The 144,179-nt window shown below is 41.9% G+C and overlaps 2 long non-coding RNA genes across 24 annotated transcripts; one reads left to right on the top strand and one right to left on the bottom strand.

Moving 5' to 3' along the window:
- Nucleotides 1-36,905: 36,905 nt before the first annotated feature.
- Nucleotides 36,906-45,564, top strand: LOC148686281 (uncharacterized). Its single transcript, XR_015949021.1, has 2 exons — nucleotides 36,906-36,990; nucleotides 45,300-45,564. It is a non-coding gene; the product is annotated as an uncharacterized LOC148686281 (long non-coding RNA).
- A 116-nt stretch (nucleotides 45,565-45,680) lies between these two features.
- On the bottom strand, nucleotides 45,681-127,209 carry LOC148686280 (uncharacterized). Of its 23 annotated transcripts, none has more exons than XR_015949008.1 (5): nucleotides 126,849-127,202; nucleotides 123,172-123,337; nucleotides 122,783-122,850; nucleotides 76,251-76,331; nucleotides 45,681-50,496 (listed from the first exon to the last, which is right to left on the bottom strand). It is a non-coding gene; the product is annotated as an uncharacterized LOC148686280 (long non-coding RNA). The 23 variants fall into 23 exon arrangements; XR_015949007.1 differs by lacking the exons at nucleotides 45,681-50,496; nucleotides 76,251-76,331 and adding exons at nucleotides 93,181-93,434; nucleotides 94,350-94,573 and having other exon boundaries at nucleotides 126,849-127,207; XR_015949004.1 differs by lacking the exons at nucleotides 45,681-50,496; nucleotides 76,251-76,331 and adding exons at nucleotides 102,530-102,702; nucleotides 106,316-106,407 and having other exon boundaries at nucleotides 122,771-122,850; nucleotides 126,849-127,203.
- Between the last annotated feature and the right edge of the window lie 16,970 nt (nucleotides 127,210-144,179).

Here is a 144,179-nt window from a genome sequence, read left to right as displayed (position 1 = left end):
AGCGGATATGTTGTTTTTAAATATGTGGATGGATTCTCCAGTGATGGAGAATGCTTGGACAACTTTCTTGCCTGGAAGGCTGAAGTCTGCTGACTTGAAGATTCTCCTAAACTATTTTATTCAATTGCATAAACATGAGTCCTCATACAAACAAGCCTGAAATACTGTGTATTCTGGGCTCAGTATTTGCCACTGAAGAATACCATGTGGTCAAAACACATTTGGCAACTTAAAATGTTTCTTATCTATATCAGGTTATTGAGTTATATTCTCTTCTGCCTTGGAATTTTGTGTGTGCTTTAAAAACCTTTATAATGTCCTGGAACATATCAACACTGTGGTGTTATGGGGGAAATGGTGGCTGCAAGGAGCCACCACTGAACTCAACACTTGCCTCTGCCTCTTCCCCTGATAGTACATTTGAGTAATGAATAGGCATGGATGTGAATTCTGAATGGGTGGTTCATTTGTACCCATTTGTTACTCTCTGTATTCATTGTGGAATGAATGAAAATAAAACAAATGGGTTCAATCTGGTTTATTCCCCCCCTCTACACCTTTCCATAATGAATACACACCCTGCAAGCATGATGACTTCTACCTCTCTTGGTCTTTCCCAGGGTTACAAGAAGGGCATAAATTAATATGGAGCCTACTCCTTGTTTGATGAAGTCATCATCTGCAATCTAGCAACAAACAATGCTAAATGAAACTTCACTCTCTCCAAGCACAAAAGTTGGTACTGTACACATCTACCATTACTTGAGGCTAGTTTCACTGCTAGCCATTTTCCTGCCTCCAGTTTTCTCTGTATGTCATTAAAAATAAGTTGTGGTCCAAAGGAGGAATGATTGTTGTGGTGTTTGCCCATTCTTTTGGAAATGTCTGTAGAGGGGAAAAGAAAGGGTTAATAGATAGACCAATAGAAAAGCCCAGAGGAAGAGCCTACCTACTTTTAAAAGGCTTAGCCAGAGGTTTAGACAGTTGGGAAGACAGTTGGAAACAGTTAGTTCAGTTGGTTTTCTTGTGGGTGGGAGGCATAGGAGTCAGAGTGAGTTAGAGACAGAGGGGAGCACAGAGAGAGTGAATCGGATTACAATGTTTCAAAGTATTAAAACTTGTTTGCATTCACAATAAACTGGAATCTTTGTTAATACGTTACAACCTGACTGAGTCTGAATATATTACTGGGGAAACCTGGTTGGTGGCAGTGGAAGAGAATGGATGGGTGGCATAGGGTCAATAGTCCGTGGAACGACCGGGGGCTCTGTGTGAATGCCACAGTTGTCATTTTCATTTTAGCTGCAAAAAATGGCTTTACATGAACCCCTGGTTTGCAAACACACCAGATAAAAGCAGCTTAGAAACACATGCACAATGTCAAGACAGAGCTGACCCGTTTACTCCTATGCAACTCAGCTCGTTTCAGATTCATGTTCATGTTGAAAAGTAAATTCTGAAGGATGTTTCTTCTTTCAGACTGGTCATCCCATTAAAAAGACTAAGCCAACATGGTTTGAAGGTACAGAATCTCATAGCTGTGATAATAGTTCTCTATTAGAAGGTGGTAGAATGGACTGTGCCACTTTGGATTGCATATGTGTATGCTGTTGTTGTTGTTGTTTAGTCGTTTAGTCGTGTCCGACTCTTCGTGACCCCATGGACCAGAGCACGCCAGGCACTCCTGTCTTGCACTGCCTCCCGCAGTTTGGTCAAACTCATGTTCGTAGCTTCGAGAACACTGTCCAACCATCTTGTCCTCTGTCGTCCCCTTCTCCTAGTGCCCTCAATCTTTCCCAACATCAGGGTCTTTTCCAAGGATTCTTCTCTTCTCATGAGGTGGCCAAAGTATTGGAGCCTCAGCTTCACGATCTGTCCTTCCAGGGAGCACTCAGGGCTGATTTCCTTAAGAATGGATAGGTTTGATCTTCTTGCAGTCCATGGGACTCTCAAGAGTCTCCTCCAGCACCATAATTCAAAAGCATCAATTCTTCGGCGATCAGCCTTCTTTATGGTCCAACTCTCACTTCCATACATCACTACTGGGAAAACCATAGCTTTAACTATACGGACCTTTGTCGGCAAGGTGATGTCTCTGCTTTTTAAGATGCTGTCTAGGTTTGTCATTGCTTTTCTCCCAAGAAGCAGGCGTCTTTTAATTTCGTGACTGCTGTCACCATCTGCAGTGATCAAGGAGCCCAAGAAAGTAAAATCTCTCACTGCCTCCATTTCTTCCCCTTCTATTTGCCAGGAGGTGATGGGACCAGTGGCCATGATCTTGGTTTTTTTGATGTTGAGCTTCAGACCATATTTTGCGCTCTCCTCTTTCACCCTCATTAAAAGGTTCTTTAATTCCTCCTCGCTTTCTGCCATCAAGGTTGTGTCATCTGCATATCTGAGGTTGTTGATATTTCTTCCGGCAATCTTAATTCCGGCTTGGGATTCATCTAGTGCAGCCTTTCGCATGATGAATTCTGCATATAAGTTAAATAAGCAGGGAGACAATATACAACCTTGTCGTACTCCTTTCCCAATTTTGAACCAATCAGTTGTTCCATATCCAGTTCTAACTGTAGCTTCTTGTCCCACATAGAGATTTCTCAGGAGACAGATGAGGTGATCAGGCACTCCCATTTCTTTAAGAACTTGCCATAGTTTGCTGTGGTCGACACAGTCAAAGGCTTTTGCATAGTCAATGAAGCAGAAGTAGACGTTTTTCTGGAACTCTCTAGCTTTCTCCATAATCCAGCGCATGTTTGCTATTTGGTCTCTGGTTCCTCTGCCCTTTCGAAATCCAGCTTGCACTTCTGGGAGTTCTCGGTCCACATACTGCCTAAGCCTGCCTTGTAGAATTTTAAGCATAACCTTGCTAGCGTGTGAAATGAGCGCAATTGTGCGGTAGTTGCAGCATTCTTTGGCACTGCCCTTCTTTGGAATTGGGATGTAGACTGATCTTCTCCAATCCTCTGGCCATTGCTGAGTTTTCCAAACTTGCTGGCATATTGGGTGTAGCACCTTAACAGCATCATCTTTTAAAATTTTAAACAGTTCAGCTGGAATATCATCACTTCCACTGGCCTTGTTATTAGCAATGCTTTCTAAGGCCCATTTGACTTCACTCTCCAAGATGTCTGGCTCAAGGTCAGCAACCACACTACCTGAGGTGTACGAGACCTCCATATCTTTCTGGTATAATTCCTCTGTGTATTCTTGCCACCTCTTCTTGATGTCTTCTGCTTCTGTTAGGTCCTTACCATTTTTGTCCTTGATTATGGTAATCTTTGTACGAAATGTTCCTTTCATATCTCCAATTTTCTTGAACAGATCTCTGGTTTTCCCCATTCTATTGTTTTCCTCTATTTCTTTGCATTGCTCATTTAAGAAGACCCTCTTGTCTCTCCTTGCTGCTTTTTGGAAATCTGCATTCAGTTTCCTGTATCTTTCCCTATCTCCCTTGCATTTTGCTTGCCTCCTCTCCTCCGCTATTTGTAAGGCCTCGTTGGACAGCCATTTTGCTTTCTTGCATTTCCTTTTCCTTGGGATGGTTTTCATTGCTGCCTCCTGTATAATGTTACGAGCCTCCATCCATAGTTCTTCAGGCACTCTGTCCACCAAATCTAAATCCTTAAACCTGTTCCTCACTTCCACTGTGTATTCATAAGGGATTTGATTCAGATTGTATCTTACTGGCCCAGTGGTTTTTCCTACTTTCTTCAGTTTAAGCTGGAATTTTGCTATAAGAAGCTGATGATCTGAGTTACAGTCAGCTCCAGGTCTTGTTTTTGCTGACTGTATAGAGCTTCTCCATCTTTGGCTGCAGAGAATATAATCAATCTGATTTCGATGCTGCCCATTTGGTGATATCCATGTGTAGAGTCGTCTCTTGTGTTGTTGGAAGAGAGTGTTTGTGATGACCAGCTTGTTCTCTTGACAGAACTCTATTAGCCTTTGCCCTGCTTCATTTTGAACTCCAAGGCCAAACTTGCCAGTTGTTCCTTTTATCTCTTGATTCCCTACTTTAGCATTCCAGTCCCCTGTAATGAGAAGAACATCCTTCTTTGGTGTCATTTCTAGAAGGTGTTGTAGGTCTTCATAGAATTGGTCAATTTCACTTTCTTCAGCACCGGTAGTTGGTGCATAAACTTGGATTACTGTGATGTTAAAAGGTCTGCCTTGGATTCGTATCGAGATCATTCTGTCATTTTTGAGATTGCATCCCATTACAGCTTTTGCCACTCTTTTGTTGACTATGAGGGCCACTCCATTTCTGCTACAGGATTCTTGCCCACAGTAGTAGATATGATAGTCATCCGAACTGAATTCGCCCATTCCCTTCCATTTTAGTTCGCTGATGCCCAGGATGTCGATATTTATTCTTGTCATCTCATTTTTGACCACATCCAGCTTACCTCCACTCATGGTTCTTACATTCCAGGTTCCTATGCAATATTTTTCTTTACAGCATCGGACTTTCCTTTCGCTTCCAGGCATATCCGCAACTGAGCGTCCTTTCGGCTTTGGCCCAGCCGCTTCATCAGCTCTGAATCTACTTGTACTTGTCCTCCGCTCTTCCTCAGTAGCATGTTGGACGCCTTCCGACCTGAGGGGCTCATCTTCCAGCGTCATAACTTTTATATGCCTGTTGTCTTTGTCCATGGAGTTTTCTTGGCAGGGATACTGGAGTGGCTTGCCAGTTCCTTCTCCAGGTGGATCACGTTTAGTCAAAACTCTCCACTATGACCTGTCCATCTTGGGTGGCCCTGCATGGCATAGCTCATAGCTTCTCTGAGTTATTCAAGCCCCTTCGCCACGACAAGGCATTGATCCATGAAGGGGATGTGTATGCTAGTTTAAAACTATTCCCTTATACTTATCCATCCAAACCTGCCATCCAAAGTGCTACAGACTGTTTTTCTACTTCATTCTGCTGCGTGTGTTGACCTTACTTCAAAACACAAATGGAATCAACGAAAGAGCAATCTTGACTGTAACTTCATTAAAACAAGCACAACAACAAACAATTCACTGAGGTAGAAAACAGAGAATATGGGATCTGGGATACTGAAATTGAGTCCTTATAGGAGCCTTTCATGTAGAAAATTCATATTTAAAAATCATTTGTCATCATTTATTAGCCTGAAATTTGATTACTATCTCATAGCACTTTATAAAACATTTTTTACTAGAGTGACTACATAGGGTAGATTAAAAAAACAAAAACAAATCAGGGGAATTTAAAAATATGCAACACGATGATCTGCACAACCTGTTTAGCTAAATGACAGTTTTAAGGATTCCACATATGCCAAAATATAATTGATATCTGTCAAGTATTTAATGAGGCTTAGAGAAAAAAAATGTTTATAATTTCAGAGAAATATGCAATTAGATGTTCACATCACTAAGAATACAATCTACTGATGCTTACATTTATCTTTTTTGTTACAGAGCTCATTTCTCCGCTTTTGGACAAGAGAAAGGGAATGGTTAGAAATTGCTACAAGGGTTAAAGGGGTTACATGGGAAATGCTATGTATATCAAATATGGCATGAGCAAGAGGACATTTTCTATGCTGTGTATTCTTAAACTTTTTTTGGCTGACACAATTAAGGCTTTCCAGATAAGCTAGTAAAACCACACAGGAGCACCAGTATATGCTTGAGCTGCACCGAATTCTTCTGTTTGATTGTACAAAGCATGCCATCAGCATGATTGAAAATAATTTATTTTCTTTGTGCACCCAATTTTGAGCATCATTACTTCAAATTTTTCACTTAAAATGAAGTCTTTGAAAATCAAGCCCATTTAACTTAAATGCTTTAAACATAAATCAATGGACCTATGAAATAGTTTTGCCCCGTCTCTCATCAATAGCTCCCTCAATACGGTCTGGCTTGATCCTTCTACTTCCCAGCAGGATTTATTTGTAGAAAATAAAGAGAAAGCACGCTGGCTCAGCCTATTTGCTGATCAGTTTGAGATGTCTGGGCTTCCATGTCATGTGACATATCAGTTATGTTTCCCAGAAGCTAATTTGGAATTGAGTCCTAAAACTCCTATTTAGACAAAAACTAAAGTTGTACAGAAATCACTGCTTAAGGCTATGATGCTACTTACAGCCAGTGGAAACTACTTCACACAAACTGTGATCAAACTTGAGACGGATTGTTTATTTATCATGTACTGAACTCAATTTTTGTGTGTAAGCTGGTTTTGAGAATACTTCGGCAGGTATCAAGGTCATAATAAATATTTGAAACTGGGGACCCCACAGTTTGGGTCACCTTGAAACATACATAATATGGGTTCAACTAAAGATGTGGGAGGAAGTCGATTCAGTACATATTTAAAGGTGACTGTACCTAATTCACACTTTCTGGGACTGTGGGAGGAATTCAGTGTGGCATTATTGAAATCGTTTCCTCAGTGCAAGTATTTCAGCTTGCCAGATGGAGCGATCCAGTCTCCACCTCCCCTGCTGTTCTGGAAGTTCTCCTGACCTCCCCGGAGCTAATAGGAGAGGTACAAGAGATGCACAGGGAGAGGAGAAGGAGGAAAGTCCCATTGTGTTAGTGGGGGTCCTTCCATGGGCTTCCACTAGTGGGACTCATTAGTTGAATCTGGCCCATTATGCCCAAACAAAAAACACAGCCATCCTTTGAAATTCACACTTCTCTGAATTTTGCAGCACAGTCCTCCAACCAAGTTACAAAAATGCAAATATGTGTGAAAATATAATACACAACAGGATTATATTAGGGAAAATACAATTATCAGGGAAACAGTGCTTTGCAAAAATGTGCATATTAGGCAAAATTGCATGCAAAAATGTGTATATTTGAAGAAATTCAAACTAAGATGCTGATGAATCGAATTTTTAATTCCCTACCTCAAACTGATGTAAAAATGTGGAGAAATGAATTTAAGATTAGAAAAATAAGAAGTTGACAGAAACTGAAATGGACACGATTGCCTAACTCTAGATTTAACACCCACACACCCACCCTAATTAAATTTTAAACACACAAAATATGTGTTAATTAACACTCTGCATTGCTTTATACACACATGGAAAGGCAAAAAATGTGTATGATCAGTGCTTTTTTCTGGGGGTACTCAAGGATCCGTAGTACTGGCATGTCTTTTTAAGAAGAAAAGCACTGTGTGTGATCTTTACAAAATGTGTAATATATAATATACATGGTCACAACCAAGGGTGCCAATATTTTTATCTCTTGTTTCTGTAAATAAAATGTCAGGTGTGAAGGGGTTTTGACTTCACGATTAAACTGGAACCTGAATCTCAGTCTTTTAGTATTATCTATTGTTTTGTCCTTGTGTCTCATGTGTGTAGCATTTGGAGAGGAATTTGCGGCCATTTCCTTCCCATTATGTGTTTATTGTTCCCTGTTATTTTTTTTGCAGCGCACATGCATTGATTTACAACAATTGATTTATGGCTTGGCTAACTTGTCAGGAGGAGCAGGTAATGTACAGTACATTCTGCTGAGCAATGTTTTGAAGTCTCTTTTGGTCTACATATGATTACCTACTTTCTTCAAGGCATTACAAACAGCACTTGCTAAACAAAGAAGGCAGTAGTCTACTGGAACTTCCATTTTGAGGAAGTGTAAGCCCCATAATATGAGAAAATGACAACACCAGAAAAGCTGATAAAGAAAACTGTAGCGGAAAATGAAACTCGGTATAAATTTCTTTATATCATGTTGGCCTTTCCTTAATTCTTCCAAGCTTTAATTTTGTTTTAACAAAACACACACAGATGCCTAGAGGTTTTCATATCAATGTTCATATTCTGCTGTCTTTTCTGACTAGTATGTGAATATTCTAAATGAATCTCAAATGCCAATTGTCTGACAACTTTCTGTAGCCCAGTTCTGAGTTGTTGGCTATAGTGACTATGAAATTTTGGTGATGTTCTTTGTTTCCCCCCAAATACCAAAATGTGTTTAGAAACACAGAATGTACCCCCTTCACCCACAAAGTAACATTATACATGTGCTTATCTCCAGTACATTCCATATGGCATCTTCTGTCACATTGGGGTCCACTCCATGTACCTCCATGTGCATAGTGCATAGCGATCTTTAGCTTGAGTGCAGACTTGATCCTCCCAACTTCAGCCTTGATATACATACCAACAGTCAGTAGTACCATTTATTCTGCTGGCACAGATCCGTGTACAGTTTGTAGGAAGATATTTCATGCCTTTTTTTATACCGGTCTGTAGGGCTTGGGGGTTCATGGGGTTGCAAAGGTTAGCACAGCAAAAGCTATAATGCTGTAGCACAAATTCTGCCTGTGTGGTCACAGTTGCCACAATTGTAGAAACGAGAGAACAACCATGCTTTACCAATTACATGAAGCAGGCGTATAATTTGTAGCCTTTCGCTACTTGTATGTTATTAGATGAATTATATTTGGGTGGTTTATAATGAAACATGCTTGTATTTGAAAGGCATTCTTTATTTGTTGGTAGTGTGGTATTTAAATGTAAATAGGAAAATAAGTCAGCATTTTAAATTATAGTAGTAATAGTAATAATAGATGATAATAATACAAGAACTGGGTAGTGTGCACATTTCATACTTCCCTGTTTACGTTTCTGTACTCATGCATTTTTCTTTAAAACGTATTCTGTTTAACAATCTTCTTGGGGAAAGAACTTTTTTTATTTTTAAAAAAGCATCTGATCTTCTAGGGTTGGGGTCATTTCTTTGTTTCAATCAATAAATTAACTTTAATTTCCTGAGCAATTTCTTGAGCATTAAAGACAAAAGTCATCATTAGAGAGGGTTAGGAAGAAGAAGAAGAAGGATTTGGATAATCAACCACCCCTGGACACCGGCTACTGAGTCTTTAATATCAGGAGAAAATGGTACTTTTGCACATTACAAGAAAAAGTAAATAGGGATGAAAGGGAAATAAAAGGACACCTAATTAGCTTTGTTCATTTCTAGTGATTGCATGAAGCAAAAGAAGGCATGAGTCGAAACTCTGCGAATTACTCAAATGTGAGCGAAGAGCTCTGATAAAACCCAACTTTGTGGTAAGCATTTTAATGGACCTTTAATTAGCTTTTCTGGAAAGCTTACTGATGATATGCTGGAATAATGATCCCATATGCTTGAAAACGTCTAGTCATTAGCCAGCATGGTGGCTGAACATACTACTGCATTTGCCTTTTAGACATTTCAGGAACAGCTTCTGCTGCTTCTGCTAGTGAGGTCAGTTTTTGTGTCATTAAATCACAAGCAGTGGTCTTTGGTCTGACTCATTTTCTTAGTCAAGATGCAAATGCCAATTCCTGGCTGAGAAAGAGACTCAGAATGGGTTGGCCAAAGTCCACATGGGCACAGGGCAAGAGCGAAAGGTCACTTCCTCCACTGAGGTTGGACTTTACAGAAACACAAGAAGTGAGACCGTAGTGACCGATTGCCATCTCTCAAGAAAAAGATTGAGATTATGAACACACCTTGATGGCTCTGTTTTCTAATTTTTTTCAAAGAGCTCTTTTCAAAACATTAGATGGGAAGAAATGTCTTCAACAACATTAAGTGTGTTGCTGAGAACACCGTTTAAAAGAGGGAAAGAGTAGAAATGCTTGAGGAATTTGATCTTTGCAAATCCTGGAATAAATTGGCCTACCTCTCCTCCTGATCTGTGAAGATTGCAAATTCATTGTCAACAGGCTTTCACACTTTTTGAATGTTCTGACACCGTCCATAGCTCAAAAAAATTAATCAAGGTATGTTTTTAAACACAGTTTTTAATGTACCTTGTTACCCTTCAGATGTATATTTTAAGGAACCACCCTATTCTTTGTTTTTAACTGCTTTTAATGCTGTGTTTTAAAATGTCGTGATCCTCCTAGGGACCTTTGGGTGAAGGGTGGATTAAAAACAATAACAACAATTCTTATTTTGCGGGGAAATACATGCATATTTTGAGGGGAAATGGGTTTAAAATAGTGTTTAAATAGCATTTAGATATGAATTTTAATGTAGTTTTTTTAAAAAAATGTAGATTAAGATGGATACAGGACAGGACAGATTGCTGAGTACATGTGAAAGCAACACAGACCAAGAATGAATTAAACCCCCCCCCCCCAGCTTGAGACATTTTGCTGCTTGAGGTGAAAAATAAGGAAGCCACTTTTTTGCCACTTTGCCTGGCACCTGCTCATTCAAACATCATTGCAATGCAGTCGTGGCAATGTGGGAATTCGCTTGGGTTTGGAAGCTACAGCTGGTGCAGAATGCAGCAGATAGTTTGTTGTGGACTGGAATACCCCCTCAACTTAGTAAAACAGCTCTGCTGAGGGAACTGTACTGGCTGCCAATATGCAACTGGGGAATCTGCATAACGGTGACTGTACACAGGGGTCAGGGGGCTATACCATTTGCAAAGTACCAACTGGTTGGTCCATCTTTGTAGAGACTTGGTAGATGAATCCTATACCTGTCAGCCGACAAGTAAGCCCCGCTGAGTTCAGTAAGTGTGCATAGGATGATAGCTAGGAAGCCACACATGGTAGCTTCCTGCACAGCCAGGCCAATTCATGTGGGAAGCAGCTTAGAAACATTACAGATCCCCCACTACTCTGTTGTTACCATGCTGAAATATCTTCCTTTCTTTTTTTTAAGTGAAAGGATATCATTTAGGGAGAGAGGAAGGGCCTTTTTGTGTACTGTATATTGTCCCCCAACCCGGTCCAGGTCACATGTGATTGCTGTTTGGAAGCACCAAATATCTTGATAACTTTGATTCTAATGTAAGAAATAATGTTATAGTTGATATCAGAAATATTTAAATGGGATTATATACTAGGCATTTGCCTATTTATTTATAGTAGATGAAATACTTTGGCAGAACAGCTTATAAAAATAGGCATGCAAGTGACATCTTAATTTTGCTTAGAAAAATAAGATATGTTGTTAAAATGGCTATAGCTGTTGTTGGGCTTATATATTAACCCCAACAAATCCCCTTAAAATGCACTATTCTTTTGCAATATAATATTGAAGTATCCCCTAGGGAATCTCTTTGCCTCCCGGCTAAAATGTGAAGATGCGCCCTTGTTCAGCAGTCTCTGTGCAGACAATAACGTTTGAATTGGCCTTCGGAAATAGGCCAAGGCAGTCCACTTCACAGCATTTAAATGGGTTTTCAATCCATTCTGTATGCTGTTTTTATTAAGAAACATCAGGGAAATGTTCAGTAGCATCTAGACATGAGTGTGCCAGAACTTGTGACTATAGAGAAATCCCATAACGTTATACACATCCTGCTTTTGTGTTCCTTGTACAGCCAGAACACCCATTGATTATATATGTCTTATCCAATATTCCACTACATATACCTCATCCAAGTTTTTTTCATTCTTAATGTATTTCTTCTCTTTGCCGTGACTTTTTCTTTATTTCTTACTTCCTCATTACCCAACCTAATTTTTACTTTAAAAAAATTCCACTGTGCTTTTCAGTTCTAAGCAATTCTCTTCCTTTCCAGAGACCTTGATTTAGCTTCCTGCCCTTCTTTCTATCTTCATCTCCATTAATTTCCCATTCTTTCCATTCCTATCCTGCTATGCACCTTCTGCTATTTCTACTTCTATTATCTAATCTGCAGTCGGAGATATTAGTAATGGCAGAGACAAATTAGGATGCGCTAATGAGGAAGAGAAGCCATTTTTAGCTACATTCTTAAAAGCAAGGATCTAAATGAAAAGCAGGAAATTTATGTCTTCACAACCAAAGAGTGGATGGAGAAACATCCTTTCTCACAAGAGCCACTAAACCAGCCTTCTCCAATCTGGTGCCCTCCACGTGATTTGGACTACAATTCCCACCTGTCCCGGCCAGTGACTGGACCGGGTTGAAGGATGATGGAAGGGAGTTGCAGTCCAGTAGCACCTGGAGGGCCCCTAACAATGGGATGCTCTGCTCTGTTTTACAGCCCCACCAACCCCTCTGTCCACCAAGAGCAACATCACAGGCCAAGAACAGAAGCAGCAAGAGCAGGGGGATCCAAGTCCCCTGCCTTAGGAAACAAATGAAAAATGAAAAAAAAAATCACCAACCTTCTGGGTGCCACCTACTTTTGTCACTCACCTGGAAAAGTGAGACACCTCTTCCCTCCCCCATCTCTGCCTCTCTTTGCTGCTCTACACAGTGGCAGCTTCTCAATCATAGTCATGTGTGGGGAGATGGGATTTTACCCTTTGCCCCCAGTGTAGTTCTGGTTGAAATTGAGCCTCTCTGTGTCTGCTATTTGCAATGGGAGAAAACCTTCTGTCATTGGTGCTGGAGGAAGTTGTCCTACCATTGCAAATAGCTGTTACAAACATAGCTGTCAAGTCCCATTTTTCGTGGGAAACCCCCATATTTAAATCCATTTCCCGCTAGTATCCTGAATGGCAAAATATGCCGTAAATCCCCCAGATTTATAAGAAAGCAGCTCCTGCCAGCCAGGGAGGCTCCTCAGCTGCGTAAATGTCCCGGCTCCCGGCTGGCTGCTCGCTCACTTGGCTTGCCAAGTGCTGCCAGAAGTCGCCTCTGTACATGCCCGGGCATGCGCAGAAGCGATTTCTGGTGCCCAGACATGCGGGCACGGGCAGCCCGGCACCGGAATTCACTTCTGCGCATGACATGAGCAGAAGCGACTTTCGGTGCCACGCCACTGCTTATCCCTTATTTTCCAATCCAGAAGTTGACAGCTATGGTTACAAAGAGGCCTGGTTCCAAATGGAACCATGCCATGGTCAAAGGATTAAAAACAGACACACACTCTCCAAGTCATTGTCTTGATCTGGCTCTCTCTAGACCAGATATATGTTAAATGACAACAGCAACCACACAAGGCGAATAACTTTGCTTGCCCCCGAGTGTGTATGTTCCTTTCCTTGAAACTAAGACCCATTAAATTCAATGAAGCATGCTTCTAAGTAAACATATTGAGGACTCATTACTCTTCTAAGTACACAAACTGAAACACTTGGCCAAAGGTTGGTATTACTCAGGACTTTTTGTCTGCCAAAACTCACCAGAACTCAGTTCCGGCACCTCTCAGGTGGGTGCCATTGCCATTATAAGAGAACAAGGGAGGCATTCATGGTGAGTTCTAGCACCTCTTTTTCTAGGAAAAAATAGCACTGATACTATGCTTCAGCTTATAAAGAGAGACGGAGATTGAATTTATCTTGCCTGAATTATTGCCAAAATTAGAAGAATACTCTTAGATATGTAGCCTAAGATATGTAGCTAATACGGAACAAAATGGCTATATCCATTTTCCCCATCCTTTTCAGATACATCAATTGCAACAGCCAGCAGTGAGGGATACCATGCTATTTTGTGATGTTCCCTAGAGGATGCCTGAGTCCATAAACCAATTAATGGATTACAGGCATCATGACTATTCATACATGTAATTTTTTCATCTGTGACAGATGCAATATTGATCATATTCTTCATTGTAATGTTTAATGACTATCTTCATTGAATAATTAATTGCAGTAAAATTTAATATCCATACTCTCGAGGTTGAGAAATATTCTTTATTTCACTTAACCATTTCAGGACATGGGCTCTGACCCTGTGTGCAGAATTCCATACGGAAACACCATGCCTGGGTTTAGGGTGTTGGTAGCTATCAGGAGTAGTAGAAAAAATGCTGGATTTGTCAGGCGGGGGGGGCGGGGGGCGGAGTAGAGTGGAGCTAAAGAGACAGAAGCAGAGACCTGAGAGACTAGATAGAAAAGCAGGTTGCAGAATTGGAACTGGTTTTAGCAAATAACTTGTCTGATGTTGCTTGTGCATAGAACAGGGGTGCATAAGTGGCAATACACCATCAGACAGTGATGGGACAAGTAAAGTGGACTATTGTCTGAACCAGCCCCTTGACCAGCAGTAAGACTAGAAGGTTTGTAAAGCCATAACTGGTGAGCTGTATTTGGTTTGGCTTCATGCAAATCAGGCAGGCCTGTCATAAAGCTTGAGGTATGGGTATCCCCCCAACCTACTCCGCCTCACATTTCTTCATTAGAAAGTGTCCTGCTCGGAATATTCAAATGGATTATATAATTTATCTAAAGCCACACTCACACCATGCATTAAAGTGGTATGATATCCCTTTAAACAGTCATGGCTCCTCCAATGAATTCTGGGAAGCAGTTGTTTCTTAAAGATTCTGAGAGTTGTTAAAGGTAAAGGTAAAGGACCCCTGACTGTTAAGTCCAGTCGCAAAAGACTCTGGGGTTGCGGTGCTCATCTCACTTTACTAGCTGAGGGAGCCGACGTTTGTCCGCAGACAGTTTTTCAGGGTCATGTGATCAGCATGACTAAGCCGCTTCTGGCAAAACCAGAACAGCGCACGGAAATGCCATTTATCTTCCCGCCGGAGCAGTACCTATTTATCTACTTGCACTTTGAGGTGCTTTCGAACGGCTAGGTTGGCAGGAGCACGGACCGAGCAATGGGAGCTCACCCCGTCGTGGGGATTCGAACCACCGATCTTCCGATTGACAAGCCCTAGGCTCAGTGGTTTAGACCACAGCACCACCTGCACTGTTGTTAGGAGGTTCCTATTCCTTTCTCAGAGCTCTATGATAAGTAGAGTTCTTTGTGAACAGGGATTAATTGTGAAACCACTCCAGAAATTGTAGCTCTGTAATGTGAATAAGGGTTTTCGAATAACTCTCAGAACCTTTAACAAACTACAGCTCTCAGAATTCTTTGCCATGACAATTTAAAGGTACACTAGTGCTTTCAATGTATGGGGTGAATGTGACTCGAATTTAAATAAAAGTAGTTTGGGCATTAGGTGTGAAATCTGCTCAAAGGGGAAATGCTCTGTGACAATTTTGCTCTGTTCAGAGGACAAATCTAAGCCTGATTTCTACGTAGCAGAAACTGACTCAGACAGTTTAGTTCCCTCTAACAACAGACACATTAAGAAGGGGAGTTAGTTCCCCTTTGCAACAGCGCACAGAAAAGAAATTGTGTTCAAGGATGAGTCTTCAAGCAAATACATATCCTTTACTTAATAAAACTAAATCAGATGTTACAGAAAAGACAATAAATTAGGTTAATAGAATAAAAACCTTATAAACTACTAGCATTACAAAGCTACAATATTGATTATTGATGCAGACCTGAGAAACTCTAATTAAATCATAATTACCTGGATCAGTATAGTTAAAGCTATGGTTTTTCCAGTAGTGATGTATGGAAGTGAGAGCTGGACCATAAAGAAGGCTGATCGTCGAAGAATTGATGCTTTTGAATTATGGTGCTGGAGGAGACTCTTGAGAGTCCCATGGACTGCTAGAAGATCAAACCTATCCATTCTTAAGGAAATCAGCCCTGAGTGCTCCCTGGAAGGACAGATCGTGAAGCTGAGGCTCCAATACTTTGGCCACCTCATGAGAAGAGAAGAATCCTTGGAAAAGACCCTGATGTTGGGAAAGATTGAGGGCACTAGGAGAAGGGGACGACAGAGGACAAGATGGTTGGACAGTGTTCTCGAAGCTACGAACATGAGTTTGACCAAACTGCGGGAGGCAGTGCAAGACAGGAGTGCCTGGCGTGCTATGGTCCATGGGGTCACGAAGAGTCGGACACGACTAAACGACTAAACAACAACATACCTGGATCAGCAAGGCTAAAATGGGACAGCAACCAAAAGGTTATATGCATTTCCCCAATGAAAGACAGAGAGACGCTCAAAGGAAGGGATATTTATACCATTTCCCCTTCTTTGAATGAGACAATTTTTTCTAACCTTTTTCAATCATCAAAGAAAAACAATACTACATTCCACAAAATTTTCAACTTCATGAAAAGATTTGATAAATTGCATGCCCCAAATACACATATGGCAACTTCTGCCATAATTTTGATTAATCCTAGTTTACTATCATCAAAGCAAAATAATGTTAGCAACATCTAACAGAACTACATCAAAGACAAATGATTATTTTTAAAAAGTATATCTGGTTAGTCATATTGTGAAAACCCAAATTATAAAAGCATACTAAATGTATCAATGTTAAAAATTGCATTTGCTGTGAACACGACCTGTTTAACTAATCTATAAATGCAGATTAATTAAGTCAAGCCAATTCAATGTTTTCTTTTTATAACAGGAGACATAACCATATTGGTTCAAGATAGGGAATGGGAAGTAGAGATGTACCAGTCTGGTATGCAAGCCTGGCCTGTATCCAAGAGATGTTCTAAAAATATAAAGATGTGTTTTATTCCCACTTTAATACGTTTAACTGCATTGCACTGGGATAAGGAAAATCAGCTACAGGGCTTGTTCCAGTGTCTCTGGAACCAGCCAAAGTGGGAATATTTGCCATAGTTCCCAATGTGTGACCACTATGTCCCTCCCAGTTTCCCCTTTGGACACTGCATGGCAGAATTAGGAAAACGGCTTTTTTGTCTTTCGGGACTAAGCTAGTAAAGGAATGTTGCATGAGAACAAGATGCTTCAAATGATTTATTATGTTCCTGTGTCTAATGTAGATTTGGCACTTAAGCTTCTGAAACTACGACGACACTGTTCTGGTGAGTGAAAGTGTAGATATGGACTAGATGTGGGTAAGAGAGACCTTCAAATCCCAGCCTCAGCCATGAAGCTCATTTGGGTGTCTTTAGATCAATCAATAGCTTGCAGCCTATGTTCATTACAGGTTCTTGTCTGTGTGGATAAAATGGTACAATCCCATTATGCCACTCTCAGGATGGCAATAAATGTTATACATAAATACATAAAAGGTGTATCTGAAGAAGTGCGCATGCACACGAAAGCTCATACCAAAATATAAACTTAGTTGGTCTTTAAGGTGCTACTGAAGGAATTTTTTTATTATACATAAATATGTGAGAGAGAAAAATGTAGGTTCCGAAATACTATTTAATTTCCAATTTCTTTCTGCAAAGAATACTTTCAGGCAGAGACAGCACAGTCTGCATTTTGCTCATCTGTGGATTTGTCACACAAGCTTGCAATCTGGCATTTGGTTAAATTTGGCATCCCGAGAATATCAGCTTTCATACTGATAAAAACAAGTTTCTACTCTTTTGTGGGGAAAAGATGAAGCTTTGAATTGTGGCAAGCCCATTCCTTGCTAAATAAGGCAGAATGTTTGAAAGCCAAAATATTTCAAGGAGCGTTAATGCAAATAAACAACATGTATGCAATTTCATTTCATTTCCACAGTTCAATGTTTATTGTCAAACTTAGATGTCCTGGTTGCAGAATTTGGAATTATTTTGGCACAGAACTCATCCATCCTCCAGGGTAGATTGCAGCTATAATAATAAAGGACAAAAGTGGTAAGGACCTAAGAGAAGCAGAAGACATCAAGAAGAGGTGGCAAGAATACACAGAGGAATTATACCAGAAATATATGAAGCTGAATTTCGAAGGGGCAGAGGTACTAGAGAACAAATTGCAAACATGTGCTGGATTATGGAGAAAGCTAGAGAGTTCCAGAAACACAACTACTTCTGCTTCATTGACTACGCAAAAGCCTTTGACTGTGTCAACCACAGCAAACTATGGCAAGTTCTTAAAGAAATGGGAGTGCATGATCACCTCACCTTTCTCCTGAGAAATCTTTATGTGGGACAAGAAGCTACAGTTAGAATTGGATATGGAACAACTGATTGGTTCAAAATTGGGAAAGGAGTACGACAAGACTGTATATTGTCTCCCTGCTTATTTAACTTATATGCAGAATTCATCATGCGAAAGGCTGGACTGGATGAATCCCAAACCGGAATTAAGATTGATAAGAAGAAATATCAACAACCTCAGATATGCAGATGACACAACTTTGATGGCAGGAAGTGAGGAGGAATTAAAGAACCTTTTAAAGAGGGTGAAAGAGGAGAGTGCAAAATATGGTCTGAAGCTCAACATCAAAAAAACTAAGATCACGACCACTGGTCCCATCACCTCCTGGCAAATAGAAGGGGAAGAAATGGAGGCAGTGAGAGATTTTACTTTCTTGGGCACCATGATCATTGCAGATGGTGACAGCAGTCACGAAATTAAAAGACACTTGCTTCTTGGGAGAAAAGCAATGACAAACCTAGACAGTATCTTAAAAAGCAGAGACATCACCTTGCCGACAAAGGCCTGTATAGTTAAAGCTATGGTTTTCCCAGTAGTGATGTATGGAAGTGAGAGCTGGACCGATCGCCGAAGAATTGACTCTTGAGAGTCTCATGGACTGCAAGAAGATCAAACCTATCCATTCTTAAGGAAATCAGCCCTGAGTGCTCACTGGAAGGACATATCCTGAAGCTGAGGCTCCAATACTTCAGCCACCTCATGAAAAGAGAAGACTCCCTGGACAAGACCTTGATGCTGGGAAAGATTGAGGGCACTAGGCGAAGGGGACGACAGAGGACGAGATGGTTGGACAGTGTTCTCGAAGCTACTAACATGAGTTTGACCAATCTGCGGGAGGCAGTGGAAGACAGGAGTGCCTGGCGTGCTCTGGTCCATGGGGTCACGAAGAGTCAGGCATGACTAAACGACTAAACAACAACATCCTGATATTACAAAGTGAAGGACAAAGTGGTGGTTTTCCTTCCAGATGTTATGGGATATTCAGAAATCATGCTAATCAGCAGGAGTATCTCGAACAATCTCATACATCTGAGCATGTAGTCAAAAACGATCTGATTGACACAAGGCATGCTCAAGGGATGATCATGCGAATTGAGTAAGGTCTCATTACTGAAGATGCATAATCATTCTCAATTCTCTGTTTGTGCTACAGGACAGTGAATGAAATGAGCCAATGGAAATGGCAACAGGTTACTTAGGTGACTTAGACAAATATTTCAAAATATATAGACTAACCTGCTCTAACTTCCCACAGCTAAAAATAAAAAAAGTTGTTTTGGCAGAATTAAGGCAGCCCACTTTGAAGTAGGCTGTCTTCACAGTCATGGATTTTTGGAACACTTCTCAAATACTAGGTAATCCCCGCTTATGCAGGGGTTCTGTTCCTGTCTGCCATACACATTAGTGGGATAAACACCATTATGTGTTTATCAGCCATTATGCCCCCCACTCTACTCCATTACACTTCTGCTCTGCCCCATTCCGCCCCCCACCCTGTTCTGTTTTGGTGCTGAAAACAGTGTACATGTCAGTGGCCGCGTGCAGGCTGATGTGGGGAGAAGTCTGTATACACTTAGTTCATTTTATTATAAAAATAAATTATCTATCACTTTATCATGCAAACTGTTTTATATGCCATCTTTATCCTCACAACAAATTGTGTTGTTGTTTTTTTAAAAAAGGTTTTCCATTTGGTAGGCGGGTGTATTTGCTTATCTTAGTAGTGTGTTGTTGTTTAAGATGTAAGATAAACATGCACAAAATCCACATATATCTGAGTTCCGATTTTAGAGTACTTTTTCCAGCACGAGAATTCAGTGTTAGATATACAAAGGTGGTGTAGCCAGTCTCTTGGGCAAGTGCTCTACAAGTTACCCAAAATAAAAAAAATTCCTTCAGTAGCACCTTAAAGACCAACTAAGTTTATATTTTGGTATGAGCTTTCGTGTGCATGCACACTTCTTCAGATACACACCCAAGTTACCCAAAATATGAGATGGTATCACTTCCTAAACTACATAAGGCAGCTGTTGAGGCAGGCTGAAGAGCAAAGATTTTTTTTAAAAATATTAAGTGGCATATAAATGCTTTTTAATAAATGTGTATTAGAAATATATACAATGTAGGCTCGATTGTATACTGGGATGGTGAATCTGTGGCCCTCTAGATGCTGTTGACTCCTACTCCCATCAGCCTCAGCTAGTTTTGCCAGTATTGAGGAGCGATGGCAGTTGCACATGCAATAACTAGGCTTATAAGCCCTCTTGTTCCTTCCCAGGGATTCCACAAATTCTTGGCTAGCTGCTACTAGTTTTACCTTTTTGCACATGCTGGTTTCTTTCAGTTCGTTATTGTTAATTCACCCTGCAGCATTGGTCACATGGCATTTATTTACCTGCTTCATCATGGGATGAACTGAAACATTTGCATTACACCTACTTTTCCCTATGGCTTCCATCGTTAAAAGCATCCCTGCTTTGGCTGACTGTGCTCTTACACAGAAAGGGTGTTTTCAACTGCTATTCCTCAATTCCTAGACCACTCCCATATTCTCATTAGTGTTTCTGATGCTTCTGTAGGCATAACTATTCAAAACACAGATAAGCATTTGTTTGCAGCGATTTATTTGCAAATAATGTTGTGCATTTCCTTTGCTTTGCTTCTCCTGAGGCCTTATTAAACTTTCCACGAGAAGCTACCCTCACTCTCTGGTCAACAGAAACCTCAATAACAAGGCAAAGGCTCATTGTCTACAGTCCTGAGAACAAACAATACAATTTATGAAAGTGTTTCTTTCACCTGCGACAATTCTGAAGATGGAAACAGTAGTGGTCTTTGAGCGCATGGCTTCTGCAAGATCCAACTGTTGTGAAGCAGAAAGAATATTTTCAAATGCCCCCCTCAAGTTGTAGAAAAACCAAAGCTGCAGGTGAAATAGCATTACATGATCTTAGCTTTGTTATTTTCAATTGCCTCAAACCCCTCAGCCACAAAACATTATTAATGTATATTAATTATGTGGCATCTATTTCAGCTAAAATAAAATATTAATATGTCCCCCCTCTTTTCTGTTTGGTGGAGACAAATGGTGGGAAAATAATCATCAATAAATATGGATGCTTCCATGCCAATTTTTGTTACCACATGTTTTCCCCACCTCTAGTTACCTTATGGCAAACGCTATGATGCAAGGCGAAAGCCATTTATTTTTCTTTATGTCTCACTGTGATCCCTTAGTTGAAACAAAATAAAAAAATTCCTTCCAGTAGCACCTTAGAGATCAACTAAATTTGTCATTGGTGTGAGCTTTCGTGTGCATGCACACATCTTCAGATACACTGAAACAGAAGTCACCATAGTGAGAGGGTGGGGAGGGGTATTACTCAGAAGGGTGGTGGGAATGGGTGATTGGCTAATAGGTGTGGTAAACCTGTTGACGACTGTTAACGACTGCAGGAAAAAGCAAGAGGTGAGAAGGCTAAACATAGCTTTATCATGTATAATGAGATAAGAATCCAATGTTCCTATTCAGACCAGGTCTCTCCATGGTTTTAAGTTTGGGAATAAGTTGCAACACTCGGTAAAAGAATATATAAATTGCGAGCGTTCGCAGATGATTTAATAATTACAACGGAAAACCCCAAAGAAAGTATAACCAAGATATTAGAAATTATAGATGAATATGGGCAAGTGGCCGGCTTTAAATTAAATAGTAAAAAAACAAAGCTCATGGCTAAAAATATATCAGCGGAAGAAAGGACGGAAATTGAACAATCAACACAGTTAAAATTCTTCTCTAAAATTAAGTACCTTGGGATCTGGTTAACACCGAAAAATATTAATCTGTACCAGGACAATTATATAAAAACATGGGAACAAATAAGAAGGAACATGGAGATCTGGAGCAAATTGAAGTTGTCTTTTTGGGGACGTATCTCAGCAATTAAGATGAGTGCCTTACCGAAGCTTATGTTCTTATTCCAAAATTTACCAATCCTAGGGAACACGAAACCCTTAACAGCTTGGCAGAAAGAAATTTCGAAATTCATCTGGCAGGGAGCACGGCCAAGAATCAAACATACTCTTCTTATTGACATTCAAGAGAGGGGAGGGTTCGGCCTACCCGACCTTAAAATATATTATGAGGCCGCGTGCTTTTCATGGCTAAAGGAATGGTTTTTGCTTCAAAAAATGGATACCCTGGATTTGGAAGGATTTGATCTAAGATTTGGCTGGCACGCCTATTTGAATTATGACAAAAATAAAGTTCATAAAGGATTCACCAACCACATAATTAGAGCCTCCCTGTTCAAGGTATGGGTCAGATATAAGGACCTACTAGAACCCAAAACACCATCATGGGTCTCACCTGTGGAGGCCAAGGCGGTTAGAAGAAAGAATATGGAAGGCAATTGGAGTACCTATAGGACACTATTGGTGAATATAGAGGGGAAATTAAAATTAAGGGCGTATGAAGAGGTTAAAAACAACTTAACAAGCTGGCTAGACTACCACCAGTTAAATGAAACCTTTAAGCAAGACCAAAAGAAGGGATTTAACACCGAACCAACAAGACTGGAAAAAGACCTATTAGATAATAATAAAAAGATTATATCTAAAATGTACCGCCTCTTGCTTGACTGGGAAGTCAAGGAAGAAGCGACGAAAGAGGTCATGATAAAATGGGCCCAAGACATAGGCCGCAACATAATGCTTGACGAGTGGGAAGCCCTCTGGAAGAACAATATGAGATTTACAGTGTCGTACTCCATTAAAGAAAATATGTTTAAAATGTTTTACCGCTGGTACCTGACACCTGCCAAGCTCTCCAAAATGTATAAGAGCATATCGGATCGATGCTGGAGGTGTGGGGAAGTAAGAGGGGATTTTATGCATATGTGGTGGAGATGTCGGATGATTAAAGAATTTTGGAATGCAGTATATGAAGAATTGAAAAAAATTTTTAGGCTAAACTTTCAAAAAAAGCCAGAAGCTTTTTTGTTGGGAATTCTGAACAAGGATATACCAGTTAAGTATAAGGAGATTTTTTTATATGCCTCAGCAGCCGCTCGGCTGCTAATTGCGGGCAGGTGGAAAGGGGACATTGTCCCAACCATTAATGAGTGGCAAAATAAATTGTCAGATATGGTAAACTTAGCCCAATTAACAGACAATCTAAGGGGAACCACCAAACAGTCGTTTGCAAAAAAATGGGATGTGTTTAAGAGATATATACAAGAGAAAAACAATTATAACGTATTATCCATGGCAGCCATAGAATGACCAGCTTTGTATTAGAGATTATAAGAGTTATGGGTATGATTGGATTCATTGTGGTACAAAAGAAATTATAAGAAGATGAAGAGGAAAGTATGTACTTTGCAAAAAAAGATGAGAAGCACTATGGGAGGCGATGGGAAGTCAACATCACAATAATAGTATAAATGATTTTGTTATCTTTGTGCTTGAAGATTAATTATCATTTGAGTTAAGTTTTTTTGGATTTATTGTAATATTTGTCTTAGAAATTTGGTATGTTTGTTTTTGGACTAAACTTCAATAAAAATTTTAAAACGCAAAAAAAAAAAAAAAAAAAAAAAAAAAAAGAAACAGAAGTCACCATAGTGAGAGGGTGGGGAGGGGTATTACTCAGAAGGGTGGTGGGAATGGGTGATTGGCTAATAGGTGTGGTAAACCTGTTGACGACTGTTAACGACTGCAGGAAAAAGCAAGAGGTGAGAAGGCTAAACATAGCTTTATCATGTATAATGAGATAAGAATCCAATGTTCCTATTCAGACCAGGTCTCTCCATGGTTTTAAGTTTGGGAATAAGTTGCAATTCAGCAACTTCTCTTTCCAGTCTATTTCTTAAATTCTTTTGTAATAAGACAGCTACTTTGAGATCTTGTATAGAATGTCCTGGGAGATTGAAGTGTTGTCCTACTAGTTTCTCTGTCTTGTGATTCCTGATGTCGGATTTATGTCCATTTATCCTTTGGCGTAGGGTTTGGCCTGTTTGTCCAATATAGAGAGCTGAAGGGCACTGTTGGCATTTGATGGCATACACAATGTTAGAAGATGAGCAATTAAATAGTTCTGAGATCCCTTAGACTGACAGGGCATTTCTGTCTACTTTTTGTCTTCCAGACTAAAATGCAGAGAAGCATTCTGATTGGCTGAATTACCATTTCCCCAACTCTGAGACACATCAAAGTCATTTTTAAAAATTCAGATTTTCTAACAAAAGGATTTTACGAGTCCTTAAGATCAGCCTCCATACCCAAAGATTGGAAAGTGGCCAATGTAACATCAATCACAGGCGAGACTGCTTAAAATCTGTTCTAGTAAAACTGGTGGAAAGCATGATTAAAGATAGAATTACCAACTGAAGCAGAACCATGGCTTGCTGTCTCACTAACCTTTCAGAGTTATCTGAGAGTTTCAATGATTGTATAGATAGAGGTGATAAAGTTGACATTGTGTACTTAGACTTTCTGAAGCTTTTGACAAAGAAAGTCATGGGACAAGAGAAGAGGACCTTTTATGGACCATGAGCTGGGGAAGTAACAGGAAACGGAGAGTAGATGTAAATGGACAATTCCCTCAATGGAGGGATGTAGAAAATAGACTCCTCCAAAGACTGGCATTGAGACCAATGCTTTTAACTCGTTTATTAAAGATCTAGAGTAAGGGGTGAGCAGTGAGGTAGCCAAGTTTCCCAATGATACCAAATTTTGCAAGGTGGTTAAAACAAAAAGGGATTGTGAGGAGTTCCAAAAGGATTCCCCAAACTGAATGAATAGGCAGTAGAATGGCAAATGAATATGTTGGTCAATGAATATGTTGACCCACTATATGGGTCCATTTGGTACTTCCATATCCTCAACTTTGCTGCTGATGATCCAGCTAAGCTGTATCAATGCTTATGTTAACGGCAAGGCATATTGTTGATATAATAAACCATTTTTGGCAGGAGTGTGGTGCAAAAATAATTCTAATTAAAAACCCCAACACATTTCAGTATTTGAAAGATGCCCTCCTAGAACTGTTGATATGCTTGCCATCCTTATTCCCTCAGCTGTTTCCCCGTTCCCCTGTTAAGTCAATAAGAACTATGGCTAAAAACTCTAGAAACAAAAGGAGGCATCCTGCCAATACAGTCAATATTTTTTGTCCAATTTGGGCTCTGAACATTTCAACAAAATAATTGGAAATGCCTAAAGCTAATGTAGCAAAGCAGGCTTTAATTTTCTCCCCACACCTCTGCTTTGCTGATGTTTGGCACAACTCTTGTCTGGAGTCACTAACACGCCTTGCCCCTTCTACCCTTAGCATAACGAATAATCTAAATTTAGATGCTTTTAATGTTTTAAATGCTTTCTTTTTTTGTTGTATTAGCTTGCTGTTTTGTTGTTAGCCATCCAGGGCTCCTTTGGGAAGCAGGGTGGGATTTAAACAACAGCAGCAACTGGGAAGTGCTTCATGACCAATGAATATCACCATCTGGCTCAATCATTTATTTTTCTTAATGTAACCCTCAATTTGCCACTTTGCAAAGATCCAAACTCAGAAGCTCACTTTCCCCCCATTTGTCCTTGAAGGCTGCCTGTTTGTGACAAAGGGATTAACTGACTTGTTTACCACAAACAGGAGCCACGGTTTTTCATGCCACCATTTGTGTGGATGGTGTGAATGGGTGCATTGCTTGCACTGGAACAAAGAAAAAAGTTGTCCTGGAATAAACCTCAAATTCAGCTCATTAATTAAGTGCATGGCTAATTTTAAGATGGCTGTATGCTTCAGCACATTGTTGAGGTTAACCAGGGAAGAACAATGTAGAGAGCTATGCACACACATGATGTGTGGATTAAGAAGATCTGGGTTTATCACCTGGTTGAAGGAAACCATTATCTGATTGTTTCATTGTATATTTATATTGGGTTGGATCCAGACTTAGGTTGCAAGCCTAACTTCACTTCCTGGGAGTAAGCCCCACTGAATCTTATTTCTAAGGATTGTGCTGTAGGCCATGGTTTTGTGTAGAGCCATTAAAAACAACGGAACTTAAGGCAATTAAGACTAACTTCCCTCTGATTTATGTGAGTCTACCCTGAGCATGGCTCCAAACCATTGTTTTAGTGATAAACACAAGGGTGGTTGAATTATATATCAGGAAATGTCATTCATTAATTAGCTGAGTTGTGGTTGTATCAACTATAAGTTGATGTCCCGGGATTTCTTTTCTTTTTACAGGTTTTAGTTCTTGATAGAAGGGACTTGAAGAAGGGGAAACGGTATAATAAAATACAAGTCACATCAATAGAGGACAAAGTGAGAGCACCTGCCACTCTGCTAGCTGAAGTTGGTGAAGGGTAGAGAAAATAGAAGAAGGAATGATTGACACTGGCGTACAAACACATATCCTGACAAGGCATAGCAATATAGTTCAAGAGCAAAGTTATAGCCTGTGACGAGATGAAAGGATACAGCCTTTAAAAGTAAAACGCTTTGTGAACATAACCTCCCTGTATAGAGCCACAAGCCTCTGAGGATCAACAGTCTGTTTACCATCCCCCTCAGCTCCCCACTTCTTCCCACACATCCAAATTGAGGCAGAAGACAGGTTCAGACAAGGTCAGAGTGTCTGACTTTCTGGCTAGAGTTGTGCTTTCTTGAAGCTTAATGAAGTGGAGTTAAGGTGCAAAAGATATACTTTGTTCATAGATTTTCCCCACAATCTTTTTTTAGCCAGTGTTGTGTACTCCAGGTGATATCATTTGCTACTTAGAGATGGGTTTGATAATGGAGATAATCAATGTAATTAGAATGCACGAAAACTGACATCTTCTCTTGTATATGCAAAACACAGAATCAGAGAATCAGGTCAATACGTGTATTTCACTGCTCACATGAGATAGTCAACATCCTTAGAAGCCAAACTTTCATTTAAAAATAATACAATCTTACAATTGGAAGGGTTCCAAGGGTTATCTAGTCCAACCCCCTACAATGCAGGAATCTCAGCTAAAGCATCCATGACAGATGACCACCCAATCTCTGCTTAAAAACCTCAAGGAAGGAAAGTCCACCACCTCTCGTGGGAATCTACCATCTCTTGTGGGCATTTCGTGATGCTCCAAGTCAGTCAAGGATTTGGAGCTGCTCGCATGAAAGTCTACCTCTTTGCTTTGAAATTGGCTTGATTCCCTAAACCACAGTTAAAGCTTCTGGAATCAAGACAAAGTAAAAAAACAAAAACAAACCCATCAACCACATTAATTTATTTACACAGTTCTGGGGAATCTATAGTTAGCCAATGTTAAGGAGCATCTGGGGGCCACTTCCAACTAATCTTTCCTCATAGGTTTAGCAGTGAAAATATATGCCCAGGCTGATCTCTGACACACCTAAAACTGTGTACGTAACTGATCTCTAGAACAATCTAATCCCAGGACACTCACTGCAAATGCTGGAGAAATCTGTGCTTGCTCCTAGGTCTTATGCGGTTTGCCAAAAGGCACTGAATATATCAAAAATCATCCTATTTAATTTATGAGGTGTGAGTTTCAAATAACCTATATAAAAATTTATGTTGTATATCAGGATGTCCAATCAAGATTGAAATATGTCTGGGGAAGTTCCAAATAAATTGACTCCTTCAGAGCTTTCTCCCGGGCTACCATGTGATTGGATTTTATAAGTTTAACATTGTGAAATAACACTTTGGAGAGAGCACAACTGTAATAACTGTCCATACCTTTTATAGGGCTTCTATGCTGCTCCCTTCTACATAAAACAAAAGGGCAGAATCATTTAATGGCTGTCCTCTGTGTAATGCCAATACATTACAGCTGGGCTTGTCCAGAAACAAGGGGCTTGGTGGGTTATATGCACAGTCTTCACACAAATAAGCTTAGACTTGTGCACACAATAAAGAATATAACACTTGAGATGTGAGAAGCACGATGAGTTGGCATGAGAACGAAAGGCCTCAGCCTTCAGCGAGCAGCCAGGGTAACATCCATGCGTGTGCTACCCCAAATGGCAAAGTCCCAGGCTGAATCTAGACACATCAAAGAAGCGTTTCAGTTTAAAGCGTTGTCAATTTAAACAGGGAAAACATGTAGAGAAAAACGGGACTCCATGTCGCCATCTGGTGACACAATGTTATTTCCCACATGCAACGCATATAAATAGCTTTTTTTCTTTACCAGTCTAGTTGAGTTCCCAGTGCTAACAGGAGATTTTGCTACACATTTTGAAGCACCGTAAATTTCAGTGATGTAATTTTACTCCTCTTCACTCTACGACGGCCTTCAGCATCTCAGTTGTGTATCATGGAGCTGTCAGATATGTGTTCAATTCACCATAATCTGCAATACATGACGAAAGAGAATGCAGGGGCAAATCGTGTCCTCCCCTAAAAGAGGGCACATATTGCGGTGAGACCTGGAGACCGACCTCCTGTGTTGTGGGTGGGTAAGATTGGTCAGCCACAACACCCGATTGGTAGGTCCCTTGATGTTGGGTTCAATCTGGCCAATGGGGTGCAGTCTAAACAGATCAAGGGACCTATATATACCCATGCATGTGACCCAGAGCTTCCTCTTTCGGCATGTGCATTCAGAACACCTGCCCACCTCTCCCTACTTTTAGGGCTTTTGCGCTTGACCTTGCTATGCCGTTGTGTGTCGTCTGCCGTTGGGACAGGGGCATGGCAGGAATTTTCCCCACTTGGCTGATTGCCTGTTGCCATTTGGGTTTCACCTGCCAAGTAGCAAATCGTCACAATTTGTAAGGTTGCGGATAGGCTCTGGTTCAGGTGATAGGGATGGGGGAACACTCTTGCCATCCCTATGTTGAGGGTATTCTGTTAAAAGAATCCAGGGACTCAAATGGTTTGGTCAACTCCTGAGAGGGGGTTGTGCCCGTGCCTGAGTCCAGGGAGACATATGGGTGGCGGACATTGTCTGTTCCTGGCTTTTCGCCTATCCAGGTGTTCACCCCTAGCCTGACCTATGCTGGTGCCCTGGGTCAGCGCAGGGTTCAGGGAGCTAGTCGAAAAAGAGCCTATGCAACCACTCACTTTCTGTAATCAATAAAGTTGAGGCTTAAATTCTGCCAAAAACCAAACCAAAATTTGAGTGTGAATTTATTTAGGGGGGAGGTCTCTGGGTCTGAACACGTAACACACCACCTCCTGAGACTGCAACCCTTAACAAAGATATTTGTTCCAAAGTCTTCCGCTTGAAGTCAGGCAACTTGCTACATTTTTTAAAAAGGAGGTAGAAGTATGTATGAGCAGATCTGCTGCCAATTTAGTTGGCAGATTCACTGGCAATACTTTTGTTTAGTCACAGTTTATTTGGAAGCCTGACAGCTGACAGAACACAAATGCACTTGGAAAAACTGGAGATTTCCATAAATGCTTTCTTGCACTATAAATGCTTTTTTTGTAGTTCACTAAGGGTGCTTCCAGATGGGGGCTTAATTTGCAAATGGGATTTTGAGATGTTGCAAATGGGTCGTTGTTAACAGACTTTTCCCCCTTAAAAAACAACAACCAAACTTATTGGATTTTCCCCAGAAACGGTAAATCTGGATTAAATTGAGGTCGGGGAATATAGGGACTGGCAGTTAGATGCCAATGATGTGTAGATGCTGCAAAAAAACAACAACTTGGTAATAATGACTTATTACAAGGTTTTGAAGAAATACTTTATAGAGGACATTTCTTTCAGAAATAATGAAATGTCGTATCTGTTTGATTTTAAAACAATGAAAAAACATTTAATCTTTATAATTATCCCCAAAGATGACCAGTAGAAAGGCAAACAAACTATTACTGATGATATCAGAACTATATTTTTTTGGGGTCTGGGTGTGTGCTTTTTAAAGGAGGGGCCATTGGGTTATTGTTTTTATTTTGATTATGTATTTTGTGGTTCTATTATTTTGATTTTATTCTGTGAACCACCCTGAGACCTCCAGGTATAGGGCGGTATATAAATTCTATAAATTCAGTAATTCATAAATAAATGTCTGGGAAACAATGATCCCACCTGGAAGCATTGATGATCATAGTACTGAAAGGGTGGAATGATCCTGGAAGTCCATGCATCTGTACCTGTCTGTCATCTGGCTCCACCTCCAATATGTACCAGTCTCCTATCCAGTGGCTGCACTGATGTGCAGTGGAAATAGGTTGTGGAGCAGTCAACAGCTGCTGGAACAAGGGGTCCAGGGAAGAGGGGGAAGCCAGGCAAGAAAAGAAAAGAAAAGGATCAACCCAAAAGACCTGGGAACATGGAGGACTGGACATAGCCAATCTGGAAAAGACGGCAGAGAAACCCTTCCACACGAGCTGGCCCAAGAGCAAGAACAACTCATGAAAACTTTGCCTACCCTACCTCCACTGAGACTCCCTCTGCCAGGTAAGACAGGAGCTGGACAACCAGTGTGGTTCTTTGTTGGAGTGCTGGATTCCAATCTCCACTCAGCCATGAAGCCTACTGGGAGACTTTGGGCCAGTCACACTCTCCTAGCCTAACCTACATCGCAGTTGGTGAAGCATGAGACTCTTAATCTCAGGGTCATGGGTTTAAGCCCCACGTTGGGCGAAAGAGTTCTGCATTGCAGGGGCTAGACTAGATGGCTCTCATGGTCCCTTCCAATGCTACAATTCTATGATTCTCTATGGCATGCTCCTGCTGCTGCGAGTTCCTGGCAAATGCCCTGTAACAGTATCCAGTCAATCCGGCATTGAAGCAGAATTGTCTGTCACACCCGAACACTCCTAGTAGCCATGTTTTCCCAGAAGTTTGTCTCATTTATTTCAATGGGGATTTCTTCCAAGCAAGTAGGTTTAGGATTAATATCTCAATGATAACTACTAAAACATTGCTCTGTGTAGCCACAAAGATAAGGGTGGACCGTTAGCTGAATTTGAGCCGCATGAGCCCCACTGATCTGCCCTTCCACCTGCTGTTCGCACTTGATAAACTTGTGGCTAGGGCACTTTGTGGTATATACAGAGTGGGATCTTGGCCCTCAATCCCTTCCTCTCTTCACAAAGTGACCCTCCAGCAAAACTAGTTAAGCTTCAAGATAGTCTTCAAATTGGGTGAACTGGATCCCGTGCTTCAGGCTGAAATTAATATGTTAATATATGAGAATGGAAAAGCTGAAATTGCAGGAATTGTACAGGAGAGAAAGTTACCTACACCATCCAATTTTTCCTAATTTAGATAACCTGGACCTGAGCCACACTTTTAGGAATTCATTTGATCATAGTGACAAGCAATATAAGTTCCTCCGCCCTTTGCCGATTGAGGAAATTACTTGAGGGCTCAAGGATTTGTGGGTGACTCATGCTACAAGAAGTCAAAGATTCGCAAGATATAATGGGGCAGGTCTGACAGATGAAAACACTGCGATGACAGCATGTTCCCTCTGTCTCTTGCTCTGTGCCCCTTCCTTTTATCCCTTTGGCAATGAATTATTAGCCAATATCAAATAATTAAAGAGGAAATAATAAAAAAGGATTTTCCACATGCAGATACATACATGCCCAGCTAAATTTGTATGTATATCAGCTCTGCTGCTGGAACACTACTGCCATTTTAAAAGAATTGTGTTGAGGATGGAAGATCCTTGGCTAATCCCTTGTTGTGTTTATGCAAGTAGAAACTGGTTGTATTAGCTCTGACAAGAAAGGCATATAGAATAAAATAAACAAATAAATAAATATAAAACTGACAATCATCCCAATGATTCCCTTCATATAAGCTTTTCCTCTCTATAGCATCTTACTTAATGAAAACATATGTTGATTTCATTCCCATTATAATATTTCTGGCGGTGACAAAGCCTGGTAGTCCAGAAAGATTAGGGGAAGATGCGTGATCCAAGGAAAACTTTCATTTGGTGTTTTACAAGAGTGGAATAGAAGGGTTGTCTTTTCTATATTGCTATGAGTTATTTATGAATGGAAGAGCTACATAACCACAAGTTGATTGGGGCATGGGCATCTTGACACCCAATGCTCTCTGGTCTAATAGGACAAAAGGATTGAAGTCTCGTTCGCAAACAACTTGTCTACATATCCTCTCATTGGCCTTTGGAGAAGAAACCAGAGTTCATTATGGACTGAAAGGGCCTTCAGCTTCTCATGTTCTTTCCACCAGCAGAACAAATGGCATACGGTGATATCATATTCCAAACAAGCAACCTTCAAGCAATAAAGGAAGGAAGGAAGGAAGATTGAGAGAGAGAGAGGTCAGGATTATCAACTAGAGCTAAGAAGATGTTCAATGAGGACTCTTTGATGATGACCTGAAATGTGTGGGCTATGCTTATTTTCTTGCCTGAAATCATCATAGGCTACACCAGCAGCAAGTGTGAGCATGGAAGAGAAGGTAAGAATTCCACAGCAAGGATGGGGAACTTCTGGCTAGTAGATCAAATTTGGCCCACCAGGAGATTTACCCCAAAGTATGACCACCTGTAATGCACCTGAGATCACATGTGATGTCAAGTGTGGGACAGGTATCGACATGGCTAGAAAGCAAGACCAACACTGTAGGAAGCAATGGTGAACTCCTTGCAGTCAGCTAATGTATTAGAACAGGCATCCCCAAACTTCGGCCCTCCAGATGTTTTGGACTACAATTCCCATCTTCCCTAACCACTGGTCCTGTTAGCTAGGGATCATGGGAGTTGTAGGCCAAAACATCTGGAGGGCCGCAGTTTGGGGATGCCTGTATTAGAAGGTGTGGTAGATCATGGGTTATTCTGCTAGCTAAATTAACTTTGCTGCTTCATTCAGCCATTAATACTCCTATGGTTGCTGCCAGGCAGCACTGTAATGATTCAAAATCATTCAGATTTCAAATGGGGTTGAGCAGGTCCAGTGTCAGCATTGTAAATTAACTTGGAAAACAGTGAGCGTAGTTGTCGTTGCAGTCAAGAACAATAAAACAGAAGGTCACATAATAAATTAAGTAGAGAAAGAAGTCAGCAACTCCGATCTACAGGGCAATGCCTCTGATGGTTTTGGTGCTTTTTTGCAGGACGAGGGGAGCAGAAAGAGCATAAATATATAGAGTACAAATAATCTATCAGGGAAAGACCACTGTGGCTCAGTGGTGGAGACAGACAGCAGCGAACTAGACAGACCAACAATATGGTTTGGTAAAAGGAACTTCCACTCTTTGTTAGCCACTTTCCAGATTTAAGCAGCCCTCTATAGCTGGAGACTAATGCATTTTACACCCCCCCCTTTAAGCAACCAAATCATTCAATATAATTGAACACACATACCTGCCCCAAACCCAGGTGAATTAATCAAATCCACATCTGTTTGACCCTCTGTTTGACCATTGACCCTGACAATGTGAGGAGTTCAGCTTGTGTTGAAGCAAATAGGAGTAGGAGCCATTTGCATACCTTCCCTTCCCACAGGCCACAAGAGTCTGGGCTGGATCAGGATTGGCCTGAATCAGCAGGCTCTCCTTGTGCTCTTATGTTCTTAATTTAATGCTAGTATGAAACTGGGTGGCTCACCCTCTGATATCATTACAAATAAAAATAGGTAAATTTTCAAAAGGTTATTCCAGCCCTCCTGCCCTTTCACATTTTGCTCAAGAGCTCAGACCATAATCAGGAAATAAATCTAGTTGTCACAACTGTGACAGCTCTTTGAGTCAAAGTCTTGAACAGCTTAATTGGGGGGAATGATCCAATTTTAAGATTCATAGGCAGCATGACATCCTTGCGCAGTAAATTCTTTCAGGAAAGACCATGAATAAATTGAACACATTTATGGAATAGTGATGGATTTCAGAACATTGCTTGTTAAGACACCATGTACCTTCAAATTCTTCCTTGTAATAACAAAAGAAAACCCATGTTGCAAGACATTTTTAAAAGTCCACCCATTTAGATAGCCCTGCTCACATACAAGTAACCTTGTCCATTCAGTTAACAACTTGCCAATATAATCTTCTCCCAGGCATTTGAGTGATACTTTCCCCATCCCCTTTGTAGCAGGTGGTGGTATATTATATCCCCCTTTGGGGGCTGCCTCTGGTAGTCCAGGAATCTGTGGCCCTCCATAAGTTGTTGAACTCCAGCTCCCCTTGACTCCAGCCAGCATGGCCCATGATCAGAGATGACAGGCGTGGAGATCAACAACACCTGGAGAGCAATGGGTTCCCTGTTCCCGTTTTAAACTTTAAGTGAGTGGTTGCTAATCTGTGGCCCTCTAGATCAGGCATCCCCAAACTGCAGCCCTCCAGATGTTTTGGCCTACAACTCCCATGATCCCTAGCTAACAGGACCAGTGGTCAGGGATGATGGGAATTGTAGTCCAAAACATCTGGAGGGCTGAAGTTTGGGGATGCCTGCTCTAGATGTTGCTGAACTCCAACTCCCACCATCCCTGACTATGGACCATGCTGGCTGGGGATGATGGGAGCTTGAGTTAGTGTCCAACACCTGGCAGTTCACCGATCAGCTACCCCTGATTTTAGTATTGTTAACTTTCATTTTACAGGCAGGACCCCAGGTTAGTAGGGCAGTGTCCCCTTCACCCCTAATGGACCAACCTCCACTGCATATAGTCATCCTAGGAACTGACTGTCACTGGTGAAGGGTTGTAGCTCAGTGGTAGAGCATTTGCATTGCACGCAGAAGGCCCTAGGTGCCATCTCTTGTGTATCCAGGCAAGGCTTCTGTCTGAAAGCCAGGAGAGCATCTGCCGGTCAGTGCCGACAGTATGGAGCTAGATAGGCACAAATACTCTGGCTCAGTAGAATGCTTCTTATGTTCCTGTCCTTCATAGTGGAAAACACGGCAGGGAATTGACTTTGGATTATCCACCGGTCCACGATGAACCTTAGGCTACTGATTGGGAACATAAACAGCACAATCCTATGCATGTTGTCTACTCAGGCATAAGCACCCCTTCATTCAGCAGAACTGACTGCCAGGCAAATGTTTATAGGATTGGAACCTAACTAAAACAACATGCAAGATGAAAGCAGTTTCATTCTGACGTCAAGCAAAGTGGGCTGAGTTCATCTGGATTCTTACAGAGTTATTTGTCAAGATAATTTTTATGCCCGAGTTTGAGATGAATGCCAGGAATTGTTCCATGGCTCAGAGCAGTATTAAGCGGTAAAACATTAGATCAATGTGGTAAGGAGGGAAAAGCTGGAGAAACATTCAGCTTCAAGTAATGGAACCTATGCTGAACAGAAGTTAAAAACAGGAATACTGTTTCTGTTTATGATCTTGTTCTGTTCTGTGTAACCTTACCCAACCCATTGTAGTTGCTGCGACTCATGTGTAAAATACATTTTGTATACTGCATCTGTTTCTCTGTCTATGGCTCTAATGCTAAAGGGTCAGGTGGCAGAAGATGGGAAAGACCTCTGCTTGAAACCTGGGATGAGGGAGGAATTTGGTGGATTCCACTTCTAAGGCAGACTCACCTGATCTGCACCTGCCAGACCAAAGAGTGAATCAGATGCGGGTGCACTTTGAAATCTGCATTCCTATTGGATTCCATGCAAAGGGGTTCGAGAGCTGCTGACCACCTTCATTTTTTAAAAATAAAAGTATTCTGCAGATAGCAGCTGCCTAGGATTCTAGCCATATTTTCAAGCACACAACTTAGTTGCCCCAGGCAACAGATATTTCAGGGGCCACATTACCTTCTGGGTCAGGTGCCAATTGTAGGTTGGGATCCATGGCAGTGCAACAAACATGGATTGCATTTTTGTACACTAGGCTGTTTTCTCTGTGCACTCACCTGGTTCCCCTCTGTCCTCCATCCAGGTAAGCAGTGGGACACAGATGTAAGCTGTGTCCCACTGGTAAGCTGTGGTCTAAACCACTGAGGTAAGCTGTGGTCTAAACCACTGAGCCTCTTGGCTTGCTGATTGGAAGGTCGTGGGACAGATTGAGCTCCCGTTGCTCTGTCATAGCTTCTGCCAACCTAGCAGTTTGAAAGCATACCAGTGCAAGTAGATAAATAGGTACCACTGCGGCAGGAAAGTAAACGGCATTTCCGTGCGCTCTGACTTCCTTCACGGTGTCCCGTTGTGCCAGAAGCAGTTTAGTCATGCTGGCCACATGACCCGGAAAGCTGTCTGTGGACAAACAGCAGCTCCCTCAACCTGAAAAGCGAGATGAGCACCAAACCCCATAATTGCCTTTGACTGGACTTAACCGTCCAGGGGTCCTTTACCTTTTTACCTAAGCATAGGTGCCAACTCCCAAGCGCTGAGACACTTTGCAGCCCCCATTTTTTCGAGAGCCCCCTCCACTGTTCAAAGGATGAAGGATGGAAAACAGAGCTTATTCGGTTTTGTTTGCAAGTCTTATGATTTGCAAAAGAATCAAAAGTAGGAAATAGGCTGAGATAGTTTGAAGTTTTTTTTTTTAAAAAAAATATATCAATCAAGTGGTATATCAGTTTTATGAAATAAAACAAATAGTTGTTTACAATACAGAAGGCAATAAAGCCAAAAATCACCTGTAGCATATGTACAAACCAAGTTTCAAACCAAGGTGTACTTATACACAAGTCCCCTCTTTTTTCTCCCCACTGCTTATTCCTGGGGGAGTCAAATCTGTAGAAATTTAAAGCCAATTTGCTTACAGAGGGGTGGAACTCAGCAGCGAAGCTCTAATGTATTTTAATGGAGTTGGACTGCACAACTGCTTTTCATCTTTCAGATGGCTGGACAACTCCTAACACGTTCACATTAGCCATTTTGCACCTGTAGCTAAAACAGTTACTGAGTAAATCAGTAACATATACCTCATACAACCAGGCATGTGTTTGAGTAAATTCATACACACACACACACACACACACACACACACACACACACACACCAACCATTTGTGGCTGCAGTCCAGATAAAGTTAGCTACACTTACGTCCTCAGTGGAGCTGATTTCCTTGATAATATGTGTGGTTTCAACAGGACTTAGGCATTACTAAGCATTCTTTGGGGTAGGGCTGGGAGGATGACGAAACGTCTTCAGGCCTCTCATAGAACATAAAAGGACTAGAAACGAACTTGCCTTCAACAAAACAAAGTAGGCTCCATCAACCATGGAATAACCACTTAATCATTTAAAATCAAGATCATAAAAACCACATTCATAATAGCTGTTTTGCACCTGTAGCTAAGAAGAGCTAAGGAAATAGTTACCAAGTAAATCAATAACATATCATTTTGCTCCAAGGTCTCCATGTACTGGTCCCTGAACCTCTCCTTCTGCTGAGATTTATTTTGATGACGGTAAGTAGCACTACATTATCCAGCATTAAAGATGTTGTTTACTACATCTCTGGGAGCCCTGAAAAGTTGCTCAGGACATGACTGCAGACTGAAGGGATATGAAACTCTTGTCTGTTTGAGGCATCCAAACTTTTGATTTCTCTTTTGTGTAAAGGAAGGGTTCATGACTGACATCTAGAGGTAGTTCATAAGACAGCTTTCTCTCAATGATTGAAATATGTCTTTAATCAGAGTTACTTTCTTTGGGGGGGCGGGGCGGGTTGCAAGAATATATTTATTTAAGAGTTGTAAGCATTGCAGCATCTGAAAAGCAACAACAGTACAAATTATGGTGAAGAGAGAACTTTGAATGGTTTAATTAAATTTGTAGATTCACCTTTGTGCTTGTAAAGAACTGTACTACCATATGCACGACTCTAACTTTGTAGTTACTCAAGCATTTATACAGTCTAGGAAATGCACAGTCCCAGTGCTAGGGAGGGCCCTGGTAGGGCGCAGGCTGAGGGCCGCCCAGATGGTCTCAGGGGCCCACTGACCTGCTGCCTGCCCTTGCTGCTAGGAGAACCTCAATGGAAGGCATTGGGTGGAGAGGCAGGCAGGCAGGCACTGCTTCTGTGCTGGCACCTTGCCACCTACATGCTGAGGCCATCCATCCAGTCATGCCCAGGGAGCCCAGTGATTCAAAAGGCAGTGCAGAAGTGAAAGCCTGTGGGGTCATGCAGCTGCCTAAGGGAGTTCTGTTTGTTGCTTCTGCCGTAGATAGTAGAGAGCTTACAAGGTGGATTTGGGTCTTTCAAATTTCAACAGCACCCTGTGCAAAGGCAATAATATTTCACACTTCCCTGCCTCTTGCCTTCCATTCTGCTCAATTCACTACATGCGGCGCCTCCTAGGTTTGGCACCCATTGTGGCGGCACCAGTCATGCTGCCACCCTAAATTTGCTTCTGAAGGATAGCTGCTGCTCATCTGCCTCTGCCTTTCTTGAGGGTTTCAGTGGTTTCACAAAAAAAACTTCCCGTCCCTAATCTGTAGCTCCTTCACAAGTCTTTGACTCTACCTTCCACAACAACTCTTGCAGAAATTCTAGAATCTCTTCTAAAACATGTAGGAAGTTGTGTGTTCATGCTCTGCTGCTGTAGCCATGCTAGGATCCATGGATTAGGGTAGCATCCCACACTGACATCAGAAGTCTACCAGCACAAGCCTAACTACACCTACAGAATTTAATGATGCTTAAGGTTAAGATTTCAGCCTAGAGCAGAATATCTGAAGCCAGGCATGGGGGTGGGGGGTGGGGAAAGCAGATCTGCCTGCCCTTCTCAGATCACACTGGGCTGATGAAACAGCAGGGTGGAATTGTTGCTGGGGGCATTCAGTCTAACCAGATTTGGGCTGACTGGGGAGAGAGACATTGCCTTCCTTAGGATCCTGTCACTCTGCATCTTTGCACCTCCATCAGCTGTTTTGTCTTCCGCTTCCCCTTTTGGGAGGCACTATACCTGTCCCAAGAAATATGGTTGTTGGTTATGGTCGCCTATGGTGAAAAGACGGAATGGCACTCTGGCCGTGTTCAGCAGCTCTTCTGCTTATTTACATTGAATCACGTTTTCAATCAATCAGTAATTAATCATTTTATTTGTAAGCCGCCTTGCCAAAGTTAAAACCATGCTCCAGGTGGCTTACAACATATGAAAGATTATATAACCAGGAACATAACAAAAGTAGTCATAAACAATAAGCAAAACATCAAAAAGTACATAACCAAACTGAACAGTTTTCACAAAAAATCTGGGAATTAAGAATTGTTTTTTAATTAAGGATATCATATAGAGGAGGGAGAAAGGTTGTTTTCTGCTGCTCCAGAGAAGTGGACGCGGAGCAATGGATTCAAACTACAAGAAAGAAGATTCCACCTAAACATTAGGAAGAACTTCCTGACAGTAAGAGCTGTTCGGCAGTGGAATTTGCTGCCAAGGAGTGTGGTGGAGTCTCCTTCTTTGGAGGTCTTTAAGCAGAGGCTTGACAGCCATATGTCAGGAATGTTTTGGTGGTGTTTCCTGCTTGGCAGGGGGTTGGACTGGATGGCCCTTGTGGTCTCTTCCAACTCTATAATTCTATGATTCTAATTTTATGCATAAAGGTAAAGGTATCCCTGACCATTAGGTCCAGTCATGGACAACTCTGGGGTTGCGGTGCTCATCTCACTCTATAGGCCAAGGGAGCCAGTATTTGTCTGCAGACAGCTTCCGGGTCATGTGGCCAGCATGACTAAGCCACTTCTGGTGAACCAGAGCAGTGCATGGAAACACCGTTTACCTTCCCGCCGGAGCGGTGCCTATTTATCTACTTGCACTTTGACGTGCTTTTGAACTGCTAGGTTGGCAGGAGCAGGGACCAAGCAACGGGAGCTCACCCCATTGTGGAGATTCGAACCACCGACCTTCTGATCGGCAAGCCCTAGGCTCAGTGGTATAGACCACAGTGCCACCCATGTCCCAGATATTTTATGGATAGCAGGACTAAATTAGATACTTTTCTTCAAATATCTGTAGCTAAAGGAAGCTGAAGGATGACCTTGCTTTGAAGCCAAAAAGCTGTGAAGGACAAGAAGGCAAAGAAGAGGTGCCTTTAAATTGCTTCATTCTTCTCACAGCAGAGTACTGTAATTGTTTACTATTCAATTGTGAGCTTTTTGGCAGTTGCAAACTTTTAAAAGTGAGAATCCAAGAGGAAGGACATTACATAATACTCTGAGTGTAGCATGCCATCGATCTCCACATTCTCTGTGGAGCTCCTCTCCTGGTGACAGCGAAAGCGTAGAGCACTTTAGACGGTTGCTTCTTCTTCTTCTTTTACAAGATAACTTTTACAAATGCTCCGGCAATGTTTGAGGAAGAACCTGAAAAGAAGAATGACCTTAGGCTGAACTGGTATTGTCACAAGAGCTATCACATTCTGACGTGGCAAGAACAAGACAATAAGATAGATAAAATCCAATTGGGACTCATGGCTTGGGAGTAGAGAGAAGATGGAACGCTACATACTGACACTAGATTGGTAGACAGATATAATGGGTGTTAGTCTCTCTCCTTGATGTGTGTCCTTTTCCCCAGCTTGCATTTTTCAGATTCTGCATTTTCTATCCCTCTCAACTTTTGCTTCTTCATTTCCTTACTCAAGTCAAGCCCTTTATGCACCACAAAGCCACCCAAAGCAGCGACTGGTTATGAGCTCCACTTAACATAAGTCTAATCAGAATCCCTTTATTAGGGAGGAATAGAGGAATCCTGTTCCCTCTATTAGGGAAGGAACTGACATCTGCTACCCTGAGTGTAAAAATCTAGCAAGGCTACCAATAAATAGCTCCCTTGACACAATTAATTGCAAAGCTGATTATGTATTAATATATACAAATGACAAAGTTAAACACAATGTCAAAAACCAAGAAATGTAATCAAGAGTGTATTATCCTCCCATTTCTATTTAACAAGGAAGACACATGCTCTGTGAAGTGAGTGAAGGGTGGCGGGTGGAAATAAAGATCACAAAAAAGTATCAGGGAAAATTATATGTAACAGTTACCTAACATAATGGTAGAACTGCAGCTTCATGCATAAAATTGTTTCTTTGCTTTTCAATTTAAGTTTGGGGATTGTATGAAGTATTTTGACACATGCATATTTTGACACATGCATATCTGGTTGTGCAAATGCAACATCCCCATTTTTCTCAATATGTACACATATGAAATCATATCGAGAAGTAATGTTCATATTAAAGACATTTGAAATGTTGCAGAAGATCCAATTGTATTAAATGGGTCAAAGATGGATGCAGTAGACTTAAAATGAATCGTCCTGGAAATTGCATGTGCAAATGATAGGCAGAAGATGCAATTCTGTAGAAGAAAACTGGATCCTCATGAATCTGCATGATTTTGTACAGGGTTTCCCTAAACCACCCTTAAATACATCACAGAACAGATCTGTTGACATGAACTGATGATGGTTCTAAGGGGACCTGCATTTGGTCAGCAGGGAGGTACAAAGGAATAGCAGTTTGAGTCAGATTAAAGAGTGAATAACACACACACTCCTGTCCTTCAATTGAAAAAACATACAATTTACCCACACAACAACTCTGTGTGGAAGGGAACTTAGGTTAAGCGACAGTGGTTGCCTAAAGTCAATGACATTCAGGGCTGACTAGGGATTTGAACCCCGGCTTCGACAGGAAATCCATTGTACAGCAGTGAAAAGCGCAACATATAAGAAGTCATTATTGTAGTTATTCACTTTATGGAGAAATGTGTAGCTAAAATGTAGGGGGGGAAGGGAATTGTTCTCCATATTCTCAGTGTTTTTTTATTGAAGAAACAAATCACACAGTAAATTACATCTGATTTGCATGAACTACTGCGTGCACCTAGATCTCGGCATGAACTCGGAAAAAGACCTTGTTTTAATTCCATAGCCCTTTATAGTTGATATTTTTATTAAATTTTCTCATGCTGTAATTCTTCCTGTGTTTCTATTACATTCAAGGAACCCTCCTGGGTATAATTTAACATCTGCACATTACTACTGCTGGTAATGAAAGACTAATATGCACTGCCCAAACTGAGAGAGGAATGAAGGGACAGGCTGCTTCCATTGCGGGGTGTGACTACACACTCTTTTTATTTGAGAGAGAGAAGATGAATTGGGAAAAGAAAAGGCCTGCTTTCATTTCTAGATCGGAGCCTTGCCTGGGTTCTCCTTTTCTCTTTGTGGGTACCGTACTTGCATATGGATGCCTGCTGTGATTTTTCATGAGATGCTGTAAAATTGCTGTCCTTCTAGCAGGCATAGCTGCCAAGTTATCCCCTTTTTAAAGGGATTTTCCCTTATGCTGAATAGGCTTCCTCGCGAGAAAAGGGAAAACTTGGCAGCTATGCTAGCAGGGCGTGCTTTACATGGGACTGGGGCAGGGGAGGAATTTGGTTTCAGTTCACATTTCCCTGTGAACATACCTAATTTGCCCTTTATGAAATGATATGCTGAATAAAACACAGCCGCCCTTCGAAATTCATACTTCTCAGAATTTTGCAATGCAGTTCTGCAGTCAAACAATGTGTAGAAAAATGCATACACTAGGGTTTATATGTTCATACAAACACACATATTAGTGGATATAACATACAAAATAGCACTCGGACAGCAGGCAAAGCAGACATGGAGGTTACAAAGTCAGAATTGCTGTGTTTCTAGTTAAATTATGCAAATTCTCTCTAAATTTGCACCTATATGTAAAAATAAGCACATGCAGATTTTATTCATATCTGTGCCCCTTTTGTCCTCTTTCTGACAATGTGTAAGGGGCAACTATTTGGCATCCACTTCAAATGTGAGCCTGCAAACTAGGGCCGGCAACTTCAACTACGTTTTCTTTCAAGATGATGCCTGTGGTGATACATTCAGCATAGATCATAGGACACACCTAAAATCAAAGGAACAGGATTGATTGCTTCAGAAATATAAGTGCAAATTTAATATTTTGATTAATATATTACAAAATTACTCAAGTAAGATTTCAGTCCTAATTTTCATGTGAGAATTTAGCATGTGCTTACGTGTCTCCCATTAATGTTTATTACAGAAAGTCCCATTTTGTTCAATCAGACTTGATAAATCAAAATATTTATCATTGGATTGCAACTGTACTACTAATTAAGGGGATCTTAATCATACTTACTTGGGAGTAAGCCCTGCTGAACTGAAGAAGACTTACTTCTGAGTAAAGAATCACAGGGTTGTGCTGTGCTTCTCAAAATTCAGACCTCATGAGAAAGAAGAAAAAGCATTCTGCCTTCAGAGCAGATTGCTTGTGATGACTCGAGCCAAGCTATATATCACTGGAAATGAAGTTCTGTCCTGGACCCAAAAAATTTCTGTATGATGTTCTGTATGAACACCATGATCATTGCATTTAGAGTATTAAGGATGTCCTGCTGCAATAGTGAATTCTGTTCTGACACTCTAGAATACATTGACACTGAATTTTTAGCTCGTTCACAATTATCCCTTCAGGCTGAAGTGATATTTCTCTCTTCATTGTGAGTAAAATGTTGCTTGGTCAGTGAAAGTGAAATTTCAGCCTGAAGGGACAGTTGTGAATGAATTAAAAATTCAGTGTCTAGAGTACCAGAACAAAATTTCACTACTGCAGCAAGATATCATTAATGCTTTAAATTCAATGATCATGTGGAGTCCATACAGATAACACAATAACCACTGTAGGGGAAAAAAAAATCTCCTGAACAGAGAGGGAGATAAAAGTAAACATAAATGCCAGATATAGGTTTCTGGTCTCATAAATATTGTGAAGCTGTGTTCGCCAGTCACTTCATACACTATTCTTAGGGGAGTTTTAATCAGCACATGTTGTGCAGTGGCCCATACAAAATGCATTTAGCCTGGGGATTGTTCAGCTGATCAAGCCTTTTCTGTTGACATTCTCTCCCACACAGTAGATACAGTGAAAGAAGGGAAGATACAATCATCTAATGATATCAAAGCAATCAATCTGGAATTGTGCTGAATTTTAGGGATGCTTACTGTAAACTGCTAAAGGCCATGTAAATTAATCGACAGAAAAGTGCACTACCTCCAGCAGAAACCTCCTCTCACTTCAGGGGACATTGCATTTGATTGCAGTCATCAGAAACGTAAACCCAAAGTCCCCCTCCCATCCTAGTCTCATATTACCGAGATTTGGAAATCCCTCAAAGAGTGACTTAGGCCCATAGCTGCCACCACGTCACTCATTATGAAAGTGAAGAAGACAAGAAAGCCAGGCTGGGTACATTATTGTTTTAGCTGATGGAAAAAATAATCTGAGTGGCAGCCACCTATAGAGGAGGTATGGAGAACCTGTGGCCTTCCAGATGTTGAACTCAAACTCCCATAATCCCCAACCATTGACCAGCCTCGTTGGGGCTGATGGGAGTTGGAGTCCAACAGCGTCTGGAGGGCCACAGTTCTCCATTCCTGACCCAAATGAAAAAGCAGATTTATTATATATATGCCAGCTTCTGTTTGTAGGAGAAACTACAAATGAACCTCGGGAGATGGATTAGCCTTTTAAAGAGTTAGTTGTACAGTGGTACCTCAAGTTACAAATGCCTCAGGTTACAAACACTTCAGGTTACAAATTCCGCTAACCTGGATGAGTTACCTTGAGTTGAGAATTTCCCCCAGGATAAGAACGGAAATCGTGTGCCGGTGGCGCAGGGGCAGCAAGAGGCCCCGTTAGCGAAAGCACACCTCTAGTTAAGAACAGTTTCAGGTTAAGAACGGACCTCCGGAATGAATTAAGTTCGTAACTAGAGGTACCACTGTATTTGGGATGTTCGGAATGAAGGGGTCTTTGGCATGTTGTTCAGAAGCTTTCCAGACAGGAATCTGTCCCAAACAAGTTCTTAAACTGTTTCGTTAGACCTAAATGAACTCAGGGGGATCAAAATGGACTGCTGTTCATAGAATCATAGAATCATAGAGTTGAAAGAGACCCAATGGTCATCTAGTCTAACCCGCTGCAATGTAAGAGTCTCAGTGCTGTTGAAAGCACTGAAAGCACATGCTACTACAGCGGCAAGAATGTTACTTCCCCCAAAATGGAAAGAAGCAGAAGTCCCAGCAAAGGAAGAATGGATACAAAAACTTATGGACTATGCAGAAATGGCGAAACTTACTGGAAGAATAAGAAATCAAGATAACACATCTTTTACAAAAGATTGGAAATGGTTTATTGAATATTTACAGATAAATTATAAACAGATAAAAACATTGGCAGGATTATTGTAACAACCTGCAGTTTTATAAGAGCATATATTTAAAGGAGATGAATAAATGAGTAAATTAAGTTAATTTGGATATGCAGAAGATATTAGAAATAAATGTAAGGAACTGCAGAAAGAGGGGGAATGAAGCCAAGTTTTGAAATGTCAAAATGATTGTAAAATTAGTGAAATGTGTAAAATTAGTGAAATGTATCAACTTGAAAAGTATAAATAAATAAAGGGGGGGAATGAAAGCACTGAAAGCAGTGAAGATTTCTTCCTGGTTATTGGTTGAAATCTCAGAGTTATGGACAGAAGATGTTAAGAGAAGCACCAGGCTAAGAAGTAGTTCCCTGTTCAGGGAAGTCTCAGTAAGCTGAAAACCAATGAGCTGAGATCCAGCGGCAAAAGTTGGGCAAATGGCTGAAGAAAGAAGGCAACAGAGACAGGATAACTTATGCAGAACTGCCTTTTTTTGTTAAACAACAGGAGAGCAAGTTGAACTCTTCACCCTGGAATGGTTTTAAAGCTCCAGATTGGAACCCTGGGCTGTGCTCTCAAGCACATTCAGGACTGGTTGACTTCTTCAACCGGAATTTGCTGGAACTCAGTTCCGGCACCGCTCAGGTGGGCACCATTGCCATGCTAAGAGAATGAGGTGAGCTCCGACACCCCTTTCTATAAAAATAGCCCTGGCTGACATACTGCAAAACCAGTCACTGCTGATACACAACAGCAGCTTCCTTATTTTTTTTTTAAAGTAGCAGACCCTAGTCTGGAAACATATTATAATACGGTTTCACATTGAAGTGTGATCAATTTTCTACATTTACTCAGTAAATGTTGGTTGGCAAAAGAGTCAAATGAGCAGAATAAGACATTTGCTTAACTAGACCAACTGTGTAGCTCGGATCTAAGATGTGCAACATCTCCTTTCAGTGTCTTAGATGTGGGCAATCTAGCAGCTCAAATTTAGCAAAATAAAAGTAGCATGCTCTGAGGCGTGTAGCATCCAGCGAACTTTGTTTCAGAGGGCTTTTCTCTGACCTAATGAATTTAGTCCAGTACCATTTGCTTGAGGGCAGGCTTATTTTAATTGACAGTTACTGTACATTGCCTAGGAAAGCACAGTGAAGATAAAATTTACTGGAGGAAAAACAAAACTATTATTATTATCGTATTTATAAAACCGGGTGTTTCCTGCACAAGTAGGTGAGTTGGTAGGTCAATTTGCTTTTCATGTCTCACGAGTCCCTCAGCCTCATGGCAGAGAAGTGAAAACAACTGCTGGTTCATCATTAAAAAAAGAGTAAATGTCCAACCCATCTCATTCTACTGAATTTAGTGTGTGTGTGTGGGGGGGAATATTGTAGCTTGCAGTTTCAGACATTGGGAGATGGCAGACAAGTGTTATTTTCATCCCCCTCAATATGGAGCAAACCCTGGTTGGGAGTTGGTGTGATGTTCATTAGTGATTTTTCTGACTTGCAAGCAGAAATGTCTTTGAAAGTGTGTGGCTTGGCAGGAAGCGGCTCCAGAATGGCTCACTTATTTCAGGACAATTGATGCCCGGCTCTTCAGGGAGCAGGAATAAACGATACGTCTCTGAAACCCTCATGCTGTCTAATTTTTCAAAGCCGTATTAAAGTACCATATGTTTCTTAATCTTGACATGCTTTTGTCATGAAAGGAATGATGACGCGAAGGGTGGAACAGCACAATGGACATTAATGCCTGTAGAAAATGCCAGTGAGGGCTGACGTGGGGCAGGATAGAGGGACACCTACTGGGATATTATTGGATCAAATGGATTGCATGTGGATTAATACAAAGATGATCCTGTCTGACTAATCTGATAGCATTTTTATTTTTAGGCAAGAGGACAAAGGAGCAAACAGGAGGGGTCTACAAATATTATTTACCTAGCCAGTGTGATATTTTCACAGCAATGGTAAATTTTAAAAAGCTAATCGGCAGGGACAGCTGTATGGTACAGAAGGTGAACATGCTTGAATGGTTCAGGAAGTGGCTTAGATATTGATCACAGAAAGTGCTGGTGGGTGAAAAAGCTTCAGTGCAGATTTAGGTGACAAACACAGCTAACAACTGAACGAGAATTGAGACCAGGTTTCTTCCTTTTATCCCTATTGCACATATAAGATTTGAGGAAACAGAAGAAAAATGCAATAAAACAATAATTGTTATGTCCACCGGTAGAAACATATTGGCATAAGTGCATGGCTAGATTGTTGACTATTTGATTTACAAAGCAATCCCGCATACGCTTCCTCAGAAATAATCCCCACTGAATGCAATAAGATGGCATCATTTCAGCCTTGAAATGATGAACTAAAAGACTGAAGGATTAATCACACTTAAATATCCCAATAAAACCTTATTGCAGATATTACCTTATTACCTCCTGCACTAATCCATAATGAAGGGTCCAAATGTAAGAAAAGAGTGGGAATAATGGTCTGTGTGAACCCCCCAAACCCAACCATCGCAAGGGGTTGTTAGTAAGTCCTGTTGCTACAGCCATAGTAATATCTTTGTGATGTGGCATATGAAAATCAAGATGATTTGGAAGAATAGGAAATATTTTGTCTTACTTTCCCTATTGATGAAACATGGAAGTAGAATGACTATAATAAATAGAGAGTCATCTTCTTGCTATGCTATCATTTCTACTCCAAATTCCATGGGGCCTCTGAGTCTTTTAAGTATCAAACTTCCTAAGTAAACAAACATTTCCTTTTTTATTTTTCTCAACATCACTTCACATTTATTCATATCTTATACAATGTTTTGGACTTCCATCAACCACGACTAGAGATTTCCAGTCCTCTTAACTTAATTTTGTATTCCCACAACGTCACTATTAGTTTAAATAATCTATAACAAATTCTCCTTTTCCTAAATTTTCTTTGTAATATTTCATATAGTCATCCTTACAATACTTCTTGCAAACCTACTAGCATAATCTGTTGTTTACAGTTGTTCTTCAAATAGTTCTCAAATTTATTCCATTCTTCCAAGAACCTCTGGTCCTGACACCCGCCAGCTTCAAATTCTCCCTGTCCAATTCTGCGTAGTCCATTAATTTCATCTGCCATTCTTCCTTCGTTGGTAACTCTTCTTGTTTCCATTTCTGCGCCAATACTACTCTTGCTGCCGTCGTCGCATATAAAAACAGTTTTTTTTATCTTGTCTACTAATATCCTTGCTTACAATACCAAGTAAAAAAAGCTTCTGGGTTTTTTTTTAATATAAATGGATATTTCAACATCTTTTTCATCTCATTATATATCATTTCCCAGAAGCTTTTTACTTTCTTACATTCCCACCATATGTGATAAAATGTTCCTTCTTTTTCTTTACATTTCCAACATTTATTACTTGTTTTATACATTTTAGTTAGTTTCACTGGTGTAATATACCATCTATACATAATTTTCATTATATTTTCCATCAAAGCATTACATGCAGTAAATTTTATACCTTCTTTCCACAAATCCTCCCAATCCTTTAACTGCATATTATACCCAAAGTCTTTGGCCCAATGTATCATGACCGACTTTACCTCTTCATCTTTTAAGTGCCATTCCAACAGCATTTATACATTTTAGACAATATTTTACAATTTTTATTCAATATTTCAGTTTCAAATGTTGATTTGTTATGCTCAAATCCGTTTTCTTTTAAATTTTCTTTAAACATTTCATTGATTTGGTGACATTTCATTGATTTTTACATATTCCTTTACCACTTCATAAGGTTTCATTTTCCACTTCCTTTCTTCCTTCCTTATTAATTTTTCACATGTAACCCATTTTTCACTCATGTTTAACTTTTCCACACTCATAACTTCCAAGGGTGACAACCTCCAAGGTGTTTTACGTTCTGATAGCTATCACAAATTTCAAGTAGAGATCGTCGGAATATATGGTTACCAAATCCTTTATGAACCTTTGCTTTATTGTACCATAAGTATGCGTGTTTATTATATTTGTGTGTGTCGAGGATACCTGTTGCTGTTTTTTCTTTCTCTTTTTTGAGAAGGATTATTGGATTTATTGCTTCCTCCTTTTTGTTAAAGAAGCCAAAATATATGGATTAGCCAAACAAGTGGCAGAATATTGCACATTTTATTTTAATAATTGGAGGTACTGTTTGGTGCCCAACTCTCTTGTGTGGTTTTGTTTCGACTGGATTGGGTTTTTTTTGAGGTTGGAAACTTTGTGGATTAGCCAAACAAGTGGCAGAGCAGGTGGGAGACATCTAGTGGTGAAGAATATAATAACATCCAAAGGAAGAAAATAGAGATAAGATGTCAACACCAAAAAAAGAGCAGAAGGAGGAACACCAGGAGAAATGAGGAGAGGGTCGAAACAGGAAGCTGAAAATAAAGGGGATATAATTAAGATGTTTGCAGAAATAAGAAAGGATATAAAACAGAGTTATTTTTTTGGAAACAAGATTGGAGCAAATGAAAAAGAAATTAGATTTGACAGTTGCTGAGATGAAAGGCCAAATGAAAGAGATAACTAAAAGGACACAAAGTTTAGAAGAAGGGATGAAATGAACGAAACAAGAGATGAGAGAGATGAAAAAGGAGGAAGAAAAAGTTAAAGGAGAAGTTCTGGAAATTAATAAAACACAGGAGGAGCTTTGGGATTCGATTGCAATGAATGAATTGAGACAGAGAGAAATGAATCTGAGATTTAGATCAGTCCCATAATCACCTGGGGAAAATATTATGGACAAGTAAACAAGCATTTCCATTTGACTATATTACCTGGAAGAGAGCACGATCTACCCTTTTCTGCGGTGTCCAGTATTGTCCCATTCCATGTGTTGATTAAGCACAGAAGTAGAATGCCTGAATTGGGCTTATTGCTTATTTTGAAGTATATGTCTCACTTCCTATGAGACTGAAGCCTGACTAGATATGATTGAGCCAAACAGCTATAATGCATATGTGTAGGTGGGAGAGTGAATATTGACACTTGTCGACTTATTTCCCCTGAATTTTCCTGTGTCCAGCCACTTTCCCGTGGTGGGGCGCTTATTGCCAGTGACCCAGCAGTGACCCATGCCATGTTCTAAACCAGCACTTGTAGTTCTCCAGATGTTCTTGGACTACAATTCCCATCATCCCTGTCCATTGACCATGCTGGCCAGGGTTGATGACAGAAGGAGTCCAACAATATCTGGAGGGCCACAGGTTCCTCATCTGTTCTTAAACATGGATCTGCTGCTGTTCTTAAATGTGGACCAGCTGCCCCAAGGATTGAGGTTCAAGCTTCTGAGGGTTCAGCCCAGAACCAACACCATCACACATTCATTTCTACACTACATGCTAAATGAGTTAAGCGTTTTCTATATACACCAGCAGATGCCTCTAATTAACACAAACAGCATCGGAGATGCAGTGCGCACAGGTCTGAGCTGCAACTTGATGGGCAGTGATATCTGTCAATACATCACCTGACAGTCTCACGAATAAAGCGCTTGCAATGCAGCTTTACATTTCACCCTGAGAACCAGTGCAGGTCGTCATGCACGATAAATGGACACAGACTGTGGACATCCCAGACGGCAAGAAGTTGCTGTGCGACACCATCAATCCATTCTCTTCTTGATCCCTTCCAACAAGTGAAGTACTTAGTGGCACTCCATCACGCTAAGAAAATGAAATGCACACAGAAGGATAAGTAGATTGACACTTGATCCAGTCTTTTAAACAAGGAGTAGATGTTCTTGTGCAGCAAATTATTTTTATGTAAGTAATTAATAATGGGGAAACAATGCAGTGTCAAGGAGCATCCCAGGGGGAGAAATTGTCAGCCTGGTTATTCATTTATTCTTTTCTAACTAAATTGATGGGATAGTCTGATGCCTTTCTGGATACCACACAGATGATGGAACGGCAAACAAGTTGCATTTAAATAATGAGCAAATCTACCAATTAGTCAAAACCTAATCTTCGTGTCTTAAAAATGATGAAGTGCACTTAATGTGGCCTTTGCCAATTTGAAAAGAGCTTTAAAAATTGTGGAAAAAACCATAGATATTGATCTAAACTTTTAGTCACAGATTCAATAGTACATTAATCTAGTGGGGCCTTTACTGAGACTGTGACTGTCACCAGGATTCATTAATTGAAGTTTAATGTGATGTAACTGATAGTCTCTCCTCTTATAAGCTTATGGTACACCTTTTTTTAAAAAATGAGCATGTTCAATATACTGTATGACTATATATCTATTCCAAAGATGAAGCCAGTGTTGGACAATCTGTTAGAACACTTTCTGTTTATTATTGTTATTCTTTATTAAATTTCTTTCCAAAGGAGCCCAGTGTAGCAAATACTGGTGGCAAGACATAGCCTACAGTTAAAAATAAAATAAAAACACATTTTAAATATTTAAAAACAATTTAAACCTCTAAAAACATAAAAAATGTTCATTGCACTGTATCATATTGCTGATACATAGTTGACTTCTATATATATTGCAAAGCTAAAAGCAGCTTTGGACAATCTGTTAGGATGCTTACTATGGATGTAAAGGGGTGAATGAAGCTTCAGATTATGGGATAGAACATAGGCTTGCGTACAAATTGCTCTTTTCCCAATATAAGGATAGCAAGAGATATAAAAGCAAGGTCAATACAGACTCCAGTCTTTGAATTATTCTTTGCTGTTGGCTACGATGCTCCAGCTTTTGTATGATGAGATAAGACCTCCAAAACCATTGACTCAGCTGCTGAGTGTTAGGGAATGTTTATAAACACTCCAATTGCCAAGCATGCTGTTAGAACGGTGAGGCTAGGTACAGATGGTTGTATGCTTTTGTTGGAAAGTGGTTTCCCTGACAGAGGAGCAGGCAGTGTTCTTAAAATGACTAGTGATTAATTGTTCAGTGCATGTAAACACGGTATTGGAGAATGGCATGAGTTATATATGTTATGCATAAGCAGGACAAGTGTGTGTGTGAGTGGATGTGTGTAAACATCATCATGGGAGGGGCGTTTCTAGGTGAAATTTTGAAGCTCCCTTGTTATTTTTGCTATTGGATATTGCAAGTTGCTTATGTAATCTTGCTATATTTATGTTATTTTTTGCATATTATTATATATTTGTTTTGCTATGTTATTATGAAATTGTTGTTATGTTATTGTTTTTCTATGTCATTATGAATTTTTTGTAGTGTTTGTTTGAAATGCATTCCTGTTTCTTTGTTGTAAACCACTTTGAACATAATTTTTTTTTGGGGGGGGGCTCACCTGTTTGCCCTCTGACACAGAGCCACTTCACTTCTTACCTGAACCTAGGTCGTTACCTAGAAACTTGCCTGGCTATTTCAGCAATTGAATCCTTGTTGGATGCAGGAATTTGAAGAGTCTCAGGCATACATCCCCCCCCCAACCACCCACTATGTAAAAGAAAGAATTTGGAGGATGTTTGCTGTATAGGAGTGAAAAGAGCCATCCTTACCAAAATTCCCACTACACTACTGTTAAAAAGACAAAGGAACCCTCTGTCCCTTTAGATCTGGTTATCCTATCCCAAACAAGATGCGAAGATCATATAAATAGCAGGATGATAATTGCTTGAGCAAGCACTGGGCAAAGTCCACTGGGCTAAATTACCTTTAAAGAACCCTTTCTAAGCAATATTCCACCTCATACTCCACCTCATGGGTTAAGATGTAAAAGCCCTCTATCCCCATTCTCAGAAACTCAAAGGGTGGTAGCTCAGGGGAGAGCATTCTTGGTGGCAACCCCTAAGTTGTGGAATTCCCTCCCCACAGGGAAGCATGTGTCATGTCCCTCATAGAAAAAAAAAATCCTTCAGTAGCACCTTAAAGACCAACTAAGTTTTTATTTTGGTATGAGCTTTCATGTGCATGCACACTTCGTCCCCCATAGAGTTTTCATTATTTGACGGAGGCACAACATTTTAACCTGATCTTTGATGCTTGTGATATATTGTTTTAGGACCCTGTTGTGAATGTAATTTGTTTTAAATTGGTTTTAATGTTGTATTTTGCATCATTGTGACCTGCCTTGGGACTCATTCTTCTATTTAGAACAGCTCCATTGGCCAGCTCTGAGCAGACACAATCTCTGGCACAATATGAGCTCTAGCCTGGGTTAGATCTAATTCTAAACCACTGAGCCTCTTGAGCTTGGCAATTGGAAAGTTGGCAGTTCAAATCTGTGTCTTGGGGTGAGCTCCCGTTGCTCTGTCCCAGCTTTTGCTAACCTAGCAGTTCAAAAGCATGCCCGTGAGTAGATTAATAGGTACTGCTGTGAGAGGAAGGAAAACAGCGTTTCCATCCGCTCTGGCTGCCATCAGGGTATTCTGTTGTGCCAGAAGCAGTTTAGTCATGCTGGCCACATGACCCAGAAAGCTGTCTGTGGACAAACGCCGGCTCCCTCGGCCTGAAAAGCAAGATGAGTGTCACACCCATAGTCACCTTTGACAGGACTTAACCGTAGACCTTTCCCCCATTTTTAACTCTTGAATTCCAGGTCTGCATCAAGTCCTGGCCACGAGATACAAGCCATATCCTGACTCAGAATTCTGGTTGTGAGCCAGTTCTGAGCTTTAAAATTGATATCTTGATCTGCAGAGGACTATTAGTGGGCAACTTTAGGAACACTTGATATCATTTTGATTCTTAGAGTCAGCCATGGCCTTCACCCTTAGATCACCCTAAAATCTATATCCTGACAGGCAAGTCCCTAACGCTCTGTAATGAGGAGATTACTATAAAATATAAATCTTGATGGTGAAGTTTTTCTTTCTCATCCAGATGGGGGAAATGCAATTAGCCTATCATATAATGAAGAAAAATCAGGCTGAGTTATGACAAGGTTTCCAAGCGCTGTTGCTGAGTCATCTACTCTGATACCTGAATATGCAGATGGCAAGCAACTCATATTGGCAGGTGCACCAAGCTTCACAAGAAGATTGTATCCAAGTTCCAGCACTCAGCATTGCTTACTCATTCACTTCAGAGAGAAAATGGCAAATCAAGGAAAAATAAATGCCAAATCAGACCCTTAGAAGAGTGATTAAATCGTAAACATCTTCCAGTGAGTTATGACAAGGATATATCTCTTGGGTAATCCATATATTTACTCTGAAAGATGACCAAAACTTTATGTGACAACAAATCATGTCCACAACTTGTAGACAAGGGGCAAAAACTTGCTGAAAGAAGTGATAAGGATTGTTTGTGATCTTAGAAAATAATGTTTTTAGAGATGGGGAGACATTTGTTTTTGTTTCCCCGTGACGGGGTGAGCTCCTGTTGCTTGGTCCCTGCTCCTGCCAACCTAGCAGTTCGAAAGCACGTCAAAGTGCAAGTAGATAAATAGGTACCGCTACCGCGGGAAGGTAAATAGCGTTTCCGTGCGCTGCTCTAGATCACCAGAAGTGGCTTAGTCATGCCTTTTTACCTTATTGTCATGCCTCAGGCAAAATTTGAATTGGAACACAGTTATCCTTTGAAATTTGCATTTATCTGAATTTTGCGTTGCAGTTCTCCATTTTTTTTAAAATTGCTTGCATTAGGAGAAAGTACACATAAAAATGAATATATTTGTGAAAATAACACACCAAGATGCATTATATTAGGGGAGATTGCTTACAGAAATATATGTTAGTCAAATCTCCCCACAAAAATGTGTTTATTAGGAGAAATTCACACTAAAATGTTGACAGATTTTCATAAGGATTTCTATTGTAATGAAACACTGAAAATTGCTGCAGAAATGTGGAGAACTGAATAAAAGATTGGAAAAATTAACCTACCTTCAGGTGCCTATAGTACCTCATCACACATATACAATTTTTCATACAATGTTCCTATCTAAAGATTGTCATATCCTCATTTTAAGACTATGTCTCACATCTTGCCAGATATCCAGTTAGTTTTTGGACAATGAAGTTATATTTCTTATTGTTTAAACCAAGTAGACAGCTAATGAAATATTGGATTTTTAATCTCTCTTGTGGACTCCTTGAGAGACAAGTGTCTTGACAAATGACAACACTTCAAGGGATGATGGACGCAAGCATAGAGTCATCTCAAAAGTGCCCACTGTAATCAAATAGCTTATTTCCCAAGCACACAGCAGCACCACAGGGCTATCCACTAAGCTGAACCTATTAACCTTGACTGGAACAAAACAATGACACTGCAGACAAAACCAGACATTGTCAAATACAGTCACCCTTTCATAATATGCAGTAATGTAATAGGTGACATGACACAATTATGTCACCCACTTCCCTCTTACCATTCTGTTTTGTTGGATGACATTGCATTATGTGTTTCATCGCTATGAAGACCCGAGGGAGGGTCTTTTTAGTGGCAGCGTCCCAGCGATGGAAATTCCTCTCCTCTGTGACTTGACTGGCGCCTACTCTTACAAGTTTTCAGCACTATTTCACTCAGGCATTTGCTGAGTCTTCGTCCCTGAGCTGTACGTTTATCGTTGTCGAAACAAAATATTTTCCCCCCTCAAAGGTGAGGGCTCTAAGCTGTATAAAAGGATTCAGGACTACATTAGGAAACAGAGTATGTCAGAGGAAAGTAGCAACTCTCTTCCTGAATATCGTGTTTAGCATTTTACAGAGCTTCTTTGTGTAAAATATAACCTGCACCATGGGAGCACAATAATTTAAGTTATTTAAAACTATGCTGTCAGAGGTTTGGGGCTGGTCCCCCCCCTTTAAATAAAAACCAGAAAGGCTGCAGAATCTCCTTCATTCAACTGTCCATGTATCTGGCTACTTTAAAAATCCAGGAGGTAAGGTTTATGCTGCAGCCCTGGTCTTTTGTCCCATCCCAATGATGGGTAAATACTGTGATATTTCTGTTCATCCAGCTTTCCTTCCTCAATGCCATTCAGAATTATTGAATGAATGCTATGAACAAACAATATTAAGATGCTTCATTTCATGTCTGAAGGGGAAGGTGTGCATGGGGAAAGTCATAGGAAGTTGCCTTAGACCAGGGGTGTCAAACTCAAATTCATCGGGGGCCGCATCAGCAGTTTGGTCACCCTCAAAGGGCCGGTTGTATCTGTAGGACTATGTGTCCACTCTTTATTATCATAAATTATTGTCACTGCATTCAATTATTACTGTTTTTTGTAATCATGTAAGTAATAACTAGCTCTGAAAGCAGAAACATAGTCAGAATAATGGCAAGTAGATATTCAAATGTACAATTATTGTACAATTTATTGAAAAATGATTTTTGGTAACTGCACTGGGTGGTGGAGGCTCGCTAGGGTTTCATGCAGGACCTTTGCAGAGCTACTAGTACCTGGAGATGCTGGGGTCCTTCTGCATGCAGGACAGGTGTTCTGCCAGTGAGCCACCACCCTTCACCAAAGGGACTGGTTGAGGTTGACTCACTGGAGCTGCTCTCCTGGTTCCAGGGTTTAAGGGCCAGAAGTATAAAGCAGCATCCTATGTTTCTGAGGAGAGGGAGAGGGAGATGGAGGGGAGGGAGGGAGGGAGGGAGGAAGGCAGGAAGGAAGAAAAGAGGGAGTGGGAGGGAGAGAGGAAGGAAAGAGGTGAGAGAAAGAAGAGTAGGAAAGAAGGAATAAAGAAGGAAAGAAAAAGAAAGAGGGAGAGAAGACAGAGATAAAGAAGGAAGGAGAGGGAAAGAAAGAATAAGAATGAGGGAGAGGAAAAAAGATGGGAAGGACGGAAGGACGGAAGGAAGGAAGGAAGAAAGAAAGAAAGAAAAGAGGGAGCAGGAGGGAGAGAGGAAGGAAAGAGGTGAGAGAAAGAAGAGTAGGAAAGAAGGAATAAAGAAGGAAATAAAAAGAAAGAGGGAGAGAAGACAGAGATAAAGAAGGAAGGAAGGAGAGGGAAAGAAAGAATAAGAACGAGAGAGAGGAAGAAAGAAAGGGAAGGGGGGTCGCTGCCTTGATTCAGCGCCAGAAAAGAGCGCGAAGGGACCCAGGGGCAAAAAGCATTTCCTGTGCAGCGTGAGGCAGCGGGTGTCCATTTTAGGAGAAGTGCGTAAAGCCTCAGAGTTGCACATTCGTGAGGCTGAGCCGCTGCTGAGCTCACGTTCATGAGGCTGAGCCGCGGCAGGAGGAGGAGGAGGTGAGGCAAAAGGAGGAGGCGACGGCGGCTTGCCGGGTTGGTGCCCAGCAGCGCCGTGCTCTGTAGCACTTTGAATCCTCCTCCTCCTCCACGCGGCGCTGCTGGGTGCTTTGTCTGTGCTTCAGCAGCAGCAGCAGCCGTTTCCAGGCGCCGAGCCGTGGCAGGAGGAGGAGGATTCAAAGTGCTGCAGAGCACTGCTGCGTCGCAGAGGCTCGGGACTCTCCGTGCGGCACTGCCAGGCGCTGACCCGGCAAGCTGCCTCCTCCTTCTCCTGCTGTGGCTCGGGGCGCTCCACGTAGCGCTGCTCTGGCCGCCTTTCTAACCCCCCCCCCGCCCCAGCTGTTTGTCGGCGCTTTGTCGGCGCGGCGCTTCAGCAGCAAGGTCCCGCTGCTGGGTCCCGCTGGCTGGGGCGCTCGGCGGGCCACATGACAAGGTCTGGCAGGCCGGATTTGGCCCCCGGGCCTTGTGTTTGACACCCATGCCTTAGACTGAGAAAGACCATGGGCCCACTGGCTTCAGCCAGGTCCAAACTCACGGGCAGTTGGTCTCCAAGATTCCAGACAGGGGTCTCACCCTACCTATCTGGAGATGTCCAGAGTTGACCATGAGTCCTTTTTTTTGCATGCACATTGATTTTAATCACATACTTAACTTGATATGGCAGATATTCATTTATGATATAAGATGTGTCTCTTGCCTTTTATTTGTGTGTTTGTGTGTGTGTTCAAAAAATCAAAGTGGCTTCCAAAAACAAACATTAAAACACAAAAATCATTACCTTAAACCCAATAAAATCAGTACAATTTTAGGGGGGAAATGTTCCTTAATTGGTAATGATTAAACTGCCTAGGGCACTTTAGGGACAGGATCAGAACAGGAGATAAGCCGTGAAAGCAAAGGAAAAAGATCATCGTACACATAATACTATATTAAATGAGAAATACGCTGGCTATTATGCAGGCTTTCTTTGTATGCTAACTTAAAGAGAGTCTGGAGTAGGGTGTCTCCCACTCCCAGTGGAAGAGTTGTTACTTTTCTCTTTACATTCCTTGTATTTCTATATCCAGCAATTGGATACAGACAAGTGGGAGTTTGGGGTTTTTGTTTTTTTGTTTTATATGAAAAAGCACCAGGAAGCACACTGCCCTATTCAAGCATATGCAGTACACACATTACAAAATGACGCAGCTTCTCTGAAATAAAAAGCTGCACAGAAAACAAAATATTTATGTAAGGTAACTCTCCTGTTCTATCACAAACTGATGGATTGCTTTGCAGGAATTATTTACATGAAAACTCACACCTAAGCACGATTTTTTCACTCTCCAGGTGACACCTCCTTTGACAATCTAACATGATTTCATCTTGAATGTAAAAGTAACACACACACACACACACACACACACTTTTATTATTATTTGCTGACACCAAGCACTACTGAATATGCTGACATTTCATGGCTGATAGCTGGATCAATCAATCCTAACTAATTACTGTAAATAAATAAATAACTGGTCCATAAATCTGTGTGATCTAACAACACAGGGTGGGGGAATATAATTGATTTATGTAATCTGAAATTTCAGCAATACAATTTTGTGCAATTATGCTTGTTTACCTCTTTCAAGAGTGGGTGTCCCTGATGCATTTTGGATTTGTAGAGGAGGCTCTTGTTTTATTCTGCCCCAGTAGTTCCCCACAGCACAACTTGTGATTTATTAGCATTGTCTTTGAGGTCTACCAAATTTGTGGAAATACAATGCACCGAAGAGCGAAGATGGAACGGAGTTCAAAGGACTCATGAATAAAACCTAAGTGAATGATGCTTCAAGCTTCAAGCACAAACACTGAGTTGGCTAAATGCAAATAAAAACATTACTTTTATTGGTCTCGTATACAGAGGCAGCAGTGATGGGATCTGGCTAAGTTTAGCATAGGACTGGATTTCATTCCAAACTATTGTGCAAAATATATTTACTGAGAATACACACAATATAATATTAAATGAATGAGAAATATGGTGGTCATTATGAAAGCTTTCTTTGTATGCTGAATAAAACATGGCCTGGAGGTCATAGTGGCCTGAAGGCTGGAATCTATAACAGAGATTGTGCCATATTGAGACTTAATGGGAGAGAATGGTGCTCAATCCTTTTGGTGCTGGGACTCACTGTTGCCAGATCTCCTCAAGTGTTTATATGCACATGAAGGCATCCATGTGGTTGGAACAGGCCAGCAAAAGAGCAACAAGGAGCAGCCTCCTATGGGAATTAAAAAATGAACAGTCCCCTAGGAAGCTTATTGGACTGGAGAGAAGATTTTTTGTGTGGGAAAAACTGATCAAAATGGGGCCTGAGAAATGCCAAGCTATGGGAATAAAGCTTGCTGGTGGGCATTAGTGCTAATACAACAGCAAACATCTTAATGACAGAGCTCAATGGAAGGTGCATTGCATGACAAAGGACACAGGTACGGAGCTGTCAGAGGGCACCACAGTGCAATTTTCTCAGTGTGGAAAGAGGTCTTTGGCCAAGAAGAATTCACAGTCAGGTGACTGATGTTCCTCATGAGGAAAGGTGAAGGGGTAATTTAAGTGAAGACATACAATTAGGAAATGAAAATTTAAATTTAATCCAATTACCAATGGGACATGTTTGCTGTAGGATGCGTTAGTCTTACTTCCGTATATTTACTGTAACTGAATAAAGGTGTCTATTTGCATCTATAATAATAATAATAATAATAATAATAATAATAATAATAATAATATACTATTTATACCCCACCCATCTGGCCGGGCCTCCCCAGTCACTCTGGGCAGCTTCCAACAGAAGAATAAAATAATTGATTAAAGATTAAAAGCCTCCCTAAACAGGGCTGCCTTCAGATGTCTTCTAAAAATCTGGTAGCTGTTTTTCTCTTTGACATCTGATGGGAGGGCGTTCCACAGGGCGGGCGCCACTACCGAGAAGGCCCTCTGCCTGGTTCCCTGCAACTTGGCTTCTCGCAACGAGGGAACCACCTTGGCACTGGACCTCAGTGTCCGGTCAGAACGATCTACAGTCATACCTCATGTTGTGTCCACTTCAGGTTGCGTGTTTTTGTCTTGCATCCCGTGGCAACCCGGAAGTACTGGAACTAGATACTTCTGGGTTTCGCCACTTGCGCATGCGCAGAAGTGCTAAATTGCGCCGCGTGCGTGCACAGAAGTACTAAATCGCGCCGCATGCATCTGCAGACATGGCACTTCTGGATTGAACGCTTTGAGTTGCGGACATGCCTCCTGGACGGATTACGTCCGCAACTCAAGGTTCCACTGTATTATGGGAAAGGTTGGTGGGAACCTCTAAGTGCTTCCCTTAGTGGAAGGATACTTAGCACTCCTTTATTCCCTTGCAATAGCAGTGTTCTCACTGCTCAGACACTTAGTTCTGGGGCATGTGCGGAATTCCAGCTGAACTGATCTTGTCAGTAACCCTGCCTTAATGGCCCATTTGCAGCATGAGACCTTCTGCACATATTCATAGTAGAAGGGTGCGAGTACCTCTTGTCAAATTGCTCAAAGGCCCACTTTGATGGATGATTTATGTCCCGTACATTAATGGAAATCTCACCTTGTCCTTCTGTCACTGGAAACCATTCCCTTGGAATGACATTTGTAACTGGAAATCTTTGTCGTGGAACCTATCTCTCACCACACCCTATCACCCTGAACCAATAGAAAGGGTTTTTAGTGGTTGGAAATGAATGACATGGATGGAAATGACTCCTTATATTTATATTAACTCTACCATACTTTTTCTTTCTTTCCCCATCTTTTTCTCTCTCATTCTCCACTGACAGTGAAGTTTGTGCGATGTTGCTTAAGGTGAGGGAAGTGAAGACCTGTGCTCGAAGCTGTATGTGCATGAAATGAGTCTTTCATAAGTGTTTCCATTGTTGGGTTGTAAATCGCATGCAAAAGAGGAGGCTGTGTTCATGATTCCCTTGCCCAACCCAATGTAGTCCAGTAAGTAAAGCCAGTCAGCTGCTCAGTGGGAGGAGCGGAAGGGGTTAGAAAGAGTCAGTCTTCAGTATTTCTTCCTTACCAAACAGTTTGGAAGATTTCCAGCGTTTTTATTATTATTGGACTATCCATGCTGCTTCACTGACTGAATCAGGTCCCAAGGTTTTTGCTATCACAGCAGTCTTTCTGATGTTTTCTGCTGGAAAAAACAGTTTTAACTGAAATAAACCTCCACTCCTGGTATGGCCACAGTCAACAGCCAGCCCTTTTCCAGTGGATCTGATTATGCATGCACAGCATATCAACATACTGAATGAGTTAAGTAGGTACCAAGGCTGAATCTGTTGGAAAACATAGATCATCATTTTACTCACTCCCTTACATCATTTAACTCTGTGCTGGTGACCCTGGGACCTAGTAATACGTACTGCAACCAATAACCATAACTCTATGATCTGTATAGAATACATGAAGGATAGCAGCAAGGGTATAATTTATAACCTCCTGAAGTGCTGTGTTATTATTATGTGACTGTTATAGTGTTCGTAGAATGACAGACTCTTATTAGGTAGTCAAGCATGTGGGCTATAGACTTGAAACCACTTTTGATAGCCTTGTTGATCTCAGTATTACTACTCACATGTCAATGGTGTAGGGATCAGAGCTGCACAATATCAATTAATCTACCATCATATCTAAATTTTGTGTGTGTGTGTGCGCACACACGCTATTTTAAAGGAATAGCTAGGTTTCTGGTTAAGTTAAAACATCTCTGGCTCTCAAATGTTCACCGTATCTTTAAAACTTCTAGTCTTATCTAAGTTAAAATCATAGATCACATTGATCTGGCTGAGTTGTAATGTTTAACTATGGTTTAGTGCAGGCATCCCCAAACTGCTGCCCTCCAGATGTTTTGGCCTACAACTCTCATGATCCCTAGCTAACAGGACCAGTGGTTGGGGAAGATGGGAATTGCAGTCCAAAACATCTGGAGGGCCGAAGTTTGGGGATGCCTGGTTTAGCGTGAGCCTTGGCTTCGTGTGCTCTCCTTTGTACATCACTTGTGCAGCCAAAAAGAGGACATGCAGATTCACATAAATTTTGTATCTGCTAATTTATATGCATAGATTCACATTTAGAAAGATTACTATAAGTTAAGTAGTGATACAGTGCATCTCGCCATAGTGTGGACCAAGGGACCTTAATGCTTGCTCAGTCGGCTATCTGGATGCTAACTATTGGTGGACAACTTCAAGGCTCCTGCTTTCCCTTCCTATGATTCCTTATCTTCAAAGACTCAGACTGAGTGGCCCTTGAAATAGAGGATCCTTTCAAAGAGAACAGTCCTCTGTAAAGTAGGACACATTCGCTACAGCCTTGCCGTTGACATGCTTCTGGACTTTAAACAGTTTTGATGCTGATTTTGGAATTAGTTGATTTTGGATGTAGAAAGAGTTGACATGCTTCTGGACTTTAAACAGTTTTGATGCTGATTTTGGAATTAGTTGATTTTGGATGTAGAAAGAGTTGTTATGTGGAAGGGTTTCAGAGAAGACGAAGAAGTCTCACCCAGAACTGTTGGGGAATATTCATTTATAGAATCATAGACATGTAGAGCTTGAAGGGACCCCCAAGGGTCATCTAGTCCAACTCCCTAGAGTGAAGGAAGCTTTTGTCCAAAGTGGGGCTGTATCTCATGACCCTGAGATTAAGAATCTCATGCTCTATCAGCTGAGCTATCTAAGGCCTGCATATCCATGGTATTTGATCTTTAAGCATTTTAATCTTTGCCAGTCTGCTTCCACATCTACTTGCATACATTGCATACACTGTTTTACCCTTGAATACTAGCATCCAATCCTGACATTTGCAGGTGGAAAATATATTTGCATTATTAGCCCACAGGTAAAAAATATCCAGTTCAGATGTGCAAGAAAGCAGCTATCCCATGTGCATGAAACCCTACTAAGTGGGCTTAAGGAATTTTTCTTTCCATTAGCGTTAGTTCTGATTTCTGAGACAAGGGTTTATATTTTGTCAAGCACTTTGAAGTTTCATGAGGATGAATAAGTGATAAGTGAACAAACAGAAGCGTGTATAAGTGAACAAACAGAAGCGTGTGGATGGAGAATGTAAACTTTGGTGTTTTGCTTCATTATTGTTATTAATTCTGCTATATCTGTAATAAAGGGGGAAATTGGAAATGCCAGATCTGGAGAAGGAAAAGATAAATGCTGCTCATTTCTGCAAGCACAATAACATAGCATACTGCCTTTTGCTATCCTTAGGGGATGGAAGAGAATTTCATTCAGTCCTCATTTGAAAGCGAATTTCCATTATTCGCAGTCCCTGGATTTACAGGACACAGTTATCAATCAGACAGAGTGTTTCTCTGAATTTTGCAATGTAAGTTTGCTTATCAAAAACACATACAAAAAGTGTGTATCTGATGAAGTGTGCATGCACATGAAAGCTCAGACCAAAATAAAAACTTAGTTGGTCTTTAAGGTGCTACTGAAGGAATTTTTTTTATTTTGTTACATACAAAAACTATACACATTATGGGGAAAATGCATACAAAAATGCATATTTTATAATCATTGGTTCATTTTTTTAGGAGAGCATACCAAAAGAGCATTTTAGGGGAGGAAAATATGCACAAGACAAATACTTTAAGAAAAAGTGCATATAAAAATGTATATTATACCCACACTTTTAAATTATTATTTTTGGTACGGAAAAAAGAATTCTGCAGAAAGTGGGATGGAAGGAGCTTACAACTGAACACATATGAAACTTATATGGAATAGAGATAGGTTGGTCCGTCCATCGCTAATAACCGCCAGGAAGCTTTTAACAGAAAATCTGTAGCATTTCCGCCTCTTTTCCAGTATGTAACTGTGTTTTTGTTTAATTTCTCCCTTCGGCTCAGTTCATTCCTGCAACAATACACCGCAACAGCCGCAGTTACGCAAAAACAAATGGTACCTTTTATACCACAGGGGCTGCAACACATATTTTCTTTTAAAAATCAAATGGCAAAACGTGGAAGAGTTAGCATATGTGCTTCAGTTCCCTTGCTTCACTTGGGTGACACTTTAATCACTTTTTTATTCTGCCTTGTTGAGGGAAGAGACTGGAAGACATATGCCACTTCCCCACCTTAACTGTGCATTTTCTAGTTTGTTTGGATTTATGTCACAACCTTAATGGGATTTAAATGGAATTTTTATATGTGAATAATACTTGGCATTAATGCACGAAGTTGGGGCTGCTGTGCTCTCAAGATGATTTGCATAAAGGTTTTAAAATATAAAAGTAGAATAGCCGGGCTATTGTAAATTGTCAGGCAGAATGTGACACTGGCATAATAGGAAAGAGAAGGAACAAAAACTGTGGAAGCGAGTGCTTTCCCCCGGGGTTAATTTTTCAATATTAAGGTACAGCAGGGGGCAGGGAGGAAGGAAAGCTGGAGGTGATAGTCTTTGGGGGCTTAGTTATTGGAGGATTAAATGGGTGCAGCGGGCAGTTCAACACTGTGAAGCTGGCAGGTTTCCCCTAAAAACACAATTCTCTTTGTATTATAAATGCTGCATATATATAAAAGCTGCAAGTACATCCATCTCATTATTTGCCGCCACTGCTACATATTTGTTAAGATATAATAATTCTGCATTGTAATTGACTTCAAACTTGTGCATTACAATAGCAGGGCTTTTGTGAAAAGGATCGGCTGCTTGGCCAAACAGCTCTGCGATAGAGATTGATCTAATAGGATGAAGAGTATACAGAGGTTGTTAAGGACCAGGGCCAAGGGCCAGCATTGTCAGTTATTTTTATTGACTGTATTTATTTCATTCATATCCCACCTTTCCTCCGAGGAGCTCAAGGTAGCTTATATACATCTCCCCTCTTCTCCATTTTATCCCCAGAACAATCATGTTAGGCTAGGAGACAGTGACTCGTCTAAGGTCACCCAATGAGGTTCATGGCTGAGTTGGGATTTGAACTCTGGTCACCCAGGTCCTAATCCAACACACTAACCCATACCCTCCAACATGCTGAGGCTGTTAACTGGAATGCGCATCTTCCTGGCCGTGCAAGTAACATGTGCTTTTGGGCTCCGTGCTCTTGTGTGAGGTCACAATCTTGAGCATTTTGGGCTCTGTGATCTCACGTGAGATCATGCTCTCATGCATTTTGGGGCTCTATGCTGAGAGCATGGCACCCCAAAACAGGCTAACCACCATACCACACCACACACTGCCAGTCTTGGAGCATCCTGACTCTATTGCTTCTTCCTGGTGGTGCTGTTGTTCCCTCTTCACCTGTCCTCCCCGTGCGAGTGAGCAGTGATGGGAGCTGTTCACTTCACCCCTCCCTCTGGGCTGTCATGTGAGTTAGGCGAGATGAAGAGGAAAAGTAGATGTGCAGGAGTGAGAGTGGCAGGGGCAGACCTTTGTAATGTGACGCCTTGTGCGAAGCCAAAAATTGACTGCCCCCCTCAGCCCAAAGTTGCCTTCCCAAAGCTGGGTAAGCAAGATACTGGGCTTTGGGAAGGAGGCACAAGGGCTCTGGGAGGGTCCTGGAGTCCCCGGTCTCCTTTCCAAAGCTGCACAAGAGCAAACTAGGCTTTGGGAAGGAGATGGAAGAACTCTAGGATACTACTAGAGCCCTCACACCTCCTTCCTGAAGCAAGGATAAGTCCTTGGGAAGGAGGTGGGAAGGCACTCCCTCAGCTCACTGTCCTGTGCAGGGGAACCGGTCGTGCTCCCCTAAATCTGCCTTTGAGTGGCCATAGTGCTGGAACATTGCTCAGTGGTAGAACACCTATATTCCATGCAAGATCTGTCTCCAACTTCTCCAGAGGAGTTTTCTGAAAAGCCTTTTTTGGAAGGTAATGAAATGCAGATTCCAGAGTTCACAAATTTGAACGGAGTAACACTGCGTGTGCCCATAACCCTTTCCGTGTAGGCTGTTTTTGCTATCAAAATCCTCTCCTTGGCTGTTTGTATGTCTTCATCCTTTTTTAAAATTTTATTTCATTAGCGTCAAATACACAATCTCATAAAATACTGCCAGATAATCAGGTGCCTGACAACAGATTACATTCTTATCGAAGACATTTTCTCTCACTGTTTTCAAATACATGAAATTCAGCATGGGAAGAGATTCCGTCTACAAAACACTGCATAAGAGCAGGTATTGGGGTAAGCGTTCAAACCTTTCAAGCTTGGGTTTCACTGACAATTACCTAGATTTAACAAGAAAAGACAAAAAGAGCTTCATGGTAAACTGAAGTTTAAGATGAACGCGATTAAACTAGTAATCTCCTCAACCAATTCCCACACAACTAATCCCCTCTCCCCTCCATTGTCTTTTCTCTCCTAGCTGGCAACCAACAAAATTCCCACCCCAAGTGCCATGCAAGGCCCCCTTCAATTCCCTGCTTTTATTTAGCTTAACACCCCATATTCCAAGCAAATCTCCCTCCCCTCCTCTCCAAACAAACCCCAAACACGGTTCTTTACAGAGGGTTTTCTTTCCGCTGTTTCTTTTCATTATAAAGCTCACACATGCCAATTCCTTCAAAGGATAAGTGGCATTTGCTACCAATCCCTTAACTTGAATTGTGACACACTGCACATTCTGACTTGGATAGATGTCGGTTGGGAGGTGATGGAGAGGACCTTGAAGTCTGAATAGTTTGATATTAACTTCTGCCCATACCTTTTAGAGTTTAGCCACCTACTGAGTGATACTGATATGTGAAGGATCAATTGAAGGAGCTGCTTTAGAAAGCGGGGGTTGGGCTCTAATGTTGACTTCAAAACAATTTCTCCTTTGAGAGGGATAGAGAAGATACACAAAATATATTAAAAGAGATCTGCTTGCTAATCATGGAAGGTACTACCATATTTTCATTGGCTGTTTATACAGGTCATAAGGCAAATGTGCTTCTTCTGAATTCAGGATTTATTATATGCTTCTGATCTCTGTCTTATTTATATACAAATATCCCCCTGGATGCATTGCAAATGATAATTATATTAATGATAATAAACTGCATATTCCACCTTGAGCTCCTTGATGGAAAGAAATCGGATATACATTTAACCACAATAATAGCATTAAATTTCTGCCAGTTATGTGTTTACAGTGTGCATCAAATGTGACTTAAAAAAAAATATTGATGAGGTTTTCTGATGGACTGAGGCATGCCGGAGTGCTGTGCTGTGTCTGCATTTATATGGAGCACATAGTATATGAAACTTTTATTCCATTTGCATGTGAGTCCTGTGACATGGAACTGTCCTCTGTGTGACATTTTCATATAATGTACTATGTACCCTTGCCTAATGTATAGGTGAACTGTAGCTTAAATTATTGTGAATGCTCCCTTTTTTGTAGAAATGGAATTTAACACTTTTTTTAAAAAAAATAGTGTTTAAGAGGGAGGCGTTTAATCTACTGCCCTGTCCTTGGTTTGCCCTGGTGCTTAGATATAGTGGTGCCAAGTGATATTATGGGATTGTAAGATCAAGCCTAGAGTGCCTTCCATTGCACAGATGGGTAAGTTATGAGTAGAAAACATTGGTGGCCCATCCCATTTCACCACATGAAGCAAAACAAGAAGGTGCCACTCCACTCCACTCAGTAAGCCCGGCTGTGGTTTCCAGCGAAATCTCCGGAGAGTGCCGTGAGATCTCATGAGCCCCCACCAGAAACAGCTGCTACAGCTGCACAACCTCAGTGGCAGGAGTGGGTGGGGGGTTCCCCAACCCTGCTGTACATCACAAAGGCTATATATGTTTTGGGGGATCAGGAGGCTTTCTAAACCAAAATAATCCTACTAATAATAACCTGCTTGCTCCATTCTTGCCAGGCCAGAGGTGAAAAGGGTATGAAAGGAGTGGCAGCTGGATTTGCTGGTGGACCACGTTGGGACGGGAGGATGAAAAGATCCACTCCTTCTGCATGTATCTCAGAAATGAATCTTTTGCAAAGAAATTCACCCCCCCAAAATCTGAAGAAGACATTTGCACAAAACTTTGGGTTTGGTATACCTTGCTTTGACCCGCTTTAGATACTGTCTTGAAGGTGAGTGGGTGATTTAATGCGTACAAGGAAGCTGGGGTGAAAGAAGGAAAGGTAATGCATATCAAGACATCTGCATGAAGAGAAAGAAGGGGGGGGATGATATTTTGATATATTACTGGCTCCCATAAGGAGCTATCTCAGAGATAAAAATCAAGTGAGATATGCCTTGTCAATTATGTGACAATCACATCAAATGGAGCATCATCTCATTAAAGAAAGTCTGAGCTGTCACACCTAATTGAGATTGTATGGCATGCTAAGCAGCAGGCCCAAGCTCCATTCCCAAGTGCCGGCATTGGCTGTTACCAACACTTTCTAGTTTCAAGGTTTTGAGGACCAGATATGAATACTTCCGCCACGAAGTTATAAATTGGAAAAGTCACTGGTGAACAGAGGATGTAGTGTACGTCCTTATGGGATTTCTTTGTAAAGTGTACTTTATAAAACCAGACACACAGAAAAAGATCAGTATGGTGGGAGTGATAGGTGGGAAATAATATTAGGCAAGTGCTGAAAAAATGGCAAAATGCTGGAAAAAAGCTAAGGCATGCTACAGAATGGTTGTGAAATGAGTCAGATAGAGTCAACCTGTGCGTTCCACATGCAGTCATCATTTAATTCCATTCTAGTGCCATATCTGTCCAAAATGGATCATACTGAGGTGCCACAACGGTAGAAACTAACTGCCCGTACATGCACCTGCTGTTTATTAATGTGCATTCCCTATTAAGGCAGCAAGGTTGGGACTACACGGATGAGCTAGCAGGGCCAACCTAGGTTTGACCTTCAATTTTTGGGCCTCCACTGTAATATATATCACACGCACACACATTGCAAAGTGATCTTCTGTATTAAATTTTGTGTCTCTGGAACCCAGGTTCTGTTTACAAGATAGCTATTTAGTTTTTCTTCTTATAGTGAGACAGCAGGAATCAGCAGCCCAATATTCTACGTTGGTGTTTTGGTTTCCAGTAGTTCAATAACACACATCAAAGCTTTATTAGATTTTGCCACCTGATTAAGCGAGAACACCAGCTGTGCATTTCTGCCCACTTCCATTTTTAGTTTTTCATCTCAATCCTCACTGCCTTTTTGAGATGACACCCATACTTTCCTGTCCTACATTATTCACTTTGAAGGTGAATTGGTCAATTCTGCATGTATTGCAGGTATATGATTTCATTAGTTTTACAGAAGAATACTTGTGATGAGTTAATCTGACCTGACCATTTCCATGGCTCTTAAGAAGTGAGTTCTCATGCTTACTTTAAATAAAAGCCACGTTATCAATGGCCTGTAGGCAGCCCGTCATAGGTTTGTCTACCTCTGTTTTGGTGGACAGTTTAGTAATTGTTTAAGATGATAAGGTGACAGGTCTCTCAAAGCTGAGCAATAACAAGATCAGTCATACTAAAGCCTATTGAGAATTGTGCCTCATTAGAATGCAGATGGGGGAATCTCAGGTTTGCAATCCTTCCGCCAGAACTGTAAGTGGAATGTGGTAAGCCAGGAAAGCATTTTAACATATTCTGAGCTTCCTTTCTATCTTTCCAATGAAATGCTAATTATTAAGAAGTAGAGATGGTGGAGAATTTCACAATAATCAAACTTGGTAATGAGCTCTGTAAGACCTCTCTTGTTCACTTACTAAGTGAGCCAGTTGGTTTTCCTGTGAGGTCTGGTGATGTGGAACTATATCAATTCCCACCCCAAAAATGTTTGGACACCATTGACAACTCTCTCTCTCTCTCTCTCTCTCTCTCTCTCTCTCTCTCTCTCTCTCTCTCTCTCTGTGTGTGTGTGTGTGTGTGTGTGTAGCCCCAGAAAATTCTTAACAATTATTTTTACACTAACCACTCTGTTTGTTGCCATTGTTTTGGAAATACCATCAGATCAGATGCACTGACATGTGTATTCCATTGAACTTTTTTTATTGAGGTAATGATGGTAGCCATTAACATTGATTTTTATGTTTGTCACCCTCTCCCTTTTCCTATTTTGCTCTCTCTATCACATGATTATATATGTGTTAGGTTGTAATGCTTAATGGTAGTCACTTAATAAATGCATAAGCAAGTAAATTATGAATGTAACATATATAATCACAGAATTTTAGAGTTGGAAAGGACACCAAGGGCCCTCTAGTCCAACCACATGCAATGCAGGAATCCTGCCCACAGCCATCCCTGGATGGCCTTGAACCACCAACCTTCTGGTTAACAGCCAGATGCACTGACCCATTACTTTAAATAAAGGATTTACAGATTTCATTTCCCTTTGCTGTGTTTTCAATCATCTTTTTTATTTTTGGATTCTACTCAAGTATTAATTTGTGCAGTAATAGCCAAAATGGTGGTAGTCCATAGTCCTCTTCACATGTTATTTTCATGAAGGGGTCTCCGCACAAAGAAGTGGCAGCTTTTCAGAGGCCTCCCCATGTCTCTGCTTGAATGTAAACACTTGGACAAAGCATATTTCTTGTTGAAGCATGCATGATCATTACTCCAAATTATATGGCAGTAATGTACATACAGTACAATGCTACATACTTAGGCTTCCTCTATGCAGATAATATATGGACATTAAATGTAGGTCTGAGAAGCTTTGCAAACATTGGAGCAGGGTCAAGACACAGCCCCACTGTCCCTTGCATGTGTGGAACCCCATTTCATACAGACAACTGATGAAGGGGGCTATGGACATAGTAACTCATTCTATATATAAGTACTATGAGGTGGCTATTTTCCATGATATTCCCAGTGAACATAATGAACATTGCAGCATGAGATGAGAAGCATAGACAAATCAACTTGTGATGAGTGCTAGCACCTGTTTCACGTTTAGGATATCAAGTGATAACTGGAATTGCCATACAAATAATATAAGAGTGAAGTGTCATTACTGTATGGTTATAGTACTTGCCCAGTGCAGTTAAAAGTTCCACTGAATTCAGTGGCTGAGTGGAGAAGACCAATAGCAGGTCCAACGGTCAAGAAGGCGATTTCTGCACATGGTGTAGAGGGAAGTGAGGGGCAGATAGGGATCATCAACATGGGAAGGTAGCCCATCTAGGAGAAGGAACACTCTGATCCTAAACCACCATTGCCTTGTGGGACATCTTTGGGACAAGAAAAGGCTAAGGTGTAAACCAGGCATCCCCAAACTGTGGCCCTCCAGATGTTTTGGCCTACAACTCCCATGATCCCTAGCTAAGAGGACCAGAGGTCAGGGATGATGGGAATTGTAGTCCAAAACATCTGGAGGGCCGAAGTTTGGGGATGCCTGGTGTAAACCCTACACAAATTCAGAATGAAGTCCCTAAGACGGTTTGGATGGTGCCTTGTATGCCTCCTTCTGACAACTCCTGTAGTCAAGCTGGTGACAAACATATTCTTCTACTTTCCTTTGGACCACATCAGTGAGGTCAAGAAGGGGGTCTTGTCATCAGGGCAGCCCAGGGCAGCAGTGGCCCAGGTTTGGGCTCCCGTGAGGTCATTTTGGTGCTGCTAATGCAGCAGTTTGACTTCATCCCCATTGTCTCTTAAAACCAGTGGATGTCAACAATGACAACACTTCAGGACATAGGAATCAATGAAGTATTACACAGGCTTTGTTTCTGTGCAACAGGTAGTCAGATACCAATGGATTCAATCTGCCCATCATTTTTATTGTATTCTGTTCTTGTAAAACATGTTATTTCCCTCCTGACTGGTTACATGGCTGACTATATAGAATTCTGTGTAAACTGTCTTTAAAAGATTCTTAGCTTGATACTCCATTTTCTTTAAATAATTACCTGAGTAAATTAAAGGCTTAAAAAGTGAGGCACTAATGACAGGGGTTTGAGCAAAATAGTGCTGGCTAAGATGCCACACAGAGTGAATCTTATTTTCTGTTGTTAATGGCATAATCAGCAATGGGCTAAAACAAATCTGGTGCAAAAACCTTCACTTCTGACCCAAAGCAGTAACTGATCTTGCATTTTAGACTCTCACATGTACCAGAAACACAACAGTTACATATATATCCATTACATATATCTTACATATATCTGAAGAAGTGTGCATGCACACGAAAGCTCATACCAATGACAAACTTAGTTGGTCTCTAAGGTGCTACTGGAAGGATTTTTGTTTGTTTGTTTGTTTCGACTACATCAGACCAACACGGCTACCTACCTGTAACTAATATATCCATTCAAACATAGCTAAGTTAGGGTTATATTCAATATACAAATATAAGGAGTTTCTGCTCATGCAAAGCAGGATACCTGATTTTCACCACCACCACCCTTACTTACCATCCCATCCCATGCTGTTCTAGAATGCTCTCCAACCCTCCATAGCAACTGTTGGGGGGGGGGTCAGAGGGCTGCAGGAGGTAAGAGGGATCAGTGAAAAATTGAATGGCATGCATTGTGCTAGCGGAAGAGATTTCCCATAGTTCAAAGCTACTATTGGGTTTAACCCAATGACACCAAAGGTGAGATATAATTCCAGATTTATTTATTTTTAAGTGGTCATGCTCATTAGACAAGTGAATTTGGGTTAGGAATAAAAGCACTTCACAGCTTTAATTGAAAGTGTGCTAAAATGCTTTCCATACCTCTGAGATTTCACAGCTGAGGACAGAGAAGCTATTGTAACACCTGTGTCCTCACACTGAGGATTCCTTCCTGTGACCCCCAGTCCCACAATTGTGTATTGCTGGAGGCTCTTTTCCATGTGCCATGTGACCAATGAATGCACCTGGCAATAGTTTGACTTTCAACATCTTGAAAGCAAAGAGGGTGTCAATGGTTAAAAATGCACGAGAAAAACAGGTGCACATTACGTGGGTTCTCAGTGGAAACCCAGCTAGTTCCTGCTCCCCGGCCCACATCAACCCTCTCCCCACCACCCAGCATTTCTTAGCTAGCCATAACTATGGTTTACAACAGAACCAGAGGAACTGAAGTTACTGGCGACCAAACTTTGCTTTCCAATCTGAAATCTTAATTAGATCTCATGTTGGGTTTCTACCTCTGGATTAAGAGCGAACTATAGTTTGCAGCAACTTTGCTTGTGGACAGGGGAGGAGTGGATCAGCCTGTGTTCCTATTGGGCACTTCCAACCACTAAATAACGGTTTGACAATCGGGAGGACTATGTCTGAAGCAGGCCATTGTAAGCCAATTTACGTTTCTTTCTGACACATCGTTTGACAACAAATACAATTGTATCTGGCTTTTACATCAATAGAGCACAGCCTATTGCAGAATAAATGAATACAGCATAGAGGGGCCGAGTAGAACCATAGCAATTTGTAATACTGGAGAGGGAAGCTTGAGCCGTGATCCTTGGCATGAGAGCTGAAGTGCTAGAAGCATGTCCTTATTTCCACCAGTCTCTCCCCCCCTCTCTAAAATAACTAAAATAACCTTCTGGGTCTAGTTGCTTCGTGGGCTTGATTTTTTATTGCTGCCTTGCTTTCTTCGTTTCATCAAGGGAAGCACTTGCTGCTAGGACTATTCAGTAATTGTATGTCTTAACAAGTTGTTTATGGTTCTTGGATTTGGAGATTTCTCAAGGGTGTGTGGTTTCTGATGATATTCAGCAAATTTTCATTTTTGGTATCTTATCTTCCTGCCTAGAGGTTTGCGTTTCATCGCTGCAAGATGTGTTCCATAGTGCTGAGCAGGGTATTACAGGCTTACTATGATCTCCCCTGATTTATTTCCTAATTCAGAAAAACAACAGCCCTGGAAAAGAAAAAAAGAAAAAACTCCAAGCAATACAGAGCAATATTTGTGCTATCCTCTTCAAGAGAGATCCCAATTATATTAAAAGAACGGGCTGACACCTTGCACTACTTTAGGCTTTCTCCTATTACAATACCAAAGTGCCCATGTCAAGAATCTGAGGGAAGCGCAATATTCCCAAGGGCCCAAGTCCATGGAGAGGCAAAGCACCATGGGAAGATGCACTGGACAAGAAAACAAGAGACGTGGTTTCTATTCCTGCCATACCTGTTAATTGGTGATCTTGGACAAGTCACCTCTCCTTTTGCCCTCTTGGTTTATAATGAAATTGTTAGGTTTTCTTAGCAGAGGCAATTATTTCTCCTGTGCCTTTTTACAATGGGTGTAGGAAAAAGGAGGGTCTATAAATCTATCTCAGAATGGAGAGTCTCTTCTGGTTGTTTCTCCTTATGAGGAAAAAGAAGGGGTTCCCCCCACACAATGGATGCTAGACTGCCCATCCTCCCTGACCGTTGGCCATGCTCAGTGCTTTTCTTTCCTAAAAAAAAATGTTTAGGGGGTTCTCTCATTTTGACTCAAGAAAATCACCGAGAAAAGAAATGAAGCCGCCATCGGAGGTGGTAACAACCAAACTGACCAGTCACTGTGCTAGATTCCAACTCCTAATTCACACATTAAACACTCACTTCCGTCTGAGACTCAGGAAACACCATGTCAGGAAATGAGGCCGCCATTTGGGGTAGCAACAAAACTGACGATTCACCGTGCTAGATAAGAAATTAATTTTTTAAAATGTTTTAGTTTCTTCTCCCATTAGATTCACAAAATGTTTAGGGGTATGCGTACCCCGCGTACCCCCAGAAAAAAAGCACTGGCCATGCTCCCAGCCGGTGCAATTGAAAAGTAGCCTATTGTATTAGGTGTTGATTAGCTAGGGAGTGGAACGAAGCTTCAATTTTGGATCATACTATGTGAAAGTTCTTTTAGGAACATGATTTTTGAAATCAATCACTTCTTTGCAACCATTTCTGATATCTGTGCCTCTGGCATCCAGATCCATATCATGTTGCTACATTTAACTAACATTTTGAGAACAAAAGCATATTGCTACATTTAGAGGCCATTAGGTCCCACTGCTTACAGTCCCCCCCTACCCATGTGTGGGGACACATACCTGCCAATTAAAGATAACAACTTTTGCCCCTGTTGCAGTGGGTTTTAGTTCACAAAGGTATATGCCGCAGTAAATCTGTTCATTTTAAAGGTTCCCCCCCATAAGGCTGTGTTTCTATATAAAAACAACACAGTTTGTGCTTGAGTAGATAGAAATGGATACTGAAAATATCTTCAGTAACTGGATAGTCTGAGGGCCAGGTATCCCTTGCATCCTATCCGGACAGTTCAGGTCAGTGTATTGACCTGGGGAGTCACACGATTTCTGTGAAGTGAGCTTTCCATTACCAACCGGATTGCTATCAGCAAGCAGAGGTCACTGTTTCCAATCTAGCCACAAGGAGGAAGGAAGATATACCCTATTCTGTATTATCAAGGAAAGTATGTCAGTGTCAGATTCAATAATGTGTGTGAGAGAGTTTGGACGTACACTCTTTCGCCAGAATGATCTTCAATTATTTTCTATATATTTTCAAATTCCAAGCACTTTTTCCTAGTGAGTAATTAGTTTAATAATAATAATAACTATTATTATAATGCTTAGCATTTATATAGTACATTTATGCATTCACAGTTCAATCTACACATGGCTGCATTTGGTGAATCTTTTCCCCTAACAGTATTTTTTTTTTAAAGCAAGGGTGCCTGAGAGGCAGAGGGAGAGACGAGAAGAGAAGAGGGGCTGCTTAACCCTCGCAATCCTGTCATTTGTCAGCACGGCCCATAAGTTGCTTTTCCTCCCACAGGGGAAAAGACACAGGGCCCCTGTAGCTTTATGTAGGGAAGAATAAATAGGTAGTTGGTTCAGTAATTCCCCCTTAATCCCATAGAAATCAAGTGATGTCTGTCCAGGATGAAATGCCGACCTCAACTGTCAATTAATATCCAACATTCAAAGCCTTCCATGGTTAGGGTTAGGTGTATAGAATATATGTAGCTCTTCCCACAACAAAAGACCAGGAGCAATTTACAACAAGAATAGAATACCGTAAGAATATCAGAAGAACACACAGTCATACTGAAAACATAGAGTAAAATTATCTAATAATTGATGACGTCCAAAGGCCGGGGAAAACAAAAATATATTTCCCTGACGCTGAACTGATGACAAAGTTGGTGCTAGGTGGGCTTCCTTGAGGAGAGCATTCCATAGATTGAAGCTAATGCAGAAAAGGCCCATTTGAATGAATGAGGATTCAGTCAGCCCCTCTCCCCCTCTCAAATTAGTGTTATGAGCAGTGCTATTTTTCTATAAAAAGAGGTAACAGAACTCACCGTGAATGCCTTCCTCATAGCTTTAGAATGCCAGTGGTGCCCACCCGAGAAGTGCTGGAATTGAGTTTCAGTGAGTTCCAGCTGGAAAAAAAGCCATGGTTATGAGGGAAAAATAAGACTGGGAACCCCATGTTTCCCTTATTACGTGTAATTAGTTAGTTAGTTAGTTAAAAAAATTAGAGGCTGCTTTGCCACCCTAGATGCCTGTGCAGGTCTCCACAGCATAGCTGCCAAGTTTTCCCTTTTCACACGAGGAAACCTATTCAGCATAAGGGAAAATCCCTTTAAAAAAGGGATAACTTGGCAGCTATGCTCCACAGTCAGCGGATGGATCCTTACTGGCAGTGTCACATGTTTGGCATGTGGTCAACAACAACAAGGCCTTCAGTGTGGTTGCACCAGTATTGTGGGAACTCTATCTGCTTGGTGATTAGACAGGCACCTGTTGGTCTTTGCTTTGGACCACCCCACCAAAGAATCCTGGGAACCATAGTCTATTAAGGGTGAAGGGAATTGTAGCTCTTTGAGGTGCTAAACTACAGTTCCCTTGATAAAAACCCTCATGAGTTACTGCCAGTCAGCATAGACATTACTGAGCTATAAGGACCAATGGTCTGAATTTAAGGCAAGCCTTTGATTCCTCTTGCAAACATGAAGAAAAAGGTTTATGATCTCCTCTCAATGCGCATGGAAGACAACAGTGCCAAGACAACAGCTTAACTTCCTGACTGTCGTCAGTTCTAGTCTACCTTGTACGGTTAGACTGGGGGTAGTAGTACGAAGCTTCCTCCTCACACCTTTACATCTGGCTATGTACATCTTGACTCCCCCAAGTTGGCTGATTGGCTTTTAAGAAGAGGTCAAGAAGTGTCACAGCAAACACAGTGTTAATGTCCTCAAGGCATGGCGTGTGGGACTTTTCTTTCTTGGTTCCTTTCCTCCGTCCTACTTTTTTTTAAAAAAAAAATCAACATGAAAGCAGTCTGGTTCTTCTGTGAAGAGCTTTCCTTTTTTGGTTTTGTGTTTTTGGACACGCTCTTTATTGCGATTAAGGGATAATTTGATTCATTCTGAATCGGGGCAAATAGCAGAGGGTTCTTATCATAGAAGTTTCTTGTCCTGCAATTACATTCCTGCAATACCGTATAGCGGTCATGGAAGCTTAGCAGTCGTGGCTTTGCCTGCCATGCTGTACTACTCTAATCTGGGTGGAACACAAATAGATCAAGAAATGCAGCTTTGTAGATTGTTTTCAGTGCTTCCATATATTGCTCAGTAACCCCTAGGTCGCTGTTGGATATATAGAGAGACAACATATAAATCTATAAGAATTATTTCCACAAGGCACTTACCTTGCATCATCAATAACGCCTCTTTCTTTTGCTCTTTTCATTTGAAGTTGCACAATTAGGATAAAAATGAACAACAATGCGGAAGACAATGGATGTGCCCAATCTCTCTCTCTCTCTCTCTCTCTCTCTCTCTCTCTCTTTTCTGCTTTTGAAAGATTCCCCCTCTTCTGGTCTGAAATTGTCTACTCTTTTTTCATACCATAATACCACGCCTCTCCTTAAACTGTTAGGATAAGGTAACCCTAGAAAGCATGCACGTTCTGGTCTAGCTATCATTATACTGTACCAGTTTGAGTTTTGATCTGAAATAGGCATGGGAAATTTCCGGCCAGGCAAGGCCAACAGGCCAGGAAGGGGGTCCTAATTTGGTCTGCGAGGGCCATTTTACACTTATGTATTCAGTGTTACTGAGTCACATTGCAAAAGGCACGTGTGTGGTGGATCTGTTTGTGAAGAACGTGGACTGTATCCAACCAATTTGTTCCGTCAGTGCAAGGATTTCTGTTTACACAACAGGACTTCCCCCTTTCCTCCCGCTGCACGTGCCCCAAATCTGCTCCAGAGGATTGAGGGAACCCCTAGAAGGCACACAAGGGCAGGAAAGGGTTGGAGAAGTTTTGCTGCACAAGTGGAAATCTTTGTGCCGATAGGATGCATTACTGAGCACTATCATGCCACTAATACGCCACATGTAGCTGTGCCAGTATCCAGAAGAGTCACAAAACTTGTCCATCAGCTGATTATCTTCAAGCTATCTGATCTTTCAGAGTGTCTGCAGAGTCTGTCCCTCTCATGGTTTTTCAGGGCCCTGTACAATTCCCCATACATGTCAGGGATAGTGACCTGGATCTGGCCCTGTTGCTCCCTGCCGGGGGTCAGCTTTTGACAGGTGCACAAGGCACCAACCTGTTAGTCATCTGACATCACCATGATGTCAGACAAAGCATTTCCCTCTGCAGACCAGCTCGCAGCAGAAAATAAAGTTCTTTTGGCCAGGTGGTTTGCACAGATTGGTTCTCATGTGAACTCCAATCAGGAGTTTGTGGCTGGAGCCAAATCTAGCCAGTTGGTGCCAAATTTAAAAGGTGCCAAATGCAAGACCAGTTGCAGAGGAATGATCAAGAGTGCACTTTAAGGCTCCCGATTGTTCCTATGCAGCTGCAGCTTAACTTGCCCTGCACCTGATGTCACGTAGTGTGCCTGTTATATATTTCAGCATCACCTTTACTCTAACAATGCCCAGTTCTACCTCTCCACCCCAGAAATTTCTCCCGCCATCCAACCACACATCGAATTCTCCACTTAGATGCTTTGTCATTGCCTCAAGCTTAGTGTGTACAAGAATAAACTTCTCGTTTTTCATCCTTACTCCTCCTCTCTTTCCTTGCACATTGACAACATCCCCATCCACCTGTTGATCAGGCTCTGTTTTTCCTGTGAAGCATAGGTGTGGGTAGGATTTTGCCTGCATCCTGCTGCTTGACGCTGCCCCTAGGGCATATGGGATGCTTAGGGTTGCAGCCTTAAGCAGCTCATCTTGCTCAAGGCAAATTCCTTTTAACAGGGTTCTCATGACTCAGAAGTTCCACCTGCCTGTCATTCACTGAGCGCTGATACCTTGCAGAGGTGATAATATGCCTCTACAAGTGATGACCTGCTACAGCAATTTTCAGTAACCAAACTCTCATGAAACAGATGCATTTTTCATGAGAAACGTATCAATAAAACGTCTCCTAAAGTTGCAGCCTAACCAGCTGAACTTCTCCAGGGTGCAGGCTCATTGACAAAGGAATAGACTGCCTCAGAGGGTGATGGACTCTGTTTGTTAGAAATTAGAGGACGGCCACCCATCAGATATGAAGTTGCATTGGATTTTGTGATGGGAGGCGGTTGGGCTGGGTGCCCTTTGAGGTCTCTTCAAACTCACTGATTCTCTGAATTTTTCCCTGAACCCCATTCTTGTTCAGGGTGCAGAACATCCACCTATTGATTATAACAGTGTCGTTGAGCCTGAGTTTATGTCAAGTCTGCTAGGCAGCAACATGATTCTGATGTTGGGTTGATGTTGCCCCATTTGGGGCAAAGGGATGGCACATTGCAGGAGCTCCTGAGCACTTAGTGCAGACATCCCCAAACTGCGGCCTTCCAGATGTTTTGGCCTACAGCTCCCATGATCCCTAGCTAAGAGGACCAGTGGTCAGGGATGATGGGAATTGCAGTCCAAAACATCTGGAGGGCTGTTTTGGGGACGCCTGAATTAGTGGGATAAACTGCAAGATGCAGATCCTTGAGAACATAAGAAGGCCTTGCTGATTCAGGCCAGTGGTCCATCTAGTTCAGCATCCTGTTCTCAGTGGCCAACCAGATGCCTGTGAGAAGTCGGCAACTGGGCATGAGCACAACAGCACTCTGCCCACCTGACAGCAACTGGGATTCAGAAGCATGATGCCTCTGGCGGTTGAGGCAGAAAGTAGATATTGTGGCCGGTAACCTCCTTCTTGGTTACTGCATTTCTGACGGACAATCTAAGCATCCTGCACCGACTCTGGTTTCAAACAGAGAGTTTGCTGCGCTGAATTCTAATGGGAAACCACTGTGTTTCCAAATGTCAAAGGCACATGCCTTCAGACTTATTTTCCAACGGCACTCAATGGAAGCACAGTGCCTAATCTGCATAATTTGTGTAAACTCTGCATAATATTTGCTTATCCCTTTGATGGCTAGTGCTAATTTCCCCCATTCACCTGAGCAATATTTGCTGCTCCAGGGATCACTCTTGCCCTAATGGCAGTGGAAATGGACGGAGACAAATGCTTCAATGTCAAGTGAAGATGGCAAAATGTAAATGCAAGCTTCGTAGCAACTTAGTGCCACAACAACCCAAAAAGAACGCTGTAAATGTAATGTTGAAGCTTAAGCATTCATTACCGTGGCTAGGGCTGACTTGGAGAGCTCATGGTTTGCATTCAGAAAGCCCCACATTAAATCCCTGATATATCCAGTTAAAAGATGTCAGAGCAGCACGTCTGGAAGAAACCTTGTTTCTTCACAACCACTCACTGCAGACAGTCCTAGGTTAGATTAGCCTGACTCACCAAAAGGCAGATTTATCAAAGCAAAATGTGCTTACTTTCAAACTAGATGTAAGAACCATTTTACCCACATTTGTTTTGTCTCAAAATTATACTTATAATTGGGTTCAGATGCATGGGAGCAGATCCATTAGGCACTGCATGATTTACAACCAGAAAGAAGTTGGGGGCCAATGAAATAACGTCAATGAAGTATGTGGCCCATTCACTATGAATTCCTGTCTGATCTCCTTTCCAAGGATATTTTGTTATTTTGCACCGTGTAATCTGTTGAGGCAGTTTTGCCATGAAATTGCAAAGAGTCAAGGGAGATTACATGCTATTTAGACTCACATTTGATTTTCCATCTCTTTTTGACATGAAAGGTTCTCGCATTATGAATTCATACCAATAATGCCTTGGTGTGGCAGAGAACATCTTGGTGCCATAACAGGCATCTGTTGTCTTAAGCAATAGTAACTTTTACTTCTAAGGCTTTAGTTTCAAGTTCACAGAAATAGTTCATGTCAAAAAATGATGGACCCCCAAATAAAGTATAGCTGAAAATATGCTAAATGAAAACACAAGTGGTAACAAGTAGTACCCTTGGGAAATAATTTCAGATATGCTTTAATTGAGATCTATGTTCTTTAAGCATTCAGTTGTTGTTTTTGGGTGAACTTCACATTATACCTACTTTTGTTTTAAAAACAGCAGCACTCTCTGGGTGCACAAATCACATTAGGCATTAACAACAATTTAATTGTGACTAATTCCTATACTGATTTCCTGTGGTCATAGTGATGTTACGTCTGTCTGCATACTAACCCCACGAGGTAGAATAAAATAGTGATATGTTCAGTCATGATCTTCAGGACTGTACCTTTGTGTCCTGTGTTCCATCTTCCATCTATCTCTATGCTACATTAGGGAGGGAACACAAAAGTTTTTCCAAGGTGGATTTTCATTTTGCAGATTATGTCTTGTGATTGCTTAGATTAGAACCTGGAGCTCACTGAACCAAATGCAGCAGTTGTCTCTTGGAACAAAATATAATGTGCATATAGAGTCCTGAAAATCTCCTTCAGCATTCTCTGTTATGCCAAGCCAAGTACGCTCAACAATAAGGTAAGTTTTGATAACCAAGAAGCTCCCCAGGAGAGACAGACAGTACGTTGGAATTCCCAGATGGATGCAACATTATGGTCTATCCATTTTGGTTGCCCCCCCCGACCCCCCCCCGGCTATACAATGAATTTTCAAATTTTGCCACAAGAGTAATGCAGGCAACCAGCTCCCATGCAGTGGATACTTCAGATTAACTTTCTTTATTATTCTTAAGTGACATTTCATCCTTCAGACACAGGCGCAGAAGCTGGAAGTGTATTTGCTTCAAAGTCAATCCCCTTACACCATCGAGCAGTACAGATGTCATAGCTATGGAGCACATAGGTTCAGGCACATGTGAAGCACTGCATACAAAACACACAGATTGAGATTTAAATTTACGTATATGGTGCTTCCTACACAGAAATGTGCCCAAAGTAGCTCACAGTGCACAACAAAACATACCAAAACAACGTATTAATGAAGATATCAAAGCAATTAATAAAGAACAGACACACATCCCACACACAAAATCAATCAACAAAACTATTCAGTAATGTGATGCTGTAACATTCTATCATGTAAGAAAACATTAAATAGGGAACATCGATCTCTTCCACCTTTCTTTATTACAATACACACTCTGATCTGATCCTGAATGGCTTCTCCAAGGGGCACCTGAGGCTGTGCACTTTTCAGGGGGACATCACTCTCTCGCTCACAAACACTTTAATTACAATTACTTAGGGCTGCTGGGGGCCAGAAAGAATTACTGTATGGCCTGACTAAGGACCCTGCATTGTCCACTGGCAATTCTAGACACAAACAACACTTTGGAACCTGCAGAACATGTTCTGGGCTCTGAAGCTGATGTGATTTCATATGAGATTTGTATTGAACAATTATTGCATTTTAAACATCCTTGCTTGAATTTGAAATTTATCACAAACTCAATTAAGAGGTTCCCCGCCCCCGGAGCCCCTCATTGTAAACATTGGCAGCTCATCACTGAATCAGGAAGATGCCAGATGTCTCACTTAAAGAAAGAAAGAAAATGATTCTAGGAAGTGTGGATGATTTTCAGCTTAAGCTCTGAAAAACTAGGTTTTGAAAAATTGGCTGAAAGCTTTCTTTTTTCTTTTGCTAAAGCACACTTTTTATGTGGAAAACACAAACACACTCTTTTTCAAAAAGCAGAAAATCCAGGCACTTAGTGTATCTGCTGCTGTTGACAGTTTTGAGAAACACACAAGCACACACCTTAAAATAATTTTCAGCCTGTTTCAAATCAACATTGCACTTGTTCTTGTTGAAAACAGATGGAAAGACACATTCTGTTGCACACTATAGTTTCCAGAGCAGGACTTGGAGCAAGGTATAACTCATAGTAGGGAAACATTGTTCTGAACCTAATTGGCAATGCTGGGGTTTTTTAGGTATTAGGATTCACAGTCTCTTGGACATGTTGAGGGCTGTAGTTTTGATTAGAATAACAAACACTTACTGGGACTGATGGAACATTATTTAGATTTCTTTGTCAGCCTATCTCTACAGCTATCACAGCAGCTAAGGGTTTAGCCTTGTATCATTTTATATATTTACGGCAATCCTGTGAGGTAGGTAAGGTTGAGAAACAGGGCCTTGCCCAGGACCACTTAGAGAGGGCTATATCAGAAAGGGGTGTATCACATAAAAAGCTGAAGTCAATCATAAAAGCACCATATGATTTTTGTTTGATGCATTCAGTACTTTATGTCCACATGTCAATCACTGCAAGCTTATGCTTAAAATTGCAAAATGTGAAATGCCTTTGGGAATTATGATCAAACTTTAAAATAAACAAATATTTATTTATTTTATTCAACATAAGTTATATACCGTTTGACTGTAAGAAAACCTTACACAAAAATATAAAATAAAACAATATTGAAAAACAGTTTTCAGCCTGTATTTCAAAACTGTCAAAATATGATTAACATCAATAGTAGCTAAAAAGTGATAAAACACATGGAGTTTCTACAGACTCTTAAGCTCAGCACTACTTCAGACTCCTATGTAAGCTAATAATCCAAATGGACTAATGCAGAACAGAAATACTGAGAGTCAGTATTTCAATATGAGTAGGAAAATGAGAGTACCCCTAAACCAGGGGTAGGCAAACTAAGGCCCAGGGGCCGGATGCGGCCCAATCGCCTTCTCAATCTGGCCCGCGGATGGTCCAGGAATCAGCATGTTTTTACATGAGTTGAATGTGTCCTTTTATTTAAAATGCATCTCTGGGTTATTTGTGGGGCCTGCCTAGTGCTTTTACATGAGTAGAATGTGTGCTTTACTTAAAATGCATCTCTGGGTTATTTGTGGGGCATAGGAATTTGTTCACTACCCCCCCCCCCAATAATCCAGCCCACCACATGGCCTGAGGTACAGTGGACCGGACCACGGCTGAAAAAGGTTGCTGACCCCTGCCCTAAACACTTTTTAAAGAAAAAAAGCACTGCAGAGAACTATACGTCACTTAAGATGTGCATCTTTTGTAATCAGCACTTATAATCAATATAAGCCCAGTTACTCAACATCCTATCAGAGCCTGGCAGAAAAAGATGCCATTGTGAAGAAAACATTCTGTGCTTTTCATCATGTACAGGAATGCACACCACGAACACACAACCCCAGTAGGGAATGGGGATAAATTTAAACTATATAGATAATGAAACTATAAACAGAAATGCTTCCTACACATGGCTACACTGACATAGGTCTACAGGGGACTGTGATATGGAGTGAAAGAGTTCTTAACAAATAATGAGGTTTCCGTTGCACACTGGATATAATAAAATGCATTGGAAATAATAAGCAGGATTATTGTCCACAAACAGACAGAATGGTGTTTGAATACCTAATGTCAGATGCAAAACGTCACAGTGGCTTAATATTACGGGACAAAATCTGTTTCTAAAGTTGACAGGGCTAACATTCCAATGTGATCGCACAGTTTCCCTCATCACAAGAGGTGCACACTTAAGAGTATGCAGGCGACACACTTCTGCTATCTCTGGAACAAAAGGAACCCATTCTCTGAAACAATCACATTCATTTTTGCTTCAATAAATCTGAATACTTGGGATGAGAAAATTCTGGGTCTCTTTGGATAGCACAATTAGCATTTAAATACGTCACTGTGATACTTTGGGGTGTTTCACTTCTGGATTTATTAATACTACTATTCTTGATTCTGAAGGAACGTAAATTATATGACATTCTCATTGCGAACGTTTTACCTCCTAAGATAAAAGAGCCTTTTTCATGTGAGGTGATTCAAGTCACTTAAAAGGAGACTCTGCTGCTTTTGTGTGGAGCAACGGTCACACCCAGTGGCCAGTTAGGTTAATCACATACATGTATTCCCTATGGATATATCAAACAGCTCACAGGAAGCATCACATCTTCTTCACAAATGGGAGCCTGGGATAAAGTGAAGACTGGTAACAGCGCCCCACAAAAAAGCAACAGTCCTTACCATGTGTTTCTTAGGCTGTCTTCCCCAAAGACTCCTAATTGATCAAACAGTCAGAAGTGTCAAGGGCCATTCAAAACATCAATAGGCGAAAGTCACTGGCATGCCTTTGGATCCTGACACTTGTTAAATTAGAATCTGTTGCTTATAATAAATTCTGACTTGAGAGAATCAGCCCAGGACAATTTGAAGCGAGAGGTCTTGCTTCATCATCATGTCAAATGCACTTTTAGTTTGGGGCAGCCTGCAACATTTTGACACATGGCGGATTCTTCTCCTTTGGTTGCTAATAAGGGCATTTCAAAGAAATTATCTTTCTTTTTTAATGTTAAAATATAGCACAGTCCTGTTTACAATGGGGACTGTGATATATAATCTCAAAAAACCTATTATTCCTATTTTCTCTCTTCCAGTATTACTGCAACCTCCAACACAACGGTATATTACGTTGCTTTGTTTTTCTTCTATTTTGTTTAAGACAGTAAATTCATGTGTGTGTTGCTTAGTGAGTAGGAAGCTCTCTAAATGAAAAAGGAGTGGGGAGGGGGAAAGCCCCCTAGATTGCTCCTAGTCATATGTAGTGAAACATGAATATCCTCTGTGCCTCTGCCACTCCTTTTCTCTCTGCTAACCCTACTTTCTCATTATGTTTAATACTTCCTTCTCTTCCTGCTTCTTCCTCTTCACCCAGCAGGCTGCCGGAAGGAGGAAAGATAGCGCCTGTCAGAGGTTTGAGCCAATTGCTTGCAGAGGGCTCTCCCCTTTCCATCACTTTACCCGTCTGGCTCCCCGCTTTCCCTCCTTTTTACTAGAGGTGTGAATCGATTTCTTGCAGAGGGCTTCCTTTTTCCTTCCATTGCTCACTCCACTTTATCTTTTCCCCATCTTCCCTCCCTTCCTCTGGGCTCCCCACCTCCCCCTATATACATGTAATCAAACAGAGGGCTGCAAATTCTGCAACCCTGCTTTAGGCCATGCCCAGAGTCTATATAGATTGCTACATTAGGTGTCTGCAAGTGTAATAAGTTCTGATCTGTGCCACTGAGCCTGGTTAAGGTCTGTGTAAAACAAATAACCTGTAGCCCTGCAGATGTTCTTGGACTCTGACTCCCATCAACCTCAGCCAGCATGGCCAATGACCAAGGATAATGGGAGATGTAGCCAAGCCACAGCTGAAAAGCCACAGGTTCCCCAGCCCTGGAATGAATATGCCATTATGAAGCTGCAAAACAGTTTACAAAAAAAACAAAAGCTTATTAACGAAACAAACAAGGAGACATTTTCTGTGGAAGTATTGCTCCTGTAGTCAGCCTCCCTTGTTAGATGGGACAGCCACATTTTGGGTTGGGGCCTTTTTCAGGTGGGAGGAGGCACCAGCCAATCTCCCCACCTCACTGGTGGAGAGGGTGTGAGGGCCAGGCCAGGGGGGAGAGAAAGGCTAGGACTATCCGTCTCGCTCTTTTCCATGCAGACAGTGTGTTAACTTGCATAATGGACTTTGTAAAGGTCAAGTTAACAGAAAATTCAGTATGAGCACCAGGAATCAAACAAACGACATACAGTGGTGCCTTGGTTTACAAACTTAATCCATTCCGGAAGTCCATTCTTAAACCAAAACCATTCTTAAACCGAGGCACACTTTCCCAAATGAGGCCTCCCACTGCCGGTGCCCTTCCACCGTTTGGATTCCATTTTTAGACTGAGGTAAAGTTCGCAAGCCGGGACACTACTTCCAGTTTTGCGGAGTTCGTAAACTGAATAGTTCGTAAAAGGGCTGTTCTTAAACTGAGGTACCACTGCATATGTTTCCTTTAAAAAAATGATGCTGAGGATACTGTGAACAAGGGGATACCAAAAGTATAAAGCAAACCCAATAGTTGATGTTATAACTAAGAAGTTAAAAACTAGTGTGGAGCTTGTTTTCTCAAAAATTCTGTTTTAATCTTGTATCGTGACACCAATAAAAAGAAAGGGTGGGGATTTAGAAAGAGAGTAAGAACACACTTGCAGTGCAACCACAGTTGAGCATTTAGGGAGAGTGGCACCAAGAACAATATTCTTGTCAATGAGACTCGGTTCTTAGCTTTATAATATATTTACTGCATAATAGACTTCCTTTCATAGACTTACAAACATGTTTGATAAATATGCAAGAAAGCTTTCTGAGTGATAGTTTCACAATATACCTTTTCAGCAACAAGCACCCAATCTTGCTCTGCTCAGAATCAAAGAGGCAGAACAAACCAACTCTTACTTTTTTATTGCAGGCAAACAAACAAGTTCCTTTATTGCTGGTTGGTACAGAGAACCCAACTGAAAAGCAGAGCAAACTAAAGTCCAAGAGGTGGAGTCTGAATTCTCGTATTTAACCCTTTAAAAGGTAAGGTTATTATACAGGCTGCCACCCCCCTTCCCGCCTCAAGATCACTTAAGTAATCATAGGGTGATTGTTATAATGAAAACTCCACCCTCTGCTAGTGAACAGACTTTGGGGGGCTTTTCCAAATGTTGTGACATAATTTTAAAGAGATTCCTATCCTTAAATTGCTCCAGTTCTAAAAACAAGCTCATTCTTTAGATAGAGGTTGTCATTACCTGCCTTGTCACAAATTAAAAAGACATATAAAAAAAATCATTGGGGGAGAGCATAGTTTGGGATGCACATATCCCACCCCCCACTGCATTGGCCGCAGGACCTACCTGAGGGAGAGACTCTTCCCATAGCAGCCTGCCAATATCTTAAGAGCCCCTTTCTCAACCCCCCTTTTTAGCACAGGTGTGTCATGCAGTTACAAATGAGAGGGCCTGTTCTCTCTGGCATCCTGATTTTGAAACACCTTCCAATAAGGAAACATGGCTGGTGCTGACATTTCACCAGCTATTAAAATACTTTTGCCCAGGACTTTAAAAAAAATATATTTTAAATTGTTGTTTCATTTATACAGCAAATACAAAAGCTCCTATGTATGAGAAAAGACAGAGTGGAAACAGACCAGAGACATTTTCAAATTAATTCATACAAACCTATAAGCAATTTACCAACTGCACACTCAATATGTAATTTTATTTTAATTTATACTCCTTATTTTATTTTAGCACTATCAAATATCCAGAAAGCACACAAAAACACTGTATCTAGCACTTAGATCTCATCTCGTAAAGGAATTCCATTTTCACTTCTCGATAATATCAGTGTTAACACTTTAGATATCTATAATTTGCATAATAGCGTTTGATGAAATAAGACCAAGGCAAAAGCAACACCTGTTATTCCAGCCTCTCAAATTCACTCATCTCTAAGCTCAGATAAGTTGATTCTGCTTCATTCATTCATTCTGTTTTTATCCTTTGCAGTATTTAATAGCGGGACAAAGGCCTTTCATTTATAACTGGTTCCTTTATTCTTCTAAGACCTACTTTTGGCCATCATCAGCTATCCAGCCCTGTATGTGAAGTATTACATGGGAATTGAAAGGTTTGTACCTACTTTGCTGCAGAGGACCCTTTCAAAATTCACCACCTTCAAGGTGAGTCGCAAAGGTATAATGAAAATGGTGTCAAACTTAGCCTTTTCTATGAAACATCCATCCATCGAGCCAGGGGGTACTCTGTACAGAAATAACTATTTCTAAAGCAACTGTTAATTTCATTTTTTGTGTGGGGAGGGGATTGGTATCTCCTTCACAATTCAAAGTTCTCTGGAAAAAGTGTAATGTCAGGTGGTAGAACATGGGAAATTTTAATCTAATTTTTGAGGCCTAGGTATCACTGATGTGTTAAATGTGTGTTTGGGTTGTACTGGGTTGTGCCATTTCAGAAAACACATAGAATCATAAAATCATAAAATTGTAGAGTCCGAAGGGATCCTGAGGGTCATTTAGTCCAACTCCCTGCAATGCAGGAATCTCAACTAAAGCATCTATAGCACCAAACTCTGCTTAAAATCCTCCAAGGAAGGAGAGGGAGCCTGTTATACTGTTGAACAATTCTTACAGTCAGAAAGTGCTCCTGGTGTTTTGTTGGGATCTCCTTTCTTGTAATGTGAAGCCATTGGTTCAAGTCCTACCCTCTGGAAGTCGAAAGTTGCTTCAGACTACCTTGGTTCTCAAACTTAATCCGTTCTGGGAGTCTGTTTGGCTCCCGAAATGGTTCGAAAACCTAGGTGTGGTTTCTGATTGGCTGCAGGAGCTTCCTGCAATCAAGCGGAAGCCACGTCGGACGTTTGGCTTCTGAAAAATGTTTGCAAACCGGAACATTTACTTATGGGTTTGCGGCGTTCAGGAGCCAAGCAGTTTGAGTACCCAAGGTACCACTGTACTCATGTTCTAATTCCAGAATAAACCATAATGCTGGGTAGGTGAAATACAGGAGAAACAACATCAAAAGAACAATTAAAGAATGGAATAGGAGAAATTTGCTTATCCTTACCCAAAGCCGAATGAAAGCTGTTGTTACTTTAAAAAAAACATCCCGCCTTTTAGACATTTTTGGAGTAGTGTGAATGTGTCTAGCCATTCGCAGCAACCATTCACAGTATGGTCCTTCCTCTGATGTGGCATTGTGATGTCATCATGTTACATGATCCTAATTGAGCAGGTGGAAGCAGCAAAGGTAAGAAAAGTGGGAATTTAGGTGAAAAGTCACTTTGCCCAACTTTCATACTAAATGTATCTGCATACAAACTTTGAGCATAGTCCTAAGAATGTTGAGGTTGTGAGGGAGTGAATTTCTTTTTAGTGCTACCCTGCACAATTCAAATCTGAACATGCAGAAAGACAGAAGGCAACTTTTAGTAACAGTGAAAACAGAATTTAAAAAACAGCACACAGCTTCATTCCTAATTTTCACTGTATACAACCCTTTGCCACCACTCAGTTGGTTATATTTCTCATAATGAGTAAGTTCATCTATACTGTTTGCATAATGGTGTTCTTTATTTTGATCAAGTTTGCTCTTATTATTCTTGATCTTGTTACCCATAGAACCACAAGGCTGCTTGCTACAGCTTGAAAAGCATATGGTAGCACTTACAATGTGAATCATAAATTCTGAATGAGTAGCTTGAGATTTTAATTGTGTCATTTCAGCTTTCCTTGGGTTCTTTCATTCTAGTAGAACTTTCACATATGGATATCAAATGCATTAGCAGCCACCTTCCATTGCTCCGTTCAAAGCTCCATAATCAGTGGCTGTCATATGTTTGGAAGAGAACCCTCTCTTATTTCCAATGTACAGATGGAATGCAGTTGAAATTCTGAGCTGGTGTTTCAGGCCATGCTTTGGATTGCATGAAGCTGAACAAACTCAAGTTTAATCCAGGCAAGGTACAGGTACTGTTGGCTGAAGCATCTGGATAGGGTTACACTCCACTGAAAGCAGCAGATTCTCAGCTTGGGGTATATGTTGAGTCCTCCATCCACCAATTCTCCTAAATACCCACATAGGGCAGTGGTCTGGAATGTTGTTTGCCAACTTCACCTGTTCTGCCAGCTGTGTATTTACCTGGCGAAATCACATCTAACCTGTGGTCTCGATCAGTCATCTCCAGTCATGTCCAGGTTGGTTTACTGTAACTTAGGTGTACTTGGCTTATTCCTGTCAATGTACCTCCTTGCTGGCCAATGCTCCTATCGTTGTTGGAGCCTTTGCACCCTGGCTACAAGAAATCCCTGCCCATTACACCTGTCTTCCTCTTTGTGGTGTCAGCAGTGCCATTGCCCGCCTTTCTCCTCTTACATTCTTCAATTATTTCTTTGCTGCAAAAGCTGCTGGTGACGCCTCTAAAATACTGATACATCTTCACTTTGCTCCAATTCCTTATCCCTGCTCTCTCCCAGCAGTTAAAGTTTAGACAAAGATCTTTATTTCCCTCCCATTATGCAATGAAGTAGCCTACTGCAATCTCCAGGAGTTTTGGACTACAACTCCCATCAGCCCCAGCCAGCATAGTCAATGGTCAGAGATGGAGGGAGTTGTAGTCCAAAACATCTGGATAGCACCAGGTTGGGTAAGGCTGCTATAATGTACCATGCATTTCCCACTATTTCACATTGCTGCTGGATTAAAAAAAAACTAAATTGGTTTTGTAGAAGTGTAATCCTTTTAGATGCCTGTTTTAGTTTTATTGTAACGAGGTGTTACAATTCTTATATATTACTTATTTTATTTATTTCTATTAACTTTGATATCCTGCCCTTTTGGTCCCCATGCCCCACTCATTTTATTATGCACATGAGCAACCTTGGGAAGACTGCCATAACAGACATATTTAAAATAAAGAAATAAATGAAATAAACATTTGGTCACATGATATAAGCAACAATTCATAAACAAATGTGAATTCAATGTGGTGTATGGATAGAATAATTGAAATGATTCCAATTAGAAGAGGAGGAGGAGGAGGAGGAGGAGGAGGAGGAGGAGTTTGGACTTGATATCCCGCCTTTCACTCCCCTTAAGGAGTCTCCAAGCGGCTAACAATCTCCTTTTCCTTCCTCCCCCACAACAAACACTCTGTGAGGTGAGTGGGGCTGAGAGACTTCAGAGAAGTGTGACTAGCCCAAGGTCACCCAGCAGCTGCATGTGGAGGAGCAGGGAAGCGAACCTGGTTCACCAGATTACGAATCCACCGCTCTTAACCACTACACCACGCTGGCTCACAATTATAATTGTTTGCATTAATTATTTTAATTAAGAGTAACAATACAGGTTGTCTGTTCTTCCACATTCCCAGTTTTAAGGCATGAGAAGAGAGAAAGGCTTTCAGGAGTGAAGCTTCCATATTAACACACTGAATCGCTTGCCTGAGTCTCCAGATGCATCAGAATACCCAATTTCCTCTTCTTGCCTTCCTCTGCTAATGGCTTTCACAACACAGCTTCCCCTTCATGTAACTACTCCATGTTATCTAATCATTGCCACTGCCGTGTTATTTGAGAATAAAATACTGGGGGAGGGGGTGGAACATAATACAACTAAGCAATCTAGCTATCTTTTAAAATTGCCCTTAATTTTAAAGTTTAAAGTAATACCATTTTAATAGCTAATATTTTTAAGGGGTAAATTGTGGGCCAGTTAGCAGGACCTGGGCAGAGAATGGCAAATCTAACTTAAATAAGTGGTGATTAGGGTAGAGACATACCCTCCAATGAGAAGTTTGTATAATTAAAACCCTCCTGCTCTCTAATAGCAACTAGCTTTAAATGGTCTGCAGGCAGCCTGCTTCATATTGTTTAATGATTGCTCCATTGACCACATTCATTGCACTCTGGCTGTACAATTTGTTGATGGGAAAGATGCCAAAATAGTCTGCCAGTAGTGTTTTACTCAGCCCATGCCATATCGCTAACAAGAATATGTAGGCTTTTTAATATATATATATATATATAGGTAAAGGTAAAGGGACCCCTGACGATTAGGTGCAGTCGTGACCGACTCTGGGGTTGCAGCGCTCATCTCGCATTATTGGCCAAGGGAGCCGGCGTATAGCTTCCAGGTCATGTGGCCACCATGACAAAGCCGCTTCTGGCGAACCAGAGCAGCACATGGAAACGCCGTTTACCTTCCTGCTGTAGCAGTACCTATTTATCTACTTGCACTTTGACGTGCTTTCGAACTTCTAGGTTGGCAGGAGCTGGGACCGAGCAATGGGAGCTCACCCCATCACGGGGATTCAAACTGCCAACCTTCTGATCGGGAAGCCCTAGGCTCTGCGGTTTAACCCACAGCGCCACCTGGGTCCCTGAAATATATATATGTGGGGTTTTTTCCTTGGGAAGCTTCCTCTACCTCTGTGGTGTTGCTGGTTCTATGACATTAAAAAAAATGTTTATAGCTGACAAACATAAATGCATGCAAAAGGTCATAAATTCAATCTAGAACCCCAGTTAATGTAGAAATAGATATTTTAATACACAATAAAATATTAATTATACCCCACCCATCTGGCTGGGATTCCCCAGCCACTCTGGGCAGCTCCAGAACTAGATGGACTGCTGATCTGACTCCATATAAAGAAACCTCCTAATTGCCAGCTACATTTCACTGATCTGGACTTTCTTCAGCCAGCCTCCAAGGTGAGCGAGTACTTCTTACGTATTTTGGCATCCATTTCCAGACAGATAGCAGCCATTTTAATCTGCTGCAAGAAAAGATGGGAAAAAGATGGAAAAATGAGGGAAATTATTTATTTATTTATTTATTTATTTATTTATTTATTTATACCCCGCCCATCTGGCTGGGTTCCCCCAGCCACTCTGGGTGGCTTCCAACAAAATATTAAAATACAGAGATCCATCAAACATTAAAAGCTTCCCTAAACAGGGCTGCCTTGAGATGCCTTCTAAAGGTCTGGTAATTTTTGTTCTCTTTGACCTCTGGTGGAAGGGCATTCCACAGGGTGGGTGCCACGACCGAGAAGGCCCCATGTCTGGTTCCCTGTAACTTGGCTTCTCATAGCGAGGAAACTGCCAGAAGGCCCTAGGCGCTGGACCTCAGTGTCCGGGCAGAACGATGGGGGTGGAGACGCTCCTCCAATGAAAGAACACTGGCAAGAAAAACTGATGGAATACTGTATGCCGAAATGGCAAAATTTTCAGAAAGACCGAGAGATAAAGACAATAGAGACTTCAAATAAGATTGGGAACCATTTATGAGGTATTTACAGAAGCAATGTAAAGAAATGGACTCACTAGCAGGGTTTGAGTAAACACTTACAATATATAAAGTAAATCTAGCTACAATTAAGAAATTATGACAATGATAAGAGAATAGCATTATTTGATATTAAGAATGCAATATGAAGATATAATATAACAAGCAGGGAAAGTCAATATGTTAAAAACCAGAAGAGGGATTTGAGGGAAGCCCGGGGGGGGGGGATTCTGGAGAATTTTTTTCTATTTTTTATGTTATATGGTTTGTTTATTTTTTGCTATTGTTAAAAATTGTAAAATCTAATAAAAATGTTTTTAAAATAATAATCTGCTGCAAGAAAACCAACGAAGGTTCTGCATCTGTGCGACTGGATCGTTAAATTCTTTCGATGTGGACACACCATAGAAGTACAGAGGAGGCATGCACTGAAAAGTGAGCCATGCAGAAATCCAAAGATATCCTTGGCTGACTTATGCAAACAGCAGAAGAACCTCTTTTCAGCCACCAGTACATGAGGCTTCTTTTCGGAGAGAGCTCTTGCTATGATTGTAACATCATCATGATTGTAACATTGCAATTCTCTGACGCTTGATGTATGAGAACAGTGAAGCAAACATAGGTGACCTGTAAAGAGAGACACACTCTATGTACTTCTTGTTTCTAGGTTTGTTTCATTTTTTTGAAATAATGGAAACAAATGTAAAAAGGGGGGGGGGGAGGTCAGAGGACACATCAATTTGTGGATCCTTTGCTCCACCAGTCTCTTGTTTGTTTTCATGGGAGGAGAAGGCAGGCAGAGAAATGCTAATTAACTGAATGGTGGCCTTTCTTTTAAACATATGTCCAAACTGGTTAGGTTAATTTGTTGTCACAATACTGTTTAAAAGTTTTCCATTGCTAGCCTCGTGCATAAAAAGCAATTGAAGTTAAACAGGGGCAAGCTAGAGATTACATGCAAATATGCTTAATGAATCCTGACTTTTTAATAGGAAAAGGAGCTTTCCCAGGCTGTGATTTTGAGTGGATAAATGATGGGAGAGGGGTTGTTAACCCATTCAAAATCCTATCCCAGCAGCTTTCCCCCTTCACAAGTCAGGATGGGCAGATCTGTCTGTTTCTGGTCTGTGTAACTTAACATTTATTTTATTTATTTATTTAAATGATTTATAGTCCACTGTTTGAGAACCATGCTCCACAAAGCAGCTCACAACATACCTCTCTCTCTCTCTCTCTCTCTCTCTCTCTCTCTCTCTCTCTCTCTCTCTCTCTCTCTCTGTGTGTGTGTGTGTGTGTGTGTGTATCCCAAGTTCAAATTCAATATAGTGTAAAACCATAGAAAATATCAATTTCCTAACCATTTAAATATCAATTCCATCACAACACTGAAAGAATAACAAGCACTGAAGAAGTAAATGAAAACATAATAATGACAGCCTTGATTCATACCCTCTCCTTATCTCAAACAGTGTAGACCACTTTGAGAAGTGGTACATAACAATAGAACCCCATAGATTTTTAACAACAAAATGTTGAGCATTCACACAACTCAGGAAAGCAGCAGTTTAATAGGAAACCCTACTTAGAGTATTATGGAAAAATCTTCTAGCGGAGCACTGCAGGTTCTGGTGATCTTTCTCTCATGGTGTTCTTGGTTCAATGACATCATACGGTAGGAACCAACTCTTTTTCCCCCCAAAACCAGAAAAAAACCATAATACACACTTCAATTTCAAAAATACAGACATCAAATTCATTTTCTAACATAGGTCCGTTACCTAAATTGCATACATTGAAATTAAAATATGCATCATTACTCTAAACTTCTCTTTACTATATATAAATACAACACAGTTAAAAAAATTATATTCTAAATAATATTATAAATTCCCACAAACCCCCCCACTCCCCCTCGCCCATGTGTGATCTCAGAATTTCATAGGAACCAACTCTTATGGGCTGAGGTCCCTTTGTCTCCCCAATAAAATATTTGAGGGGGCTAGTCGCCTCCAAAATTCATGGGCATTGCCATTCAAATTGTGTGTGTGTGTGTGTGTGTGTGTGTGTGTGTGTGCCACTTCTTGTGATCAATTATGTGGGGTGGGGCTTACTTGGGCCCCCCCAATATTTTATTCAAGTTGGTACCACTGTATGACATCATGCAGTAGATCAGTGATTTATTTTGATAGGTAGTATGGGGGCATCAGAGCATATTGTTGCAACTGGTGAGTGCCGGGGGGGGGGGGGAGGTTGCTGTGGACACTGCTGGATCATCAGTGTTGCTACAACTTTTTGTTTCATCAGCTATTGCAGTGGTATTAACTTCGCTGAGTGCACACAGCCTAGCCAAGTCCAATAGGCTGGCAATAGGCTGTCTTGAATTGGTAGGCACAAAAGGCAGAATGAAAAGGTATAGCAAGATAAGTATGGCAAGACCATAGGATCAGCCTGTTTGGTTGTCTTCCAACCACAGTTTCTGCTTTTTGTAGCATGGTTGTGCCCTAATGCTGCATTCCGACAGCATAGTATTCCATTTCCCCATTGTTTCCTTACCTGCTAATTTTTGCATTTCGTGCAATATTTTGCATGATGTAAATTCCACTTCTGGAAAGCTAGTGGAATTTAGCAGAAGTTTAGCACTCATTTCTGTGTTAATTGTTAACAGAAAAAATCCACTTGCAACCCTGGAAGCTCGGAATATTGTGGGAGCTTTACATTGCAAATTTCCTGTGGCTTTCATAGACCATGCTCCCATCATTCACATAATGAAATTTGGGGTGTTATTTTGGCATACCGCATGGTGAATCATAGGGGAACAGAAGCCTATATGCACAGAAAGGATGGGGAAGTGGTGACCTTAATTGTGTCACACCATGCCCACTCATGTGAATGAAATTTAGTGTGACATTGCAGTATATTGTTCAAAAAGCCATAGTTCCATAATGCATCAGGTAAAAGGAATATTAGAAATGAGGAAAGATGCGCTATGATTATATCCTGTAAATTGGATGTATGTAATAAAGACAATTTCTGAATGCAGATTAAATGCTCTAAAATAATTTGAATTAGTTGTGGATTTTTTGTGTGGAAGGTCTTGCTCTATGGCACATGGCAGGAAGGTGATGGCAGGTGGTTTTGTTGAAAACAATGGCCATAGGGACACAGAGGTGATCTGTGCTGAAATTTAGAGATGGAAACCTGCAGAAACTTGACCTTGAGAAATAGCAGGGTCATAACAGAGAGCTACCTTATTTGTTACTGTTGTTTTAGTATACATGCTTTCAGGGTAGACTGTATTAATAATCTGCACTTACAGCTTTCCCCATCAATTTTTGGGAGGTTGAAAACCTTGTAGAGAGAGGTAGTATTTATGGGGACTCTCTAGAGACAGCTTAGCTTCCACACTTACTCTCAAAAATGTGTAACCTTAGAGAAATAAAATGTATAACCTTAGAAAAATAGTAGAAAGTATGTAACGGAAAGTTTCTACAATCTGCTGTATGGGGAGAAAGTTGGGGGGAAATGACTTTTTTCTATAGTACCCTGGCTAGGATAAGGTTCTTGGGGGGACGGGGCCAGTAATTGTTTTATGGTATCTTGTTTCACTCATGTGGGACTACTCTTGGGTTGCTCTGGAGGCTGCAGCTGGTGCAGAACACGGTGGCTAGATTGCTTGTGTGGGCCATCTGCCACCAGCATATTTATAACACCTCCCTTGCTGGATTTGCACCACTGGGGGGTCATCTGCTACCAGGCCAAGTTCAATGTACTGGTACTAACATGTATACAATTCAGAACCAGGTCATTTGAGAGACCACCTTATCCCTTACATACCCAGTAGATCGTAGAATCATAGAACTGAAGAGTTGAAAGGGAACATGAGGGCATCTAGTCCAACTCCCTGCAATGCAGAAATCTTTTGCCATTGTCGGGCCTGAACCCGCGATCCTGAGATTAAGAGTCTCATGCTCCGCTGACTGAGCCAACTTGATGGCTCAGTCTGCAGAAGTGCACTCCACAGTAACTGGGACCAGGGCTTTTAATTTGGCTGCCCCTGTTCTGTGGAATAGCATTACCCGTTAACATATGCTGGGTGCCCGCAACCAGCACCTTCAGGAAACAGTTGGAGACGTTTGTGTTCCAACAGGCTTTTCCAGCTAGATAAATGGGCCTTTGCCATTCTAGGTGAGCGTATATAGGATTACAGCCAGGAGACTGATCCTCTTTAATCCATCGCTTTAATGAGAGTTGAAATGGTTCCATCTTGTATCCCGTGCTCTTTAAAATCCATTTGAAATGGCCAGAGATTTCTGGTACACTGTCACGTGATGCCCAGCTCTATTTCTCTTCTTTCAGATTCCAGTGAGTCAGTGGAAAACCTAAATTCTAATAACTCCAATGGATTTGCCCCACCCACAAAGAGACGTTTCACTGCTACTGTCTTTCTCTTAGCTCGATATTGCAGAAAAATAATCTATGGTGCAATTGTGGAATAGCAAAATGACATCTGTCATGTGTCAACTCTGCCCACCCTCCTTTTTAGAGGAGATCGGTTTTCATTATGCTGGGTTGTCTGCTTTTCAAAAGCAGTGCCTTTGCCATTCTCATCTTGTTATCTGGATGCTCCTGGTAAGGAGGTAAAGTCTGAGCATTACAGTGGTAACTGGTAACTACTGGAGCTGGTGATATAGTGGACAGCACAGGTAATAGGAGGCAGAGCCAGAGGGTCACTGGAGGCTGAGTCAGCTTCTTCTGATTTTCTCCCCCTCCTCCTTCCTTGCAGAGATAAAGTGGACACCTAAGCAAGTCTCAGATACAATCACCAGGCATTTAAGGAACAGCCACTTCTGAGAAAAGTTGGACACCTAGAAAATTTACATTTCTAAGATTCAGTTTCAAATGCCTAGATGTACCTGTGATGTTTTGATTCTGCTTATACCAAGAGAGATGGACAGAAAGGACTCCGGGGAATCTCTGAATGATAGAAATTGTATGAAGATGAGACCCTATGAAACACAGATCTGCTGTACTCTTAACTCTGGGTGCAGAAAACAAACAAACAATGGCAGGGTCTTCCCCACCTTGCCCTACTGATCAGATGGACCTGAAACTTTTCAGTCTGCCTTCAAGTGGATTTCTCTCAGGTGGTTTCCCCTGTCTTGTCCATCTGGAGGCTTGATTTCAAGTGGGAAACATACAGGGAAAATAATACCCTCTGGAGATCCCGTGAAAGGATAACTTCTTAACCGGCAAAGCAAGCCAAAATCAGAAAGAAAGGGAGAGGAGCCACCAAAATAGGTTTAGGAAGAATGAATTAATGGATACAGCACCAAAATCCTGAAAGACAAGGGGGAAAGAAAGAGGTTGGCAGAAAATAAAAGGTTATTGTGAACCACATGGAGCTCAGAAGTCTGGGCAGTGCCAAATTGAAAATGGGATGGGACACAATTATGAAGATTACAACTAGAGAGATGAGTAGAAACATGGGGATGCTTTTTGCAAGGAAATGGGATTGTAATTAGAAGAGGAAATGGAATCAAGAGACAATTTCTCAAATGTGAAATGAAAAGGCCTTTGTGAATGGTAAAAACAAACGTTAAGAAGCCAAAAAAGCCACAAAATATTATTTATGATTTATTTATATTTTTAATGCATGAAATTGAGACTTAAGTACATTTCAGAGCCAGTAATTAGAATATTCATTTCCTTCTTATTTCTCAGTTAGTGCATCCTGAAACAACGAAGAGGATGCTAATGCCATGATATACACATCATAGTTTTAAAATGTGAGCCAAATCACCCCATTACAGTGTTAACTGGGACTTTCTAACCTGTGTAAAGTTAAGCAAATATGAGTTTACTGAATTGGTGCATACACTTGACACCCCAAGAGCTCATTTATGCAAATATAAGGGCTTCGCATATGAGATCTTTAACTCTTTTATTTCCCTAGGAGCAGTTGCCGCACTGCATCACAAGCTGCTTTTGAAACTCTTCCAAATGTGAAAAGTGAGGAATGCTGTTCTTAGATGGGGACGAAAACCAAGATAACACTGCAAATACAACCTTGTGTTCCATGGCCTAAATTTAACACACATTTATCTCAAGGTCAAACTAGACCCAAGGATAGAAGTGTGGGAATACCTGTCCTTCCTATAGAGTTTGTATCCAGATATAACCGTGTCTCACCAGTTCTTTCAATTTCACCTGGTTTCTGTTATGTCCACTATGCTCTCCTTCAACACCAAGCTCTAAATCTCAGCCATCTTGGCTCGGAGGCTTCTAGCATTAGTGCTATCAACACCTGTACATGGTGTCTCTTTCCACATGTGTTTTACCCTCTCTAGTGGCTTGGCTTCTTTGAATGGCTATCTGTGTCCGTAAAGGTAAAGGTAAAGGTAAAGGGACCACTGACCATTAGGTCCAGTCGTGACCGACTCTGGGGTTGCGCGCTCATCTCGCATTATTGGCCGAGGGAGCTGGCGTATAGCTTCCAGGTCATGTGGCTAGCATGACAAAGCCGCTTTTGGCAAACCAGAACAGCACATGGAAACGCCGTTTACCTTCCCGCTATAGTGGTTCCTATTTATCTACTTGCATTTTGATGTGCTTTCGAACTGCTAGGTTGGCAGGAGCTGGGACCAAGCAATGGGAGCTCACCCCGTCACAGGGATTTGAACCGCCGACCTTCTGATCAGCAAGCCCTAGGCTCAGTGGTTTAGCCCACAGCGTGTGCTTCCAGTATTTAGTTCTACCTACCCACCCCCTCCACTTGGATGATCACAATCATTTTCACCTTCAACCTCTAGGGATGGTTTGGCCAGAACTGGGTGCTCCTCATCTCCTTTTGGTTTTCTCTCACCAAATAAGGTCCCCAAATAAGGAGAAGGATTCAACTAGAGATATATACCATGTAATGGGATATAAGTCTCTTCAATGCTCGCTTACTTATTTGCCCCTAAGGCAGAGTGGTGTTTCTGTTTTAAACTGGCTTTATGATATACGGGTGATCAGTAGAGCTGCTTTTGCAAATCAGAAGTTATGATATTTGAAGATTTGTGCTTTGATCTCACAGAAATGCTTAGCTTAGCTACTCAGCAGGCAGCACAGAGCTGCATGAACTTAGTTAGCACTGATCAATACCTGATCTGTCGTAAACCAACATCAGACAGCTCACACCATACATGAAGAAGCCCCTAATATAGCCTGCATCACAGCACTGAACTCTTCTGTTACGATCTCTTCAAGTTTATGAAGCACCTGCAGATTCCATTGCTATAGGTAGAGAATTCTGAGCTGTCCCATTTGCAGTGCTCAGAGGACCCGGACTCTTAGAAATAAGGATACAGAATTTAATGTTCAGCTTCTTTCACTGCAGAGGTAAAGGTAAATGACACCCTGGATGGTTAAGTCAAGTCAAAGGTGACTATGGGGTGCGGCGCTCATCTTGCTTTTCAGGCCAAGGGAGCCAGTGTTTGTCCACAGACAGCTTTCTGGGTCATGTGGCCAGCATGACTAAACCATTTCTGGCACAATGGAACACCATGGCGGAAGCCAGAGCGCACAGAAACGCCATTTACCTTCCTGTTGCAGTGGTACCTATTTATCTACTTGCACTGGTATGCTTTCGAACTGCTAGGTTGGCAGAAGCTGGGACAAAGCAACGGGAGCTCACCCTATCGCACCAATTTGGACTGCCAACCTTCCAATCAGCAAGCCCAAGAGACTCAGTAGTTTAGACCACAGAGAGTAGTTTAGACCACAAAGGAGCCATATGATACCTTGAAGCTTTCAGGAAGAGGAAAGTGGTAGCCTTGCAGAGTCACTGCTACAGATGTCTGGAGGGTGTGTTGCAGCTCTCAGGCAGGTCTTCTAGGGTTGGGTGACTAAAGACAGTCCCACCTGACCTTATATATCTGTTGTCTGTGGTCTTGATCCTCAGTCTGAGCAACTTACTTTTCAGTAGAACCTCTGCCTTGATAGATATTTGCTCTTCTGCTGCCTATCTCTCCCAGTGTGTATTCATTCTGCCTGGTTATTTTAACTAGAATAAGGCTCTGTATTTTCACACCCTGATATTATTAATTTCAAATTGTCTTTCTGTTATTAAATTATTAACAGCCTTTCTTTTAATTCAAAGCATTACCCAGAAAGGCAGGTAGGGAAATGCTCTCAAGAGAGTATAGCACATTTAATGTGTGTCGGAAGATGCAAATAGGAAATTAATCAAGCTGGCAGTATTTGGGCAATTAGAAAGAGATAATCACCCTGCCCCTTGGTCAATAAGGATCCATTCCTTAATCCCAATGATGTTTTAGTTCAGCAACATCTAAAGGACCACAGCTTAGAAATCCTTGATCTATAATATGAAGCTGTTGGGAGCTGGTCACTAGAGGTTTTGGCGCATGGTGTTATCAGTGTGGTGGAGTCTCCTTCTTTGGAGGTCTTTTTTTTTACACTTACAGACACTTACATTTTTATTTATATAGATTTATATCTTTTCAATAATGGTTAGGAACTGTGTTCTTTGGAGGTCTTTAAGCAGAGGCTTGATGGCCATATGTCAGGAATGCTTTGATGGTGTTTCCTGCTTGGCAGGGGGTTGGACTGGATGGCCCTTGTGGTCTCTTCCAACTCTATGGTTCTATGAAACCCAACTCTATTTCTTCATAACATCTGAATCAAGTGTAGTCATGCAGGAACTGGGCTGGGTGCAGTAGTGGGCTGGATGAGGACTAATAATCTGAACTTGAATCCTGGTAAAAGACAGAAGTTCTGTGTGTGAGTGGTTCCCAGGTCTATGAAATAACCCAGTTGCCTGTTCTGGATGGAGTTGCACTCTCTGAAGGAGCAAGTACGTACCTTTAGGGCGTTCCAAAATCAATCTTTATCACAGGTGTCCCAAGTGGCTAGGAGCATCTCCCAGCTTCAGCTGGTCCAACCGTGATGACCATTCCTGGGTCAGGATAGCCCAGCAATTGGTAACTTCCAGGCTGGGTTACTTCAATTCTGGGACTTCCCTGTAGGTTGGTCCAGATTCCAGAAGGTGCAGCTGGTGCAGAATCCAGCAGCAAGACTGTCGAAGGAGGGCTGCTCTATCAGCAGTAATAGCAAGGCTTACTGGGCATGGGCCAGATCACTCCTGCGGAGATCCTCTGTGGGCTGGACTAGTGCAGTGCAATGCCGGAAATCGCATATGCGCATGTCTGCGGTGCCGGAAATAGCTTCTACGCATGCCCAGATTCCGAGAATTGCACCTGCGCAGAAGCAATTTTCAGCAACTGGGCTATGCGCAGACACAATTTCCGGCGTCTGAGCATGCACAGAAGTGATTTCCGGAGCCGCGGAAGAGAGTCCCTGTGCTGTGCTGTGCTGCGCTGCGCTGGTTTAACGCAGCGCGTGGATACTTGCCAAGCAGGCAGCTCGGTTCGGGAGTGGCTCATGGGCTGGTTAAGCGACCCTCATGGGCCGCTTCCGGCCCATGGGCCTTAGGTTTCTGATCTCTGCACTAGGGCCTTTAGGGTGGTGGCACCTGCCCTTTGGAATGCATTTCCAATGAACATCAGGCAGGCATCTACAAAACTGACATTTAGGCACCTCCTTAAATTCACCCTGGCTGAGTCACACGCAGGCTTTCCCTAAGAGGCGATAGAGCTATGCTGATGTATTAATCTGATCTACTGATTTGTGATGTATTTTGTATTTGGTTTTATGCATTTAGTTTTATGGTAGATTTTATGTTGTTCACCATCATGATACTCCCCCCTTTAATATTGACAGTATGTACATTTTTTTCAACTTTTTTAAAAAAGTTACAAAGATTAATCTTGGCACTAAAGTGAAAATAGTTTCCTTTTACGTCTGGCTGCTGGCTAAGATCAAGTTTTGGTTTCCTCTCCATAGCCGCAATGCTGCTGCAGAACTTGCATATATTCAAAACAGTGATGGGATCTCCCCTTGAAACAAGTAATACACCTAACTCTTGAGAATCATCATGTTGGGAGGAAATCAAAACATCATCAAGTGAAAACTCCTGCTACATCTTATATGGTACTTCACAGATTAATCCACACAATAATGGTGTCACAGAGAGGAGGAGCAATGGTAGTGACTTAAGTTAAGAACAAAGGTGTTAAGGGGAAAGTGTTGTAGGAAACAGCAAGCAAGGCAGAGAAAGAAACATAGAACAGGAGCCTATACACACACACACACACACACACACACACACACACACACGGTATTTTCCGGTGTATAAGACGACTGGGCATATAAGACGACCCCCGACTTTTGGGAATATTTTCCTGGGTTAAAAAGTAGTCTTATACGCAGGAAAATACAGTAACTGAAAGGGCTGTACAGTTCAAATAAAATCCCTTTGTTTCACATTCAAGTATTGTCTTTAGAAGAGATAGGTTAGTGCAGTAGTTAAGACTTTCAGACCAGAACCAGGGAAACCTGAGTTCACATCTCCACTCAGTCACAAAATCAGGGTGGCCTACTTTACAGAGACAGACGTCTGTTTCAAAGGCTACCAGAGGACACTCCTTTATTTGAAGGCATTCAAAGGGCTTTGAAGGGCTACTGGCTCCAAGTTTGGTTTAAAGTTGTTGTTGTTGTTTTTTTAAAGCAAGAAAGGAGAGCAGGACCCTGGTAACTTGGTCAGTCTTCCCATTTGGTAAGATTTACTGTGTTTCTATTTCAATTATAGTGCTTATTTCTAAATTTGCGTCTATCCGTTTAAATCAGTCCACATATGTTGTGCAGATCTGTGCCTTCCTTTGTCTTCTTCATTTTTTGGCAATGCCACCCTAAATGAAATTCACTTGGGCCAGGATCTATTTCTCAGATTGACCTACCTCACTGGGCTGTTGTAAAGATAAAATGGGGAAGGAGATGGAGGCTAGAAGAGCCTCGGAAGGAAGGAAGATTCTTGGAAAGTAGGATGGAAATATAATGCAGTTTGCCTACATCTTGTATCAAGTTTGCAATAACAAATATATCAGGAGCTATACAGGTGCACCATTCATGCTTAGCCTGAGTGGTTACTTACAGGGGTGGGGTGGGGGCTGAAAGGCAGCAGAACATCACCCAATCGTACGCATGATAAATTTAGGTAGATAAAGTGCAGGATTAGACTCATCCAGGTAACACATGAACTAAATCACACAACAGAGTTTGTCACAGTTTGCTGTTGTAGAATTTGTGGGATGTAATCCATTGAGCAGTCAAATACAACATTCCTTGTTTCCCTAGAATGGACACAGACAGGGGGATGTCACTCCAGCCAGTATAACTTCCTGTTACACCTGGTCTGGAGCATCCTCCCCCTACATGTGACAAGGTAGGTGGGCGTGAACCTTACAGACCCTACAAAGGGGCCAGTTACACAGCCACCTTCCTCTCTTGACTCCTCCTCTTGAACTGCACTGCTGGCTCTCAGCCAGCAGCACATGGGATAAATCCCCATATGGGATGAATCCACACCTTTCTCTGTAACTGTAACTACAAGCCAAAGCCTGCCTTCAGGGATCATACTGTGAACTGAAGGTAAGTAAACTTCTTGTTACTATCTAAGGAAGATGGTTGTGTCTTTATTCTTTTTAAGAGGGAACAAAGCGGACTTACCAGGAACAAAATTCAATCTGGGCAAACCAGACTGCATTGCTTACCTAAAGAGATTCAAACAAAGTAGCTTCCTGCTGTTTAGAGGGGGATGTGCTGTGCTACATGACTCACTAGCGTGAGTGAGGAAATATAATATTTAATCAATATATCCTCTTTTACTATCCACAACATTGCCACAAAGGGTTATGGGGCCCCGAGTTGAGTATTTTTTGGTGGATGGCACTGGATTGAGATCCTGAGCTGAAGAGTATTTTCTTTGTCTACTTCCTGGAAAGCACATGGTCTACTGTTCCCTTTTAAAACAAATAGAGCAGGGGCAGATGTGTGTAAGGTGATTGATACCAATGGTATTGGGGGGAAAGAGCTTTACGTCTTTGCTACACCACAGTCCAGATCAGAGCCCCCCCCCCAATAGCTGCCAAGTTTTCCCTTTTCTCACGAGGAAGCCTATTCAGCATAAGGGAAAATCCCTTAAAAAAGGGATAACTTGGCAGCTATGCCCCCCCCCCATTTTCCAATGCCTGCAGTTTTGGATGAAAGCAAATGGGAGATCTGCTCAGTTGCACCGATTGCATATGGCATGAGGTACATCTGAATGCAAATTACAATCTGCATCTCATTGAAACCAATGCAATTTGAATAAACAGCACATACATTCAGACGATGCACCCACTACTGTGCGCCTGGATGCGCATCCAATCCCTACCCATGCAGCAAGCAAGATGCAACAAAACATCATCTTACCAACTTGTCTTCCCCTCAAAGAGGCATTTTTAATTGGATCCTTGCTGTCTTCACCCTTGTACTGAGTTCATCACCATGGCATGTGAACGAATCTGATCAATGATGTCCCATAATTAGAGGTGTGCGCAATACAACCTAACAATTACCCACAATCATTCCTCCAGATCTCACAACAAGGGGATCTGGTTTTAAATCGTGGCTGCAGGTTTCCAAATATTTGCTCTTTCAATTAGGCAGATGGGGAACCTGCTGCTAATGAGTGAGCAGCTTCAGAACTTCTTCTACAGCTAATTCCTGCCCAGACTGAAGTAAATTATGTGCAGTGATTCTTTATCAAGGTAAATAACACCATGTGCCGCTTGGCAAAGTGCCTAACAACAACAGCATCAGAAAAACCTAAGAAGCATTTAAAAAGGTATCGTACCTTGTGGGATTTTTTTTTTTTTTTACACTACCATAACGAATGCAGTGCAGCGAAAAGCTAGCAGCGGAAGGCAATGCTTTCTTATCTAAGTGCTCTGGAGGATATTTGCTGATCAATCCTATGAAAGGATGATATGCTTATGTGTGTCCAGGGGATGAAATAACAAGCCTGGGGGCAATAAGGCTCTCATATCATCTTTGTGAATTTTACAAATACAGCATGAAGCTCAGTGTGACTCAGCCTGAATGGAATTCTAAACACATGCATTTTACATGATAGTTCAATGCAAGCTTTTTTTTTCCTAGGCAGTTCTCTAATACCATGGGATGTTGGTTTATGGGCATTTTTTTTTTAAAAAAAATCACATTGGTATATGGCACAACACATTTCACAAACTGTTTGAGGCAGGCTGTAAAGCTTAGAATATGAGAATTTCAAGGCTATTTGATTTGCATCCTTTTGTAAACATTCCGGGTATTTTCTGAGCACTGGTGAGAATAAAATATAATGATAAATTTTAAGAACCCCTGAAGACATGTGAATAACAGCCCAGACCTATGCATGCCTGTTTACTTAGTGGTACGTCCCGCTGAGTAAGTGTCAGGTTGCAGCCTGAGTCTCTTAAGATTCTAAGCGAAGTTACATTTCAGGAAAGTTTATCGAAAACCAACAAGTGAAATCCAATGCTGCCCTTCCACTTGTGAGAGAGCTTTGAACCCAGCAGAGGTGTCCACTAGTGGAAGAGAAATGGGGGGGGGGGTTATTTTTGCTGATTCCCCCTTCCCGCTGCAGCCCCTTGCACACCCCCACACCAGATTTGTTAGAGAGTTAGGATTTGCCAGAAGAAGCTCAAGGGGAGGGGTTGTTGTAGGGGAAAGGGAGAATCAGCCAAAATCACCTCCCCTGGACCAAAGGTCACTCCACAAGCAAAAATCATTCCACAAGCAAGACACAGGACATCTTTTAAAAGACATCTAAAAGAAACCAGGGGCGCCTCCTGCCAAACTTCTATTGGCAAGGAGTTCCACAGGGCATGGCTTGCCTCACTAGTTGGGAACTGGTTGGCCACTGTGGGAAATGAATGCCAAGAGGCCTTTGGTCTGACCCAGCAGGGAACTTCTTATGGTTGTTTACACCGTGACTCTTAAAGTTGTATGTGTGAAATGTTTTTCATGTGAAATTGTAATGTATTGTAGTAGCAAATGGGTATTTGCAAGCACATGTGTTATATAGGCTTATATCACTGAAAAGGTGTGAAGTCCCCCACTCCCCGTTCCTAATTATCCAAACATTTTAGATAAACCTTGCCTCGGGCTGGTTTGATAAATGAGATTGCTCTCCATGAAGCTTTTAAAGGAACAGGGTTTAAACTATAAGTAATTCAACGAATTACAAAACTGTCATATAAGGGAAAAAAAGGCATATGTGCAGAAACATAATAGCACCATCTGACATATTTGCAGTGCCACGTTTCTATAAATATAAAGATATGTTAGTTAGCAGTGAATTTATTCATTTTAAAATAGTGAGAGCTTGCCATTGTGCAGCTGTTCGTAAAAGCTACTGTCCCTGGATACAGCCATTTAATGCATTATCTTGCCTTCTGGCGATGCTCAGTACCCTATCTGCCGCAGGATATAGGTCACAGCCTATTGTGACCAATGCCTATTATGAAAAGTTATAATAGTTATAATGTTCAAGAGGGAGGATTGGTTTAGTTTTTCCACACGAAGGAAATTTTGTATGAGAGGCAGCATTCAAGCATGTGATCCATCTCACATCATCACTCCCAAGTAGCGCAGAACCACTGCAGGCGGTACCAGGTGGGCTTTCCCGCCCCCCACTGGCTATTATTTGCTAGCCATCAACTCATGCTAGGAAAGGAGGGTTCCTAATCCAGTTTTCCTGCTGGCTCAGTGCTGGTTTGTCCCCCTAACTCTTTTCTTTCACCTCACTACTGGCCTTATTATCTGAGGCCCTCTGGCTTTCCTCATTTCTTCCTCCGGTCTATGTAGAGATGGGGGGGGGGGAGAATTTCAATTCAGTTCACATTTAAAAGCAAACTTGCACTTTCCAAAACAATTCATAGCCATCCTCTGAAATTTGCACTTATTTGAATATTGCAGTGCAGTTCTCCAGCCAAGTATTGTGTACAAAAATCCATAATACTTGCGTAAGATGACCATTAAAGCGCACATTTTAGTGAAAATAACAAATATTGTTTAAAGGGGGAAATGCTTTGCAATCACAAACTGATGTGGGAAATAGACAGTTTTGCTCATCCCTAGGTTTGCGTTCCTCTTCCTAGAGATTTCCTCCTGAGGCTTCTTCTCTCTTCCCATATGCTCTGCTTCCACTGCCCCGCCCTTTGCTAATGGGAAAGAAGCAGCGCTGCTAGCTACAAATCAACATTTTGATTTGGATAATTAGCAACATTCTTCAACTTACAAGAGGAAAATTAAGATCCTTCTTTCCATTTATATTGTTAACATTTGTTTTCCTTTCTGTTTGCGACAAGCGCTTTCAGTGACATCTTGCTAATCCAATCACTCTCATTAGGATTTCTCCTTATGCTTGATGAGATTGATGCTGCACTGGATCCTACTTGCTTTCTGCTCCCCTCCTGTTTTTTGGACATCTTTCAGTGGTACTCGAGTGGGGAGGAGGGAGACCTCTAGTCATGAGAGAAACAACAAAATAAGCTTCATTTCCTAATGTGGCAAGGAAAGGTTCCCTCGGAGAGCTTTGGAGCTGCTCTTTGGAGGCATGAAATTTCTCTGCTTACAGCAAATAAGCTAGACAGTTTAATTTGCAACCTTCCCTTCCCTTTAGTCTTATTTTTAGAGTTTCGGTGCCTGGCTTCCACAAATCAGGTTAAGCTGTGCATTACAAGGTAACTGGTTGACCTTGAAGCAATCCTTTTTGAGGGAGAGGTGGCAGAGGGTTTGGCAGGCAGAATTTATGTCACCCAGGGGAATGCAGAGGGAGCGCAGGAGCATAAATATAATGTGGAAATGGGAGCAGGGATCGCAGATGGATCTGTTGGATAAGACTTGGGCCTGTGTTTTTGAGTAAGTAGGTCAATATGATAGCATCATCTCCTGTAGAAATACAATTCAAAATCTAGTTTAGGATGGTATGTAATGCCAGCCAGGCTTCATCACAGAGATAAAAAAATTATCTCCATTATGCCACTGAGGCTGCAGAGTAAGTGGAAAACTAGGCATATATTATGAGGCTGAGAGGGTTCTGAGGCAAAAATCAAAGGATGATGGGATAGGTCACCAGAGACCCATTCTTACTAAGCAGCACAGGGTGAAAGCTGTTGGAGGGCCAGTGCTCTGGCTGAAACACAGCACTTACTGAAATATTTCCATTAGAAGCATGTTATTCCAACAGTGGCAGCCTGACCCTATCTGCTGTTGCACTGAATGTGGATAACAGAAGAAAGGAACACAGGACTGGTTGGAGCAGAGCAGAGCAGAGCTATGGCACTATGCCAGTACCACTGGCCCTGGATGTTCTGCTGTGAATCAACACTGCTCTGCCAGCCATTATTCCATAATCCTATATAATAAAGTGCAAGTGTCTCTGCGTCCAGCCCCTGTGTCCGTGGGATTGCGCTACTGCGCATGTGCCCCACGGACAGCCGTTGGGACTTGGAGCACAGAGACTTCGGACGGGATAAACCAGGACCGTGAGAGAGATTACATGCTTGCATATACACAACCATACAAAAAAAAGTGTGCGGCTTCCCCTTGCTCTGCTGCGCTACGGAAGGATCTCTCTCTTTCCTCCTGGTTTCTTCTCCGTTAGAGGGGAAGGAGAGAAGGCAGGCGTGTGTCAACGAAAGGAAAAGGGAGGGTAGGTGGGTGTGCATAGAGAGAGAGTGCGAGCCGCGAGTGATGTGGCTGCTGGGCTGAAGGATCGTTTAGCCGTTACTGAGGGGCGAAAGCAGGAGAGCCGACGGGTGGGCGCACCCGCGGGGGAAGGGGGAATTAGTCCCTGGAAGTTTGTGTGGATTTTTTTGGGGGGGGGGTTGGAAGGGCTGCTGCAAGTGGGACCAGCGGGGGGGGGGGAGAGAAGAGGAGTAGAAAAAAGAGGGTGGGAAATGGGGAGGGAGAGAGTAAGCTGAGGAGGCAGCTGGCTGGGGCAGGGGGCGGGGAAGGGACTGAGTGAGAGCCTGAGGTGGTGGCGGTGGTGAGTCACCGGGGGGGGGAACCCCGCTAATTAATTCTAGCACCCATTAATTTAACGGGCTTTATGATACTACTACTACTACTACTACTACTAATAATAATAATAATAATAATGATTTATTATTTATACCCCGCCCATCTGGCTGGGTTTCCCCAGCCACTCTGGATAGCTTCCAACAGAAAAATGAAATAAAATAATCTATTAAACATTAAAAGCCTCCCTAAACAGATAGGGTTGCCATATGTCCGTATTTTCCTGGACATTACCAGGATTCCAAAGGTGGAATTGACATCCAGTGCTTTGTCTTGGATCTTAGGCAAGTCAATCGAAAAAAGGCTTTTTGGGGGGGCTTCCTAAAAAGGGTTTTTACTTTTTGAAATAGGGCAACTTGATGTGGTTGAGATGTGGTTTGAAGTTCAATACTGACACTCCCCTCTATGCATTTACTGAGTGCAGAGAGTGGGCTGGGGCTGTCCCACTCTGATCTCTGTGCACTCAATACTACATTCCTGTAGTTGAAACTGGACCAATGCACATATAGCTGGATATACATAAGGCTTCTTCCTGCAACTGGGAAATCTAATTGCCCCAGGTGCATCTATGCATCCTTGTCTCCATGTGTTAGTAGTCATGCATAGCGGACAAACATGTGCTTCCGAGTCTTCAGTTCAGGGTCTCCGTGTGCCACTTCTAAATTACATTTACACGTATACTAATGTGAATTAGCACTCAGAGAACAAACGGGATAGTTTTTGTTTTGTTTTTACAAATCATTATGAAAGACAAAGACTAATGTGCAAGTTGTTACAGAAATATAAAGCTGATCACACAGACAGTATTTAAACGCAACTGGAAACTCTGAAGTCAAAGCTAAAAGGGAAAGATGATAGAGGCCAGGCAGACATGCATAAAAGTGAATTAGATTATGCATTAGAATGCATTGCAAACACATGTTGCTGCATAGCAGTGCAAATAACTGCATGAGGGCAATAAAGAGAGGGAATTGGAACATTAACTGTCCCAATGTGAGGGAGAAGCTCTTTTCTTTAGGGGTTGCAGTATATAAGGAAGCTGTCTTCACTGCTAGTTCCTTGAGTGATTCCATAGAAAATAGTGGTGGTCAGATGCCCTGGGTCTTAGTCAATAAACAACCAGTGAAAATGATCAACAATCAGCCAGAAAAAAGAAAGTGATGGAAGACCGAAGGTAGGTTTCCTTGAACCCATATTGTGTAAAACTACTGTTGTGCTGATGGGAGAGGTGTGTGTTATGTGCCTCTCCTGGAGCACTACGGTAATTAATGGGGGAATTAAAAAATAACAGAGGTGGAAGGGATGTAGGGAACACTGGAGAAAAGGAGGGGGAATGAGGGAACCAAGCGGACTAGGAGCAGATCAAGACTGAAGCAGCAGGGCTTAAGAAGGAAACTCTTAAAGGTTCATCCCCTTGATCCGATGAGGAAGAGCTGAATTTAAATCCCCTGGGAGCAGACCTGAGGGAAGCCTGATTGTTTCCACAGGCCCGTCCCCGGAGAGCCCGGCCCTCTGCATTAGCTTGCCATTGGCCAATTCGGCAGGCTGACGTGGAGCAGGATTTCAAGCCGGGAGCGCAAGCCAAGAACAGATCCCTGGCAGGCAGCCCTGCATCACCATTGGGTTGGTGGAGGGAGGCACCGCCTGTCCTACAAAGCCGCCACACCCCTAAAAGGGGCTTAGTGGACTCAGGGGCAGATTTTTTCAACAACACTTTTTCCAGGTTGATGAGGAACAATTAGTGAGCGCTCTTTGGGTTCAGTCAGCCAGCCAGCTAGCTACCAATGCACCTAACTGTTACCTCGTCCAGCCTGCATTTTGCCAGCTTCCCACAATATAGTGGTCCCTTGGGTCACAGACGCTTCAGTTTACAGATGCTACAGATTACAGACTCCGCTAACACAGAAATAGTACCTCAGGTTAAGAACTTTACCTCAGGATGAGAACAGAAATCGCGTGCCAGTGGCACGGTGGCAGCGGGAGGCCCCATTAGCTAAAGTGGTGCTTCAGGTTAAGAACAGTTTCAGTTTAAGAACGGACCTCCAGAACGAATTAAGTTCTTAACCTGAGGTACCACTATAATATCATTTTGTCAACTTTGTCAATAGCCTTACTTAATGTAAGAATAGGCCAACAACACATGTTGCTACTTCCTTGGCTTGCATGCCAAAGCTTTTACTTCATAGACCTTCTCAGGCAAACTGGAGATTGTAAAGGTGTCAGAGGAGTCCCCAATATTAGGGGGCACAATTGGAAACTGTAGCATTTAACACTGCAAAATGGCCACTGTGAAGACCTGTCTGGTCACACAGAACAAGTAACTTGCCCAAGTAACTGAGTACAAAGTAGAGGTGGGGGCTGAGCCAGGAGCAGTTGGCAGGGAAGGGTAGTGGCATACAGCAGGCATCTGGGCACTAGGATTGCTGTGGCTTACTGGGAGGGTGAGGCAAAAGGGTAGGAGTAGGGGCTGTGCTGTGGAGACACACAACATCCAGCACAGTTTCTGAGATGTCCAATATTTACAAGTTTTTAAAGGAAGTTGAACTGAGTCAGAACTCCATGGAGTTGAGGTTCTGGAGAGCTGCCCAGATATAATCCATCTATATGTGGGATTTCATCACAGGATGGAGCTGCCATAGCTGCATCACTGGGTCAGTTGCAACCATGTGGATCAGGGGACTGAGCAGGCTTTCATAAAGCCTAGTGACAGAAGCAGTTTCATATATTAGTTGAATTGCGGTCTCACATATGTTTGGGTTGCCATACGTCCGGACATAGCCAGAATTCTGCCGCCAGAAACAGTGTCTGGTCAGAAATCGCTAAAATGTCAGGGGAAATTTGGATTTATGGCAACCCATGTTAGCAGTGTAGTTTTTAGCAATTTCCCTTAAAATTAGCTAAACTAAAAAAGAAAAAGAGAAAGCTCAATAACTTTTGTGTCTGGATTTTCACTTTTTGAAATATGGCAACCCCAACATATGTGAAATAGTAACTCCTATGTTATAAAAGGGCTTCGGTAAAGCAAAAAATGCCAGCCTTCTTTTTGCCAGTCGTATAAGAGCATTAGGAGCTTATATTCAGACTGAAGAGAAGGAAGGTGGGTGTGAAGCATGATACTAACCCTAACACATTACATAAATTGTTTGAACTAGTTTAACATGGTGTGATAATTTGTGTGTGTATTTGAGCACCCACATACAAAAAAGTTATGCCCAAGTGAACCTAAAAGACACATTTTACAAAAGGAAAAGGGGGGAAAAGTTGCTGCAAAGCATTTTGCACAAACCAACAGGAAGCCTGAACCTGATATAATCGTTCTGAAAGGGACAACTGCTAGAATCCTGCCTTTTAACTCAGCTGGCCCATTATATCTCTGAACACTGGCGCTCACAATGCCTTTTTTCCTCCAATTTCTGAATTGTCAGACAGGAGACACAGTGCCAGAGAAAAACCTTATACAATCTCTTGTTAGCTAACTGCAGTGTTTTGTTCCACAGTTACATGTCTGTACAAGCCATCATTGTGTCATTCATAATTACCACCTGTTCAGTGGTTCCCTTCAGGTTTCATCACCTTTGCAGCTTTAAGCAGCCAGCTGCAGGAAGCAGAGTCGGCTTCCCTGGAGCAACAACCGTCAGACTCTAGGTTTCAGGCTATAATTGCTGCCTGTGCACAAACATCTCTGCTGCTTCCAAAATATAAAATATCTGGGGCCATTCACTGGCTTTAGAAAGGAAAATGGGAGCTATCAAGTTTAGTTTCTGCCAGGACTTTCCCAATGCTGAACTCCGTGCCCATGATATCTACAGTACTTCTTATTTCAGTGTTGCACCCTGCCAGTCAATTATATAAGGGGTTGGTACAGTGCAACAGATAATAATGTCAGCTGTGAGCCAGGGAACCCCCAGCTCAAAGTTTAGCTCCATCATGGATTTGGTTGGTAGTTTTAGGTGAGCCACTATTTTCTCAACTTCAGTTCCTGCCCCAAATCTGCCATGTAAGTGTAATAATATTGGCCTTCCTTACAGACTTCTTGTTGTAAGAATTATTGAGATAATACATGAATCATGCTATTTCAAATGATGCATATTATTATTATTTTTTAAAAAATGAAGTTACAGTGGTAAAAAGGACATGGGGCAAGGCCACAAACCCACCGCCCTCCTCCCGCGGTGCAAGGTTTATAGCATAGACTGCAGTGCCCCGCAGACAGAGAGAAGAGCAGTAACAGTGTAACTGTAAGGATCTGAAGAGTACAAATATCTCATGTGGGATTCTAGGGTTCATTTTGGAGTGTGTAGTTCCCAGCCAGCCTCTCTCATTTTAGAATGGAATGACCATAGATGAAATCCTAGCAATGCCCCTGTCAGCTGAATACCACTGTTTACTAAGTGGAGGCAGTCCCTGATCAGGTCAGTGATCATTGAAGCACTATTCCTGCAGCCAGTGGGTATACCTACCACTGCTTCTGCATGCCACATTGTTGGGTCCTAAAAGGTAGAAGTAAGTTGGTTGCATTTTGTCTCATAGGCAGCCAGCTCAAAGGCAGCTGGGTCCACATCCTCCCCGGGGAACCATAAAAACTGTTTATGGGATCAGAGTAATGGGCTCTTAGTGTGGGAACAGACATCCAACAGGAAGTTGGGCCCACCCAGGATACTGTGATGATCAGAGTGAGCTCTGTTGCCAAATATGTGGTAATGCTGTGTTTAGCTTTTAATTCCATGGATGTTTCTACCGACTCAGCTATCCGCAAGGATATTTCACTGCCTGTGTGGCTTAAACTCCTTTCTACCCTAGATCACGGGGCAAGTTGTATCCAGACAGTGGCAGATTCCTTTCCGTGTCTGGATCTGCAATATAGTCTCTGAAAAGTTCTAGTTTCTGTGATGCTTAGCAGGAAGAAGAAAGGGGGAGGGGGAAAGGAAAGGAAAGGAAAGGAAAGGAAGGGATCATGGTAAGGAGGGAGGTTTTTGCTTCTTTTGTTGTATCTCCTTTGTAAGCTGCAAGTATTCATAAATCCATTTTATTTAGGTAATAGGGGAAAGTTCCAGAGAAATCCAAAACAGCTCTGCAGTGAGCTTGCCAATTCATTCATGGTTTGTTCACATTTTAAAATTATATTTATCGACGATTTCAACAAAAAGATAACAAATAAAACTAACCCCCCCAAAGAAGAAACAACTTTAATACAAAACTCATTAATCATCCTGCATTACCGGGCAGGACTGATTCACAAAATATTCAACCCCACAGAAGATCTGATCAAGAAACTTATATTCTCAACCCTTAGGGAGGATTTCAGCACTCTCCCCTCAGTACAGTGGTACCTCAGTTTGTGACCGCAATGCGTTCCGCGGAGGCGTTCGCTCGCCGAAGACATGCTTCTGCGTGTGCGCGAAGCGCCGATAGAGCACTTCTGCACACACACTCGCTGCGCAGATCGCTTCTGTGCATCCAACGCCTTGGAACCCGGATGTAAACACTTCCGGGTCTGCGGTGTTCGCTCTCCGAACCATTCGTAAACGGAGGTAGTTGTAAACCGAGGTTCCACTGTAAAAGGAAATACACCTCTGCTTTCCCAGATGGAATATGTGGTAGATCAGTCTTTTTCAACCTGGTGCCTCCCAGATGTTCTGGACTACAGTTGCCACCATCCCAGCACCAGCTGGAACTGATGGAGTTGTCCAAAACCTCTGGAAGTTGTGGGAGGCTACTGTATTACCGTACATAAGAAGACAGGTCTAAAACATATTATTCCCAGATTGGGGGATAATAGATAACAACATCCAGAGGTGTAAGTTGTAGATACAAAGTCTCAGCAGGGACCAAAGGACTGCAAGCTTAAATCTGTCTGGATCAGCTGTCCCATCTTTTGCAAATTGTGTATCAGTAGGTATAAGAGACTTGAGTATAGCTAGCCATACACACCTCCCTTTATGAATCCCTGTACATTCATGGGTTCTAGCAATCTGGATCTGATCACAACAAAAATAAAAATAAAAAAGTGAGGGCTTCCTGTACCTCAAACAACACAGGCTCTGAAATCCATGCTTTCTGATGCATGATACATACAAGCAGTCCTGTCTGCAAACAGCTGGTGAGCTTGCCACAGTGAGCAAACAGTGACTGCTAGTAGGCAGTGGCGGAGCTTCATGCTCCGGCACCAGGGGCGGAGAGCAGGCGGGGGCTGGCATGCGTCCTGGGGGTGGGACGCGCCACCCAAAGGGGCATGGCACGCATTCTGGGGGCATGGCGTGCATTCTGGGGGCATGGCATGCCGTCTGTGGGGGTGGGGCACCCAGCACGGGCGGGGAGGCAGCCGCGATGGCTCCCCACCGGGATGATCGGGATTGCGTTGCCAGGGACGGTGCGCTCCCATCGCCCCCCTTTTCCTACGCCCCTGCTAGTAGGCAAAGATAGTCCAAGTTTTAGCAGGCTGTTCATTGCACAGAGCTGGGGAGCAGAATGGCAAGAGCTTCCTTTGTTGTTGCCATGAAGAAGCATGACTTTTTAAATACTGCCTATAAACTATTTACAGAGCAATATAAATGCCAATATTTGCAATGATTAGAAAGAAAAGGTGGTTCTGACATTCACCCTTGTGTGCAGCTAGAACATTAGACTTGCTGTACATCTGGTCTGGAAATGAACAAATACTTATGATTTGCATGGTGGTAGGGTCCTGAGGCCCTAGCATTATACTGGTTGTGAAATAAGGTCCCCTAGCCAAGGGTACCTATACTGTACAGTCAAACATTTTATTCTGGGGAAATTCTGCATTTCTTATGTGGCTCTCAGATGTATTTAGACTCTAAAAACTGGACTCCAAAAATCCCAGAAATGGAGTTGCATGCCGCCTTACAGATCCATTATAAAATCAGTCCCTTTATTGCTAACCCAGGGCCATATCTGAATTAAATGAGGTTTTAACCTCTGCCATAATTAACCTTGGTCTTTTGTTAAAATGCAAGGGCAATCCATTGTCAAACCCAGCTGCTGCACATTTAAAAATGCACGCGTGCACACACACACACACACACACACACACACACACACACTCTGGAGTGCGGTATCTGGAGCAGGCAGTGCGCCTGTTCTCCTTCTGCATGTTTCAGAATAAGATCCAAGCATTCGGCCTCTGTATAATTGTGCGTTCTGTCACTGAATATGAATCGTGTTTAGAAGAGCTGTGTAACATGTTGACAACTCGCTGCACATAAATATGGATTATTCCATTCTAGCAACAGCCTGGCCAAAGCAGAATGAAAACTCCTTTTTGTTCTATTGTTTTTGCAATGCCAAAACAAACTATAATAGACTTTCTATAAAAGAAAGGGATGTAATGGCTTAACTGGCAATTGGAAAGAAACAGAGGCCTCAGAAGGAGAAGCTCTACTCCCAAAATACCTATCTGTCTCTTGCTTAGATTTAATCAGTTGTTCTTGCCTTTTGCAACCATTAGCTCTTGAACTATCTGCTTCTATCTAACTATCTAAGCAGCAAACCAGGCAGGAAGAGAATGGGTCTGTTTAGCTTACAAAAAAAAAGTGTAAAAAGGAGCCCTGAAGGAATCAAAGAGGATTACAGAGCAGCAGAATAAATTATTTGCCTCAGCTTTCACTGCAGGAGAGTAGTCTGTCACTAAAACCAGCCCCCTGGACTGGTAGGTGGCCCATATTACCTTAATAATTGTTTTAAAATGAGGAAGTTCTAGGGAATTATACATATACCAGCTTAGCTTCTGGTGGAAAGCGTTAGAAATAGTGTCCTCCCTCAAATCGTGTCCTCCCACCGTGTTGCGGCGAGACCTGGCAACTAAACCCTTGTGTTGTGGGTGGGTACAATTGGATAGCCACAACACCCAATTGGTAGGTCCCTTGATGCTGACCAATGGGGTGCTAGCCAAATGGATCAAGGAACCTATATATGCAAATGCACATGATCCTGAGCTTTCTCTCTTGGTCAGTGCATCGGAACACCTGCCCACCTCTCCCTATATTTAGGGCTTGCGCGCTTGACCTTGCTATGTCGTTGTGTGTCGTCTGTCGTTGGGACAGGGGCACGGCAGGAATTTCCCCCACTTGGCTGATTGGAAGGTGCCATTTGGGTTTCGCCTGCCGCGTAGCAAATCGTCACAACTTGTAAGGTTGCGGATAGGCTCTGGTTCAGGTGATAGGGATGGGGGAACGCTCTTGCCATCCCTATGTGAAGGATATTCCATTAAAGGAATCCAGGGACTCAATGGTTTGGTCAACCCTGAGAGGGGTTGTACCCATGCCTGAGTCCAGGGGGACATCAGGGTGGTGGACATAGCATGTCCCTGGCTTTCCGCCATTCCAGGTGTTCACCCTAGGCTGACCTATGGTAGTGCCCTGGGTCAGCGCTACCTGCAACGGTGCAGGGAGCTAGTCGAACCAGAGCCTATGCAACCACTTGCTTGCTGTAATCAATAAAGTTGTGGCCTAAATTCTGCCAAAAACCAAACCAAAAATTTGAGTCTTGTGTGAATTTATTTAAGGGGGAGGTTTAAAGGTCTTAACACAAAAAACCTGATGCTAGTAAAAATATAGAAGAAAAAAGCCTTGCTGAGGAAGAACCAGCTTGGCTTTAATGGTTGGAAATCTTGCTTCATATTATGTTTAGAATTCTTTGAGAATATCAACAAGAATGAAGATAGGAAAGAATAAACGGTTTACACTTGGGTTTCCTCTTTTTTTATTATAAATGTTTATTAAGGGAAAAATTGTTAAACAATAAAAATTGCCAATAATCAATTGTAGTTTTTCTCCTTTTTTCATTCCTTTGTTACCACCTGATTTACAATTAATTTCGCATTTTGTTCTGAATATATTGCTTGTATTCCTTTTAAGAATTTATCTCCACAATTGATTTCTTCCAACAATTTTCTCATGAAATCCCAGGACACATTGTCAAAAGCTTTTTCAACATCTATAAACATCATTGCTGCTTTTTTTCATTCGTTACCTCCAGGTATTCTATCACATTCAGAATATTTCTTATATTCTCTCTCATTTGTCTACCTGGAAGAAATCCTGCCTGATCTTGATGTATGTATTCACCTAGAATTTTTTTCATCCTATTTGCTGAAATATTTTGGGTTTCCAAAAACATTTAGGAAAAGTCCCTTCAGGCAGTTCCAAAAAACCCTTCACAATCAGGATAGTCCTTTTTATAGACTGGTAACTGATATGAAGCATAAAAGCTGAATAAATTAGCCATTTTACAGTAAAGAAAACAATTCTACAAGGGTCTGTCAACCTTAGCTTCACATATGTACAGGTGGATCAAATTTAGTTTTACCCACACTTTGTTTAGAAACTAAACTATTCAGGGCACATGATGGAAGTTTGCAAAATTATGAAATCCTCTCTCAAAATAGGGGTCACTCAGTGACGCTGAGTCACAATTGTTTCAGGACAGATAGAAAAAAGCACTTAGTATATACATAGTGAAATTTACAGGCTGAAATCTTTGTCACAAAATGTGCCAGGAAGGCTTTAAAAATTAGACAATTCATGATCATCACCTTTGATTATCAGATGCTGGTGACAAAACTCAGGTAATGGCTACCAATATCGTATCCTGCCTGTGACTTTCCTAGGGACATCTGGTTGATTATTATCTTTAAGAACAAGGAGCTAGACTAGGTAGACCTTTGGTCTGACCCAGCAGGACAATTATGTTTTAAGTCTAATTATTTTCAGATGACTCTTGAGAACGTAAGATCATTCTAAGGGGGGGGGATGAGAGCTTTAGCCATCCTTTAAAATCAGAATCTTCCTTTTCTTCAACATCAAGTACACTTCCTTTGATACACTTCAAATACTCTTTCTTCACTGCGCATCACATTTCTCACCAATGATTTTTTTGCTTTCCAGTCAAATGTCATTCTCTGTGTTGTGGTCAGTTTTATAGTTCCCTGAGATATGGCTTGAAAATGATTACTTCTGCAGGATTGTTGTGCTTCTTCCCCCCCACCCCCCTCTCCTGTTTACGTAAAAGCTGACTTGCTTTTTAAGTACAGTTAAAATGTACTTTGTTGTGTTAGCTGAACTGTACAACAGGGTTGTTTTTTGTGCTGTTCTCTTGCACATTCTTCTTTCTTGCTTACTGTGAAATAAATGAAAGGCAGAGTTTTGCAATTCATAGCCTTGAAGTTCTTTGAGGAGTTTCACCTCCAGGGCTCAGAAACAGAGCATTTGCAAACAGCTTGGAGAGAAGAGGGAAAGAGAAAAGGCAATAAACAATATGATTTTGGGATTTTCATGATTCCAGCTAGATGACAAGGCACACAAAGTGGCATCTTAATGACGGAATCGAACAGTTATGTACCTTAAAATACATACTGCTATTTGTAGCCTTGGAAATTGCCACTGGAAAAACAACAGGTCATTGAGAACAATTCAGATAGCACTTTTTAAATCTTAATCCAAGTGTATTAAATTCTTGAAACAGACTGTGTGTACTGTCTCTGAAGTCTAGGATGCAACCACGCAGGGATCTGTCACCCTAGGGAGGAGGCCTCAGAAGTCTGAGACTGGTTGTGTAATGCTATATAATAATTTAGTGTTATGAGTGTAAATCGCACAGAAGAGTCGAACTGCTTACTGCTGGTGAAGGTGCAAAGCAGGGATGGGGAACTTGTGGTCATCCAGGTGTTGTTGGACTAGCATTCCCATCACCTCTGACCATTGGCAATACTCACTGTGGCTCATGGGAAGCAGAGTCCAACAACATATGAAGGGCCACAGGTTCCCCATCCCTGGTGGGGCTACAACATATTCTCCCAGCAGTAGTTTTCTTGGGTTTATCAGAAGATCACATTATCACCAGGAAGTCTGCCAGGGAAGTCTTTAAAAGAATACTTATTTATCTCTTCATTTCTTTTGTATTTCTATTTTGGAGCAGGGAGGGCCTCATGTGGTGGAAGGAGGACCTTCAAATATCCTGGCCCTATACTGTTGGAGGCTTTATTGGTGATTATATCAGCACATTGTGTTCAGAAATGAATTGGAAACCAATATACCTGGTACAGCAGTGAAGTCACGTGATAGGGGGGGAAAAAACCCCTAGCTCTTCCCAGATTTTCACAACCACAATTTGCATCATCTGGTATTTCTGAATACTTTTCCAAGGCAGGCCTACATAGTGCACATAGTAGTCATCTATTTTGGAGGTGGCATGGACCCATGGACCAGTGGCCAGTGAGAACTGCAGGTGTATCATACTTTGATATCCACGGGTGCAAGTTGTTTCTTTTTTTGAAATGTCTAAGGCAAGACACACAGCACCAGACTGAATCGGTGTGTGCGTGACATGCTCTAATGCAGGCATCCCCAAACTTCGGCCCTCCAGATGTTTTGGACTACAATTCCCATCATCCCTTACCATTGGTCCTGTTAGCTTGGGATTATGGGAGTTGTAGGCCAAAACATCTGGAGGGCCGCGGTTTGGGGGTGCCTGCTCTAATGTGTGTGGCAATCATGTATAAGAGGTTACTGACAATTCCTTTGGAAAAGAATAGTGATTCATGCACAGGTGTGTGTGTGTGTGTGTGTGTGAGAGAGAGAGAGAGAGAGAGAGAGAGAGATCAAAAACAAATGCAGATTGACCCAGTAATGAAAAACCTTATCATACCCTGCATTATCTTCGAGCAGCTCTTTTCGGAACACATCCAAGCTGATAAAGGCATCTTACCACACTCATTAAACCGTGCATGGTTTGATGCAATCAGACTTGCATAATTTGCATATGGATCAGTTTAATCTAACTCACCCATTCTCATACCTATTGTTAATCATGCCTGCTCCCTCTCTCTTCCAGCTCTCCCACTCTGTCTTCTCTCAGCTCCAGCCCTTTGATGCAAGCAGATAAACAAATATTTGTAAGGACATCTTTCTGAGTGATCATTAAATTCGTAAATTCACAGTGTCTCACGCCTTGCTGATTATTATTTTTTTAAATTTATACACTGCTTGATTGTAATGAAACCTCTAAGCAGTTTACAGGAAATATTAAAATTATCAGTAAAAACAGTTACGAGCAAGCAATTAAAACATTTTAAAATAATTAAAGCCTGCAGTCAACTAGAAAGAGATTGAAACACATCAACATATACCTGCTGACCATATAGGCTTACCAAAACAAAACTGCTTTAAGCAGGTGAGTGCACCTGCCTGATCTCAAGAGGCAGAGAGTTCCAAAGTTCTACCACACTAGAAGAATGATTCTTTACAAGCACAGAATGAGTACTATGTGGCAGCTGTCATGGTGCCAGTTCTGCAGTTGGCATTCCATATGTTCTCATTTGTGTCTGCCTTTGCTGATTTAGGAGAAGCTGTACTACGGAGAGAGTGAGGAATACAGATTGGGAACTTGTGCCAAAGGCCTAGCTTTAGCATTACCACTCACAAATTGAGCAAGACTTGTGCTTTCAATTTATCCAAAAGGGCAGATTTATCATGGAGTTGTGCCTGCTGCACATTGGTTACACGTTGTTTACTAAAACTGTTCTTCCCTCACCCCCAAAATTTTTGCAGTGCTTATGTTCCAGTACCACAGAAACTCTTACCTTCAAAAATAACTGCCTTTCTTTGACTAGTAGACAACTAGCAGCAGCCAAACTCACTGGAGAAGGTGAAATTGCCAAGCGAATCAGTTTCAACTAAGATGAAAACTGGTGTATCTTCTTATCTTCCTCTTCTTCTTCTTCTTTTCTTCTTCTTCTTCTTCTTCTTCTTCTTCTTCTTCTTCTTCTTCTTCTTCTTCTTCTTCTTCTTCTTCTTCTTCCCTTTCTTTCTTTCTTTCTCTCTCTCTCTCCCATGACTAATACAACAAATAATAGTTTTGCTTCCAATTACTCCCCAAATGGTTGGATCAACATTTTGGCTGTAGCTGCAATCTAGAACAAACACCACTGAAATCTGTGGATTCAAGTGTACCTAACTCTGCAGTCTCTGAGTCTTGGAGTAGTAGCAATGCTAGATTCTTCATAAAGCAATAGTTTTTGAAGAAACAGAAGATTTGTTTCTACAGGAACAAACCTGAGTCGGCCAACACAATTTACCCATCCCAAACAGAGATTATAGAGATTAAAGTGAGGATTTGGTTCATGAAGTGAGACTGAGAGCTCAAGAAAATCCATACTCAAAGCTCATATCACTGACCACAGGATGATAGCCAAAGGCTGTAAGTATGTATACATGATGAGTCAACCCAATGATTCTATTATCATTGTCCAGTAGAAGTCAGATAGGATGCTTCAAGAACTATCAAGCTGGTCTGCACTGGATCGGATGCTAAACATTAAGAAAGAAGACAGAGAGAGACAATAGCTTTGCACTTCCCAGGTGCACTTTTTTAAAAAAGAAACCTTTGGATTACAAGCACAAAACAGGCTCCCAACCTACGCTGCGTTCATTCCCTCGCTGCCCCATCTGTTCCCCCATTTGCCCCCTAACAGTACGCATGCTGACACAGACACAAAAGAATGCTGCCTTTCCATAGCACAAAGAACATTGTTGTCAGTTCAGATGAGCAAATGCCAGGGAGATGGCAATGTTTTCAGTCCTGGCAAATGCAATCATAAGTTCGGTTTATTAATATTGCAACAGTTGCACTAAATGAGATCACTTGGATAACAAAACATTTATCAACTAAGCGCTGCCACCTATTGAAGTTTTGCAAACAGCCCAGATGATTGGATAAGATCACAAATTCACTCTGTCAGAAGCTTATGGTTTTTGCTGAAATCTCTCCGAAGGAGGGAGGGGATAGAAAGGAAGGGAAGAATGATAACCAGCAGAACGAAACAAGACATCTCTTTCATGCAGTCTGTTTGGAAGGTGTCAGGCTAAATCCTGGAGAGCAGCATCTAAACAGAGCAGAGAGGGGTTTTGGCTTGGGTTGTTGTGGAATTTTCAAGTACAGCAACTGGAGAAGGCTTCTTCTGATCAACTGTGTAAGCCGACTGCAGTATATTACAAAGTTCCCACAAGAATGGCCAGGATTTTAACTTAGTTTGTGCTGAAAGCCTCAATTAAGAGAGAGAGGTGGGAGAGGAGAAAAGCGAAGCACCCTTTACTTCTCAGGATAAATGTCTTTCTGAAGAAAAAGAAAGAAAAGTTCCAGGCATTGCTCTTCCCATTTCAGAGCAGGCTGTCATGCACCAGGGTAATACCATTTAAGCTAACATGATTACATGGGTTTAAATCTCGGGTAAGCTAGATCAGAACCTGATACTTTGACTGCAGCTCAGGATGCATATTCAAGGTAATTGAATGTGGAGTACACACATGGTAGTGACAGAGCGGTAAAAGGGTTGGCTTGACCCACTTTTCCAACACATGTTTCTTGGTGAGGTAGGGCTTCTAAGTAAAGAACCACGGAGTAGAAGCAGCTCTTCCAGAGTAAGGACAATGGAATCCAAGAATAGAGCCACGTTTGTGCTATGTGGAAGCTGTGAGCTTTCAAACTGTTTCACGCGTGAATGAGATTTGCAATAAGCGTATATAAAATGGTAAACAAGTTATTTTTCTCTCAAAACAACACTTCCGTTGCAGGGGTATCACATTCCTAGCACAACAGTGTTTTCCCACAGGGAGGATTGCAATTCTCTCCAAAGCTAGCACACCCACTGTTTTTCCAATTGCTGTGTGGAGGAATGTGGTTGTGCATATTTCGGGATGGGCAAATCTGTCAATTTCAGTTTTTCTCATCTTGTAATCTGAAATTCAGTTCACCCTATTTCTGCATCAGTGTGTGATTTCTTTTTTAAAAAATTGAATTTTCATGCTGATTTCTTCAAGTATAGACATTTTTGCATGTAAATTTACACATATTACAAGCAATTTTTGCAATGGATTTCCATACAGCATTTTCACCATCACCAATATATGTGCAAGTGCACATTCCCATAATATGCACATTTTGGTGCGCATTTTTAGTTGGAGGGTCTCATCACAAAATCTGGAGAAGTGTGTCCTGGCTCTTGCTCACACCATGATGGCAGAGGCTCTTTCTTGAGAGTAAGGAAGATTCAGCCACAGCAGACACTATGCTCTGGCTTAAGTGATGGATAAGTCAAGGCTAGCTGGCCTGGAAACAGTGGTCCAAATTTTAGGAGTCTAAGATCAGGGCAAGGACTTCAGAACTGCACAGAAGGAATGGAGTTGTTCCCATGGACTGTCATGCCCACTGCCAAACTTTTAAAACATCGAGTAAAACAATTCAGAATAAAACATTACAGAAAAAGTCAAATATAAAGGATACATTCAAAGCAACATGATTAACAGGAAAACTAAAATATTCTCTTAAAGATTTCAAAACAAACATGACAAAAGAGGTCAACTACAGAATGCACATTTAATCTAGCAAAGGTAACAAACTTTACCTGAAACTTTTCAAAAGAAAACATTACTTAAAGGAAGTAAAATATAAAATGCACATTTAAAACCGCCTAATTAACAAGAGAATAAAATATTATCATAGGCATAGTACATATCTGCTGCTGCTGCTGCTGCTGCCAGTCCTGCCATTGGCGATTCATGGTAGGTGGTGGCTGTGGAAGCTCAGGCTTGAGGACCTAGCACTAAAAGACAGCCAAGATGGTCTTTGGTTTCATCCGCAGCTTCAGCTGGAGTCAATCAGGGCCCGGCCCTCCCGGACCAAGTGAGAAAAGGACTGCAAAGCAGGGAGCAGGTCTTCTAAGACTTATGACCAAAATGGTCTCTTTGTTGTGAACAACAGCACTATGGCTATTTCCCCCGCAGCGAGCGTAGCACCAGCATAGCCCTAAAGGGGGGGCGGGGAATCCATTTTGAAAAATATTGTCTGTAAAAGCCCATAGACTTACCTTCATTATTCAAGGGATAAATGGTTTTTCTGACACTCAAGGGCTGTATTATCCTCTTCTTGGATTATCCTTCACCCCTTTAAGCCTTCAGCTTTACTGAGATTGGAATGGCTATTTCTGAGGGACCAAGGAAAGTGTTTTGTTGACGAGGATCTTATCTGTCCTAATATGGAATTCAGGAACCATAGGCATGGGATAAAGAGGCTGCAGCGACAACTCCAGGAGAAAGTCCAAGGGCAATTCTGACAAATTTCATGGATGGCAGCAGCCCCCCTGTATTCTTAGGCAAAGGGAACATGGGTTAAAAATGGAGATGTACTCACTTTCCAAGAGCTAACTCCCTTTGGAGAATAGTTTTTCTTCTTCTTGGGGTTGCCAGGAAAGCATCAAGTTAATTTGCTCTTGGATTTGGCCTGTTCACAAAACTGACACAGAATTACTGCCAAAGGCTGAATGTTGTCCTTGCAGCATGTCTGGAAATACCAGAGAGCAAGATGCACAATGTCAACACACTCACGATGTCAGTGCCTAATGTTTCCTATGATATCTCATCACCATTGACACCATGAGTATGCTAAATAATGGATTTGCTCAGTGCGGGAAGTGATGATCATTATATATGGTATCACCCTTCCTCCAAAGGATTTCAGCTAAACCTAAGCTTTACATCAGGACTAAACATCAAGAAGAACTTTTTGATGGTAAGAACTGTTCAACAGTAGCATAGACTCCCTCAGGTTGTTGTGGACTCTCCTTCATTGGAAGTTTTAAAGCAGAGGTCATGAATGCTTTAGTTGAGATTCCTGCATTTCAGGGGGTTAGGCTAGTTGACCCTTGTGGTCCCTTCCAATTCTACGATTATAAGCACAAAAGCAAAATACATCAATCCTCAATACAGAGATGTACAAGCGTGTGTGCGTGCGCGTGCGCAAGCATGGATGCTATAGCAGTGCCCTTATCCAGTGGTGGAGCTTCATGCTCCGGCACTGGGGGGTGGAGAGCAGACGGGGGCATGGCGTGCGTCCTGGTGGCATGGCACACATCCTGGGGAGACAGCCGCGATGGCACCCCACCGGAATTATGCTGCCGGGGCGGTGCGCTCCCCACGCCCCCATCTTCCTCCGCCAGTGCCCTTATCTCCTATGGCAGGGACTTCCAACTCCCAATAGACTGTGATCTACTCACAGTATAAAAAAGTGGCAGTGATCTACCCATTGCCATTGGATGGACCAAAGTTGCTGAGCTTTTTTTTAGGAAGCCAAAGTTGTTGAGCTTTTTTAATTTTTTAATTTTTTTTGAATGGTGATCACAGAGGGGCCAAAGATAGACCAGGAGCTCCCTGCAATTGACCAGTAGATTGTGATCGACCTGTTGGACATGCCTGTCCTATGGCATCAGCAGATACCGTAGTCTCAGTAAATATCCCGAGTGGTAATGGAATATCCCACTCGGATAAAAAGGCACCCACATGTCACTGTTCTGCTTGCTCACAGACAGCCCTTTGCACCACTGCTCTGCTCAGTCCAGTCCTGGCATCCAGTGGAATGAGGGCCTGTTTAAGGGGGCCTTTCCAATGTCGGTAAGAGCTAGTACGAACTAGCTAGTACAAACAGGAACTGAGCAGGAAGAGCAAACTGTCTCTCATTGTTGATAATGGGAAAAGTGCTTTTTTAGATACTTGGGTCCCAGACGTTTATGGCTTTATGTGCTAGTACTACGAACATGTCAAATTTGATTTAGTAGCTCACTGACAGGGCAGTGCTTTCAGGACTGGTGGCACATGGTCTCATCAGGCTGCCTCACTTATCAGCCTGGCAGCCACATTCCATCCTAGCTGCAGCCTCTTGACCACCTTCAAGGGCAGCTCCATGTATAGTGCAGTAGTCCAAACTGGAGGTTACAAGAGCATGGGCTACTGAGGCCTGGCTATTCTGACCTAGGAATGACCATAGCTGGCAGATCAGCCGAATCTGGGCCTAAGCACTCCTAGCCACAGAAGCCACTTGAGACTCCAGCTGGAATCTAAGAGTTCTCCCAAATTATGAAGCATTTTCCTTAGGGGAGTGCTCTAGCTTAATGTTTAACAGGCATTAACATAGTGTGTTTGAAGGATTGCAAGTTTCCATTTTTGATTTTGCATTAGAAAAAAGAAAGAAGGAAACAGGGGAATGCTACCCCTCTTTAAGTCGGAGGGGGACCATTTTGGAAAAAATATATATAGTAAGAATAATATTGGAGAAAACTGGGTATTGAAACCTGCTTAATCTAAATCATATATTCCAGTTTCCAGCGGCCCTTTAAAGTACGCTTCACGCAGAGTATACGCAGTCAGAAGTTGACCTGGCTAAGAAAACACCAAGAGCATAGGGAATTATCTCCCTTATATGAAACCCCTTACTAGCTGCACACTTGTAAAAGTATACAGATGAAAATACAAACAGTTGGGTTTCTTTAACTCAAAAACAAACTGACTCTAAAGAGACTTTAAACTAAAGATAACTGCTTTCTCTCTTAGCAACTTTATCTACCCACATTCCAACCTTCCAACCATTCCAAACCTACCACAAACTCCCACATAACTCCCATTAAACTACCCAAGAATTAACAGCAAACTAGCTTTATAACTAAGCAACTCTCATACTAAGATTCAACTGGGAATCTTTTAAACTGAGAACAACTGAGAGAGTGTTCTACTAAGAGATACATTCAACTAAGAGATCTAACTAAGAGATGCAGAAGGCTTTCTGGCAGAGCCTTATATACAAAGAGCCCATGCCTGTGAGCAATTAACAGAAGTCACCGGCACCTGTTTCTCTTAAACAGACAGTATTTACATTAGACCGGCTCTAAAGTAACTTGACTATTCAAAAAATCCAACAGACCATTCCCCTTTTCATTGATATTTTACAAATCATCTTGTAAGCTTGGACTGCCCCTTTCTGACTTAGTATGCATGGTCAACAACCTCAGATATGCTGATGACACAACCTTGATGGCAGAAAGTGAGGAGGAAATAAAAGAACCTTTTAATGAGGGTGAAAGAGAAGAACACAAAATATGGTCTGAAAAAAACTAAGATCATGGCCACTGGTCCCATCACCTCCTGACAAATAGAAGGGGAAGAAATGGAGGCAGTGAGAGATTTTACTTTCTTGGGTTCCATGATCACTGCAGATGGTGACAACAGTCACAAAATTAAAAGATGCCTGCTTCTTGGGAGAAAAGCAATGACAAACCTAGACAGCATCTTAAAAAGCAGAGACATCACCTTGCTGACAAAGGTCCGTATAGTTAAAGCGATGGTTTTCCCAGTAGTGATGTATGGAAGTGAGAGGTGAACCATAAAGAAGGCTGATCGCTGAAGAATTGATGCTTTTGAATTATGGTGCTGGTGGAGACTCTTGAGAGTCCCATGGACTGCAAGAAGATCAAACCTATCCATTCTGAAGGAAATCAGCCCTGAGTGCTCACTGGAAGGACAGATCCTGAAGCTGAGGCTCCAATACTTTGGCTACCTCATGAGAAGAGAAGATGCCCTGGAAAAGACCCTGATGTTGGGAAAGATGGAGGGCACAAGGAGAAGGGGATGACAGAGGACAAGATGGTTGGACAGTGTTCTCAAAGCTACGAACATGAGTATGACCAAACTGCGGGAGGCAGTGGAAGACAGGAGTGCCTGGCATGTTTGGGTCCATGGGGTCATGAAGAGTCGGACACAACTAAACGACTAAACAACAACATGCATGGTCAAGAGAAACTGCAGATGGGAGGGGTACTACTGCCAGCTAAAAATATACTCTTTAATGATAACCATCTTAAATTTTTAAATGCTAACTCATTGTGTAGAGGTGAGGCAGCTTCCACTGAGTTGCTGAATGTACAATAGCCTTTGTTACATGAAAGGGGAAGGGTGAAGAGGTAAGGTGGGGGGAAACAGCTTGTTTACGAAGGCAGCTAAGTAAAAAAATGAGCTGGGGTTGGTTTCTTTTTATTTTAAGGGGAAATAATCTCTCTGGAAGGGTCTGGCACTGTACCTTCTTCCCTGCCTGCATCATTTGTAAAGTGAATAGCTACATTTTATGGATGGTTCGGAGTGATGCCTAGGGAAATTGAACACCAATGAAATCAGCCCGGGTGTAAAGAAATGTGTGTGCGTTTCCTGGCTGATGGATTAGTAAACCACAAAAGTACCAAGATCTCATTAATGCAAAATTCTCAGTCTGGGGCTCGTGGGGATGGAGAAGTGCTCCGAAGAGACAGAAAGATGTGCACTATTGTCAGAGTGGCCTCCTAAAGCAATGGATCATGGGAAAAGAACAGCCCTCTAACTGTTCAGATCACCTTTCCCTGGAGAGCACCCAGCGTTTCAACTAGCATACGAATCAGGAATGGGGAGATGTGAAGAATGGCAGTTTAGCCCAACTTTTGACTTCAGCTCCTCTGACCTGGGAGAGGAGGTACAGAAATAGAACAATTACCTTTCCTCCGCATTCTTAAGCTGCAAAACATGTGTGTTTCAGAGGCACAGTATCTGATCAGACACTGCCTGGATCAGGATCTATTTTGAGAGCTGGCATGTTAACCGTAATTCAAAGCACCCGACATTTAGTGTATTCTATACTGGTAATTGAAAGAAACCACTTATTTGATCTTACATTATCTGACAGGGGAACTTGGTGTTGAAGCATCAAGGGTCCAATTCAAAGAAGCCCCATGGGTATAGTCTAATTGTGCCCCTCTTCAAATTAGTCCCCCTAACCCACCAATAAGTGGGGCCAGGCCCTCCCAATATTCACCATTTGGACAATGCAAATTGATACACAGAACAGAGCCACTGTTCCCATCACCAGATGTCCATAAAAATTCATAGCAGGCTATTAAATTTAGCAGATCCCATCTTAATTAGATTAGCTTCTGCACAGCATGACAGACGAATATTTCACTGATGGAGAAATTATAAACATTTCTGGTGGGAATTCTTTGTGGAAGATGTAGTCTCTTTTCTCCAGTGGGGAAAGGGCCCAATAATGACGCACCAACATTAACATGTTAGAACATAAGCAACACTTTTTTAAAAAAAAATATTTTAGCTGATGTTCCCCTTTTATTTTTCTCAAGAACGTGCAGGCTTTGTGCATACTTTTGTGTGCTTGGATATCAAGCCGGGGTAACCTAACAGTGTACACAATAGTGAGGAACGATAAGCAATTCTCATTGTCAAATCCCATTACCAAACTATCACCATACAAAGATGTCATTTGTCGCCGTGACAGTTCAAGAGTTATTATTTTTACCTACATAATGGAAACAGAATTCTGCATTTTGAATTGAGTGGATTTTGTACACCATAATCTAGCATCTTTCTATTGCTTGCCCTTTAAGGTCATTGCTTTTAAAAAAAATAAATTCCAACCTTGTCCTAACCATTCCTCAGTAAAATACAAAGGATATAGTGTTTGAATGATAAGCATCAGAATATGTTTGATGGGGGTGTATATTTGTGACAGGGTATACTAATTCCCTACAACTGGTTCATTCTTCCATCTTTCACAATGCTCACCACAACCCCAGAGTTGGTCACGACTGGACCTAATGGTCAGGGTCCCTTTACATTTACCTAAAGTACATATATCCTTATCTTCTGACCAGTTTTTCCTATGGACATTCGATGAATTTGATCTTTGCAATTTCCATTAGGCGTTGCCCTGATTCACACACCCTCGACTAATGTGTGGATCAGAACTTAAGTTATTCTCTAGCTCCTGCATTTCCCAAATTTTCCACCACAGCTCTTGGCTCAAAAACAGAATAAAAAAGGCTTTAACATGTGCATTTTGAGAGAAAAACACTTTTGGAAATTTGTATTTTGAATAAATGTGCTTAGAAATGTGTATCTTGGGACAGGTAGGTAGCCGTGTTGGTCTGACGTAGTCGAAACAAAATAAATAAAAAAATCCTTCCAGATATCTGAAGAAGTGTGCATGCACACAAAATAAAAAACTTAGTTGGTCTTTAAGGTGCTGCTGGAAGGAATTTTTTTATTTTGTATCTTGGGAGACATTTAAAAAATATTTTTTAAATACAATTTTTCATGCAGATTCTTTTTTAAAAAGCTACAGATCAATGTGGGAATGAAATGGAACAAACCCAGGGGTAGAAGCATGTGGAAGTAATATGGACCAGAAAGAGACTGATTCACACTGATTTTGCAAAGTTTTTTTGCAGATAAAGTTGCTCAGATTCGGAAGGAGGTAGACACCACCGTGGGAGCAGGGCCAGGGGAGGAGAGTGCTGGAGCTCTGTCTAGCCGAGTTGCATGGAATCAATTTCAATCCGTTACCTCCGAGGATGTGAACGGGCTGCTTGGACGAGTGAAACCGACCACCTGTCTCCTTGATCCTTGCCCATCCTGACTAGTAAAAGGGAGCCGGGAAGGGCTGGGCGATGGGCTCTGCAGGGTGGTGAATGCTTCCCTCTGCGAGGGAGCCTTCCCAGACCCGTTGAAAGAGGCGGTCATTAAACCGCTTCTTAAAAAAACATATTTAGACCCAGCCAATATGGCCAACTATCACCCAGTCTCAAATCTACCATGCTTGGGCAAGGTGATTGAGCGGGTGGTTGCTGAGCAACTCCAGGCATGCCTGGAAGAAGCGGACCATTTGGATCCCTTCCAGTCAGGATTCAGGCCCCATCATGGGACTGAAACTGCCTTGGTCGCACTGGTCGATTATGTCCGGCAGGCTAGGGACAAAGGTGAGAGCTGTTTCCTTGTTCTGCTGGATCTCTCAGCGGCTTTTGACACCATCGACCATAACATCCTTCTGGACCGTCTAGAGGGGTTAGGAGCTGGGGGCACTGTCATACAGTGGTTCCACTCCTTCCTCCTGGGCTGTGTTCAGAAAGGGGGGGGATGAGTGTTCAGACCCCTGGGCTCTCACTTGCGGGGTGCCTCAGGGTTCTGTCCTCTCCCCCATGCTTTTTAACATCTATATGCAGCCGCTGGGAGAGATCATCAGGGGGTTTGGGCTGGGTGTTCATTAGTATGCGGATGATACCCAGCTCTACCTCACTTTCAAATCAGAACCAGTGAAGGCGGTGAAGCTCCTGTGTGAGTGCCTGGAGGCAGTTGAAGGATGGATGGCGGTTAACAGATTGAGGTTGAATCCTGACAAGACAGAACTAATGTTTGTGGGAGACAGGAGGCGGGCAGGTGTGGAGGACTCCCTGGTCCTGAATGGGGTAACTGTGCCCCTGAAGGACCAGGTGCGCAGCCTGGGAGTCATTTTGGACTCACAGCTGTCCATGGAGGCACAGGTTAATTCTGTGTCCAGGGCAGCTGTCTATCAGCTCCATCTGGTACGCAGGCTGAGACCCTACCTGCCGGCGGACTGTCTCGCCAGAGTGGTGCATGCTCTGGTTATCTCCCGCTTGGATTACTGCAATGCGCTCTACGTGCGGCTACCTTTGAAGGTGACCCGGAAACTGCAACTAATCCAGAATGCGGCAGCTAGACTGGTGACTAGGAGCAGTCACCGGGACCACAAAACACTGGTCCTGAGAGATCTACACTGGCTCCCAGTACGTTTCCGAGCACAATTCAAAGTGTTGGTGTTGACCTTTAAAGCCCTAAACGGCCTTGGTGCTGTATACCTGAAGGAGCATCTCCACCTCCACCGTTCAGCCCGGACACCGAGATCCAGTGCCGAGGGTCTTCTGGCGGTTCCCTCATCGCGAGAAATGAGGTTACAGGGAACCAGACAGAGGGCCTTCTCGGTAGCAGCACCCACCCTGTGGAATGCTCTTCCATCAGCTGTCAAGGAAATAAGCAGTTATCCTAATTTTAAAAGACATCTGAAGGCAGCCCTGTTTAGGGAAGCTTTTAATATTTAATGCTGTATTGTTTTAATATTCAATTGGGAGCTACCCAGAGTGGCTGGGGAGACTCAGCCAGATGGGCGGGGTATAAATAATAATAATAATATATTATTATTATTATTATTATTATTATTATTATTATTATTATTATTCACCCATTCTTACTTTTCATATGATTTGCCTCCAAAATGTGTGAAGTCTTATGTGGAAAGGATTGCTGTCATCATCAAGTGATGAACGTGCCTGTGTGAATTCACCTTAAGTACTTAAAAGATCTGTTGCAAGTAATTTTTTCCAGTCCCCCCTCAATAGTCTATATTTATGTCAGCAGAGACCAGATTTTCTGACATTTTTTGGGGGGGGTGTATGTGTGAGGGGGCAGGGAAGAGAGGCAAAGAAAGAGCGAAAATGTCAGGCAGGACTCCCACTCAGATCGCCATTTTCATATATAATAGCAAAGGAGCCCTTCAGAACACAAGGATGCATAAACGAGCACGCATGCTGACGGCTGATAAAAAGAAAAGGCCAGCATTTGCTCACACTGCAGGCTGATAGCATTCACATCATACACCATTTGTTACTAGGCAACTGATTAAATATATGTGCTGGTCCTTCAAGCAGTGCTTGCAATTAATTAACCAACCCATTTTCATTTTGACTTCCTTCCTTCCCCCACTCCTTTTCAAATGCTGACAGCTGAGAAGTGCTGGTTATCCTCCTAAATTGGGGCAGTAGTGAGGTGGAGTCATCAGTGCACAGGTAGCAGTCACCTGTGAATAAACTTGGAGCATTTAGAGGGCATCTGAACAGCACAAAAGGATCTCCTTCCGCCCATAGCTGCCAAGTTTTCCCTTTTCTCGCGAGGAAGCCTATTCAGCATAAGGGAAAATCCCTGTAAAAAAGGGATAACTTGGCAGCTATGCTTCCGCCTCTCATTTTCAGGAATTGCAGGAGACAAGTGATCCGTAAAAGCTGTAGTGTAAATGTCTGGTGAATGCCTACATAGCATTATTAAATGAATCTATTGCAGGCATCCGCAAACTTCGGACCTCCAGATGTTTTGGACTACAATTACCATCTTCCCCAACCACTGGTCCTGTTAGCTAGGGATCATGGGAGATGAAGGCCAAAACATCTGGAGGGCCGCAGTTTGGGGATGCCTGATCTGTTGTATTTGGAAGGACACTAATAGACCCATACCTCACAAGTGTTGCTTTCCTGTCGATGCCGCAGGGCTTGCCAACAGGAAGTGAAGATCCAGTCAGAAAATGAGATTGATCCAAAAGCAAGACTGGAGCAAAGTCAAATCAAGCAGTATTGCCCAAAAATGGTGGATCGCAATTATGGGTGGACCTAGGGATCTGGAGCACAGAAAGCTCAATATGTAAGAACAAAAACACAACAGTGAAATGAACAGACTGACTGGGTGGTTGGTTGGTGATCTGTGGCATGACATGGAACTTCCTCAATTAAAAAATTTGGTGAGAGGGACTCCTTGTTTATCTCAGAAGTCTTGAACCCTTGGGTGGTTATTTTTATGATTATTTAGAAGAATTTATAAACAACGTAATCAAAGAATCCCTAAGTGGTGTACATTAAACAATGCAGAGCAATGATCAACATACAGATAAAACCAGCAAAATGTTAAAAACAGATATGCACAATACAGGCTTGCTGAAACAGAAGTACTGTTGCATGTGAGCATTCTAGGTTGTGCCATGCTTCTCAGGCACACTGGCAGTCCTTTACCCAATTACATCTCTGCATGTTTTCAAATCAGATAAATCATCCTAGTGAAGTGACCCTGAGTTCCCAGGGTTCTATATAAGTAGTTAGCATTCTTAATGACCAAAGTAAGAAAAAGGGGTGGGGAGGAAGATAAACAAAGAGGAGAAAGACTGTGTAGCGGCCATTCTTGGGGGGCAGTGACAGCGCCGTGGGACAGTGTACTTGCGACTCAGATTTAATGGTAGGAAAATCCACCACCATTGCTTTTTTTTTTTGGCCTGCTAATTTTGTAATATACTTGTCCTATTAAAGGACTATGAAAGGGACTGGAATTACATGTGGAGAATAGCTAGCTATGAGGATCTGGGAAGATCTGACTGTTTCTATTACACTTGATCAAATGCAACTGTCAGCAGCTTTGGCAGAGATTACCTCTGATACGGAAAAGGAAAGAACTATATTACGGGAGGGTTCAAAGGCAAAAACGTTCGCTGCAACCTGCAATTAAATGGAACGGCTATTGTTCCGCTTTCTGACTGGGAAAAGAGCTTCAGTCTTGCTGCTCAGCTTGCCTTTAATGAGGACTTCCTAAATCAGAGCAAGCTTCCTGCTCCCTCTCAAGAATCTAACTGCATTCAACATAATTTAGGTAATGAATAGATTTATGTGCAATATTATTTCCAGTTGTGTTCCTTTCTTTCCCCCCACAGATTCCCTGGATTTTCCTTTCTGCTTCCCCCCTTTTTTTGAATCACTGGGCCCTCAGAAGTACTCTAGTACCAGAGTTGAGTAAGTGACTGATGGATGTGAATTTTAAAAGTGAAAAACTGCAGAAATGTAAAAGGTTTAGGTAGATTAGGTCAAACTCTCAGCTGGATTAAATTGGAGTAGCTCTTCAACATTGGCAAGAGAATCATGCTAGATATGGAACCGTGCTGGGCTTTAAGAGGTGATGTTCTGGCCCGCTGCACTGAATGACTCAAAGGGACCACAGCCTAGTGCAAATGGACTTGATTGCTTCCTGTATGTATTGCTAACATAAATTCTTTAAGCTTACAGAGTAGTTTCAAATAGCATACAGATATTTTGCCATAAGAAGAGCCCTACTGGTTCAGTCCAAAGGCACATCGAGTCTAGCATCTGATTGGAACATCCAGATTGCTCAACCAGTTGTCTATGGGAAGCCCATAAGCAAGTCATGATAGCAACAGAATCGGGGTCTTCTAGAGCCCAGTCATTCATTTATAATAGGGTTTAGTCTATTAACCTGAGGGTGAGAGAGTGTGCACAAGCCCCAGCTCCATCGCTATAACCCGCTGTGTGTTCAGTATGTGTCTGCCTTGGGGACTCCTCGTGTGCATTTTGGCATTCTGACTTATTTGTTGCAGTCACCCTTGAACCCACAGAGGGCGACGGGAACAGGATGGTGATGCCAGAGGGCTCATGAAATCTTTGCATGTTTAGTTAAGCTAAAAGTGCCACAGAAGTAATGTGGCTTAGGGCAAAGTCCATTATTCGGGAATGTTTTTCATCCACAAGCAACAAAAAGAAAGAAAAGATTTTGCATACTTTGGTTCCACCTTCTTTCCAACGTTCGTGTAAATCAAGCTGGCACTGTTGCAGCCAAGAAGTCCATCAGCTTCACATGACATGAATATTTACATCCAGTTTAAGCATTGCTATTTTGTTGTATAGCTTCAGTATATTATTCCACAATGAGGTTAGTGTAAACTCAGGAAAGGCTTTGCCTTGTACAATGACTTAAAACATTTCAAAGTTCACAAGCATTTCTGTAGGGTCAGTTTAGTTTTCAGGTGGCATTTCTGGCATTGGTAGACATTTTAAGGAAGAGGTTTGATAATATGGCAATGTTTTGGCGACTCAGACCATTCATGCATTCAGTTCCAATCTTGCGCAGTAATTGCTTAACAGATTTGCCTCGTTAGTCTGTTATCGCCCAACATTTGAAAAACTCCAAAAGGCAGTTTTGTTTCATTTCCCTTGACCTCAAGGATCCTTACGGTGGAGGTAATATCAATAAAAGGGAAAATGCTAGTTGACTGCTGGACAGAGCTCTTGTGGCATTGGAATCAATTCTCTGACTGGCCACAGAGCATCACAGATTGTTAGGCTTAATATGAGGACCAGTATCCTGGTGGCGGTGGGTTCTGTCAAGATCTCTCGAGATCTTGCTGGAATCTTGTGTTTTCCGCAGTAGCTCATGAGATTTCAGTGAGATGTCACAAGAGCTTACCAGAAGCTGCTGCTACCGCCGCCACCACTTCCCTGCTGGTGGCAGGGGTGGGGCACCTGTGGGGGCTGCTGCCTCTTGGTGTTCCACTGCCCAAGGCAGCTGTCTCAGCCCACTTCATGGGCAGGCTGGTCCTGCCCTGAATTACTTGTAGATCTTTGATAGGCAGAATTTATTAGGAACTTGGTGCCTGTAGGAAGGGACATGCCTTATTCCAGGGGTCAGCAAGGTTTATCTTGCCTGGGCTGGATCGGTCCTGCGGAGATCCCTTTGTGGGCCGGATCACGCAGGCGCCTGCAATTTCCGGTGCCACAGAAGCGAGTCCCCGTGCTGCACTGCACCGGTTTAGCGCAGCCCGCAGCCCATGGGCTGGTCAAATGACCTCCGTGGGCCGCTTCTGGCCCATGGGCCTTAGGTTGCTGACCCCTGCCTTATTCTCTAGGCATAATATTGGGCAGGAGACCAGACTATGTTGCAGATTGTAGCCGCCTGTTGCAGAACATGATGGTGGTGCTACTACTCATTGCCACAATTGGCATGCTTGTCCGGGGACTTGGGGGAGCAGTATATAACACCTGACCAGGGTGAAGGGCTCAGGACTGGAACCAGTTCTGCAGCTTGTTATGTTGTTTCGAGGCGTTAAATCAGTAACATGAAACACTGGCTTTATACATCATAAACTTTGTTAAAGCATTTTGTAAGCAAGAAGTGTCATAGACCTAAAGCCAGTTTAATATCTGATCTAATCCAAATCACACTCTTAAATGTAAAGGGAAAGCATTTTTTTGAAACCACCCTACTGTATTTTGAACGAACAATAAATCTCAGTCAGTATATCTGTACATTATCATCAAGATTTACTTTCAGATAACTTTTTACAAGCTCTATCTTTTATGTAGTGTTACAAGAAACTCTGCTTTCATCTATCTGCTCATGTTTTGAAAGCCAATTATTTTCTTTTCTCTTGGAGCCGAGGTCTTGCAATGTGCTTTTCTCTGATCCGAAAGCTTATCTCTTGCAAAGTTTATCTTAACTGGCAAGAACCTCACTTAGGAAACCTCTGTGAACTGAAGCTGAATGTTTTGGGACACTGAACGAAACTGGTATCAAAATGAAACTTGTTGCTCTTCCAGACCAATGCTTCCCCCACGGATGATGCTGTGTGTTGGAGAAGGGTGTACATATAATGGATGAGGTAATGGGTTTTGTTGGGTGCTGATGTTCCTGTTTTTCACCACAGCTCCTGTATACCTCACACACTGATCCTGCCAGCCTGTTTGGACTAGCAGCAATCACCATGGGATTTGGCAAAGCCCATTTAGATTGCTAAGTATTGAGCATGCAGTTCGCACCAAACACTCACAACAAACCCCTTTGAATAGAAACAACCATGGAGGTGGTAGGTCAAATTCAAAAGTAGCAGGGATATAAGCCTTAAAGCACATAGTCAATCACACAAAGTGCTGGAGTCAACTCGTCTAAGCTTGCATGCATGCATGTATCAATAGCAATGAGAAGTTCACCTGAAAGATACAAAGATTGTGATGTCTGCCTGTTCAGACACTCCTTCCTACATTTGTTAATCCAGGAAGGAGTGTGTGGGGTGGGAGAGAGTCAGGGAACACCTGTATTCCTTTCTGCAGGCCCTTGCATGTATGGCTTTTTATCGTGCATTCACAATGTTTTATCTTTAATTTGCTTTTAATTATGCCTTCTCTCTTTTTCATCTTCTGAGTCCTATGCCAAAGCCTCTTGCCAGCCCCAATTTCCCATCTTGCTTATGAAAGTAAATTCAGTCAGGATGAGAAATAAAATTGGCTCACCAAGTTCAGGCATGAAGTGTATCTATTGGGGTAGATGAAAATCTTCACCTTTGCATGCATCGATAGGGTTTTTAAGGGGTCTCTCTGGCAAAAATGGGAATGTATGCATCTGTTTTTAAGTACTAATTACCCATAGTGGTTAAACAAATTGCTTCAACTTCAAATTTTAAAATTTCATTTTAGAAACAAAAGGTAAGAAAAGCAAGCCTTGGAAACAACAGAAACTTAAGCTGTGGGCTATCAACAAATAGCTTGGAGCACCTGCAGACTCTCGGTATTTTGCAAGATGGAGTCAAGCACCTACTGGCAAATAAAGGTTTACATAGTTGAAGTGGATTAAAGGACTGCATTGCCCTAGAGCAAAAATCCACTTTAAAAAGGAAACAGATTTTTTTGGTGTGGTTATGCAAGTGATGGGGAAATACCTTGAAAAGTATGGAAGCAATGAATGGTTGTTTGAAAGACATATAAACACCCCACAAGCACATTGAGATGAATGCTCAAGGAAGACCAGACCTAGGTTGTGTACAAATTACCATCTTAAAATGCAACTAGGTTATTCCCAATTTGGATCAAATATGGCTGCGGGAAAACATCAAAATGCAGTATTTTGTAGGAAACGACATGATATATATGAGTTGTGGAGAGAGATAGAGAGGCAGAGACATCGGGGCTCGCACAGCCAGCGAAAGACACTGAGCAGAGCAGTGAAAGAGAGAGCGGAGAGAGAGAGACGGAGAGATCCGTTTGCTATGCACTGACAAAGAGAGAAGAGACGGCAGCTTGACACCAATGAAATACACAAAACTGTATCTCTATGCTGATCCGGGTCACGAAGCCATGAGGGAGCCGTTCTCCCTGGCAGGGAGCAGCCCTCTCCTGAGCACTTATTCGCGTTCATACGGTCGCTGCATACGGCGGGGATGCAGCTGCGGCCGTTTTTGAGCTCCCCTCACCGTATGACTGCAGATTCTTGTACCCGGTGTATAAGACGGCCCCCCAACTTTTGAAAAGATTTTCCTGGGTTCAGAAGCCGTCTTATACGCCGGAATATACGGTACCTGCTGAGCATCTACAACCAGAAGGTGAAATGTTGCAACTGCTGCCTGTGCATCTCTCTTGGGTCTTCTTAGCCAGCCTGCCTATAGGTACAAGAAGATGCACAATGATGCAGCTGAATCATAGGTTTGCCCCATAAACAAAATTTGTCCCATCCTTGTTCCTTTATGTGATTGTTGATTAACTCTTACAGAGATGATGGTTGTAAATACAGTCCTTTTTCGGTAGAGACTATCCCGCAATATCTATCCATTCATTTGTTCTTTCTAAATAGCTTTAATGATTTTCTCACATGAGTAGTGAATTGCTCACGAACAGACACCAGAGGAAGACACCTGTCATTGGGGAGTTCTCTGAATGGCCTTCTAGCTGGATGGTTTATGTAGCTTATAAGCCCTGAGGTAAGGAAACAGGAAAACAGATTAATAGACATAGCAATCTTCCCCAAGATACTTACAGATAAACACAGCCTTGGGCATTTAGAGAGCTAGATGCACTGCACCTTAAAGGAGGTTACTGAAAAGCATGGCTGTTTTAGTTTAAAGTATGCAGCGGAAGACACGCTGTTCTTTAATCTTGCCGCTTCTCGCCAACAAAAAAAGTCCAGGTACATGTCCCCGTCTTTAGAAAGAGCTACATGGAGCCTGGAAACAATCTCGGCGCTGCTTTAAAAAGAATAAAGATTTCCCCCACACACACACCTCTTCAGTGCTGAAATAGGTTTGGATTGAAGCCAAGGACATTTGCAGTACGTGAGGGGCGCACAGGGAAAAGAGAATTGTCTAATGTTGGAGGGAAAGGGGGGTGATGCACTCCACACACACCCAGCACTTCTCCCCAAACACAGGAGGGTCTTTGACAACCTGGTGGCCACCAGATGTGTTGGACTACAACTCCCATCAGCCCCAGATGAGGGAAGCTGCAGCCCCAAACATCTGGAGGGTACTAGGTTGGGAGAGACTGAAGCAGAAGCTAAAGGAAATGGGGTGGTTTGGTGATGACTAGTGACTGCCTTTCCTCTTGCAGTGGACAAGGATATACTTCTAAGTATAGGCAGCAATTATAATCTGTTTGGAGCCTGTAAGCAGCCAAGAGAGAATACTGTATTTATGTTAATCAGATGTTTACTCCACCTGTAGAAATCCAGATTTCAGGGCGCTGGGCAGCCAAATCCTATATATTTATTTGCAAAAATGCAGAGAGTGTTTTGAAGCAATGTACATCTGTAATCAAAACTTTGGCTCATCTTTTACGAAACACAGTTTTAACAATACACTTCCTAATGGCTTCGATCTTACAATGAGTTGATGCATGTAAGTTTCTTTCAGCTAAGCATAAGCATAGAGCAAAACATTACTGGAAACAGAACAACCACTCTGGAAAGCAACATCATTTCTATTTATTTATTACAGTCATACATCGGTTTAAGTACGCTTCGGTTTGAGTACTTTCAGTTTAAGTACCGGTACTCTGCGGACCCATCTGGAACGGATTAATCCACTTTCCATTACTTTCAACGGGAAAGTTCGCTTCAGGTTAAGTACGTTTCAGGTTAAGTACAGACTTCCGGAACCAATTGTGTACTTAAACCGAGGTAACACCTTAGTGTTTCTGCCTCTGGTGGGGGCAACATATTTCTCGGTGGCCATCAATTGGTAGTCGCCATTCCCTTATCCAGCAAATGCCCAGATGTAGTGGCATTCTGAGTAAAAAATGACAACTTCTATTAACAGTTACTGAGGAAGCTAAAAGAAAAGGTCTACCACCAGCAGCTGCCACTCAACTTTTAACCATTTTTTCCTCCCAGCAAAAAAATAAAATAAAAATTCTGAGTACCTGCCTCAATCTCACCTGTGAATGGGGCTGCAAATTTTGTGGGGAATATTTTGCTTCTGCCCTATGGTAGAACATAAGCAAGTAGGCCTCCTCCATTTCATTCCTGTCCTGCTCTTCACCCATCGAGGAAAATAGAGTGAACCAAGGGACTGTTCTACATTTTTAAAACAAAAATATCAAACACAAGCCTATCAAGGGGATGAGGTCGGGGATGAGGTCGATTTTGATGGGAATGGATATCAGTGGAAATGGCCATGGCTCAGTGGTAGATTACATGAAGCTCAGTCTCTGGTGCCACCAGTAGGGCTAGAAGGAACCTCTGGAAAACTACTACTGGTTGGTGTAGATTTAACTGTGCTAGGTTGGACCAGTGGTTTGACTTCTGTACATACCCTCCAAATCCCAGTAAGAAAAATCCGGGATCAGCTGTGGTGCAGCACTGGAAGTCGCTTCTATGCATGTCCAGACATGCGCAGAAGGAGCCTCCCTGGCAGGTAGGAAATCCGGGGGATTTACGGGATTTTTCTCTGTTTGGGAAAACAGCAGGAAACGGGTTTAAATAAGGGAGTTTCCCGCAAAAAAAATGGGAGACTTGGCAGCTATGCTTCTGTATAAGGAATCTTCCTGCTTCCTATCATCAGCTCACTTCAGTCTCTGATTGACACTTTAAACCTCTAAACAATCTGCAGATGAAAGCAAGCTTGAGGCTGACTGGTCACCCCAGGAAAACAGTTCCTGCCAAGATTCCTGCCATCATTT

Source organism: Zootoca vivipara, chromosome 3 (assembly GCF_965207765.1).
Source record: "Zootoca vivipara chromosome 3, rZooViv2.hap1.1, whole genome shotgun sequence".
Classification (NCBI taxonomy): Eukaryota; Metazoa; Chordata; class Lepidosauria; order Squamata; family Lacertidae; genus Zootoca; species Zootoca vivipara.
Note: the sequence above shows the minus strand (reverse complement) of the source record. Positions and strands in the feature narration are given on the sequence as shown.